General features: G+C 40.4%; 3 protein-coding genes across 6 annotated transcripts; 2 read left to right on the top strand and 1 right to left on the bottom strand.

The window, feature by feature from the left end:
- The first annotated feature begins 51,477 nt into the window (after positions 1-51,477).
- Positions 51,478-92,452, top strand: LOC104611886 (AAA-type ATPase family protein). Of its 4 annotated transcripts, XM_010279152.3 has the most exons (16): positions 51,478-51,840; positions 51,964-52,303; positions 52,385-52,476; positions 52,618-52,637; positions 60,915-60,968; positions 61,103-61,343; positions 61,427-61,522; positions 61,842-61,957; positions 62,084-62,164; positions 62,909-63,032; positions 81,650-81,699; positions 83,848-83,938; positions 88,403-88,438; positions 88,525-88,622; positions 89,686-89,778; positions 91,994-92,452. In XM_010279152.3, the coding sequence occupies exons 2-15, from the start codon at positions 51,966-51,968 to the stop codon at positions 89,740-89,742; spliced, it is 1,494 nt and encodes a 497-aa protein (XP_010277454.1). In that variant the 5' UTR covers positions 51,478-51,840; positions 51,964-51,965; the 3' UTR covers positions 89,743-89,778; positions 91,994-92,452. The 4 variants fall into 4 exon arrangements, with proteins under 4 accessions (XP_010277454.1, XP_010277453.1, XP_088751854.1 ...); XM_010279151.3 differs by lacking the exon at positions 89,686-89,778; XM_088895728.1 differs by lacking the exons at positions 89,686-89,778; positions 91,994-92,452 and adding an exon at positions 91,595-91,743.
- Positions 92,453-92,974: 522 nt separating this feature from the next.
- LOC104611885 (Peptidase family M48 family protein) lies at positions 92,975-116,596 on the bottom strand. Its single transcript, XM_010279150.2, has 3 exons — positions 115,352-116,596; positions 115,080-115,231; positions 92,975-93,577 (listed from the first exon to the last, which is right to left on the bottom strand). The coding sequence occupies exons 1-3, from the start codon at positions 116,297-116,299 to the stop codon at positions 93,328-93,330; spliced, it is 1,350 nt and encodes a 449-aa protein (XP_010277452.1). The 5' UTR covers positions 116,300-116,596; the 3' UTR covers positions 92,975-93,327.
- A 6,649-nt stretch (positions 116,597-123,245) lies between these two features.
- On the top strand, positions 123,246-125,527 carry AUR3 (ataurora3). The gene is made up of 6 exons (XM_010279149.3): positions 123,246-123,564; positions 123,659-123,901; positions 123,998-124,093; positions 124,625-124,839; positions 124,926-124,998; positions 125,075-125,527. The coding sequence occupies exons 1-6, from the start codon at positions 123,406-123,408 to the stop codon at positions 125,174-125,176; spliced, it is 888 nt and encodes a 295-aa protein (XP_010277451.2). The 5' UTR covers positions 123,246-123,405; the 3' UTR covers positions 125,177-125,527.
- Positions 125,528-144,179: the final 18,652 nt, after the last annotated feature.

The raw sequence follows: 144,179 nt of genomic DNA, 5'->3' as shown, positions 1-144,179 counted from the left end.
TATTTATTAACTTTTGGTAATAATACTATTTAGTACTCACTGAATATGGGTGGGATTAAATATTAACCGTATTTAACTATTTATTAATTAATATGAATATTTTAAATGAGGGAGTGTATATAGATTGAGGGGGTGCATTTTAGGAATTCATTAGAGAGTGGGGCAACATGATACTTTCCTATTGATTTAAATGAGATACCTTAGGAGAGAGATTATATGAATATTTTTAGGTAGTTGGGTGACATGGCTTAATGGGAGTGGTGGAAATGGGAGATGCGAAAAAAGTCAAAGAGAATGCAGGGTGGAAATAATAGGGCAAGGAAAGGCATGGTGATGGGGACCTGTGCTTTTTTAAGCGAAAGTTAAACAATAGAAATACATAAGAGTATATAATTGTTTTATATTTGAACTTTTTAATAAACAATCTGATCAAACTCAACTCGAGTTGGTCGATGAGTCTACACTCATTGCGATTATGTGATGACTTTAAACTCATCGCAAGTCCGCGCGGGATCAAAGCTCATCGCGGTTCTACGATGGATTTAAACTCATCGCAAATCCGTACGGGTCCAAAGTTGATCGCAACCTATTTCATCAATGAGTTTATCACAGATGTGAGATAAGTTATGAACTCAATGCATATGTGTGATGAGTTATGGACTCATTACAGGCATTTGCATAGTATTAGTTTGACACCTCTTCTGTTCTGATGGTCTAAGTGACCACCATTTACCTACAATTGCACTATAAGTTTTAAAATTAAATTAAATTTTTAAGTTTATATCTTTTGCACCAACTAACCCTCTGTGAAAACCGACCCAAGTTGATACAATTTGAGTGGGCCGGTTTTCACAAAAGGTCAATTTGCTTCAACTGACCAACTCCCCAACCTGACTAGGTCAATTTGGTTAGCCAGATAGCCTACGACATGTCTGAGTCAACTCATGAGCACTCAGAATTTTATCTAAATTAATAGCCATATCTCCGATAAATAATAATAGTTTAATCTCCAATAATTATCAAAAAATTATAGCGAAAACACACAATTATTAAAAATATATTGATAATGAAAAATACAATAATTACAAAATTACAATACAATAAGTACTAAAAATATATTAACTTAGTCAATAAATATTATAATCTCAAATAATAGTTTAATCTCTAATAAATATCAATTAATTAATAAGTTATAACAAAAATACAATAAATACAATAAGTACAACAATTAAATTTAAAAAATTCAATAATGGTAGTTTAATCTCCCATAATTATTGAAAAATTTCTGTTAAATCAAAACAAGATAATCTTAAACATAATCATTGAAAACACATTTATCACAAAAAAAATAAATAATTACTTAAATACAATAAATATTAATTTTAGTATATATAGTTATATAATAAATACAGATTAAGAATTAAAATTATTATTAATAAATATTAATGTTTTTGAAATTTATTTTCTCGAATTATTACTTGATATAAGTGAAATTAGTTATTTACAATATTAAGTAAAAATATTAAATTATTATTAATTTCAATATTATGTTATAATTATTTTTCTACTTTTTAGAATGTTTTTAAATTTATTACATAATTTCTTTATTTTAACTATTTAAAATCTAGTTATGTTAAATATTTTGTTATTTAATATATTTATTTATTTAAATACTTAAATAATATGTAAAATATTTAAATTTTAAAATATTAATTATTTATTGAATTTATTTATCCATAAAATAATAATTTTACTAATATTATATAATTTTATATTAATGTTGTAATATATTAAATAATTATTAATCTCAATATTATGTTATAATTATTTTTCTACTTTAAAGAATTTTTTAAAATTTATTACTTAGTTCTGTTATTTAACTATTTAAAATATAGTTATGATAAATATTTAAATAATCTAAAAAATATTTAAAATTTTTTGTTGTTTTAATTTATTTATTTAAAGGTATTACGTATTATTAAATATTTGAAAAACATTTAAATTGATAATCCAGAAAAAACATAATTTAAATTGTTGGTACATAATTTCATGATATATTTTGTAAAAACATAAAATTATTTTTTTATTTTCAATAAATATTTTAAATTATTATATAAATTTGTTAGAATATTTAAATAATTCTTAAATTTTTTAATCCAAACTTTCTTTAGATAGATATAGATAAAAATTAGAGGAAAGGATAAATAGGAATTAAAGATAATTTTGGGGCAAATAAGAGAGGTGGTTTATGAAAAATTTTAAATGAAGAAATTATTTAAGTTGTGGGAAATTGCATCTCATTAGGGATATGCCCTGTTTATCCCTACCCTAATGATTTTAGAAGTTATAATTTGACAGGAAAATGGCTTAATAAAGCATGACGGTGGTGGTTCGCAGTTCTCAGGGGCGGTTTATTATAGCTAGCTCGGGCTATTTTATACGGTAAAACATTTCAGAAATGACAAAAGCAATGGCTTTTAGAGAACAGCCGTTTGCGACTGAGTTGGGGTTGCCCTCTATCATTTTTGAAGAAGACAAAGCAAAAGGTAGTCCATCGCTTTCTGATGATTGTTCTCTGTGCAATCGAATTGGACTGAGTATCAGATCTCAAATAATAGGGATTAAGACTCTTTAATCATTTGGGTAAATTCACTTAATCGACTCCCCCCCCTCCAATCCACCCCTTTTCTGAATGTGAAAAGCAAGAAAAGCCTGAATTTAATTTAGTTGGATCTGACGGTGTAGTCTGGTGTTTTGGAATCCAGTGATGAATCAATGATTAAATGACAAGTTACAACTAAATTTTGTAAAGTATATTATGAATCGATAAAAAATAAATAAATAATATCATATCTTAAATATAATTGATTGAAATTTTGATTTAACATAATAATTATTAATAAATGCATCATTGGACTCTTTATTTTAAGTTTTAACTAACCAATAAGTGAAATGGCTATCATTCATCCAGAATTCCATTTTGAAAGAGTCATTGATGACCATGGACGAGGGAAAGAAACGTACAGGGAGTTGATAGGTCTCATTCTGTTTGCCAGCTTGAAACAGTAAAATTAATGAGTAGAGAAGATGCACCATGAGAGAGAAAGAGATGACTTAACGCCTTTATGCTCCATAGAAATACAGCCTCATCCGCTTTGTTCCCTTCTGTATGAATTCTTATTAAAAGATTCTTGTGGCCACCACTCTCCTGACAAGTTTTAATTTATTACTGTATCTCATGTACGGATAGATACAGTAAATGTGGTTAATTTATATTAATTTTTTACCGTGATTAATTTATATTAATTTTCGATGTAAAAGCTTGATACATTTTTTCCCTTTCAGAATCTTTCTTTTATTCCCTTCCACTGTGTATCTTAGGCTGCTTAACCAATCAGAAATGAACACGTACACTAGCATACATGTGGTGTATATATAACACTGGCGTGTCCAATTGTGATTCATTACCGATACACAGCCGTGCGAGGAATACATTATCGTTGAGTGTTTGGATGCAGGACATTAACGTGTGCAGTTGTGATTGGTTATGTGACCTTGATCAGATGCTACTATCACGTGGCCCTATATAGCAAAATCATCTTTTGCTTTATGTTCGATTGAAATTTTAAGTTTTTACTTTTCTTCCATTTCACAATTATTTTCCTTGTCATAATTATATCTCCAAGGCTCTCTCGCTTCCGTTAATATGTATTTGAAGATGAATATTCAAAGGTGCTACATTTAACGACTTTAATATATATATATATATATATATATATATAATTTTACGAGTAAATTGCTTAAACCTTCTTTATATTTTCTTATAATTGCCTAAGCGTCCTCTGTCTTTGGCACGTGACATCCTTCCTCCCGAACTTGTATATGATAAAGGGTAAATTAAACCCCCTTGTATTATGGGGTCAGCGATAAAGTCCCCCTGTACTTTTTCTTTTGCGACAAAGACCTCTTGAAAACTTCATAATCGTTAATTCAAATGACAAAAAGTATTAAATTATCAAAATATTCCTTTAAACTTTTTTTATCTTTCTTTTATTGCCCTTTTTTCTCTTAAAATCTATTTAACCTAGGAAATGGATATCTGGTAAGGGAAGATGACGGTGGAACGACTTTTCTTTAGTTTGGGTTCGAGCGAAGCAGCACGGGTGCAGTTTAGTGAGTAGCGGAGCTGAGGGTCGGACTTTGATCTTCGGAGACCAGATGGGTCGCACAGGTCTTTGCCGCAATGGGACCATCGAAGACTATTATGTTCTCTGGGCATGTCTTTTGTCGTGCTGGCAATCGTGGGGATTAGAATGCTATATTATTTGATTGTTGAATTCTGATATATTTGTTCTTTTATGTTGAAAAGGACATACCTATTGGGAAGGCTATCCAATACAAATTCATACTCAAAGCAATTACAGGGGTGGTTGTGTGGCAACCTGGCCCAGATCGGGTTCTGCAAACTTGGAATACCATTAACAAGATCATCGTTTTGGAAGACTAGGAAGATCCTGAGCTTCAGAAAACAACAGAAGAAGCAACGGGTGATCCAAAAGAAGGATCATTGGTTAATCCTAATACAGAGGACATGATTGATCTGAATCGGGAAGTGACGGTTAATATCAACCAGAAAATGATTGTTGCAAAAAACATTAGTCATCCAAGGGCCATGACCATTGCAAACAAAGGACTAATCGTTGGAGAGAACATAAATTATCCTAAAGACGGCCCTATAGATCATGGGAACAAGGAAGTGACCTGATGTCGTGCAATCTAGATGCTCTCTCGTGTACAATGACTCGGACTATGGCTGGATGCCAATCTGGTTGGGCCAAGATGATGTCTGCTATAAGGGAAAGAAGATGAGAGTGCCCAGGTGTCTTTTACCCGGGAGGGTATTCCGATGCTCAAGTCAGTAGATGCTCGAGAAGTTCTTTATGTTGGACAGTGTAAGTCCTTAGCTCCAATCAAAATGATGTATATTATGACATTTAATGTAAATGAATAAAGTACATATTTGATTCATGTTATTATGGTATGTTTTTGTGTAATACCCTTAAACTGGACACATATGAAACTCGTATTAGTTTAGAATCTTCACAGTCGTTGGATAGATCTGGGGAGATTTATCCTGTCAAGTCTGACACTGATGTGCCGCCAAGTTGGTTGGGATGGATTGTCTCAGCTACCAGGGTGAGACCTGAGGTACATGCAGTGTGGGTATTCTTGAAACCCTGAACCGTACCAGAATTCCAGTATTACCCCAGACCTTGGAGATAGATGAGCAAAACTGGAATGTTACACCTGACCGCTAAACTCGATTATGATACTACACTAGGTGTCGGATTGGGTTGTCTTTGATACGCCAATCAGTGAGATCCTTAGAGGGGGTCAAAACCTAGGTATGTTGGGACAGTCTGAGAATTCATCTGAGTGGGTGATCATAGTGACAGGATCAACCCCTTTGTCGGACAAAGTGAATGATTAGGGATGGACCCTCTTTGATGGAAACCTAAATTGCCGCCAGTTGATTTCAACCGTTGAAATTTGTTTTGCAAAATATATTTATATAGAGATATACATATATATATTATGGTTTCAAAATGTTTACAAAATGTTTTAATTCTCGGGATCCATGTAAGTATAGAGTGCAGCACTGTACCTTGCAGCCGAGGAAGAGGTCCTCTCTTGTCAAACAGTGTTTGATCATTATGGGCTGAGAGGTTAAGTGTAAGACCATTGAGGGTACTACCTAATGGGCTAATCTTGCATCTGCCCACAGTCATTGGGTTTTTATAAGGTGGCTTGACCCAGGGACCATTTAGTGTAAATGTTGGGCCCATTAAGAGCCCATGGTGATGGACTTAGCGATTCACTGTCTCCTACAGTGAATTCGGCCAGGCTTGTAACAGAGGCTGGGCTGAACCTATGTGGCTGATGTGTAGATCAATGCTTGGGTCCCATGCAATACAAGGATATCCAATTAGGCAGCAGTTCCGGAGGTAAGTGAGCAGATGGACTTAATGGGCCTAAAGCCCAATTCGAATTAGCTTAATGAGATTAATTAAAAAGGGGCGGTTCTGAGATTTAGATCAGTAGATAGGATAAGGGATTATCCCTATCCACTTAGAGTGTCCACATCCAAATAGAGATTTGGATCAGGAAACTCATAACTAAATTAGGAGGGTTGATCTTTATCTGCAAATAACGGATTATTCTTATCTCTTAAAGAGAGTCCAGATCCAAATACAAGATTTGGATTAGGAAACTCCTAATGGGATTTGGAAAACCTCTCTCTAAGGCTATAAATAGGAGAGCAGGGCTAACCCTTAGTACACAATAGAAATCTATTAGATTGTTGAATTCCAAAGAAAGAAACAACACAGTTTGACTGCACTGTCTCCTTCTCCCTGCTCTTGCCGCCATACCAATTCGATCTCCACCTGTGGGAGCGACCAAGAAGAATTCTTGATATTACCTTTTGGGAGAAAAGGTGATCTGAAGTCGTGCTCACCAGTCCTCCATCAGATTCTTGCTAAAGAACCATCTTGTTGATTTTGCTTCATCCTTCACCGTGTCATCTTCGGTGGAAGCAAGTCAGTCCCCTTAGCTCGGCCGACTCTTGGAATAGGTCACCGTAATCTTACTGGGCCTGCCAACTCGGCCTTGCTGAGGTGAAGGTCGGCCTGAGTGAGGTGCTCCAAGCTAACTTACTGAGCTGGTCTACTGATTCAGCATCGAGGTGTCATCCGAAAGCCACGTGTCACTAAACGATTGGGAGGACCAAATTACCCCTCATCAATTGCCCCCCACTCTCGAGCCAACATTAGCTCGGCGAAGAGAGTAGCTCTTAGTAAGGGTAATTGGTCTAATTGGCTCATAGGTCGTTCGGCTCACTTTGTAACTCGGTTCCAAGTTGAGTGAATAGCAGCCTCATTTTTGAATTTCGAATTTGGGAGGAGAAGAGGGTGCGCACGGGAAGGATTTCAAAGAGGTGCGCACCCATTTTTCAAATTTCAAAAAGGGGCGTGCTCGGCGGATTTTGAAAGAAAAAGAGGGGGTGCGCTTCAGCGGGCATGCAAATTTGAATTTTAAAGCTTCCCGCGTGTGCTACTAGTTGTAGTAAAGTTGTCAATGTGTTCTGCACCATCATTCTGCGCTTGGCGTGCTATAAGTATGGGGTCCCCACTCATTCTATTCTTCTTTTGGAGTTTTCTGAGTAGTGCTTGATCAAAGAAGGTTACGAGCTGATCTGGTCTGTTAGTCCGAGCTCTGTTTTCTGTTGGTCTAAGTCTTGTCGTTGCCATCTTCAGTCTTCCTTCACTTTTTTTCCGGTGAGTATCCTAGTTCTCACAATGTCTGGTAGTGCATCTGGGGTTAGGCTGCCCAATGATAGGTTGGATAGTGAGGTGAGCTTCTCTAGGGAAGGCTTGATCGGAGTATAAAGTGATGGTTCTTTTGGTAGGAAAGTGGCATGAGGTTGAGCAGGTAATAAATATGTTCGAACCGACCGAGCTATCTGGGGAAGAGATAGTTGAGCTGTGTCATAAGTACCAGAAGAAAGTTACTATGTGGTTATATTGCAACAACCAGGCTGCCAGCAGTATTACTCATAATCCCATTCAACATGATAGGACAAAACATATTGACACGATCAACATAACAAAGAAGAAAGTTACTATTGATGAAGTTTTCCCACCCTTAATAAAATCTAAGAACCAACTTCTTAAAAAAGAGAATGTTAAAACCAAAACTGACAATATTCTTAACAACCTTGGCATGATAAATATCTAAGCTCAGCATAAGGGGGTGATTTGATTATTTCATTGTATTTTGAAATAAGGGTATTTTTGTCCTTTTATTCTTTATTAATATAATTTAATGAAAGAGGGCATTCTTGGCTCAAATGTTTTCTCTTTTCTCTTTTGTTTCTCTTCTCTCCTCTTCACTTCCTTTTCTTCACATAATTTACAAAGGTAAATACCTATATTTTTCGGTATTAAATAATTATAATGTAGTTAACCTCAACCCTTTAAGAAAGACAATAGTCCAGCCTGAGTGGAGGTTGTCAGTGCCTTGCTCTCACATATTTTAAATACAAGACTTATATTTTTGTCTTAAATAATTGTAATGTAGTCAATCTCATCCCTTTAAGGACAACAGTTCAACACGAGTGAAGTTGTCAATGCCTATAGGACTAGGGTACATCACCAAGACTTCACTTGCAAAGTTTTTAAAAGCCTACCTATACCTAATGCCCTCATATTAGCGGTGCAAATGGATCGGATCATTTTTATAAATTTATTATATTATTAATTTTTTTATAAAACATGTATATATGTGATGAAAATAATTATAATATACTTGTATTTTTTCTTTTTTATTTATTCAAATTGGTATATTTTATTTTTTAAAGAAAACAAGCTGAATCAAATCAGGTCCAAAGATCCAAAAACCAATAGAATTCGAATTCAGATCGAGTCCTATCAGATCTGATCAGATCTTTGAATCGGATCGAATCCGACATGAGCAATGTTAGATCAGTTTGCATCCGATCCAATCCGTTTGCATCCCTACCTCAGATTGCCAAGATTACAGCTTTAGAACATAATGTTGTCCTCTTGAAGGGATGAAGGGACATATCCATAGATAAGTAATGTCTTTTGTAGTTCATCAATATGGTTCTTATATGTAAAACTCAAGAAAAACAAACAAAATGAAAGGCTAAATGTTGGAAAGATAAAGAAAAGAATTTGACATTTTCAACATCAAAGTGTATTTATTGGTAGGCATTCTTGTACACAGATATCAAAATTCTATATCCAATATGCGAAAGAAGAAAAAGTAATTTATTGGTCAATAGTCAAACCAATTAACCTGCAAACCAATAAGGTTTCCAATTTTTTCATATACCAGTTTTTTAATTTTTGAAAACTTGGTAGAACCATTACTGACTCAGATGGTTTTGTGAAAACCAGATAATTTTCAACGAACCACCCATGCAGGTTGAATTTACCTTTGTTGCTAAAAAGTAATTGAGCCATGTGCAAGTTTGCATATGTCAAGCTACTATTTTATTCATAGTAAAACAAGAAAATGTATAGAAGAGAGATAAATGCCAAATTCAAATAAGTTAATCGATCAACAAATGGTTTTCCTGAGACCCTAGCCAAACAAAGGATATAAAAGGATCAACTATTTTGGGTCTCTTTTATGTGTGATGTGGTCAAGGGGACTGGCTATTCTGGGAACTAAGAACAGTAAAGAATGTTCTATCAGATTTTGTAGAATTAATATGTTATTACAATTACTAATAAAAATACTATGAAATGCATATTACATGCTTAAGTATGATGTCACAGGTCATTGGGTCAACCTATTGGTTCGACCGCTCAGTCTATGACCTAGTAACAAAACAATTTTACATCCTGTCTGAATCTAGCAACATTGAGTTCAATTATTGACTTGTGACCCACAGAGCCAATAATATTTTCTTGTCAGTAACAGAAAGTGAGAGATACATACATGCACAGAGGAGAGAGAAGATACTCTCCTATACAGAAAATGTTTGGAAATATGTTGAACCTTAAAACCATAAGTGAAACCAACCTCAGAATAAAGAACACAAGATGCAACAACACCCTCTGTCTCTTGGACTCTGAAATAGGCATGTTCAAAATAGGTGAAAGGACACTACAGAGCATTAGCTCAAAATTAGTTTCATTTCTCCATAATGAAGTATGGGATTGAAAGCAATAAGGAGATCTAAAACTAGTGCACTACTACAACCACATACCAATAGTGAATAAATAACTTCAACTGTATCTACTAAACACAAGCACATTGGGGACACTTGGCAACCTGCCCACCTAGTATGGTGAGCCCAAATTCTCTAGACCTTTGACATGAGTAACTTCTATATATGTACTCCCATAACCTCTTTATGACCACAACAATTATTATTAAGAAAATGTCTTGAGGATCAGAGCAGTGTTAATCACTTAATTGTAGACAAACATGCATATGAGCTTAAAATTATATGTAATTTTTTTATTAATTAATATAAATATAATATGTAATTTACATTTCATTATATATATGAGTTTAATATTATTACATGTAAACTCATCTAACAACAATGCTTGGAGCATGGTGACTGATTTCTTTATCAGAGGAAGTTCAATCCAATTCCCATTTGCGTCCTTTTCCAAAGCAGATGTCCAAGATTCCCAACCACTGCCACCACCACCAAAAATGGTGGTTTTCAAGGAAAGGCCAACCCCATACCACATCCAGCTCCTATACCTCCAACCTTTAGCTAAGTCTAATGCACAACTCCCATATGACATAAATGCACACCTAACAGAATCATAAGGTTCTACTGCCGCATCTGCTGTAAGACGTTCCATCACTTCTGTAGAAATGTGCCCATTTGCATCAGCTATAGAAGTAAGAACCTGATCATAAGTGATGGAGGGTGATTTGACCTGACCTCTTGAGAAGGCGATACATGGACGTGACTCAGCATGACAGCCTGTCTACGACTGAGTAGCGAGTTCGTTAAGGTCCTCCCAAGACAGGTCGCTACATTACACCTCGCCACAGAATGAGCTCGCCACAGCGCGACCTCATGGACCCCGGCATGTGGAAAGGGAATACTCCAACACAAGTCTATCCCAGATCGCGAGTTGAGAGAACCAGCTCGCTCCAATACTTAGGCAAGAAGACTGCCCCAAAGGCAACCTCAGGCCGAATCACCTCGGGACACATCCAGGAGCTCCCTACAAGACAGCTCGCTACAAAGCAGCTCGCTGTTAAACGACGTGGAGTTCTCAAGAAGCTTCTTATCTGACAAGACCATACCCGTCAGACTGCATCATGTCTCCTGACTAACGGTGCAGTCCCTGCCAATCCAGCAGACCGCACCCACGTCCCTCGACAGGGGGTGGCGTGTATGTCCTTTCCGGGTCGTGTCTCTCATCCGATTGGACAGTACCCTACAACAATTACCTGCGCAGCCCTGGAAAATAACGGTTGCGACAGAGAGACTGTGGCGGTTACACCCGTTTTGACAAGAACACCTGCATTTAAGATCCCCATGGTCGAAGGGGAAAAGGTATCTTGCATCTTGTATCTTGAGCTAATCTCGAACTTTCATTGATCTAACGCTACCTGCAATCTTAGCTCTCTCTGCATTCCTTACCGCTTTCTCAGGTGTTCTAACTTAAGCATCGGAGTATTCCCACCGGGCAAGTTCACTACCCCCATGATGACGCACTCGTCATAAAGATAAAGATTAATGACTTTGAAGTCAGGCGTGTCCTTGTCGACTCCGGCAGCTCGGCGGATATCCTCTTCAAAACAGCATTCGACTAGCTCCTGCTCCAAGAAAGCGACCTGAAGCCCGCGAACACTCCCCTGGTAGGCTTCAGGGGAGAGGAAGTCAGGCCCCTGGGAAGGATTACAGTACCTGTGGAAGTTGGCACCTAGCCTAGCATTGTGAGGCTCAACCACGACTTCTTAGTGGTCGCAACCCCCTCCCCGTACAATGCCGTTCTGGTAAAAAAGGCTAATGGTAAATGGCGCATGTGTGTCGACTACACCAACCTGAATCGAACTTGCCCAAAGGACTGCTTCTCACTCCCCAAGATCGACCGTCTGGTGGACGCGACCTCAGGGCACAAGTTGTTGAGCTTCCTAGACGCCTATTCGGGCTACAACCAGATCAGGATGGACCCAGCTGATGAAGAAAAGACTGCCTTTATGACCGAGCATGGCCTGTACTGTTACAAGGTCTTGCCCTTTGGGTTGAAAAATGCTGGGGCAACCTTTCTGCGACTTGTGAATAAATTTTTTGAGCCATTGATTGGCAGAAAAATAGAATGCTATGTAGACTACATGGTCGTCAAGACCCAATTGTCGCATGATTTAATACAAAACTTATTTAGTTTTTGAAATTTTGCGTAGATTTAACATGAAATTAAACCCGAATAAGTGTGTCTTTGGTGTCACCTCAGGTAAATTCCTGGGGTACATCGTTAACTGGTGTGGCATTGAGGCTAACCCGGATAAAAGAAAGGCCATCCTAGACATGAGACCACCCCGAAAAATGAAGGTGGTTCAGAGGCTGAATGGCCGAATAGCTGCTCTGAGCCGCTTCATGTCCAAGTCGGCAAACCGCTGCCTGCCTTTCTTCAAGGCAATCAAGAGCAAAGGTTTTGAGTGGACCGAACAATGCCAACTCGCATTTGATGAGCTCAAAAAGTACCTCGCTAGTATACCGGTCTTAACCCGGCCCGAGGAGGGCGATATTTTAGAGTTGTACCTTTCGGCTAGTGACAAGGTGGTCAGCTTGGTATTGATAAAAGATGTAGATTGGGTCCAACGACCTATCTACTATGTTAGTAAAGTATTGCAGGGAACGGAGACGAGATATCCAGAGATAGAAAAGTTGGCCTATGCACTAATTATCGCAGCTCAGAAGCTCCGTCCGTACTTCCAAGCTCACACTGTCATCGTCCTCACCAACAAACCTCTGAGGCAAGTTCTACTCAAGCCCAAGGTCTTCGGTAGACTGACGAAGTGGGTCGTTGAGCTCAGTGAGTACGACCTCCAATACAAGCCTCGAACTGCTATCAAGGCCCAAGCCTTAGCAGACTTCGTTGTGGAATGCACTTTCAGCTCCGAAGTCCCCAAGCTGGTCGAGCACAAGGCCCCCAGCTTGGGCGAGCCCGAAGCTCCCAGGCCGGTTGAGCTCGAGCACCGTGAGGTAGTAACCAGTGCGGCATCTCTCCTAGTTAGGCTAAGCGCGAACTGGGATGAGGAGCCCTGAATCCTTCACGTAGATGGCTCCTCAAACCAGCAGGGCAGCAGAACTGGGATAGTCTTGCACGGCCCAAGTGGCACAAAACTGGAGTACGCACTATGCTTCGTGTTTGTGGCATCCAACAATGAAGCAGAGTACGAAGCGTTGATAGTCGGGCTAGCTCTAGCCAAAGAAATGAAAGCCAAGCACATTATCATCTACAGCGATTCCCAACTTGTGGTTAATCAGGTCACAGACGAATATGAAGCTCGCAAACCAACTATGATTGCCTACTTAGCCAAAGTAAGAGAGGCTCTGCTCAACTTCCAGTCACACTTCATCAGGCAAGTACCAAGGTCGGAGAACGCTGAGGCCGACGTCTTGTCCCGGTTAGCCGGCACCAGTGATAACACCATGAGAACCATGTACATAGAGAACCTGCCTCAGTGTAGCATTCTCAGGGGGGCAGAGGAAGTCGCTCCCGTCGTTCAAGCATAGTCGAGCTGGATTGACCCGCTCGTGAGCTTCTAGTTACACGGGACCCTCCCTGCAGATTGCAATGCCGCCAAAAGGGTAGAGCGTCAAGCGGCCAAATACGTCATGATAGACGAACGGTTGTACCAAAGATCCTACACGCTCCCCTACCTGTGCTTCTTGCGACCTTCCGAAGCCGAGCTCGTACTCCGCAACACTCATGAGGCATGTGCGGCAGACACTTGAGGGGTAGGACCCACACCCAAAAAGCACTACGACAGAGGTACTACTGGCCAACAATGAAAGCAGATGCGATCGAGCTCGTCAGAAAATGTGACAAGTGCCAGAAGCATGCCAATATCCACCATCAGCCCGCTGCCGACCTCAAGTATCTCTCCAGCCCATGGCCTTTCGAACAATGGGGGATCGATAAACTCAGACCGTTTCCACCAGCGACGGGCCAGAGGAGGTACTTAGTGGTAGCAGTTGATTATTTCACCAAGTGGGTAGAAGTTGAACCTCTCGTAACAATCACAGCTCGGAATGTACATAACTTCTTTTGGAAAAATATAGTGTGTCGCTTCGGGTTACCTCGAGTACTAATTTTTGATAACGGTAAGTAGTTCAAGGACATTAAATTCTAGAACTGGTGCCAAGATATGGGAATTCGGCAGAACTTTACCTCAGTCGCACACCCTCAAGCAAATGGTCAAGCGAAAGTCACAAATAGAGCTATCCTCCGCGGACTGAAGCCACGGCTAAACTGAGCTAAGGGACTATGGGCAGACGAGCTACCCAGTGTTCTATGGGCTTATCGGACCACAGTGAAGACCGCCACAGCCGAAACCCCCTTCAACCTCACCTACGGCACCGAAGCAGTCATCCCAGCTGAGATCGAGGTTCCCTCGCTACGACTAGAAGCGTACGATGACAAGGCGAATGAAGACGAGCTACGCACTAACCTCGACCTACTTGACGAAGTACGGGACCTCGCATATATTAGGACCGCGGCTTACCAGCAGAGAGTAGCTCGGTACTATAATGCCAGGGTCAAGAAGCGGAACCTCTGGGTCGACGACCTGGTCCTTCGCAAAGTTATGGTGCCTGAGCTCGGTGTTAGTAAGCTTGGGCCAAATTGGGAAGGGCCCTACTGTGTAAAGCGAGTGTTCGGGGAAGGAACATACGAGCTTGAAACCCTAAAAGGGAAACAAGCACCTCGGGCATGGAATATTGTCAATTCAAGGCAATATTACCTATAACTACTGAGTAGACCACGAGTCACTCTCAGAGCCTAAGGGCCAAAATGCTGAGCTAACGTAGACCTCGGCGCGATAAGACCCAGTCGCCTCCATGGCATGGGCAAACTACTGAGTAGACCACAAGTTACTCCTAGAGCCTAAGGGCCAAAATCCCGAGCTAACGTAGACCTCGGTGCAATAGGACCTAGTCGCCTCCATGGCATGGGCGAACTACAAGAGTGAACTATGAGTCACTCCCTCAGCCTAAGGGCTAAAATGCCGAGCTAACTAAGACCTCGGCACTGTGAAAGACCTAACTGTTTCATTGGCAATGGCTAAGTATTAATACCAAAGGCATAGGCAGCTCGGGCATGAGCCCTATGAAGTGTAGATCGCCTCGGTATAATAGTTGAACTCGATAAGGGTCGAGCTCACTATGATAACCACCTCGGGGTATACCATGAAAACTACCTCAAGTATGGAGGAATAGCTCGGGGTAAAAACTACCGAAAGATCCTACTTCGTACAGGTAGCTCTGACAGCTCGAGTGATGATAGCTAAAATTATACCCCTAGCAAGTGCACTATTTATCAAGTAGTATAAAAATATCGCTCCCACGAGGATTTAACAAAATAAGTATTAGAACTACAACCTTCCTTAATTATTTGGACAACCGAAATTCAGATCCAACAATAAGAACTACTGAAAATTAAAAACAGAAAGAGAAAATAAAAGCAAGGGTAATCAATAACTGAATTTGCAACGATTAATTGAAATCGCTAGGACCATTGGTCCGCCTACCCATTCCAATGAATATTAATGGATGAGATTAACCAAGATAATTTGTCATTTCCATAAGCTGAAGTTTTTCCAATTTTATTTAATATTCTTTCCCAAAATATATCAAATCTACTTCTATCAAGTAACCCTTCGATCCTCGACTAGAGTTCTCAAGATAGAAATGCATTAAGTTCAAAGAAAAACTTATATATTCAGATGAATCATGTGTATATATCCCTATATACCATTCAATTCACAGCATGAATTATTCAGTCCATTATATGAATTCCTCTCCCGATTCATTCACATAAACCCAATCAATTAAGAGATTGCCACTCCTAATCGCATTAAGCATAATAACACATAGACTATATGGAAATCACAATCTTGGATAAATCATAATAAAAATATATTCATTGTCATGGTTAGGCTTTCCACAGCCCTAGCTATTAGGGGTGTTCACGGGTCGGGTTGGGTCGGTTTATTGGGGTTTTCCCAACCGACCCAACATGATCGGGTTACTTGAGGTGGAAACCGAAACCGACCCACTGATAGGCCAAACTGACCTGGTCGGTTTGAGTCGGGTAGGGTCGATTTGAGTCGGTTTCAGTTTTGCTCCTGTACAAAAGGACACTTAATTGAATTCTAATTGTAATTGCCTAATGGGTTACCTATTTGGTGTAAAAGATTATAGAAAGTTAGAAACTAGGATAGATTGCCTATTCTAATTGTAATTGACTAATGGGCCTTCTAGTTCTAGTAGAAGACTAGTTATGTTAAGTAGGAAACTACTCAAACTAGGAACTATTGAACTAGTAGAAGACTAGTTCGGTTCGGGTCGAGTTGGTTTCGGTTTCACACAAGAAAACCGAAACCGACCCGATATATCAGTTTATATATTTGCCCAACCCGAAACCGACCGGTACTGATGAAAACCCGACCGACTCAGATTGGGTCGATCCGGGTTGGTCAGTTTGGTTGGGTTGGGCATTCTTATGAACAGCCCTACTATCTATAAAGAAATCAATTCATGATAAAGAAAATAAAACAAACAAGAGGAAAAAAAGAACTCATGATGTTGCCTTGGAGTTGAGATCCTCTCTTCTTCTTGCCGCCACCTCCTTCTTGAAGCTTTCTTGCATTGTTGATCTCTTTTTTGAAGCTTTCTTGATGTTCTTCTTGATTGCTTCAGAGAGAGCTTCAGTAATTGATAGATGCCCCCAAAAGCTAGTCCCCCCCCCCCCTTAGGAGTTCTATCTTAAAAATAGAAATTCCTAATTAGATCTAATCTTATCCTATCCTATCTAGTAATCTCAATCTTTTATCTTTCTAGAATTACAATTGAAATTTAAATCTGATAGGACTCTTTATTCTCAAATTCGAGTTGAGCTTCTTTAATAAATTGGGCTGCTACAAGGCTTTTATGCGAATAGGGCTTCAGTTGTGAACTGGGCTTTACTACGAATTTGCTCCGATTTCAGGCCCGATTTTGAACTCGATGCAAACCGAATCTGTCAAAACCCAAAACATGAAAGTTGTGGAGTTATCCCTTATCTTTCCGACACATCTTGAATCATTCAAATCGGAATCTGGATGTCAGAGTTATTCCCAGATTACTGAACGGTGCCGAAATTGTGCAAAATCATCCGATTTGCCTTGTTTTTTCTCCTGCCGCCTTCTTTCATGCCCTGAATCGAAATACAAGAATAATGAGTCCAGTTAAATACTAATTAAGTATAAAAGACTGAATATTTGGGGATAAAAATATGATAATTTTTATTCTCATCAAGTGATAAAATCGCTTCGGCAGAAAGTAAAGAGCACATAATACTTAGCAGAAAAAGATAAGACATTTCATTACTAATTTCTATAAACAAAAAAACCAAGTTGTTAGTTCAACAGAAAACAAATAAAAAGTAGGACCCAACTGCCCAAGAGAGTTCATCAAAAAAGAGATATTTAAAACCGGGTTCTAACACCCCTGGAACCACCAGAATCCATTTAGAAAAAGAAAACAGAAGAGCAGCAACCGGCCTCAACGATCCACCGCCTCCACATCCTCGTCATCCTCCGAAGAGTCAGGCTCCTCCTCCTTCGCTAAGCCCACCGTCTCTGGATCCAGACCCTTCATTGTTATGCCGTCAAGGTTGAGCCCAGAGAACTTCTTTCGGACCAGCCAGCAGCAGAGTTTAAATCCAGACCCTTGAAGTTGCACACTGCCTTAGCTCGCTCAGCCTCCACCATGGTGTCGAAGTTCCAAATCCGATCCTGAAGCGTGGACTCCAAGTCCCGGACCTGCTGGCGAAGAAGCTCCCTCTCCGCTGCCACCCTTGACGACTCCTCCCGGTAGCGAGCGCACTCCTCAGATAGCCGGGCGATCTGTGCCTCCTGGTCCCGGACGAGCAGTTCCTAGGCCTCACTCCCCTTTCGAGCCTGAAGGACTTCACCTCAGGCCCGATCGAGCTCACCCTGGAGCTTCTGCACGGTTGACCTCTGAACGAGAGCATCGCCGGAGTGAATGTTGGTCTGGAGGGCCATGGCGTGGATGGCGGAGTTCACCTGCCAACAAAAGGCCAAGGTCAAAAAAAAAGAACAAAGAAGAAGAAGAAGAAGGGAAAAGAAGAAAAAAATAGTCACTTACCACCATGTAGTGAGCGGAGGCTAGCCTGGCGAGCTGCTTGGGGTCCACCCCTCCCCAGCTGGTGACCTCCTCGTGGGAGACCGCCTTTCGGCTCCTTCGTGAAGCCACGGTGAAGTCAGTGACGCTTTCCCACCCCCCGGTGGGAAACCGCGGGAAAGCGAAAGGGTGGGACTGCTAAGGCAGAGGGAACTGCTCTTGCGTCGGGAGCTATGGCTCTTCTGCGCCACCTTCTGTGGTTACTCCCTCGAACGGGACCGATGGGACCTCAGGCGGTGGAGAAACGAAGGCTGGATCAGCAGCCTTGAACTCAGTGCTCCCGGAAGTGGAAGCTTGGTCAGGGCGCGACCTCTTCGCCCTGCGCTTCTGGTTGCTGGACAGAAGGCGGCGTGCGTCTACACCAGACATTCCTCAGTCAAGTAGTCCGACCAATGGAAGCCAACTACTGCCCAGGATTGCAGCATTTCTCGAACTTTGGGATCCAAGTCAACACCTGAATCTCGGATGGCGGCCCTCCAGTGAGTTGGGAAGGGCCACCCTTCGGGGTTGTGAATTACAAAATAGTCCCGCTTCCAGGTCGGGATGCTATTCAACAGCTCGTGCAGGAGCTTGAAGCCGGGACGGGGAGAAAAATAATAGGAACGCCTTTCTGGAGGCGCTCCAGGGGAAGCATTCTTGATAGAGAGGATGGTGGAGAAGATGTCAAGGTTAAGGGGAAGACAGTATTCATAAAATAAAGATATAGTCCCAACTACATTTCGGATTGAGTTGGGGTGAAGCTGGTCAATAGTAACATTGAAGTGGTTCAAAACCTCCACTATAAGAGGATGTAGAGGAAGACGGAGGCCAGGGATGAGATGTTCCTGGAAGATCACTATCTCGTCGGGACTGTGCTCCCAAGGATAGTCACCAGAAAGGAGACTGTAGATGAGGTCTCTGGGAAGGTTAAATTGAAGAACCAAGGTCCTAAGTCTCTCCATCGACATGGAGGAAGGACCGAAGCTGTCCAGCTCCCTACCCCGGGAGGTGGAAGCTGTCTCACCGGAGGCCTCACGAACCTCTGGAGCCTACCCCCAAATTCCCCTTGAGCTCGAGGGGGTGTCATCTTGGTCACCATCCCGGGGAAAGTTATTGTACGGGTACCCAGACATACCGACAAAGTGATAAGACTCACCAGGGAAAGTTGAACCGGAAAGACGGTGTGAACGGAAGAAGAGCTCGACCAGCTAGGTGAAGGCGCGACCTCAGAATCCAAAGGCAAGGCAAGTTGGCGTGAAGGAAATGAGGCTTGGGGCCCTCCTATTTATAGCCACTATGCCCACAAAACCAACGGCCCAGATTAAGGCAAATCTGACGGTTCGCAGTCAAGCTGACTGCACGTCTTCTGAAACTAAAATGTGACTGGCTGCACGTCTCCCATGATTAAGGTAATGCCGGCTGCATGACTTCCGCATGTGTATTTAATGCGATTGGTCAATCAAGTTTGAATGTCGGGTCAAATCCACCCGTCACACTCCATGAACTCCTCGCGCTAGTGTAGAATCCTTAGTTTGAGGAGTGGGGGGCAATTGATGAAGGGTGATTCGACCCGACCTCTTGAGAAGGCAACACGTGGACGTGACTCAGCGTAAGCAACACCTCAGCATGACAGCCTGGCTACGACTGAGTAGCGAGCTCATTAAGGTCCTCCCAGGACATCTCGCCACAGAATGAGGACCCCGGCATGTGGAAAGGGAATACTCCAAGACAAGTCTATCCCAGCTCGCGAGTTGAGAGAACCAACTCGCTCCAATACTTAGGCAAAAAGACTGCCCCAAAGGCAACCTCAGGCAGAATCACCTCGGGACACATCCAGGAGCTCCCTACAAGGCAGCTCGCTATGGGATAGCTCGCTACAAAGCAGCTCGCTGTTAAACGACGCGGAGTTCTCAGGAAGCTTCTTATCTGACAAGACCGTACCCATCAGACTGCATAACGTCTCCTGACTGACAGCGCAGTCCCTACCAACCTAGCAGACTGCACCCATGTCCCTCGACAGGGGGTGGCATGTCTGTCCTTTCCGGGTCGTGTCTCTCATCCGTTTGGGCAGTACCCTGCAACAGTTACCTGTGCAGCCCTGACAAATAACAGCTGCGACAGAGAGCCAGTGGCGGTTATTCCCGTTTTGACAAGAACACTTGCATTTAAGAGCCCCATGGTCGAAGGGGAAAAGGTATCTTGCATCTTGTATCTTGAGCTAATCTCGAACTTTCATTGATCTAGCGCTACCTGCACTCATAGCTCTCTATGCATTCCTTACCGCTATCTCAGGTGTTCTAACTTAAGCATCAGAGTATTCCCACCGGGCAAGTCCCCCGGGAATCCTTCACCATCTTCTTCTCAGGTACCGTCCGCCGCCAAATAGACGCCAGTCAACTGCCAACTAGGAGTGCCCGGATTGCGCAGCATCATTCGGCGTCATATGTGGGAATCGCTTCAAAAAGACTTCCTCTAATCTCCACAACTCCCTCTAAAAAACTCAGCATTCATGGCTTCCTCTAATAACGCTGGAGCCGACCAGAATGCTCCGGGGGAACAACCTCAACTCCCCACTGTCTACATCGGATAGTTCACCGTCCCCCTCTCCGTAGATGGAATTCCCTGCTTAACGTGCCTCACATAGTGGCACCTGTGAACGCTCCACTCCCTTCCGCGGTCATAGCAACCTTTACTGAACCTTCCGTTGTTCCCCCAGTAAGCAACCAAAACCAGCTTGAAGACCTGGTGCAGTGCATGCGAGCCATGCAAGATCAAATGCAACAATTCCAGCAGTTTCAACTCTACCAGCAGCAAGTGTTGCATCAAGTTTCTCAGTACCAGTACCAATAGTAGTTCCCTTCACTGCCTCAAGCCCAGCAGCCGCTTCCCCCTCGGCATCCGGCCTCGAAGCAGGCCAAGCCCTTCGGTCGGAGCGAACGTCCTCGCCGGGGAGAGGCCTCTCAAACCCAGAATCCTTCCAAAAGCCAAGCCTCATCCCACGACAGGAAGGAGAGACCAGTCAACCCCGCCTCGCAGTCCGCGGGCAGGTCAGGGGCCTCCCAGACGGTCAGGCCCGCATCACCTCAGCAGTCTTAGTTCGAGCTCCCGCTCGCAGAAAACCAGTTCGAGGTCCTAGCCGCAGATTACAGGCAAGGCCCTTCGGTTCACATCTATCATCAACAATCCGAGCCCATCGAGCTCGGTAATATTGAACTTGTCAAATAAGTGGTTTAATGATGACTTTGATTCCCATTATTTTGATAATACCAAGTAGGAATCATTTATAAATACATGCATCTTTTGTAATGAGAAATAATTGAATAAGACCATATTATTTTCATCTCTTTTCTACTTTTGGAAATTATCTTCATTCTTTTCTTGACACTTATAGTAAATGAATCCTTTTTAGGAGGGTTAATCTTTATCTGCAAATATGATAAGGGATTATCCTTATCTCATAAAGAGAGTCCAGATCCAAATACAAGATTTGGATTAGGAAACTCTTAATAGGATTCGGAGAACCTCTTTCTAAGGCTATAAATAGGAGAGCATGGATAACCCTCAGTACACAACAGAAATCTGTTAGATTGCTGAATTCCAAAGAAAGAGACAACACAGTTTGACTGCACTTTCTCCTTCTCCCTGCTCTTGCTGCCATACCAATTCGATCTCCACCTGTGGGAGCGATCAAGAAAAGTTCTTGATATTACCTTTTTGGAGAAAAGGTGATCTTAAGTCGTGCTCACCAGCCCTCCATCATATTCTTGTTGAAGAATCAGCTTCTTACTGAAGAACCATCCTGCTGATTCTGCTTCATCCTGCACCGTGTCATGCTCGATGGAAGTAGTCTTTGGATCTTTCCTTGGGCATGAACACCTTCATTGGAGGTTATTGTTACTTCGTATCAGATAACCCTCCCCTCCCTTTTGGTTTCAGATCAACTCCGGTTTAGGTTCAAGATTGATCCTTGAAAATGAAGTTTTCTAAAATAGGGAATGTGATTCCCACATGGGAGAGAGAGAAATTTTTGAAATTTCACCCAACCTTCCTGTAGGGTTCGGCCATCCATATGATGGATCTCTCATCCCTTTCACTTTAAGAGAGTGAGAGAACTCTAGAAGGTTTAGTTGCGTACCTTTTCTGAGTGGGTTTGGGCACCTTTTATAGGTCCTCGGACTCAGGGGATTCAGGGTAACGGTCTTGAGCTCTTTGTGGAGCCGTTTTTCTTCTTTCTAGGCACATTAATGTGTTAGTTACGGGATCCTAGCGGAGGTTACAATTTTTCTAAGTAGAGTCGAGGTGAACGACATGATGATTCATTCTAACGGTCGCGCTATCGATGCCTTTGGTAGCGAACTGTTGGGGGCAATTAGTGAGCTCTTCCTTGCAGGTTGCCTTAGGTCAGTCCCCTTAGCTCGGCCGGCTCTTGGAATAGGTCATCGTAATGTTACTGGGTCTGCCAGCTCGGCCTTGTTGAAGTGAAGGTCGGCCTGAGTTAGGTGCTCCAAGCTAACTTACTGAGCTGGTCAATTGATTCAGCACCGAGGTGTCATCCAAAAGCCATTTGTCGCTAAACGATTGGGAGGACCAAATTACCCCTCATCAATTGCCCCCCACTCTCGAGCCAGCATTAGCTCGGCAAAGAGAGTAGCTCTTAGTAAGGGTAGTTGGTCCAATTGGCTCATAGGTCGTTCGGCTCGCTTTGTAACTCGGTTCCAAGTTGAGTGAATCATAGCCTCATTTTCGAATCTCGAATTTGGGAGGAGAAGAGGGTGCGCACGGGAAGGATTTCAAAGAGTCATGCGCCCATTTTTCAAATTTCAAAAAGGGGCGTGCTCAGCGGATTTTGAAAAAAAAGGGGGTGTTTTTCAGCGGGCATGCAAATTTGAATTTTAAAGCTTCTCGCGCGTGCTACTAGTTGTAGTCCAGCTGTCAACGCGTTCTGCACCATCATTCTACACTTGGCGTGTTATAAGTATGGGGTCCCCACTCATTTTGTTGTTCTTTTGGAGTTTTCTGAGTAGTGCTTGATCAAAGAAGGTTACGAGTTAATCTGGTATGTTAGTCCGAGCTTTGCTTTCTGTTGGTCTGAGTCTTGTCGTTGCCATCTTCAGTCTTCCTTCACTTTTTTCTGGTGAGTATCTTGGTTCTCACAATGTCTGGTAGTGCGTCTGGGGGTAGGCTGCTCAATGATAGGTTGGATAGTGAGGCGAGCTCCTCTGGGGAGGGTTTGATTAGAGTATAAAGCGATGGTTCTTTGGTAGGAAAGAGGCATGAGGTTGAACAGGTAATAAATATGTTCGAACCGACCGAGCTATCTGGGGAAGAGATAGTCGAGTTGTGTCATAGGTATCAGATCCCTAACGAATATCGACGGATTGAGCCGACTATTGATCACTATCCTTGAGACCATGACCATGATGCGTTATGTGTCTATGAAGAGACGTTAGCTTTTGGTCTTCGCTTCCCCCTTCACCCTTTCATAGTCATTCTCTTAAGGTGTTATCGTGTATCACTGGGTCAACTCGCCCCTAATGCAATTCAGGCCTTGGTCGGGCTGATCAGCTTGTGCCACCACCAGAATTTCCTACTGAGTCTTGAGGTCTTCTCCACTTTGGTTCACATGAAGAGGATACCAGGCCCTTTCTATTTTTATCTTTCCTTTCGCCACAGGAGGAAGGTATTGGTTAATTTCCCCAACAAAGTCAAGGGGTGGAAGAAGAGGTTTTTCTTTCTCGCTAAAGATGGTGGTTGGGGTGTAGACACCGCATGGTGTAGTAATTGTCATAGTGTTGTTGAGAACCAAGATGTCAAGCTTCAGGCTGTGCTTCAAGATCTTGTCCAGGAGAAGGTTTAGGTAGAGGGGCTCCTGGTCGAGCCCATGCTTGTTCAAGTCGACCTTAGTCATGTAGGTAGGTGGGCCGTTAGGGCATTGCGTCTGCAATTCATATTTTTTCTTTTGTGTCTATTTAGATGTTCTAACGATTTGTCTTTTCTCCAGATATGGTGAGCTTGGCTTCTATGATGTTGTCGATAGAGAGAAGAGGTCGTCCAGGAAGAAACGGAGGGTGGAGCATCATTCTTCTGTGGGGGGACCTCGGCCAGTGCCAAGGTGAGGTCGCCCAGCTCTGCTCCTCCCATCATCGACTTGGAGGGAGATGACGAGCCGATGTGTACCGATCAGTACCCAGCCCCTACCACCTTCCAAACCTAGGTCGGCCAAGCAGAGCGAGAGGTCGGACACTATGTCGAGGACATTCCTCCCTTTGTCCCTCGCGTCACTGATGTCTCGGTGATAGACCGGTCGTACAACCCTCGTGTAGATCTCCGGTGAAGGAAGAGGAAATCCATCATATGGATGGCCAAACAAAATTAGATGGATGGACGAAATTTCAAAAAAAAATTTCACCAATCTAGGAACCGTATTCCTAGTTTTATAAAAAACTTCATTTTTCTAGGATCGTTCTTGTATCAAAACTGGACCATTTTTAAAACCAAAAAAGGGAGAAGTATACCTAATATGGATTTCACAAATGTAGTTCTCAAAGTGGTAGTTTATGCCCAAATTGAATATCAAAACCAGCTTCCACTGAAGATGGTGTAGCTTGGAATGTTGTTGGTTCAGCAATGCAGTTTTTAGCAAAACTGCAATCCAACACTTTGGATCGAACAAGGGAGATGAGCACTATTTTTCTCTACAATTTTCTTACAAAATTCAGTGGTAGAACTGATCCAAATCAGTCTCAAGAATTGGAGGTCGAATTAGGGTTTCTAGGGTGGCAAGAGCAAAGAGAGAGAGCTAAAAGCATAGTGATCTGAAGCAAATTGATCTCTCTTTTCTTAATCCTTAAGAAGCACCACTACTAATCGAATTAGGAGGTTTGTAATCCAAATCTTTATTTGGATTTGGACTCTATTAGAGGATAAGAGTTATCCTCTTATGAGAATGGGTGCTCCAAACCCATATTTGCCCAAATCACATAACTGCTTAAGCTGTCATGTGACCACTTATTAATCCAATTAATCATGGGCTTTAGGCCCATTAAGCAAGTGGCTCATGTCCCTAGGTAGTTGATGGTCCATTTAGGTTGAATTTGTATGATGTGGGACCCCAACAATGACCCTACATAAGCCCATATGGGTTCGGCCCAGCCTCTATGAAAAGGCCTGGCCAAATTAACTATCAAGTACAGTGTATCCTTGAGTTCATCAATATAGGCTCTTAATACGCCCAATATTTACATCAAATGATCCTTGAATCTACCCATCCTATGAAGGCCCAAGGACAATGGACTTAAGTAGGATACAACCCATCAGGTAAAAGGCCCTAAATGGTCTCTTACTTAACCTCTCAGCCCATAATAATCAAACACTGCTTGACAGGGAAATACCTCTCCCTTGGCTACAAGGTACAGTGTTGCACTCTCTGTTTGGATGGGTTTCGGTAATTAAAACCCTTTGCAAACCTTTTTCTTAAAATATAATATATATTATCATATAAATATATTTTACAAAATGGTGGGTGCCAAACCCAACCAAAGATAAATATTCTTGCTCTGGGTTAATAATTTGCAGATAGTGATGAGCAAGGTCGTTCTCCACAGGGATTGGGTGGATTTATTTCCAAGTAGATGGATTAAGGGGGGTTGTAAAGCTAAGGAAAATAAGAAAATAGCAGAAAATAACAGAAACCAAATATTAAATCGATGGGAGATGGCTTCCAGTTGAAGGGACAAGTTCAGCTTTGATTCGTAGCATTGTTCCTTGATGCAAAGATAGATTCATATGTTTATGAATAAATTGGTTATAGCTGTTAACAAGCTCTAACAGCCAGCCTCTACTCTTATTATTCGACAACCAAAACAAGTTCTTTGATTGCTTCCCTTATTAATAGGCAGTCCTAAACAAGCTCTTAGGATTTAACCTATTAATAGCATTAAGTGGGGAGAGACCCAATTCTGGTCAGCGATCTCACAAGCTCGGATCATTTAAACCAGATCATATATTTTCCTAACATAGATCGAAAACTTTTTTGCAATGAATTTATGTTAGTTGCCACCATGATCGAACCTACCAATCATATACCAAACTGGAGGTTCAATCGGCCATAGATTATTTCCATTGAATGAGCAAGGGGCCCTTCTTTCTTAATCAACAAAAATAATCCTCACAGTTAATTAGCAGAAAACATACGAATACCCATAAACAATGAACTGAAATAAAAATCAATTAGATCTCACAATATTACAGAATCAAGGCTTCCCTAACCCTTCAACCAGAAATAAAAACTTACAAACACTTCATGATGAAAACGCAGCTTCTAGATGAGAAAGGGGGGCGAACTCTTGCTTCTTCCTCCTTGGTTGCTGATTTCCCTCTCTGAAGACTAAAGCTCTCTTGGAGGAATTGATGCCTTGGGTGTTGGTCTGCCCCCCTTTATATAGGTTTGGGGAGAGGGCTGCTCTCCAACTCCCTTAAGGAGATTATCCTCAAACTGGAAAGTCCTAATCTATTTTGAACTTATCCTATCTAACTCTTATCTCTTATCTTTCTAAGATTACAATTTGAGAATTTAAATCTGATAAAACTCTTTTATTGAGATTACATTCAACTTCTATTCTAATGGGACTCTTGGATTTTGAATTCGAACTGGGCTTCTCTAACAATTCGGGCTTGTTTCAAGACTCTTCTGCGAAATGGGCTTCAGCTTGTGAAATGGGCCTTGCTGCGAAATTGCTCCGACTTTGGGCCCGAATTCTTCTTCGATGCAGATCGATTCTGTCAAAATCCAAAACATAAAAGTTGTGGGCCTTTTCCTTATCTTTCCAGTTCTTCTTGAAATATCCAAATCAGAGTCCAGAATTGAGAGTTATGCCCATATCACTGATCGGTGCCGAAACTGTGCAAAAACATCCGATTAGCCTTGTTTTCTTCCAATCACCTATCTGCTTGCCCTGAATCAAAATACAAGAGTAATGAGTCCAATTAGGTACCAATTAAGTGCAAAATACTAAATATTGAGGGGTAAAGATATGACAAATTTTATTCTCATCACAAAACAAATCTCAAACACGGTTGAAATCGACTATTGGTAATTTCAATTTCCATCTGAGAGAGTGTAGTCCCGGTCATTCAATTTGCCGACAAAAGGGCTGATCCTGTTACTACGATCACCCACTCGAGTGAATTCTCAAACTACCCCAACATACCCAGGTTTTGACCCCCAAAAGATCTCACTAATTGGCATATCAAAGACAGCCCAATCAGACACCCAGTGCAGTACCATAATCGTCTCTAAGGGTTATGTGTAACTTTCCAGTTTTTCCCACCAGTCTCCAAGGTCCAAGGCATAATTGTAATTTGGTCCGGGTTTAGTGTTTTAAACAAACACACACTACATGTGCTTTGGGTCCAAACCTGGCAGCTGCGATAGGTTGGCCCAACCTTCTTGGTGGCACATTAGTGTCAACCTTAGCAAGATAAACTTCTCCAAGTCTATCTAATGGCTGAGAACATTCTAAACTAACATGAGTCTCATAAGTATCTAGTTTAAGGGTAATTACACAGAAACACACCAATTACAACATCAATCAATTATGTACTTTTATTCATTTACAATAAATGTATCAGTACATCAATCTGATTGGAGCTAAGGGCATACACTGTCTAACATCCGAATAGCTAGGGTTATGCTTCTCCCTGAGGACATGCGCCATTACAGCGAACTAAATCCCGTTGATTCTAGAGCTCGGATGACTCAGTGCATCATCTAGGTTTGTCGTCTTTTATAGTTTCTTGGTCTTTATGTGCGGGATATCTTATTCTGATCAGGGTTTTTGTAGGCAAACACCTTTGGGCAAGTCTTGTGGGATCATATTCATCCCGGCCATAGGGAACGAGCTAATTTGCAGGCAAACATCAGCTCGCTCAAAGCTGAGATGCAGAGGCTTCAGGTCGACTTACAAGGGGACAGTTATGAAGGGATGAGAGATCCATCCTATGGACGCCCAAAAGATTGCGGAATAAGGGGCGAATTTCAAAAATTTTATCTCTCCTCTTGAACTGGGAATCGTATTCCCTATTTAGAAAATCATATTTTCAAGGATCAATCTTGAACCATAAACTGAACCAGATCTGAACCAAAAGGAGTGGGAGAGGATTATACCTGATACGGAGAAATACTATCTCCCAATGGAGGTGTTCACGCCCAAGGAAGGATCCAAAATCTGCTCCCACTGAAGATGGCGCAGTGCAGGGTGGAGCAGAATCAGCAACGTTCTTCAAAAGAACTTGATCCTTCGTAAGGATCAACTGGACGACTTGAGTACAGCTCCAACCAATCTTTTCACAAAAGATTGAAATCAAGATCCAATCTTGATTGCTCCCAAGAACTGGAGATCGAACTGAAGGAATGGCAAAAGCAGGAAGGTGGCGGCAGGAGAGAATTCGCAGTATGCAGGAAATCTCTCAATCTCTCTTTCTTCAAAGAGAAGAATGCTATGGATGTTGTTGTGTAGTAGGCTGCCGCCCCCTTCCCCTTTTATAATCTCAAAAGGGATCAGCTCCTAATCAGATTAGGAGCTGCTAATCCAAATCATATTTGGGTTAGAAGTCCCTTAGTGATAAGGGATAACCCTTATCTTATCTGCAGATAAGATCAGCTGTCTCCTAATCTAATTAGGAGGTTTTCAGATCTAAATCCCATTTAGATCTTGGACTCTCTGAGTGGATAGGGTCTAAGCCCAATCCTTTCAGCTGACCCTCTATAGAATTCGCCCCCTTTAAATGACTGATCAAATCAGCCCAGTTCGAAATGGGCTTAAGGCCCATTTAAGGTTATGTACTCAAAAGGCTTCCAAATTGCTGCCCAGTTGGGCTTCCTTGTATGGCGTGGGACCCAAGCATTGATCTACACATCAGCCACATGGGTTCGGCCCAGCCTTTGTTACAAGGCCGGGCCGAATACACTGTTAATGACAGTGCACCCCCTGAAACCCATCAAATGGGCTCTATGGGCCCAACACTTACACTAAGTGGTCCCTGGGCCAAGCCACCTTGTAACACCCAGGGACTGTGGGCAGATGCAAGATTAGCCCATCAGGTATTATCCTCAATGGTCTTACACTTAACCTCTCAGCCCATAATGATCATACACTGCTCGACAAGAGAGGACCTCTCCCTCGGCTGCAAGGAACAGTGTTGCACTCTCCACTTATATGGATCCCGGGAATTAAAACCTTCTTGCAAACAATTTAGAAACCATACATATATACTTTTATATCTTATATAAAATATATTTTGCAAAACAAATCTCAACGGTTGAAATCGGCTGCCGACAGTCTTGGTTTCCATCAGTGAGAGTGCATCCCCGATCATTACCTTTGTCCGACAAAGGGGCTGATCCTGTCACTATGATCACCCACTCAGATGAATACTCGGACTGTCCCAACATACCCAGGTTTTGACCCCCGCTAAGGATCTCACTGATTGGTACATCAAAGACAGCCCAATCCGACACCTAGTGTAGTATCATAATCGAGTCTAGGGGTCGGGTGTAACTTTCCAGTTTTGCCCATCAATCTCCAAGGTCCAGGGCAATACTGGAAATCTGGTCCAGTTCAAAGATTCAATTAATCCTACACTGTATGTGCCTAGGGTCTCACCCTGGCAGCTGAGACAGGCACCCCAACCGACTTGGTGGCACCATAGTGTCAGCCTTGTCAGGATAGGTCTCCCCAGACCGATCCACTGGCTGTGAACATTCTAAACTAACACGAGTCTCATTAAGTGTCCAGTTTAAGGGTATTACACAGAAACATACCAAGGGAACATGAATCAAATATATATCTTTATTCATTTACAATAAACTCATAAAGTACATCATTCTGATCGATCTGAGTCCCCAGATCCAGCCCGGATCCAAGAGCCTCTAGTTCGTTGATATACCCCATCATCCGGAGACAATGGTCGTGAATTTGTTGGCCCTTGGTCATCTGCGCGGTCATGAACTGTTTCAAGACCTTCTGCCGAGTAGAACGATTCTGCTCTTCGTACATTGTCCTAAGACTGTCCAATACGTCTTTAGCAAGTTCGATCTGATCGAACTGCCTCTGAATTGGATTGTCCAAGGAGGCAATGATATAGCAACGGGCAGGATTCTTGGCTACCATGTCCAATCTCTCAGAGGTCAAGACCAACATAAGGTTCCTGTACCAGTCAGCATAGTTTGGGCCTTTCAACTTGTTATCATCAAGTAGCTTTGCAAATGATCCGTTTGCCATTTTCTGATAAAAGAGCAAACATCAGTCCACGACCTAATTTGATTCATGTTCATTTCATAGATATGGATTTTAATCTACGATCCATTTCCATTTATTCATCTCTGAGATTTCCCTCCTTTCTCAGTGACGGAGACTACGGGTTGTCTCTGGAAATGTGGGAAATCACATAGGGTGCATGAGGCCAACTGTTTCAGCTGCATAACCCCACCACCTTTCTGTGAAGGATCATATCCACTCATCATATGAGTTTTCCCTTTGGCCTCTGTCAGACAAGGTTCAGAGCCGTTTTCAGGTAAACCTTTCTGTCCAGTGAGTGCTTATCCATCATATTCGTGAACGCCAAGGTACCGTGAGAGAGTTCCCATTTTCTGGTGAAGCCCCTCCCACATCGGTCTATGACGCCCCTATCATCTTATGAAACACTTAGACAAGCCCAACAGCAAATGGATAGCCCATTTTCTGGTGCGTTTCCTCATTAGTGAAGGACCCATCCTCGTGCTAATGATGGAAGGCCTTTAGAGAGTTCATCATATGAATCTCCCTATCACATGCACTCATATTATCTGGAGGGAACAGATAATTACGCCCTAGTTTTATCTTTAGGTCAAACCAAAGTGGCTCCCACTGACTTTCATAAAGCCAGATTTTGGTGGGCCTAAATCGGCTAGGGTTCCGAACGAGACCTCATGATGAGGTGTGGGGCCCACCACTGAGGGCGGTCATCCAATGACCAAAAGGGACACCATGGCAATGATGTGCATTCAGCCATGGTGTGCGAAAGAGCCACTGTCGATTGAGCATGGGCCAAGTACTTATGGCCCATGTACGTAGCACATCACACATCCATACATCACATGCAGGGATAAATTGATCCAATCAATTAATTATCTGTAAAGCCCATTTTAAATCCATAATATTAACCATTAACATTATCTAGGTATATGGGCCGAACGGTTCAACCCATATAGCTTTAAGGGTTAAGTGGGCTTTTAGCAGTTTTAACTGTTTAAAACTGGGCCTTTACAGGTTGGGCCGAATTAACCATTCAATTAAATATCAATCCTTAGGCCCATTAGTGGGAAAATTAGGGCTGACTTTCAGCCTTGATTAAACCCTAGATTCGGTCCAAACAGTTTGAACCAATCTTGGTTCGAATGGGTCTAGGGTTTGATTTTTAATTAAATCTTTAATTCAAAAAAAATAATCTGAAATTAATTACTGATAAAAGAAAAGCAAAAATCAGTAAATCAGGGCTGTTCGCACAATCCATCCTGCAAAACAGAGGTTAGATCACAGAATGCAGTTTCATAAACTGCAAATCGCAAATAGCGATTCTCCCATCTGCGAAATCTTCTTCTCTGCGATTTCTCCCTTTCTGCGCCGCCATCTTCGATCCATAATTAAAATAAATAGAAATCCTATTTCTATTAATAATTACAACAGATCGAATACCTATACATTAAGTCTAGAAAATAAAAAAAAATATTTACAGACCAAATGTAATAAATAAATCAAGAAACTGCAAATCTTGCAGGTTCCCTGCGCAAACCAAGATTTCGATCTCCTCTTGTACGAACAGCCCATAAATCAAGAAAATCATAAAGAACAATTCTAAATAATAATCAGATTTATAAAATTAATTTCAGATTATCCGCCCATTAATTTTGGGAACAAATTTCCCAAAACCCATATCTGCGCAAATCGGGTAGAACACCTTCTGCCTATTTGCGCAGGTTCAGATCTGAAACAAATTGGTTCAAGATTTGAACCATGGCTCTGATACCACTGAAGGGATGAGAGATCCATCCTATGGACGCCCAAAAGATTGCAGAATAAGGGGCGAATTTCAAAAATTTTATCTCTCCCTTCAACTGGGAATCGTATTCCCTATTTAGAAAATCATATTTTCAAGGATCAATCTTGAACCATAAACTGAACCAGATCTGAACCAAAAGGAGTGGGAGAGGATTATACCTGATACGGAGAAATACTATCTCCCAATGGAGGTGTTCACGCCCAAGGAAGGATCCAAAATCTGCTCCCACTGAAGATGGCGCAGTGCAGGGTGGAGCAGAATCAGCAACGTTCTTCAAAAGAACTTGATCCTTCGTAAGGATCAACTGGACGACTTGAGTACAGCTCCAACCAATCTTTTCACAAAAGATTGAAATCAAGATCCAATCTTGATTGCTCCCAAGAACTGGAGATCGAACTGAAGGAATGGCAAAAGCAGGAAGGTGGCGGCAGGAGAGAATTCGCAGTATGCAGGAAATCTCTCAATCTCTCTTTCTTGAAAGAGAAGAATGCTATGGATGTCGTTGTGTAGTAGGCTGCCGCCCCCTTCCCCTTTTATAATCTCAAAAGGGATCAGCTCCTAATCAGATTAGGAGCTGCTAATCCAAATCATATTTGGGTTAGAAGTCCCTTAGTGATAAGGGATAACCCTTATCTTATCTGCAGATAAGATCAGCTGTCTCCTAATCTAATTAGGAGGTTTCCATATCTAAATCCCATTTAGATCTTGGACTCTCTGAGTGGATAGGGTCTAAGCCCAATCCTTTCAGCTGACCCTCTTTAGAATTTGCCCCCTTTAAATGACTGATCAAATCAGCCCAGTTCGAAATGGGCTTAAGGCCCATTTAAGGTTATGTACTCAAAAGGCTTCCAAATTGCTGCCCAGTTGGGCTTCCTTGTATGGCGTGGGACCCAAGCATTGATCTACACATCAGCCACATGGATTCGGCCCAGCCTTTGTTACAAGGCCGGGCCGAATACACTGTTAATGACAGTGCACCCCCTGAAACCCATCAAATGGGCTCTATGGGCCCAACACTTACACTAAGTGGTCCCTGGGCCAAGCCACCTTGTAACACCCAGGGACTGTGGGCAGATGCAAGATTAGCCCATCAGGTATTATCCTCAATGGTCTTACACTTAACCTCTCAGCCCATAATGATCATACACTGCTCGACAAGAGAGGACCTCTCCCTCGGCTGCAAGGAATAGTGTTGCACTCTCCACTTATATGGATCCCGGGAATTAAAACCTTCTTGCAAACAATTTAGAAACCATACATATATACTTTTATATCTTATATAAAATATATTTTGCAAAACAAATCTCAACGGTTGAAATCGGCTGCCGGCAGTCTTGGTTTCCATCAGTGAGAGTGCATCCCCGATCATTACCTTTGTCCGACAAAGGGGCTGATCCTGTCACTATGATCACCCACTCAGATGAATTCTCGGACTGTCCCAACATACCCAGGTTTTGACCCCCGCTAAGGATCTCACTGATTGGTACATCAAAGACAGCCCAATCCGACACCTAGTGTAGTATCATAATCGAGTCTAGGGGTCGGGTGTAACTTTCCAGTTTTGCCCATCAATCTCCAAGGTCCAGGGCAATACTGGAAATCTGGTCCAGTTCAAAGATTCAGTTAATCCTACACTGTATGTGCCTAGGGTCTCACCCTGGCAGCTGAGACAGGCCACCCCAACCGACTTGGTGGCACCACAGTGTCAGCCTTGAGGTCTCCCCAGACCGACCCACTGGCTGTGAACATTCTAAACTAACACGAGTCTCATTAAGTGTCTAGTTTAAGGGTATTACACAGAAACATACCAAGGGAACATGAATCAAATATGCACTTTTATTCATTTACAATAAACTCATAAAGTACATCATTCTGATTGAAGCTAAGGGCATACAAAACTGTCTAACAAGTTAGTGCTTCTATGAGGTGAACCAGAATTTGCAACGCGAGCTGACCTAGGTGCAATGCAAACTGGATGAGAGGCAGTCAAAGTATACCCAAGACATGTTCCATGCTGGGGAGGATGGCATCCCTTTTTGAGGTCCCCGGAGTACGAGAAGAAAAGGGCGTAGGATGGCATCCCTTTAATGAAGAAGGGTTTCAAACTGTGTCACCGCTACTTGAAGTCACTATATCCTTCTCTCGACATTGGGTCTGTTTCTGTGCATAATGTCCCGGATGAGATCATCACGTAGGTGGATGAGGAGTCCTTGACCCCGGAGGAAGAGGTAGACAATGGCGAAGAAGGGGACGAGGTGAGTGGCAACGATGAGGCCCAGGATGGTGATGGTGATGAGTTGCTTGGCCCTGCAGCTTCACTTGTCTAGTGGTGGTGGTGTTTCTGTTATTCCCGAGAGCTGGTGTGCTCCTATAAGCTCTTCTCGGGCCTGTGTGCCCTATTGATGTCCAAACTATTGAACTCACTGGAACCTATTTTTTTGGTATCCATGTACGGTCATCTGGCCCTCTTTTATCTCTTTAATGGAACTTGATAATTTCATAACATAGCTTTTGCCACTTGTTTATTTAGCTCGGTTGGCTTGTCGTCACGCTAGTCGAATATGGTTCTATAATTATAACTCATCGAGTTTTTCTTTATATGATTCTTGGCCGAGTTGTCGGTTGATCTTTAAAGAACTTTAGCAAACTCGTAATTACAGCTCGAAACACTTTACTTCAAAGGTAATACTTGCGTAGGTTATCTATATTCCCGGCCCGGGGTACTGCCTTCCCTTCGAGTGTTTTGAGCTTGTACGCATTTCCGCCTATAATTTTGGAGACCCTGTAAAGGCCTTCCCAATTCGAGCCGATTTTTCCTACATAAGGATCGAGTACCATAACTTTCCTGAGTACCAGGTCACCAACTCTAAATTGGCGTCTCTTTACTCGGGCATTATAGTACCAGGCTATACATTGTTGGTATATTGCAGTCAGAATCTAGGCCAGGTCTCTCACTACTTCTATTAGGTCGAGATTTGCTCGTAGATCTTCTTCATTGGTCTCTTTAGCGAATGCCTCAAACTATAACGTTGGTACTTCCATCATTGTTGGTGTTACTGCCTTGGTTCCATACACCAAATCGAAAGGTGTTTCACCAGTTGTTAATTTAACATTTGTTCGGTAGGCCCATAGTACACTGGGCAACTCATCCACCCACAAACCCTTAGCTCTAGAGAGTCGAGCTTTGAGGCCACGGAGAATCGCCTTATTGGTTACTTCAGCCTAACCATTAGCTTGGGGGTGAACAATTGAGGTGAAGTTCTGCCTTATTCCCATTTGTGAGCACCAATCCTAGAATTTGATGTCTTCGTACTGCTTCCCATTGTCTAAAATCAATGCTCTTGGTATGCCAAACTTGCAGACGATGCTCCTCCAGAAGTAGGTTTGGACATTGCGAGTTGTTATGGTGACGAGCAGCTTAGCTTCCACTCACTTTGTGAAGTAGTCTACCGCCACCACTAGGAACTTTTTCTAACCTTTCACCTGTGGGAAGGGACCTAGCAAGTCTATGCCCCATTGTGCAAAGGGCCATGGACTCGTTATGTATTTTAGGTCGGTCGTAGGCTGGTGCAGAATGTTGGCATGTCGCTGGCACTCATCACATCATTGTACCAGCTCATTGCATTTGCTTTCATGGTGGGCCAATAGGTCGCAGGGCCCTGCCCCCCCAAGTGTCCTCCACATAGTCTTTCATGGATTTTGTGTAATACCCAGTCTACCTCGGCTCGGCGTAGGCACCAGAGGTATGCCAACGTGAAAGATCTTCTGTAGAGCTGCTTGTCGTTCCATCCGCCAAGCTGTATTTTGTTCTTTTGGCAATATGCCTTGCCAGAGGTAGTTGAAAATTGGATCTATCCATCAAGGAAACTCAGAGACTCACCAGTCGAATTGCAGCCCTCAGTCAGTTCCTGTCAAAGTCAGCAGGTTGTCGCATACCTTTCTTCCCAGCTATCAAGAAGTTGAAGGACTTCCACTGGACTGAAGAGTGCCAAAAATCCTTTAAAAAATTGAAGTCCTAACTCGTGTTGCATCCCTTTCCCATAGGACCCCTCATGGGAGAGACCTTGTTCTTGTACCTCTTGGCTAGGGATGAGCCTGTCAACTCAGTTCTGGTATGAGAAGATGAAGGAATTCTAAGGCTGGTCTATTATGTCAATAAGGTCCTTTGTGACGCCGAGACCATGTACCTAGAAGTGGAGAAGATAACCTTCGTGTTCGTAGTCTCAGCTAGGAAACTGAGGCCCTACTTCTAGGATCACAACATCTTGGTACTAACCAACCAGCCCCTCAAGTCAATACTCTCCAATTCGGAGACCTCGGGTCAGCTAACCAAGTGGGCCATCAAGCTATTGGAGTTTAATTTACACTATCAGGTAAGGCCTCTAGTAAATGCATAAGTGTTGGCAGACTTGTTGGTCGAGTGCACTTTCATTCGCGTCCTAGGCCAAGCCCCCGAAGAGGATGAGAGGCCTCATCTCACCTAGACTTTGTTCGTGGATGGATCCTTTAATACCAAAGGAAGTTAAGCTAGCCACATACTTCTCACTCCAGATGACAACAAGTTGGAGTATGCGCTGCGATTCGAATTCCCTGCCTCCAACAATGAAGCCAAGTAAGATGCCCTATGTGCCGACCTACAACTTGCCAAAGATCTCAGAGCCAGGTATATTGAGATCTTTAGTGACTCACAGCTAGTTGTGAACTAAGTGAATAGTTAATATGAAGCCAGTGAACCAAATATGGCTAAGTACTTGGTTAAAGTCCAAGAACTAATCAACCATTTCTAATGCTTCGCCCTATACTAGGTCCAACGGGCCGAGAACACAAGAGTCGATGCCTAATCCAAACTTATAAGTTGTTTGGGATCGGCCCTCAGCCGCATAATGCACGTTGAGAACTTAGCACGGCCCAACATTGAAGAGAAGCAAGTGTATCCCATCCAAGCTGAGCCCTGTTGAATGGACCCCATTCTCACCTACCTACAATGCGAGCAACTTCCATCCGACAAGAATGAAGCAAGGAAGGTCTAATGATAATCAACCCACTACACCCTACTTGAAGACAAGCTATACAGAAGATCCTTCACTCTACCTTACCTCATATGCCTCTACCGAGAGGAGGGCGAGTACATACTCCAAGAGATCCACGAAGGCATTTGTGTCAACCACCTGGGTTCAAAGCCCTAGAAAAAAAGGAACTCAGGCAAGGATACTTTTACCTGACCATTCAGAATGATGCTATCGAGCTGGTACAGAAGTGTGACCGATGCCAGAGGCACTCTAACATCCTCCATCGGCTTGCGAGGACCCTTTTGACTTTCAATTGCCCCTTGCCCTTTTCAAAGTGGGGAATGGACCTCCTCGGACCATTCCCCCCAGCCACCAGGAATAGGAAACACCTCGTCATTGCAGTAGATTACTTAACACAAGTGGGTTAAAGCTGAGCCCTTGACAACCATCATGGCTAAGACAATCCAAAATTTCTTCTAGAAGAATATCATTTACCGTTTTGGCATCCCCACATATTCATAACAGGCAACGGCCAACAGTTCAACGACACAAGGTTCAGAGAATAGTGTGGAAGTTTGGAGATAAGACAATAATACACCTTGGTCGACTACGCCCAAACCAACGAGCTAGCTGAGGTCACCAACGGAACAATTCTGGATGGACTAAAGGCAAGACTAGACAGAGCTAAGGAACTTTGGGCAGATGAGTTATACAACATTATGTGGGCCTACTAAATGACACCTTGGACTGCCATGAGTGAAACTCCCGCCAACATGACATATGGAACAGAGGTTGTCATCCCAACAGAGTCTGGCTAGCCGACGCTTTGAATCGAGGCGTACCAAGAAGCTGGGAACAATGAGAAGTTAAGGAACAACCTTGATTTGTTGGAAGGCATCCGAGAGAGAGTTCAAATCAGGATCATGGCCTAACAGCAATGAAGATACTACAACTCTCGGTTTAGAGAGCATCACTTCAAGGAAGGTGACCACATCCTCAAGAAGGTTATGGTTCTCGAGCCTAATGTCGGAAAGCTTGGCCCTATAGAATCAAGCAAGTGATTGGCCTCGACACCTTTTCGGCTGGAGTACATGAGTAGAAGACCAGTACCACATACTTAGAACTCCAAGAACCTCTAGATGTAATACTAGTGATGTAAACATGGCTAGTGAAACTTTTGTGAATAAAATATTCAAGTTCCTCTTACCTCAGCTTGATTCACCCTAGTGTAAACGTTCTCATTTTATCCAATCGCTAGGACCCTTCAGTCGAACAACTGGCTATATCACACAACCTTCATTAAGGTTATACGCTCGGACTAGACGTCGGTCCAAGGCACACAACTCTTTAAGAGTCATATGCCTAGTCGTCGTTTTAGCTAAGGCACGGACATCCAGGACCTTAGCCATTACTAATGAGAAGCCTACGACATTGGCCTCCATCTCAAAGACCTTCAAAAGAAGCAAGTCTTTGTGTAGGCCAAAGAACTAATATTGGCCCATTACTTAACACAAAACACGATTAACAACACACTAAGCAAATAGCGCTACTCCATCAAGGCAAAGGCACTTTGCGACCTCAGCCGCGTATCATTCGTTGGGATCAGCCATGCGTGAGTTTGATATCTAAGTCCCTAAGGAAGAACACGCTAGGCAGGCTAAGGCAATCATCTCCCTTCCTTTTTGCTAAGGAAGAGGGTCCTTTGACATCGACGACAAGAGTCAGCCTCGGCGTAAAAGCCTTAAGATGAAATGCCTTAACGAGTAGCTAAGTCAAGATTTGTGAATTTCTTTGCAAAATCTGCCCCTTCGGGGGAGGCATCGACCCCTTGCATGAGAGAAAAGAAAAAGCAAGAAAAAGAAAGAAATGACATAGTTTTGACAAGAAACTCAATATGGCAAAAAGTTCATATATTCATTCAATTTTCTTTAAAAAAAGAAGCCTCTAATGGGGAGGTTGAGCCCTTACAAAAAGTATATCAAAACAAAAGAAAAAGAAATAAAAACTATCCAAAGGTCACTGAAGAAGGGAGCCTCGACCATATGCAAGCATCCTTACTCAGCCTCAATGTCAACATGCTTGTCGGTCGCTACCTCCTACTGCATGGGTTGTTGAGCACCACCCTGGCCCTCGACCGTGCCTGCCACCTCAGCTGCCTGTTGGCTTGGAAGGTGAGGACCCACCTGGTTGACGTCGAAGTCGAGGGAGAATGCCAACACTTGAGCCCAAGTGTCCTTGATCCCCTCCAGATAAGAAGAGGCACCGAACTCGGCCAGTTCCTCCTTGTGGGCCTCCAAGGCCTTGTACTCCTCCACTGCTTGGGCAGACACCTCTTGAAGCCTCTTCTTTGCCTTGTCCAGTGAGGCCTTGATGGCCCTTAGCTGCCCCTCTTGGCCACCATGTTGGCCTCAAGCTTGTTATGGTACTTGTGTTCCCCACAAGCTGTCTCAGGAGTGGCCTCTCAGTCGGCCCGCACCTCAGCCAGCTGGCGTTACTAACCTTACCTCGGCAAGCTTGTCGAACAGCATGTCTCAGACAGCCTAGGGGAAAACTTGGATTCACAACTAACGATCCCAAACAGGAAGCATGCCAGTGATCAACATGTGACTGATGCCTGCATTGCTCAAAGAGTCTCCCTCCCTGACGCTTCAGTTTAGACAGAACACCCGATGCGCTACCAATGGGATGTCATCCCGCGAGTCCAAGGAGTGAGACTCCGACTGTCGAGATCCCCCAACAGCATCCTCGATTTGGTGGTCCTTCACAACAACCTTCTTCACCCTCAAATCTTGAAGGACATCGGTCAATCGCTTGGGTGTAGTCGTCTTTCTCTTCTCAGCATCGACATTCCCCTTAGGCCGAGGTGGTTCCTTCTCGCTCGATCTCCATGAAGGTCCCTCGGCCGGGCCCTTCTTGGACTTTGCCATCATAGCTTGTAGAAGTCTCTCCTTCAAGCCGTCGTCCATCTCTACAACCTAAGAAGACGACGAATGTTAGAAGAATGACAATGAACATTAAACACGTGACACAACTAGTCGACAATAGGAGTACCCATACCAAAGGGGCAAGACTAAGGCCAGCCAACACCAAGGCCTCCTTTGCCACTAAGGGTCCAGCATGAATCATCCCAATCAGCCAAATCCAATTCATCACGGTCGACTCCTCCTCGTTGTTGTACGACCTGATCCTCTCGGATAATGAGTTTGGCGTTCCCTAGTCATATTGGAAGGATCATCCTTGTGGATAGCTAATTAGGATAAACTTCTTCTTTTAGTTGTGGACAGACGATGGGTTGTCCACTACCCTACCCCATTGGCCTTGAAAGTACCACTAACCTTCCCCATTAAGATGCTTTCTTAATGCGAATAGACCCGGAAGACTTTCAAGGTCACAGACACATCTTGAAGGTAGGCCATCACCAAAACGGGCACTATAGTTATCTGTAAAAGGGGGTAACTCACCTCAAGGTAAGCATATTCAGAATCCCAAGAGAATGATCCTTGGTTATTAAGGACTAAGCTTTGAGCTCTTGTCTCTTTCCTGGTCCGAGCCCTCTTAAGCGCTTGACTAACTTGACTGTCAGTCTTCGCCCGTGGGATAACACCAATGCCACTGACATGTGCTCTTCTCTTGTTTACAGATTGAACCTGTCGGCCTTAGACACTAGTGAAATCACCTTGTTTCCGGCCTCATATTTGATAGCAACACTCCTCATTCAATTTCCTTTCACTAAGTCTTATATTTAGGGGTTTAGGCTATTAGCTCCATTCTTTAATTAACTATATTAAGAAAAAATAAGTGTGATAAAGAATAATTATTTTTATTGATGATAGAAATAAATTACAAACATATCATTTAATATTATTATCATCATGAAAAACGACATATGCATAAAAGAGAAATACTTACTAATATCTAATATACACCCAATCATGAACTGTTCTTTTTTTTTTTGTAAACAGCTATGGGTGTCTTCTGTTTTTTAAACAACTAGTGTCGTAAAATGACCCAAATTTTGAGCTTTTACTTTTTCATCCATATCACAATTATTGTTTTTGTCCTTTCCATTATTTCCTTTTCAAGGCACTGTGAAGAGTCGGTGAATTTTAAGTGTCTATAATCAAACGTATAGTTAAATTAATAAAGAATACAATAATATTATTGTATTGTTTTCTTTTGGGTCCACACATTCTATTAAATTATTTTTTTACTTATCTAAATATTCCATAGCCTTTAGTCAACTTTTTGGGAAATAAGAGAATAATTAGGTCCCAATTTTGAGGGTTGCCTTTATACGTGCGCCAGGTCGTCCGAGAGTCTCATGCCAGTAGGGATCTGGGGTGTCAATTGGATTGGATTTGGTCCAATCCAATCCATTCAATGTGAATCCTTTACAAATGGATCAGGTCCAATCCAATTTAATAAATATTTTAAATTATTTTGGATTGGTCCAATTCAATGCTTGGACTGTCCAATCTGTTCAAATTAATTTTAATTTAGATTTTTTTCGATCCAAACCTGGTTCATTGATACTTATATTCTCATCTTATATCAATGAACCAGATACTAGCTTAATCCAACCCAATCCAATATAAATTTATTATGAATGGACCAGGTCCAATCCAATCTAATAAATATTTTGAATTGGAATTGGCCAATCCAATTTATCTTATTGGTCCATCCAATCTAGTCAAAATGATTTTGGACTGGACAGGGTCCAATCCAAAACCGATCCATTGACACCCTTAGGGCCCTCCAAATAGACCCAAACCTTGAAAATATGTACGTCCCCCCAAAATATTGAAAGTCTCACTAAAATAAAAAAATAAATTTATTTTTTCTTTAAAAAAAATTTGTAATAGACCCAAACCTTTCCACCCATTTCTATCAAACCTTAGCTTCTCTACTCCCCATCTCATTTTTCTTGTTTAGCTTGATTCCCCCCAAAGAAAATTCATGACTCTGCCATTGTGTGCCGATATATGGGCCTAGTGGGTCGTTCTTGCTTGGCCCAAAACCTCTCAAAAGGGAAATCTAACATGACGCACGACACAAGCCCACTCGTGCTGAATCATGGATGGCACGATTTCTCAGAAAAATTAAAAAAAATACAAAATGTAAAATAAATTAACAACATAAGCAAGAAATTTAAAAATCTTAATTGCCACCATGGTTCCATGGTGATGGCCAATCCGTCGCGTAGCCCCATGAAATAAAAAGCAAGGACCATTCGTATGCTTACTCACAAGTCACAACTAGCCATTTGATATATGCATTGATAAAACCTGTCAAAGAGTAATGATTAATAAATTGAATTAAACATGTTTTAAATTGCAAGGGCTTACATTGAAAAGAAAAGTGTGATGTCTTTTTATTGGTAAACGGGGGAGGATAAGTTGGTTAGTGCAAAAATTGATCAATTTATCAGCATTTATTATTAGTGGGTCTCATGTATTCCATGACAGTTACCTAAGTACGCCCATGAATAAAATTACTTATACATGATGGGATAAAATCTCTTTAATAATGACATTTTTATGGATTAAACGATTATTATTTAACTTTATCTTATAAATGAAAATAAGTGCATTTATCCAGGTAAATGTCTCCTAGAAAACATTTGCTTGATTAAGTACAGCTTCGTTTGGTGCATCTTTTCATACGGTCTGTCGGTTATTTACAAGTTCGATAGACTGCAATTCGGTCTTTTCTCGTTTGGTTGCTGGCAAAAGCTGATGCATTGAAAAGACACAAGAAGCCCAAAATGGGCGATTTTTAGGAAGCTTCAAATGGAGCTTTTGTATTTTTCTTTTTTTTTTCTATTTGGTTTTTGTGCGAAAAAAGACATGCCTAAACCAAACGGGCTTCAAGCTGCTTAGATCTTAATACAAAAGCTCAATACATCTTTTGACTAGTAGATCTACTAGAAGATCTTCCCAAATGACTTGCCAAATGGCCCCTACATTTATCTAAGTAAATGTCTTCTAAAATACAAGCATGGCCTGGGAGTAAATGAAAGTGGAGAGGAGTAGGGGTGATCATGGGATGGGCTTTGTAGGCCTAGGCCTATCATTAAAACCAAAATGGGTCTTAACAAAAAAACCGAAGCCCAATAAGCTTAGAAATTTTTGGACCGATCCAGACTACAAATGATCTTCCCATGCATAGATCGTGGGCTTTCATGGGCTGTGCTGCCCTCCCTAGTGAAAATTTTGGGGTCGGCTCGGCACGGCCCATAGCCTAGGCTCGTTTGGATTCGTGCCATGCCGCGGGCCTAGGCCGCGTCGGGCTATAAGTCATGCCATGGGCTTGGGCTGTGCCGGGCTGGGCCATAGGGTGGGCCTTGGGCCTGGGCTAAATCGGGCTCGACTGATTTTTTTGACTTTTTTTGTTTTGAAATTTTTTATTTCTTTTCCAAGTGAAAGTGTAAAATTAAAATATTTAACTTTCCTTTGAACTTTGTGAACTATTTGAAAAATTAAGAAATAAGAAATGAGAAATCTAAGTTATCTAACACATAAATGAAAAAAAAATATTTAACCAAATAAAAATGATGGAATAACAAATTGGAAGAAAAATAGGAATTTTATTTCATTTAAATTTGAATGATATAAATAACAAATACAATGATTGGATCATTGGATACTTGGATGAATGGAATATGAAAATGTAATAAATCAATAAAATATAAAAATACAATATAGTTACAAATTGAAAATACAAAATTACATTGTTGAAAAAATAAAAAATAGCAAATAAATTAAATAAAATTAAAAAATTACAATAATTTGAAAAAAAAAAATCTATACAACTAGTCAACTTCATGAATCATGACTTTCATCATCTGCTTCAGGTGAAATATCCGGTGTAGTATCATGCCCTCCTTTGTCTTGTAATCTATCTTTTGCATCTAGCCAATCCTTAAAACATATGCACATTTCTATACTTTCATCGTTCATCCAGCTTCTCTTGTCGTCCAACACCCTACTACCTACACTAAAACAAGACTCCGATGGAATTATAGACACCGGAGGGGTTAGTAGATCGTGTACCATGGTGGCGAGAACTGGATAATTTTTTGAATGTTCACTCCACCATGCTAAAATATCAAAATTATTTGTTCATTCACCTAAACTAGAAAAAATTGCTTGTAAATAAAAATTAAGTTCAGTAAATGAACTTATTATAGAAGTAGCAAATTTTTGTCTTCTACATATTAAATAAAGAAGTTTTTCTCTTCTAATACTGGGCTCAAGATCAGAAGTAGAAGATGTTGTACAAGTTGTAGGAATATTTCCTATTGTTTTAAATTCATATAAATTGTACATTTCAAATAACAAATTATTAATTTCTTCTTTTTTATTTTTAATTTCAATATTCATATTTTCACAATATGTTTCAAAGAAAATATCTAAACCATCTTTCCTAATCCTAGGGTCTAATATTATAGCTAACAATGAAGGGGAGAAATGTTCTCCCAATATTTTTGAAATTTATTTTCCATTATTTCAATAGTACATTTAAATTGTGGATTATTTCTATATTTTGCAAAACAATCACTAATTACCATTAATTGATAAGGTAAATTATAACTAGTTGGATAATAAATACCTGATAATTCATTAATTGCATCATAAAGATGTTTTAGAAAATCTCTTATACAAACTGTCAGTCTTCCTCAAATATAATGTCATTAGGCATTTTTGCATTATAAAAATAAGTAAGATTTTGTTTATGAGAAATACAACTTTCTAACATAGCATAGATAGAATTCCACCTATGTTTTACATCTAATATAAATTGTTTATATTTTAAACCATAATTTTGACATAAATATTTAAATTCTTGTTTTCTTGCCCTTGAACTTTTAATATATATATATATAATACAATTTCTAATTTTAGAAATATGAGTAGAAATAATATTCAAGGCATCTTGAATACATAAATTCAATATATGGCATGCACATCTGATATGAAATAGTTTACCATTTAAACATGGTTTTAATTGAGATTTTAAAATATTTATTGTATAATCATTATTGCTGGCATTATCAAAACTAATAGAAAATAATTTATTTTCTATTCCATAAGCATGCAAAGTATTTAAAATACTTGCAGCAATAGCTGGGCTAGTATGTGGTCATTCAATCCTAGTAAAACTTAAAATTCTTTTATTTAAAAGCCAATTTTCATCAATAAAATGGTCGGTAACACAAATATTGTTTATGTTAAATTTACATGTCCAAACATCAGAAGTAATTGCAACTTTAGAATTAAGATTTGATAGCAAAAGAAAATAAATTTTATTTGTATGAATAAAAAATTTTTAAAGCATCCAATCTAATAATATTCCTATAAACTTTTTTATATTGTAGATTTACAGAATTACACAACCATTTTTCATGCTTAGTATCTTCAACTAATATAAATGGTTGTTCTACATGTACAAAATACTTTGCTAATTCTTGTCTCATTTTTTCTTGTGAATATTTAAATGTACCAAAACTCCCCCTCCCAATTTGTGTTTGTGTTGTTCCTCTCCCTTCTTCTTCTTCTTTCTCATGTGTGAGGAAATGTCTGCTTAAGTGACCTGTACCACCCTTGCTACAATAGCTAAATTCTTTTCTACATTTTTGGCAAACTGCTCATTTTCCCTTCCCCTTAATATCCTCTACTTTAAAAATTTTCCAAACCAGGCTACTCAACTTAAAGGCCTTCTTTTTCTTTCCCCTAGTATCAGTACCAAGGGTGAAAGTTTCACTTTTATCAATATCAATAACATAAGTGCTAATATTATCATGATGCGATTGAATATCGTCAATAGTGAACATATTGGGAAATCGGTTTTGGAAAGAGCCAACCATTACTTTTTAATTCTAAAAAGATAAAAATTAATTTAATTGGACTTGCCCGGATTGTTGGTTCAAAATCCCAACCTGATTTCAACGACTAAAGCCTTCCAATGTCCAAGCCTCCCAAATTAAGATACTTGAGCTAATTGAGCAAGCTTTCTTCTAGTTGAAACTTCAATAAAGTTGAGACTTGAGAATTGGAGAATCAAACAATCAACCAATCAAAGTTACTCAGATTGCAGAGAATGTATGAGTATCAGAGAAAGAGACACACAAAAGAGATTGAGGCAATTGTTGAATTGGTGTGATGAGATTGGTGGAGAAAAGGGCTATTTATAGAAATTGAACATAATTCAATTGCCCAAAATACCCTAAAAACTAGTTGTTGGGAGGGGTATTTTGGTTATTGTAAAGTTATTTATAACTTTACCCAAAAAGCCCCCATACACTAGTTGTTATATAGCTGCTGGGGGGCATTTATGTCATTTTTCTCCTCTCCATAAGCAAAATACATAAATACCCCCTATATAGCTGTTTATAGCTATTAAGAGGGGTATTTATGTAAAACCCCCCGAATTGGGGGGGGAGGGGGGGAACGACTAGTTTTTGGACGGGCCGAGCATAGCTCGCTATGAGCCTTGCGGGCGGCACTGTTCTTGTCGTGTCGTGTCGGCCCATGGACTACGAACCCCCAACCCAGCACGACACAAACCATACTGTCGTGCCAGGCTAGGCCAGGTCGGTCCAATTTCATGTCGGGCCGCGGGTGGCCCAACCCAATTTACACCTCTACCCATGCATGGATGGATGGGGTTCAAATTCTCCCTTTCTTTCCAATCCATCATTACCTCGTGGTGGCAATACTTTAAATATAATTACCAAGCTATTCTCTTCATTCTACCGATGAAGTGAAGAGTAAGGAAATGGCTCAAAGATGGTGACCTTCGTTGATGTCAAAACTAAACATTGTTCTTAAGGTTATGTTTGGTTGCAATACGAATTTATTTCAAAATTTACCATATTTTATTTGATTATAGTATCTATATATATATATATATATATATATATATATTAAAACAAAGCAATCAAGAAATTTTCTCCTTTTTTGAATTTTTTATTTTGTTATTCCATGTCATTTTTTTAAATAATCAATGAGATGCACTCTCCGAATAACCTAAATAATCTTTTCTCCTAAAATTTCTCCTATTCTATCTCCCCCACTTTCTCCAAAATTATCTCTAATTTCTATTTATTTTCTAAATTATCTCTAACTCCTATTTATCTCCAAAATTATCTCTAATTTAGAAGAGAGTTTCTCTCCTAAATTATCTCTAATTTCTATTTATCCTCTCCCCAACTTTTTATTTATATCTATCTAAATAAAGTTTTAATTAAAAAATTTTAAAAATATTTAAATATTGTAACAAAATTATATAATAACTATAAAATATTTATTAAGAACACAAAAAATAATTTTATATTTTTACAAAATATATCACAAAATTATATTTTCAGAATTATCATTTTTAATGTTTTTCAAATATTAAATAATATTAATAGCTTTAAATAAATAAAATTCACATAACAAAAAATTTTAATATTTTATAGATTGCCTAAATATTTAAATAACTAAATATTTATCATAACTAGATTTTAAATAGTTAAAATAACAAAATTATGTAATAAATTTAAAAAATTTCTTCAAAGTATAAAAACAATTATAACATAGTATTCAAAATTATAATAATTGAAAATTTAATATATTACAAAATTAATAATGAAATTATGTAATAGTAGTATAAATTATGATTTTATGGATAACTAAATTCAATAAATAATTAATATTTTATATTAAATATTCTATATATTATTTAAGTATTTAAATAACTAAACATTTTAAATAACAAAATATCTAACATAACTATATTTTAAATAGTTAAAATAAAGAAATTATGGAATAATTTAAAAAAAAATGAAAAGTAGAAAAAATAATTATAACATAATATTGAAATTAATAATAACTTAGTATTTTTATATAATATTGTAAATAACTAATTTCACTTATATCAAGTAATAAGATGAGAATATAACTTTCAAAAAAATAATATTTATTAATAATAGTTTTAAACTCTTAATCTGCATTTATTATATAATTATATACTAAAATTAATATTTATTATATCTAAGTAATTTATTATTTTTTGTGATAAATGTATTTTCAATGACTTTGTATAAATTTATTTTGTTTTGTTATTTAACAGAAAACATTCAATAATTCTTGGAGATTAAGCTACTATTATTGAAATTTTAAATTTAATTTATTGTACTTATTGTATTTTTGTTATAACTTACTGATTAAAACTTATTAGAGATTAAACTATTATTTGAGATTATACTATTTATTGACTAAGTTAATATATTTTCAGTACTTATTGTATTTTTTATTATCAATATATTTTCAATAATTGTGTGTTTTCTCTATAATTATTAGAGATAAGGCTATTAATTTAGCTAAAATTATAAGTGTTCATGAGTTGGTTCGATTCAGTAGTAGGCTATTTGGCCAACCAAATTGACCTGGTCAAGTTGTGGAGTTGGTCAACTAAAACTGACTGACCTTTTATGAAAATCAAGCCACTCAAGTTGTATCAGTTTGGGTCAATTTCTTGGTTTATCTAGTCAGTTCAAAGGATTTAAACTTAAATATTAAATTTAATTTTAAAAATTATACCTCAATTATTAAAAAATAAATTTAAAAATTAGATTTATGATATAAAATATTTTAGACTAAGAAATATGAGAAATTTCCCACTTTTCCATATTAAACCATGGTTAGGTCATTCGATTTTAGTTAGTTTAGAAATGAAAAAAGCGAAATTGATCCAACTTGGTCGAATTGGGAAATTTTAGAACCAAAGCTGACCTAAAATCGTAGAAAACTAACCAACTCGAGTTGAGTTGATCGGGTTGTCGGTTTCATCAGTTTGATGAATAAACCTAACTAAAATTAATTACTGTTATTTTTGTATTATAAAAAATTTATTGAAAGTAATATATAAAATATGAATAATTGTTAATTATTTAAAACGTTGAAAATATTATAAACAATTGTATAATCTTATGTGTTTCTATTTGGGTCATTTATTAGAACACACCTTATAGTTTTACATATTTACTTAAACCTATCTTATAGTTTTCATTTTACTAAAACATACCATATATTTTACAGCTTATTTACTTAATCAACCTTTTATTAAGGAGTGTTTGTTTTGCCATTAAGCCCATGATTTTTTATTCCATAAATACCCTTAACACTTTTTTTGTATAAAAAACAAAATTGACCAAATATTGCCAAGAGAGTGGTTGTTTGTGTCTTATTAAGGGCAAAAATGATATTTTATTTTTATTTTCTTTTGATTAAATTTATTTAAATGAACATTAGGGTCAATATTGTCATTTTCCACCATCATCTAATGGAAAATTGATTAAATCTATTGCAAATTATAAGTGGTGTTTTAGTAAAATGCTAACTATAAGGTAGATTTTAGTAAATCCATGAAATTATGAGGGGTACTTTAATAAATGATCATTTCTATTGTTTAGTTTTTGCTTAATAAATCCTGTGCATAGCACAGGTCCCCGCTAGTAAATAAAGTAAAATAAGACCTAAAGCAGAATAAAATATAACCCAAAACAAAAATAAACCAAAATTTGTATTCTTTTCATTGCACTCTCATGCATTTATACTTGTGCAAATAAAATTGCATTGCAACCAAACACAACTTAAGTTACTGGTTTGTTTTCACGTGTTCCTTCTCCTTTGCCCCAATTCTTGTGTATGCATAGTTTCATATCCAAATATTCCATATAGACATGGTTTTTAAAAACGAACCGGTGATCAGACTAGTTAGGGGTCTGGTTATCGGTTCGAACGGTTGGCCCGTTCTGACAAAAAGAATAAAAAATTGGAAAACGGTCAAAATCGTTCAAACGGTTTGAATGATTAACCGGCCAGTTCAGCGGTTTGCTAACCAAAATCAACGGTTTTGGGGGAAAACAGAACCTGTCAAGTGTTTGGTTCCCGGTTTTTCTGATCTGATCGTCCAATCTTGTTTTGAAAACCATGCATATAGAATGATCTTTTACAGAAATATCTCCTTTATTGTAATCATTAATTTCACTCATATAACTTGTGTTTGGATTGTTAGATTGGAATTTATATATAAGTTCAACCATGTAGTAATTGAAATTAGGGTTGCCGGCTGTAGATCGGGTTGACCAAGAAACAAACAACAGAAAGTTGTATGAAATAACATTTCTTTTATGACATTCCTTTGTAAGGAAGTTGGGCTTTAAAACTTTTGTTTTGTTTATATAGGAGTCTTAATGTTTCGGTCAATAATAGGGTTCATTAAGAGTCACATAAGCAGCAATAAAAAAATGCCCAACTGTTGGAAGAAACATCAATCACGATGCTTCCTCCAACTGAGGAGATTCACACAAATTGAGAAAATAGTTTTATTAATAAACAATTTAACCAAATAATTGAACGGATTAGGCTGGGTTTATAGTCAACCCAAGCTTGACCCTAAAATTTGGACTTAAAGCCCAAGCTTGAGGTCAAGTCCAATCTTCCTAACTCGAGCCTAGCCTTCATTGTAATTTGATGCACTTGAGTTGTTTAATGAACCCACTCTAAAATCATATATGTGTATATGCATTTATACAAATATGTATACATATATATGTATATATCTAAATACATATGCAAATATATATGCAAAATTACATATATACATATATTTTTTTATATATATGTGTGTGAATATATGTAGTTAGGCCAAGTTTGACTACTTAAAAGCCGATCCTAACCCCAAAAATAAAATAACCTGACTTCTTAGGCTCAAATCCAATCCGAAGACTAAAAATCCAAGCTCAACTCATATAATGTGAAGTAAAGCAACTTGTTTATACTTTTAGGAGAGAGCCCGGTAGAGCAGTTTCGTAGTACGGAAGTAGAGTTCGCGTATGGGCAAGATTGGAAGTTTGGGAAGGAATATGGTCGAATGGATTTGTTTTGTTTTTAAGCTCTCTCGCAGACCTAGTCCTTGTTCCTTGCATTCGTCGATTAAGCGAGTCAACGAGTTTCTGAGATTGAGCCATGGTGGCGGTTCAACTATCCTTGTCTCGTTGTCAGTTTAGGTAGTTATTAGTTCTTACCGGTATGAAGTATGAACCATGAAGATCCTGAAATTTGAAATTTTCTTCTTAGCTGCTAGCATCATCATGCTCGTTCCCAGGAAGATAGCAACGCCGCTGCCGCCGTTGCACTCCAGAGAGGGCGGCCCCGCATGAAATTTGGGAGTTGAGACTCGAAACTTCTTCAAGCGTCCAAAGTCAAATAGATCCGATGGCCAGTATTGTCCTTTCACCGAATCGTGTGGTGAGATTACTACACGATTGAGAGTTAGGAGCTTACGGTATGACTAGGAACGATTGGGAGGACTACGAATCTACGATCCTAACAACGAATAAATGGTCAGTCATATTCGTCTCCGAGAAGAGTTCGCAAATCGAAAGCGCTGAGAATTGAGAAAACGAAACGTAAGAAGAGGAGGCTGTCAAATGACATAAATGCCCCTTACAAGGATACGTGTCCTCCTTGCAGTTGCAGGGCATTTCCAGGATAATTCACTCCGTGTAGAGTCTACTACATACGCGTCGCAGAGGATCCGGATTCCGGACTGGCTACGCAAAAAAGGTGGCTCGATGTAGTCATAAAGAAGCCCTCAGAGTCCCACCGTCGGTTCTGTTCTTCTTCCCTCCTCTCTTGATTCGATCGCTTCTGCTTCTGAGTGAATCTCACTGACATTTCATAGAATGAATTCCTCTGGGAGTGCTCACAATTTGTTATTTTTGATGCGGTAAAGATTTTTTTCCTTTTTCCTTTTTCCTTTTTGTCTTCCTTCTTGGTGATATTCTTTTTCATTTTTTTCCTTTCAATTGTTTCTTCTTGCTCGATTTCAATCTCAACCTCCATGCTACAGAAATGAGTTTCTTCAAAGGGTTTATTGATTCTCTGGGTGATATCTTCTCCGGCCCGGGTTCTGCTAATGAACCTCACTCAACTGCACCTGCAATCGCCCCTGCAACTTCCGACGATCAGAGAGAGAGCCCCATGGAAGGCGCCGCTTTACCTACCGCTTCGAATGAAAGGACCGCATGCAAGCTTAAAGGCTACTTTGATCTAGCCAAGGTTGAGATCGACAAAGCCGTTCGAGCCGAAGAGTGGGGTTTGAGCGATGAAGCTATCCTCCACTATAATAACGCTCAGCGTATATTGCTTGAAGCCAATGCCACCAGACCACATTTGTACATCTCCTCCAGGTTAGCAGCGATTCCAATTCTGCGTAGTGAACTTGATTTGTAGGTTTGGTTTTTTACTCTGTTACACTATTCATGTTCCAGTGAGCAAGAGAAGGTGAAGACTTATCACCAAAAAATATCCAAATGGCAGAAACAGGTTGCAGAGAGACTTCAAGTCTTAAATCGTCGAACAGGTTCAGTGTCATGCCCCACTATGATTATTTCTATTGCCATTTCGTTGTGCTATCGTTGTACTGTAACACGATATGGGACCAAGAGATGATTATATTTCATTTTGTTGTGCATTTTCCCTCTCTTCGGATTTTCGGTTTCAGCTGGGATGTCAACAAACAAGGTATGGATCAGTCTCAAGGAATCCAATTATAAATCTTTTAGCTCCTTTTCTCTTTAATTATAACAGTGCTATTATCATTTGCAAATCCTAGTCCTGAGCCAACCAATAAATTGCTTTTCATTCCGTTGCCCTCAAAGTTTTTTTTTTTTTTTAAATAGAAAATCAAATTCTTAATCATTTGGCGAGAGTGCAACTGAAGAAGTCACAACATTTGGCATCGTCTTTCATATAAATTTGAATTTTTCTGTGTCTATGTTCTTGCACTCCAAATCAAGAAAAATTCTGGAAGTTGTTAAAAGAAACCAAGTGAGCTCACAATTTTGTTAGGAGAAGTTTTTGATACATGTATATATCACCTACTCCTATCAAGTATTTGAATGATCATATACAATTAATCATGAGTTAGGTTGCAAGATAAGCCATTAACTCACGAGTCATGGATATTCTGAGGTTACATCCACCAACAAGAAATTTAAGATTTATGTAAATAATTAAGTTGTGTCATCATTATCTGAAGAGTGCGGCTTAAGAAAGTATTCATGATTTTCTTGATTGTCAAGGGTTTACTGACAAGAGGTAGAAGTTGAAGAGGGAATGCTGTTAAACCATTCAGGGGAAAAGAAGGGAAAAAGCATACTTTTTATTGATCTACAAAGGGAGAACAGCAGAAAAAAAAGAAATAGCACTAGAACCTGACGAGTGTGTTACATTCACAAACTTACAACTTTCTCCACACTCAACAAGCATAATGTACCAATAAACAATATCTAATGATGTCACTAATTGGGAGACAATATTTAGATACTTGGTAGATGAAGCTGAAGCATTATACTTCTTTTGAGGTAAGATGGGTTTGGTTGGGACCTTTTTGGTTTATTGGAGTTTGGCTTTTTTTAGATATTCTACATGGAACAAGAATGGGATTCATTTCAAAAGGCAAGCAGACAAACTTGCGGGAATGTGGTACAAAAGAAGGCAACTGATTTGTGGTTGAATGCAAGAGGAATAGAAAAGGTTTCTTCGTAGCTTTGGTTGAGCATTTCAATAGGGGAAGAAGGCAACTAGTAGGCTTCCTAGCAGGAAAACAGAGCCATGGATGGGGGGAAGTTAACAGATTACTCCATGAGTTTTTAGGTCAAGGATGTCAAATGAAAAAGCAATCTTCGTAAGGGAGGAGGTACATTAGAGCAACAACAGGGTAGAAAGGAGTATTCATAGTAACCCCCTTTGGTAAATGTAAAGCCCTCATAGACCTGGTAGAAAATGAAGTGGAAATATCAGCTCTCAATATTTGGTCTGAGATTGGATCCTTCACAGTATTCAAATGGAGTCCAACGTCTAACTCCAAGGACTTCTTTGTTGAAGATGGTGTTGTGGTGCATGTAATAGGCCTGCCATTCCATCAGTGGAAACAAGAAGTGGCAGAGTCTATAGCTTTATTGTGTAGAGGACGCTTAGAAGGAGCCTTCTGCGATGATCTTCATTTTGTGGCAGTTCTGCTAAGTGGTGTGAAGCCTGAAGATATCCCATGAAAGATAGAGCAAAGATCAAAGGGGAGTGTCATGTCCATTTGGGTGGCCTCCTCCATTGAAACAGGGTTGTGGAAGGAGGCTTGTATGGAGGGAGGTGAGGAGGAAGAAGAAGCCTTACGTGGATACTCGAGATTGGATAGTTCAAATGGGAAGGAAATTTACACTAAAAAGGGCCAGCCACTTCTGGGAAACCAAAAAGACGGGGCAATTGGAGGGTCAAAGGCGTAGAAAGTAAGGAAACCCCCTAGCACATGACAGATCTTATGTGTAGGTGGTCTCAGAGGAAAAGGACAAAGACCTTCAAACGGGTAAAGTTGGGGAGATGAACCGACGACCTTAGGCCGGACCAAAAGACAAGGTGTGTGGTTCGATAACTAAAATAGGGGGCATGACTTTTTAAAAAGTCACGTGTGCGAACAAACACATATGAGTGGGCTTACTCGATTGGAGCCCAATTCTAGTGGGTCGAGGACAGACTTAATTGCAACCCACTTAAAACCCATTGATCCTTTTAAAAGTTTCGAGCCCAAGGCCTAATCTAGGTTAATGGGCCAAGGGCATCCTTAAGTAATCATGTCACTGGTAGGGTGGACTTGTTGATGGACAGTAGTAATCATCTATCTTCTTCTCCCTTGAGTGCTCCCTGTTGGTCACACAACCTAGGTGGAAAATCTTAGTCCTAAAGCTCAAAGCTCTCTACAATGAATCCCTTCTAAGACAATGAAGCATCTCTCCTCTAACAGGCACAATTCAAGGTGCATCAAATGAACTGATATTAATAAGATAGAGGTCGAAGACTGGTTGAATGAAGAAGATAGTAGTGATGATTCCGACGATGATGAAACTGTAAGTTTGAGTAGTATGATCTTGAAAAGCAACAAGAATCTACTCGAAATGAAAAGCTTGCATACATAACTTCTGTTTGTAGATGAAGAGCTAGAAGACGAAGGTTGCTGGGAAGCTCGAAATGGCGAAGAAATTGCTTCTAAAGCTGCGCAAACTACACTCCCCTTCGCCGAGGGAGCTGACCCTGATTCCAAGCAGCCACAAGGTTTATGTGTAGAGGGACAAAACTCTGTTGAGGGTTGATGAGGGTAATCTAGATAAGAAAATACTGAGAAAGGAATTCCAAGTGGGTAGGTTAACCAAAAGTGTTTCTCCCACCATTCCCACTTTGCAACATTTTCCAGAAAGGGAAAAGGCCTCAAAACCAAATGAAACCTGCCAACAATTCAATTCCAGTGTTCCTTGTACTCTTCCTGTCTTACCAAGTATGAATGTCAATTCGTTTTTGGGTATTGGCTTGTATGCTGTGCTTGAAACAGATACACTAGCTTCCCACCTAGGAGGAGATGACGCAAGAGAAAGGGTGATAGTGGAAGGAAAAGATAAGGTGGTGGAAGGAAAATAGTAAGGGGACAAGTGAGGAGGCAGATAGAATTTGGAAACTGATTTGGAGGAAATTAACCAGAAGGAAGGGTTTGTGGAAAGCTATTGCGGCCAATTGAGAGCAAGTGTTGCAAAAACTTATCTCATATAAATAGGGAAGGAAGTAAAATAGTAGAATCGACACCACAAACTGAGAAGGGGGATCAAATGGTTGGAAAGGTTGGAGAGAAGGAAGAAGCTAAAACTTTTATTAGGAAGGGTGAGGGAAAAAGGGAAAAAAGAAGAAAGAAGATCTGAAGTGGAAAGGCTAATCTCGGACGTCGAGGGAGATTTAGAATTTAGTGGTAGAAGGGATAGGAAGAAGGGCCTAAAATAAGGAGACTGAGACTTCTTGTTGGGTGTGATGCTACAACATTGTTCCCATGAAAATTATTAGTTGGAATGTAAAAGGCCTAGGGAGTGCAAGAAAGAGGAGGGTAATCAAAGATCTACTTAGAAGCGGAAAACCTAAGATTTTGCTATTACAAGAACCCAAACTGATGGAACTAGATGGAAGATGGGTTTAGAAGTATTTGGAGGTCTAGAAGAATAGGTTGGACTTCAACACCCTCATGGGGAACTTTAGTGGGGATTGTCACACTGTGGAAGGGTGATGTAGTGGAAGATTTGATAGGTAGGTTCTCAATATCCATTAAGTTCAAGAATGTAGAGGATGGTCGTGTATGGGGTTTAACCAATGTCTATGTCCCTAACTCCTATAGAGAGATGAAATGTGGGAGGAGTTATATGCAATCCAAGGGGCTATGGGATGACCCCTGGTGCCTGGGTGGGGACTTTAATGTAATTAGATTCTCTAAAGAAACTAGTAATCCCCAACAGGCAATTACAATTAGCATGAGGAAGTTCAATGGATTCATTGAAGATTATGAGTTGAAGGAAGTCACACTTTTGCAAACGAGATTTACTTAGTCCAACCTTTAGGAAACCCCCATGTGTTCGAAATTGGATAGGTTTCTCTTTAACTTAGCTTGGGAGAGAAGTTTGGAAAACTTAGTTGCCAGAGATTTGCCTAGGGTCACTTCTGATCATTGCCCTATCAAGATAGGTATGAAGTCCTTCGCTATTGGACCTTAACCTTTTAGATTTGAAATATGTGGCTAACCCACTTGGATTTTGTGAATGAAGTGAAGGAATGATGGGGTGAGGAGATGAGGGGGGTAAGATGGAAGGGGGTTAGGTTTCATAAGAAACTAAAGAGGTTACGATCCAAAATAAAAAAAGTGAAAGGGATCATTTTGGAAGACCCAAGGAACAAAAATTGAGGATGATAAAGGACTTGGATTTGAAGGAATATCAAAATGTTTTGACTGAGGATGATAAAGGACTAAGGAGACAATTGAAGAAGGATTTGGAAGAGGTACTACTGAGGGAGGAAATCAATTAGAGACAAAAATCTAGGCACAAGTGGATTAAGGAAGGTGATGGGAATACTAGATTCTTTCATGACCTGGCCAATGGGAGGAGGAGAAAGAATTTTTTGACCAAGCTAGAAGTAGATGAGGAGGTGGTTACCAACTAGGATGACACAATTGGGAAGTTTGTTAACCATTTTAAATCGATTTATAGAAGGGGTTTGATTGAGAGAGTAGATGTGGGAGGGATGGAATGGCCAAGGTTGGATGATGAAAAGGCAAGATGCTTGGAAAGGAATTTTGAGGAAGAAGAGATCAAGAAGCTATCTTTCTAATGGATAGATCCAAAGCTCCAAGCCCAAATGGTTTAACAGTGGGCTTTTATCAAGATTGTTGGGAGGTGCTAAAAAATGATTTATTTGAAGTATTTAAGGAATTTGTAAACAACCACCTACACCTAATAGCCGTGGAGCCAATGCAACATTTTTTGCTCTAATCCCTAAGAAGATTGATGCCAACCACCCAAAAGATTTTAGGCCTATTAGTTTGGTGACAAGCATCTATAAAATCCTGGCTAAAAGTTTTCCCTTCTATCATTAGCCAAACCCAAGGGGCTTTCATTCAAGGACGACAAATAACAGATCAAGTTTTAATTGTGAATGAATGTGTGGAGGAGATGAAAAGGTCTAGGCCAAGAGGATTTGTTTGTAAATTGGATTTGGAAAAGGCCTATAACTCGGTGGATTGGTAGTTCTTATCAAAGGTGATGAGGAATTGTGGGTTTGGGGATAGATGGTATAGATGGATACTTGGGTGTATTAGTTCCTCTTACTACTCTATCTTGGTTAATGGTGTGGTGAGGGACTTTTTTCCAGCATGCAGGGGTGTCAGACAAGGGGATCCCCTCTCTCCTTTCTTCTTTATTTTAGTAGCTGATGTGCTTAGAATCATTACTAAGGCCGATAGAGAAGATTTTGTTAGGGGTTGGAGAGTAGGGAGGAACTAGATCCCAGTCACCCATCTTCAGTTTGCAGATGATTTGATGATTTTTTTTGTGAAGGGGCTGTGAGTGAAAAGGTAGCTAACTTAAAGGAGCTAATCAAAGGTTTTGAAAGAATTTCTATCTGAAAATAAATTTGGAAAATAATTGCATAGCGGGTATTAATTGGAGGTTAGGGAGGTCAAAGCTATTGCGGAGTGTCTTGAGTGTTCCATCTCTTCTTGTCCTATGTCCTACTTAGGGCTCTCATTAGGGGGCCTAGGGGCAAATCCTAGGGAGAGTAGATTTTGGACTCGAGTGCTAGAAAAGTTGGAGAAGAGATTAGCTTTGTGGAAGAAGAATTACATCTCTTTGAAAGGCAGGATCACCTTGATAAGAGCTACATTGGCGAACTTACCCACATACTTTCTGTGTCTGTCTTTAAGATACCACTTAGGGAAGCTAGGAGGTTGGAGAAGCTAATGAGAGATTTCCTGTGGGAACCAAGACAAGGAAAACAGGATCATTTGGTTAAGTGAGAAATTGTGTGTAGAAGTAAAGATGAGGGTCCTTCGGACTTCGGGTAAAGGAGGGGTCCAAAGAAATAAGAATAGCAACATTATTTCCTTATTTTCAGGACCAGTGGGAGTGGGTGACTCCACAAGAGTAGAGATACTAGCTGCTGTATAAGGGATTCAGATTGCAAACCAGCTTGGGGTGGAGCATTTATTAATCGAAGGTGACTCACAGGTGGTGGTGGGATGGCTCCTAAACCCGGATTCTGCCATTTGGAGTTATAGAGACCTCTTTAAAAAAGTGAATTGGCTGACTAGCAACATGACAGTTAGTGTTCAGTGGGTGAGCAAATTGGCAAATGCTATAGCTGATTCATTAGCCGAACAAGGGGTTTCTTGGGACTGTTTGTTTTGGACTACCTTGTAACTTATTCAAAACGGTTTTTAAGAATTTTCTTTAGGCTTTTCTGAAGAAGATCGTACCCCGTGCCTCTGCTCGGGTCACTTGTAACTCCTATTTTCTGTGATTAATAAATATCTTCATTCATCAAAAAAATAAGTAAAGATGGGGGTTTGGGGATATGGAGGGTGATTGAAAAAAATCGAGCTTTGTTGGGGAAATGGCTGTGGCGGTGGCTGTTGGAGAGCGGGAACCTTTGCATGAAGTGGTGGGAAGCATTCATGGTTGTTCAGAGAATGGGTGGTACACTAGTGTATCAAGGCGGGCTAATTTGGCAGCACCTTGGAAGGCTATTCACAACACTCTTCCTCAATATCTCAGGTTTGTCAGGTACAGAATTTGTTCTGGTAATGCTGTCTGATTTTGGGAGGACATTTGGGTGGGAAATACCCCCTTACAGGACCTTTTCCCTTTGTTATTTTTTTCTGTTTCATTGTATAAAAAGAGGCAGTCTCAAAATTTTTCTCACCTTCGGGAACACCCTTTTCTCCTAATTGGGATTTCAGGTTTAGTAGGGGATTAAGGGATGATGAAATTGACTCCGTCTTTAATTTTCTTTTCTCCTTAAGTCAGGTTTGATTGAACCCTTCCAAGCCAAACAAAAGGGTGTGGGCCCATAGGCCCAAAGGGACTTTTACTCGTGTTTCTTACTTTAAGTCCATTTCTCAGTCTTCTATTCAACAAGTGTTTTCTTCAAAGGAAATTTGGTGCAGGCCGGTTCCCCCAAAGATTATGGCTTTGTGTTGGGAAATGTATTACGGGAAAGTTAAACACTTTAGATAACTTACAAAAGAGAAGACCATTCCTTTGTATTTCTCCCAACTGTTGTACCCTTTGTAGAGATCATGGGGAGGATTGTTACCATCTACTAATATCTTGTCCATTCTCTACAGAGTTATGGGCTTGGCTACTCTCATTGTTTGGGTGTAGCTGCTGTGGAGATGTGCTCGAGCAGCCTTGATTTGGAATTTATGGGAAGAAAGGCATGCTAGAATCTTTTAAGAGAAGGAAAGGAGCAGCCAGGAATTGAAGGCTGTGTGTTGAATAGGGCAATACTTTGGTTGAAGACATAGGAAATGTTTCATCAATTCTCCTTTAATGACTTTTGGAGAAACTGGTCAGCAGTAGCGAGGTGTTCTTCCATTAAGAATAAAGTAGTTACAAGGTGGTTTCCCCCATTTGAAGGCTCATCGAAGCTGAATTTTGATGTCTTGGGCAATCCAAGGTTATCTGGAATGGGGGGTGTTCTGAGGAATGAGTTTGGAGAGGTTGTTCTGCTCTACTCGGGTCCTCTAGGATTTGGTGATTCTGTTAGGGTAGAACTATTAGCTTCTGTGCAAGAGATGCAATTTGCAAACCAATTGGGGGTAGAGCAACTAATTATTGAAGGGGATACCAAGGTGGTGGTGGGATGGTTGAAAAACCCTGAGGATACTGTATGGTGCTACAAGAATGAAATTAAGAAATTTAATTGGCTGACAAGGAATATGTTGGTTTCTATACACTGGGTGGGGAGATCAGCAAATTCTTTGGCTGATGTGTTCGCCAAGCAAGGGGTAATTAGGGAAGAACTGTTTTGGGCTCAGCTGTGATTTATGTAATCTATTCCTAGTTTCCTTGTAAGCTATTGGGAGAGGCTGCAGCTTGCGCCTCTCCAAGGAATGTTGTATGAGATTACAAATCTAAATCAGCTACTGAATTAATAAAATTTCACTATTACTCATAAAAAAAGAGAGGGATAGCTTATTTGCATTGCATGATATGCAAGAACCTATGTCAAACAGGATACAGGATTAACTTCGCTTTGTGAGCACTCATTTAAGCAAGAAATGTCAAAACCAAAGTTTCTTTTTATCCATGATATTCCATGTCTTTCAAGAGATAAGTGAAATCAGTGCTTGTTCACAATGAGATTTATTTTATACATCTTTGATTACTGTTAACTTGTTATTCCGTTCCCTGATTGTGTCCAATGTTAAATTCTTCACAGAATACTTTAACCCCTTCTCAAGCTCCGGCGATCACTTGTGCTCGGAAAGATATAGTATGGAAACCTCCCTCTTTTAATAGAATAGTGTAACAGTGACGAGGATAGAGGATATGGGATTACTATTAGTGTTGACTTGTTAGATTTGATTATTCTGTTCCCTAATTTGTTTACTGTTATATTCTTCACAGAATACTTTAACCTCTTCTCAAGCTCCAGCAGTTTCATCAGAAATCTCTTGTGCTCGGAAAGATATAATACGGAAACCTTCCTCTTTTAATAGAAACAGTGCAACAGCTAAGAGATTGACAAATAATGCTGGAAGCTCAAAAGCTGTTCAAGAACCTGGTAATGGGTATGATGCAAAACTGGTTGAAATGATAAATACAGTGATTATTGACAGAAGTCCTTCTGTTAAATGGGAAGATGTTGGTAAGAAAAATATAAGTTTTCATCATCTATTTATAGCTATAGATATCAAACTTACAAATTTATAAATTCAATTTCTTGTACAGCTGGCCTTGAGAAGGCAAAGCAAGCATTATTGGAAATGGTCATCTTACCAACTAAGAGAAGAGACCTCTTCACTGGGCTTCGAAGGCCAGCTAGAGGTAATTGTTCAGTGTCACTTTTAGATGCTCCCCCTCTCCATTTGAGCAAAAAAATATATATAAATAAAAAGAAATCAATAACAAATCTAAATGTATGAAAGACAAAAGGAAGATAGAAACTGAAGTGCTAGGTTCGCAAATGCAAAAAGAGGAGAAAAGCCATTTGCAGAGTTACGGTTTATCATTGCCCTGGTGACATTTCTCTGGGAAGAGCATCAACCAAGACTTTGGATGATTCGTCTCCAAAATTACTATATTGTAGGTTTATAGCACCTAAGTGTTCTTAGTTTTTTAGAAGCATTTTTGGTTTGCTTTTCAGGTCTGCTTCTTTTTGGCCCACCTGGCAATGGGAAAACGATGCTTGCCAAAGCTGTTGCATCAGAATCACAGGCAACATTTTTTAATGTTACTGCTTCTTCTCTTACATCGAAGTGGGTAAGTTCCTGTCTAGATTCTACCTTGCCTCCGTCACCAATAATTTATACAGTTGGAGCAGTGCTTATATTTTTCTTTCTTCAAATTGGAAAAGAAACCTAATAAGTTTTGCTTGTACTTGAAAAGGTAGGAGAGGCTGAAAAACTGGTCCGTACTCTTTTCATGGTTGCAATTTCCAGGCAGCCATCTGTAATTTTCATTGATGAAGTAAGTTGTATACTCTAGATTCTTTTTTCAGGACCAATTTTTCCAGAGTTTCTAACTGTTATTGTTCTCATCTGTTGGTTATTTTGAAAGTGGTTTTCTAATTAGCAAGCAAAAGGATTATTACCTGTTATTTGAACAATCTTGAATATCTATTGGTATTTATTTGTATTCTTGGATGTCTGTTATTATATTTGTCCTCTCTTGATTAAGTGGTCAACATGTGTTCATTATTTTACTTCTGTATTTAGTTGCCAGTGGCAGTCCTTAATAGATAAAATAGGTTCCCATTCACTTAATTCAGCTAAGCCTTGCCCCAACTGCTTGGGATCAGCTACAGGGATCCTGCTTCACTATTCCCCCCTGTCCAGGTCATATTTTCATAGATCCTCAACTAGGCCAGCCAAATCTGCCTAAGCTTGAATTTTATAAATCTATTTTCCCAATCTGGCAACTCTTCTCTTTCCTCTTCTTTGTGTGGTACCAGTTATATCACTCTCAGCTTTATGCTTATTTTGTTCTTAACTTATGGTCTTTCTTGGTTGATTTTATTTCTGATACTGTTGTGTTATCTTTCTTGCTTCTACTTAAACAAAGGCATCAAGTCTTATGCTGTTTCCAATGATGAATTGCATGCTTATGATATGAATATATTCTTTTGGAAATAATAAGATGATTTCTTGTGTTTGTATATGGTCTTTATTCAGCATTTGCTGGCAAGAGTTTTCATTTTCTATTGTTGTACAGATTGATAGTATTTTGTCCACAAGGTTGGCTAATGAGAATGATGCAAGCAGAAGGTTGAAGTCAGAGTTCCTAATCCAATTTGATGGTGTGTCATCTAATCCAGATGACTTGGTAATTGTTATTGGTAAGATACACTTCTCATCCTTTGCCTTCTGCGTGTTAACTTTAAGCATTTCTTGTACCGATATTAAAAGGAATAGTTGATCTTTTATTACTTGAAGGATAAGTCTTTTACAATGCTTTGAGAACTCACAAGACTCACAATGAAGACTCGATAGACTAATTCCTTTAAATAACTCTAGAAACAACTGACTCAATGAATAAAAGGACAAATGACCTAAACGACTATGACATAACATAATACGACTAGTGGACTCTGAAACAAATGCAGTTTTTTTAAGTTGTACTTGGCTCTACTCAGGCATGTCTAACAGTTAGATCCCATTCGCCTCATGGCCACTCCTAATCACCTTCTGAGATTCCATGTCCTGAAAAACACAATATGAAGGAAAAAAAGTCACATTGCAATTCAGGGATTTAGTCAAATTACTAACTGAAAGCAAGTTGGTATTAAGTTTAGGTACATGAAGAACAAATGATAAGGTCAGGGCATTAAAGGTCTTAATGTTTCCCTTTCCCATGATAATGGCTAGGGAGCCATTAGCAGTGCTTACTAACTGAACCTATCTTTTGTTCTCCTCATTACTCACCATAGCATATGCCTGAGATAAAGTCACCTCATCCTTTGCTAAAACATTCTGCCTCACAATACCATACTCCGAGTTGAGTCCAGTGAGGAACTCAAAGACCCGATTTCTCTGCACCAACCTCCTATATGTTTTTGCATCCTTTGTACAACCCCAAACAACAGTCTCCATTAGATCAATCTCTTGCCAAAGAGATTTCAGTATAGAGAAGTAGACTGCTAAGGGCTTCTCCCTCTGTCTAAGATTATTCACATCATGCTTCAATTTGTAGGCTCGAGCAACATTAAGCTTTTGGGAATAGGTCTCTGTGACATTGTCCCACACTTCTTTGCAGTTTCCATCCACAAGTAATGCTGACTAATGTGTGGTTGCATATAATTCACTAAACAACCCACTACTATGTAGTTTTCCTGCTTCCACCTTTCATAGGTAGGATCATCCTCCTCGGGTTTCTTCTTGCTTCCGATGATATAACCCCATTTTCCTCTACTACACACATGTATCTTATTAGATTGAGACCAAGCTAAATAATTGGTCCTGTCTAGCTTCACAGTAGTAACAACCCCAAAAAGATTCTCCACTGGCCTCCCATGTCCAAACCCGGAATATGTGAAATATTTGGTTTCTCCTCCAGTTTGCTCCATTGAGTAAATGGATGCAAACGAAAATCAAATTAGGGCTTTACTAGGCTAGATTTATTGTTCTAAGGAAAGAACAACCTTTCAACCCCCAAAATTATGGTTTCACAGGGTCCTATGGGATGGAGAGAAAGAGAGAAACTTCAACCGCCCCTTCCAGAGGTTCTAGAATTCAATCCAACCAAAACCGTCCCTAATAGAAATCAAAAGGCTTAGCTCCGATCCCCAAGTGCCTGGTTCAAACTGTCTCTACGACCTGTAACAAGGTTTCTCCAGTTATCTAGGGTTTTTGGGAAAAATCTCCAATAACCTGGCTTGAGCTTCAACTAAGGATGAAAAACCTCCACAAAACTCTCCAAAAACCTTCCTAACTAGGTTGCATAAGTAGCTGATTAATCAACCGATCAGTTGCCCATACACACTATGTATGGGCAAAGAAAAGAGAAAAAGTCTAAAGTGAGAACACGCTTTGATACCAAGTTGAAAATTGCACCTGCAGTAGTTCAGATAATGCAATAAAAGAAGAAAAGAGAGAGAGAAAGAAGAAAGAACTTTCAGCAATAGGTTGTGGAAGAAGAAAAGAAGGGAAGAGAAAAGAAGAATTCGGACCTTTCTCTCTAGCCCCCTTTCATCACTTTTATTAATAATTCTAAGTCTGAGAACAATTACTTAGATTCCCTTAATGGGGTGACCAGCACTAAAGAAATAATTAAAGAAAATAAAAGAAGGCCCATAAGGCGCATAACTAAGAAACATAACTTTTAAATAGTATTTAAAAGAAATAAAGAACACTAAGGCCCATACGGCCCATTTTCACTGCACTAATGTCCTAAGTTTTTTATTTTTCTCATTTCTTCTCTTAAAGGATATTTTTTCTTTTTAATAATAATAATAATAATAATAACAATAACAATAATAATAATAATAATAATAATAATAATAATAATAATAATAATAATAATAATAATAATAATAACGATGATGATGATGATGATGATGATGATGATGATGATTATTGTTGTCGTCGTCGTTGTTGTTGTTATTATTTGCATAGATCAAATCAACTAAATTGTTTCCTTTCTTTTTAACTATTGGATAGCCATAAATCTAATATCAATTATGTGGATGATTCTTCGTATGTGTGAGCTTAGGAGCTGTATTCGAAGTAGTAGAGAAGAGAAGAAGACCTCTGAAATACTGTGAATGTCGAACTGAATAGCTCAATCGACAATACTGTTATTTATATTAGAATGTAGTACAATGATACAAGGAATTACTGGAATGCCCCTGATTAGTGATGGGACACCTAGACAACTTAAAACATTAAATAGGCTTAGGCCCATTAACACAGGCCCAGTACAGGATAACTTAAACTTAAGTATAGGCTAATAAGAACTCTTATCAGCCGAACACTCATACATAAAGAGACTTCAATCCAACACTCCCCCTCAAGCTAAGCATGGATATCAATCATGTTTAGCTTGCCAAGTATGTCCCTGAACTTTGCTGCTGCCAGCCCTTTAGTCAATACATCTGCAATTTGCATCTCAGATGGAGTATAAGGCACACGGAGTTCTCCCGAGACAATTCTCTCTCTAACAAAGTGTCGATCAATCTCAATATGTTTTGTCCTGTCATGCTGCACGGGATTGTTGGCAATGTTGATGGCAACTTTATTGTCACAATATAGTCTGAGAGGACCTTCAGCCTTAATGTCAAGCTCATTAAGAAGAGTTCTGAGCCATAAGAGTTCAGCAACCCCGTGGGCCATAGCTCGATATTCTGCTTTTGCACTTGATCTAACCACTACATTCTGCTTCTTACTGCGCTATGAGACCAGGTTTCCTCCCACAAATGTATAGTAACCTGAGGTTGATTTTCTGTTTCCAACAGACCCAGCCCAATCTGCATCAGTGTAGGCTTCAATTTCAAGTTTACTGTTTTTTCTGAACAGAATTCCCTTCCTTGGGCAAGTTTTCAAGTACCTGAGAATTCTTTCAACTGCTCTCATGTGAGGGATCTTTGGTGAATGCATGAATTGACTGACAACATGTACTGCATAGGCAATATCTGGCCGAGTAAGGGATAAGTATATCAACTTTCCTACCAATTTTTGGTATCTCTCTCTATCATAGTAGTCCTCACCCATTGATTCTTGTAGGCCATGGTTCTGTTCTATTGGAGTGTCTGCTGGCCTGCATCCCATCATGCCTGTTTCCTCTAGGAGATCTAGCACATATTTCCACTGACATATGTAGATTCTTTCTCTTGATCTAGAAACTTCAATCCCAAGAAAATATCTCAAATTTCCCAAGTCTTTGATCTCAAATTCTGAGGCTAGGAACTCCTTCAGTCTCTTTATCTCTTCCAAGTCATTCCCGGTAATCACTATATCATCCACATAAACAATGAGTGCCGTAAGCTTGCTATCCTGTCTCCTTGTAAACAAGGTATGATTTACACCACTCTGAGTGTACCCCACTTTCTTCATGGCCATACAAAGTCTCTCGAACCATGCCCGGGGAGACTGCTTCAAACCATATAATGCTTTCCTTAGTTTACACACCTTGCCAACATCATAGCCTGGTAGAGGTTCCATAAATACCTCTTCATGAAGATCACCATTTAGGAAGGCATTCTTCACATCTAGCTGATGAAGTTCCCATGAGAAATTTGCTGCAAGTGACAATAGAACCCGGATTGTGTTGAGCTTTGCTACTGGGGCAAAGGTTTCTTTGTAGTCAATTCCTTCCTTTTGAGTAAATCCCTTTGCCACAAGTCTAGCCTTGTACCTCTCGATTGATCCATCCTCCCTGTGCTTTACTGTAAATAGCCACTTGCACCCAACAGTGCCCTTCCCCTCTGGCAGGTCCACTAATTCCCAAGTTCTTGCTTTCATTAGGGCTTTCATCTCTTCATTCATAGCTTCTTCCCACCTTGGATCAGATGTTGCCTCTGAGTACCTAGAAGGAACACGTACAGAGGAAAGATCAGACACAAAAGAGTGATAGGCAGGAGATAATTGTGAGTAAGAAACAAAATCAGCTATGGGATGCCGGGTGGCACAAGAACGGACAGGTTTACGAAGAGCAATAGGAATACCCAAATCCGAAGTATGTGAGTCAGAATTACCTTGAATTGCAGAGACAGATTGATCTGAGTCCAATTGGTTGTAGTCATGAGGTTGAGAGCCCTTTTTCCTTCTGTTGTAGGTAAGTATCTCCTTCTGTTGCCTACTGAATCTTCAGAAGCAACTGCTGCATCAGGAGGAGTAATTGGCACATTTGGAGCCTTACTAGGTTGACCCGGAATGTCACAGTTAGGAGTAGTGGAAGGTGATGGAAGACCTGAGTCAGATAGGGAAACAAAAAAAGAGGGAGAATGAGAATCCTCTTCCAATCCACTAGTCTCCCCTTGAAGAGGATTTTGAGAAGACTGGAAATAGGGTTGAGACTCTAAAAAGACTACATCTCTGGTGACATACTTTTTCTTGGAGATAGGATCATAACACTTGTACCTCTTTTGTGTAAGAGAGTACCCAAAAAATATTCCCTTTGTAGCCTTGGGATCCAGCTTGGTTTTCTTTGGATTCTTCACATGTATGAAACATATACAACCAAAAACCCGTGGGGGAAGAGGAAATTCTGGAAGAGTGGGACACGAAATAGAGAAAGGGGTCTTCATACCCAATACCTTAGATGGCATCCGATTTATCAAGTATGATGCAGTGAGTACAGCTTGGGACCAGTATTGCTTGGGCACTTTGTGCTAGAATAGTAGGGTTCGAGCTGTCTTCAATAGATGTCTGTTCTTGCGCTCAACAACTCCATTTTGCTAAGGGGTATTAGCACAGGATGATTGGTGTAACATGCCAGCATCTTCCATGAATGAGTTCAGGGATTTTTCAAAGTATTCAGCAGCATTGTCTGACCGAAATTGCTTAATCTTCTTATCAAATTGTGTTTCAATCATCTTGCAAAAAGCCATAGTTATCCGTGGTACTTCATCTCGTCCTTTTAACAGATAAATCCGTGTGCACCGAGAATAATGGTCAATAAAACTGATAAAGTAACGGAAGCCATCAATGGAAACAATGGGCGAAGGTCCCCAAACATCAGAATGAACCAAATCAAAAGGAGCTCGAATTTCATTACTGGAAGTTGGATACACTGTTCTATATTGTTTTGACATTTGACACACATCACAAATTAAACTCTGGCTTGGAATGCCCTTAAACAATTCGGGAAACAACATTGCTAATGAAGAGAAAGACACATGACCTAGCCTAGCATGCCACAGGTGCAACCTAGCTATTGACTCCACACTTTTCGGACTAGTAGCAGCAGAAGCTTGTAGGGCTGAGCCGATGTCTGCATCAAAATAGTAGAGGCCTCCATACTCATGACCACTCCCAATCGTTCTCCTCGTCAATCTGTCCTGGAAGACACAATGAGTAGGGAAAAAAATTATACTGCAGTTCAAATTTTTTGTAAGCTTTGAAACAGACAAAAGGTTAGAGGTAAGACTAGGAACATGTAGGACTGATTTAACAAAGAGGTCATTGCTTAGGTCAACCACCCCCTTTCCAGAGATGGTGGAGAAAGACCCATCAGCCACTCTCATCTTATCCTGGCCAGACAACAAATGATATGAAGAGAATAAGGAGGACATATGTGTCATATGGTCAGTTGCTCCGGAATCAATCACCCAAGAAGTGGAATCAATGGAGCTAGTTGCACTAAAGGCAAAGACTGTACCTGATCTGGCAAGAGAGGTGGAAGCAAAAGAATTGTTTTTTAGATGGGCTAATGCTCGGCTAAGAACCTCTACCTCACTAGCCGTGAAGCCCAAAGTACCAGCTTCAGAGGAGTCGGCAACCTGCCCTATGGAGGAAGAAGACACTGTTGGAGTACTTTGTGAGTTGTCACCACTGTTGTTGTTGTTGGTGGCAAGATTCCCACTTGCCGTATGAGGATACAGGACCCAACATTTTTCTTTTGTATGTTTCTCACCACCACAGTGGGTGCACTTGAGGGACTTCTTGTCTGGATATCTGTTTCCCTTAGTGGAGACTAGGGCTGAATGTTCTCCAGATAGTTCAGTTGACTGTCTGAGAATCAACTTGCATCTCCTTTCTCCTGACGTCTTCATTTCTCACCAGGTAATAGACATGGTGTAGCTCTGGTAATTCATCTCTCCCTAGAATTTGTGACCTTATACCCTCATACACTGGGTTTAGGCCAGCCAGAAACTTGAAGGCTCTGCTCTCTTCAATTTGCTTATCATGTCTCTCCTTGTCCCTGGCATTTTCCCAATCCAATATCAAGTGATGATCAAGATCTTCCCAAAGGCCTTCCAGAGTTGCAAAGTATGTTGCAACCGTCATATCTTCTTGCCTTAGAGCTGCAATGTCTTGGTTCAATCTGTAGATTCTAGCATTGTTCTTCTTCTGGCTGTAGGTCTTAGATACCTTTTCCCAAATCTTAGCAGCTGTAGGGAAATGATGAACAGTTCTGGCAACCCGAGGAGTCATGGAGGCCAGCAACCAAGACATGACTGTGGCATTTTCCTTGCGCCACACGGCATGCTCAGGACTGCCGACTTCAGGTTCCTTCTTGACCCCATCTAAATAGCCTGTGAGATCACGGGAAGTAATGAAAAGCCTTGCTGAGACGGACCACTCTCTGAAGTTATACTCATCCAGCAGCACACTTGTAATCTGCAAGCTGTGTAGATTTGGGTTTTCCAGGTTTGAGAACCTTGCAGCAGGTCTGTTATCTCTAGAGGAAACTTCTCCGGATAGTGAGGACATCCTGACTTCAGTCTTAGAGTAGATGGCTCTGTTTAGAGCTGGCCGAAGTGTTCACAGTGCTGGACAATCAGGTGCTGGTAGCTCGCTAGGTAAACTTCACTTGAGCTGAAGCAGTTCGGGTACAGCAGCAAGTGAGAGGTTCTGGGCTGATAACCGACCTGAAATTAGGGCTCTTTACCACTGTGCTGTGCAAGTCTTGCTGGAGCTTCGAAGCTGCAACTGTAGAAGAAGCTCTCCCCCTTTCGGCTAGTGCTAGGACTGCTGAAATCAGTTCTCAACTAGGTCTGTCCTATACAGACCTCTCTTAGTAGCCAAATAGCTACTATTTGCTGGAAAACCTAGTAGGACATTTGCTTCTGGGTCTTACTTCCCTTGAGCCCTACAACCAAGGGAAACCCTAGGTTCGAACTTGCTTTGTTCTCTTACAACCCTAGGTTTTCACTGCAGCAACCCATAAAAGAAGAAAGAAGATGAAAAGACAGCAAGAGAAGAGAGAGTGCACCGGCTAAAACCAGGGAGAAGCTAATGCTCTGATACCATGTGAGCTTAGGAGCTGTATTCGAAGTAGTAGAGAAGAGAAGACCTCTGAAATACTGTGAATGTCGAACTGAATAGTTCAGTCGACAATGCTGTTATTTATATTAGAATGTAGTACAATGATACAAGGAATTACTGGAATGCCCCTGATTAGTGATGGGACACCCAGACAACTTAAAACATTAAACAGGCTTAGGCCCATTAACACAGGCCCAGTACAGGATAACTTAAACTTAAGTATAGGCTAATAAGAACTCTTATCAGCCGAACACTCATACATAAAGAGACTTCAATCCAACAGTATGTTTCCTTTTTACTAAATTGGTTTTTTACATGAAATGTAAAATGTTTATAATTGTTAGTTGATTAGTTATTATTTTATTTAATGTTTAAATTTCAAAACTTATTGCTTATAAACTTTTAGTTTATGGATATGTGTAACTTCTATCATTTTAATTTAGTATACTATATGCTATTTTCATTGATTTACAAACTTTAATTAATTGTTGTTCTTTGTTTCATTAATAAAAGTTCTGTTACTGATCAAACTTCATACCTGATAAAGGATTTGTTCATTTTTGGGAGGATATTTGGGTAGGAGACACACCGTTAAAGGATTTGTTCCCTTCACTATTTTCTATTTCTTTGTACAAAAAAGAGGTGGTCTCAAAGTTTGTCTCACCTTTGGGAACACCCTTAGATCCTACTTGGGATTTTGGGTTTCGTAGAGGACTTAGGGATGATGAAATTGATTCTCTTTCTGCTTTGCTTGGTTGTCTTAATCAGGTTTGTTTGGATCCCTCCAAACCCGATAAGAGGGTTTTGACTCCTAGACCCAATGGAACCTTCACTTGTGCTTCTTTCTTCAAGTCCATCTCTCAACTTTCTACTCACCAACCCTTTCTGTCAAAAGAAATTTGGTGTAGGCTAGTTCCCCCAAAAATTATGGCATTTTGTTGGGAAGTATTCCATGGGAAAGTAAACACTTTAGATAACCTACAAAAGAGAAGACCTTTCCTCTGTATTTCTCCTAATTGGTGTATCCTCTGTAGAGCTCACGGTGAGGATTGTTACCATCTATCAATATCTTCTCTCTTTTCTACAGACCTTTGGGCTTGGCTACTTTCGTTGTTTGGGGGTAGTTGGAGTCCACCAGCAGAAGTTCACATGCTCTTCAACCATTCTACCTTTTATTGGCCTACAAAAATAGGGAGAATTATGTGGAGATGTGCTCGTGCTGCCTTGATTTGGACTCTTTGGGAAGAAAGAAATCTTAGAATCTTTCAAGAAAAGGAAAGGAGCAGCCAGGATTTGAAAGACTGTGTTAAATAGGGCAATACATTGGCTGAAGACCTTGGAAATCTTTCATCAATTCTCCTTTAACGACCTTTGGAGAAATTAGTCAGCAGTAGCGAGGTGTTCATCTCTAAAGGACAAATCAATTACAAGCTGGTCTCCTCCATCCGAAGGCTCACTAAAGTTGAACTTTGATGGAAGTAGCATGGGTAATCCAGGTTTATCTGGAACGGGGGGTGCTTTGAGAAATGCGAAGGGAGAGATTTTGTTGCTTTACTCAGGTCCCTTGGGATTTGGGAACTCCATCAGGGCAGAACTTTTAGCTGCTGTACAAGGAGTGCAATTTGCAAACCAGCTGGGGGTACAACAACTAATAATCGAGGGGGATTCCAAAGTGGTGGTGGGTTGGTTGAAAAATTCTGAAGTCTATGTGGCGATACAATAATGAAATGAAGAAATTTAGTTGGTTGACAAGGAATATGTTGGTCACTGTACAGTGGGTGGGGAGATCAACAAATACTTTGTCAGATATGTTAGCTAAGCAAGGAGTAAATAGGGAAGAATTATTTTGGGCTCAGTTGTGATTCTTGTTTTTCTTTCCTAGTTTACTTGTAAGATTCAAGGAGGGGCTGCAGCTCGCGCCTCTCGCTGGGATGATGTATGAACTCACTCTAAATTTGCTTCTGAATCAATAAATTTATTATTATTCATCAAAAAAAAAAAGTTCTGTTACTAATCAAAAAGAAAAAGGTCATTGTTTGAATCTGAGCCAAACTCGGTACATTTACAAAGATATTATATGAAATGTTGAGAGCATAGAAGCTATCTCCCCCATTTTAGAAACAAGTACCATAATACAAAACCACCCAAAATAATTAACCCATAAGGCCCCTTGCTTTGCTAAAGTATCAACCATGTTATTGGCTGATCTTTGCACCCATTGTCTTTGCACTTCCATTCTATACACCTCGTTAAAAATTTGAACCTTTTCATTTCATTTCTGTAGATCCAGAGTTTCCTTTCTATTCTGTAACCATTCCACCACCATCTTTCAATGTCCCCCCATGATCAACTTATTAATATTTAACTCTTTCTTTCTACACTCCATTCAATACATTACTTTCACTACACTTCTTACGTCCCTAATAACTCCCACTCCCGATAGCCCTAGATTTCCCAAGCTACTCCCATCAAAATTAAACTTGATATAATCTTCTTCAAGAGGTGGCCAAGATTTGGGTATAGTTTCTTTCCTGCTGAAAGATCATCAGTAGAGATGGAGAGAAATATCCATTGTTTTGATCCAATTTGCTACTCTAACTGTAACACACTCAATTACTGCTTCTCTTGTTCTCTCTTTCTTCTAAAAATCTTTGCATTTCTTTTCTCTCAAATTGTCCAAACTATTTTTTTTTTTTGATCAATAACACTTTCATTAATTCATCAATAGAAGATTTACAAAAGGAAGACAAACACGCTTATCTTCCAAGAGCAACAAAGAACCTCAAGAAAAGGAAAAAAGAAAGAGAAAAGAAAGAAAACACACTAAAGTTACAACTTGGCCCAAAAAAGTGAATCCCTTTCTGCCCCTTGTTTAGCTAAACCGTCAGTTAGGGAATTAGCCGATCTTTTAACCCAACATATCTTAACTTCCATCTCCCGCACCAGTCACTTGAATTTCCTCCTCTCATTATTATACTTCCATAAGCCATTGTGATCTTTAAGTAGCCACCCTATCACCACCTCTGAATCCCCTTCAATTAAGAGTTTCCTGATGTTCAACTCCTTAGCTTTTTGGACTCCTTCCATAACTGCAAAGATCTCAGCTCTAAGGGAGTCACCCACTCCAATTGGGCCTGAGAACATGGCAGAAATGACCCCATTTCCATCCCTAAAAACACCCCCAATCCCCGATTGTCCCGGATTTCCCCTGCTACACCCATCAAAGTTTAGTAGAGGGGTCCAAGCCACACATATTACTGACTTAGTTTGTGTGCAACTTGCAATTTCACCCCACTTCCTCAACATGTCATCCACAGTGTAATCTGTGAAAAGCTCCAAAGATTTCAGCCATTGTACCACCCTAATATGAATGATAGCCCTCAGATCTACTGCTCTTCTCTGAGCTTCTGAGAATATCCTGGAGTTTCTTTCTTCCCAAAGTGTCCAACATACTGCAGCCCTTAGTCCTCTCCACATTGTCCTTCCCCTTTTTATCCGCCACCTGAAAAAATAAGGGGAAAAAAGGCCTTGCAAGTCTGATGGGGGGTTCCAACAACAACCAAATAGGGACAAAGCCCATTCCCAAATTGACCTCGCAAAATGGCAAGACACCAGTAGGTGAAAACCAGTCTCCCCATCCGCTTTACAGAGAACACACCACTGAGGTGACAAACAAGTATTGGGTCTCTTCTTTTGGAGTAAATCACCAGTGTTGATTCTTTCCAAATAGGCTTCCCAACAAAAACTACCAACCCTAGGAGGTATTGCTCTGCACCAAACCTCATCAACAGGAAAATGAGGGAAGGTAGGACTGGTGGACTGACTTAAGACTTTGAAGAAAGAAGCACAAGTAAAAATGCCATTGGGAGAAGGTGTCCAAATTCTAGAGTCCGCCCTAGTGGAGTCTAAGATAACGTTATCAAGAATTGCAATAAGGCTCAAAATAATGTCAAAGTCTGAGTCCCTCAAATCCCTTCTTAGACTCAAGTTCCACCCAATCCCAGAAATGGAAGAGGACAGGGTGGTAAAAGACGAGATTGACTCATTTTTCAAATCAGAAAGAGCAAACAAAGAAGGAAACTGATCCTTTAGAGGGGCACTCCCTACCCAGGTTTGTTCCCAAAATTTTATGGAGTTACCGGAATTCAAATCATACCTGATATTAGGGGAGAAAACTGGAAGTAGGTCATGAATGGCTTTCCAAGGAGAATTTCTTGTGGTCCTAGCTCTGATTCCAGCATCCCATCCATTATGCTTCAGCCCATGAATACTTGCCACTATTCTAGCCCAAAGCTTCTCCTTCTCCATTGGGAATCTCCACAACCACTTTCCCAACAGAGTCATATTCCTTCTCCTAATATTCCCAAGCCCCAAGCCACCACATGTCTTACTCCTACAAACTATCTCCCAGCTCACTCTATGATCCCTCTTTTCCTCTCCCGGTTCCCACAGGAAATCTCTCATCAACTTCTCCAATTTATTAGCAACTTTCACTGGGATTTTAAACACCGACAGGAAAAAGATAGGTAAATTAGCAAGCGTGGCCTTAATAAGAGTAATTCTCCCACCAAGAGAGAGGTAGTTCTTTTACCATGACACCAGTCTTTTTTCGAACCTTTCCACCACCGGGTTCCAAAAGCTCTCTCTCATGGGATTATCCCCTAAAGGCAACCCTAAGTAGTTCAAAGGCCAACCCGAGACTTCACACCCCAATACTTCAGCACTCTCCCTGATCTCTCCCTCCTCCAAATTCACCCCCACAACACAACTTTTCCCAAGGTTAACTTTCAAGTTGGATATTTGCTCAAATAGTTGTATCACCGACTTCAAATTCCTAATAAAGCTCACATTACCGCCTTCACAAAACAAAATTGTGTCGTCAGCAAACTGCAAGTGAGTAAGAGGGGTTTCCGCCCTCCCAACTCTCCAGCCTCTAATGAGCCCCCTAGAATCTGCTTTGTGAATCAATTTCCCCAAAACCTTCGCAATTAGAATGAACAAGAAAGGAGAAAGGGGGTCTCCTTGTCTTATACCCCTACTGGCTGGAAAGAAGTCTACCACTGTCCCATTCACTAGCACTAAGTAATGACAATTCCGGACACAACCCATGATCCACTTACACCATCTAGCCCCGAACCCAAATTTAGTCAAAACTTTCCTCAAAATTTCCCAGTCCACCAAGTCATAAGCCTTTTCTAAGTCCAACTTACAAACCACTCCCTTCTTCTTATCCCTCTTAAAGTTCTCCACACTCTCATTAGCAATTAAAATCTGATCAGTGATTTGTCTTCCATTCACAAAAGCTCCTTGGTAGTGTGCAACGATATCTGGCAAAACCTTCTTCAGCCTTAACGACAACACTTTTGCAATGATCTTATACAAGCTATTAACCAAGCTAATTGGCCTAAAATCCTTCGGGTGGGAAGCATCTTTCTTTTTTGGAATTAAGGCTATAAATGTGGAATTCACACCCGGATTGACAATTCCTCTCCTGTAAAACTCCTCAAATACCTGCAAAAGATCATCTTTCAAAATGTCCCAACAGTCCTGATAAAAACCCATAGTGAACCCATCTGGCCTTGGGGCTTTTGTTCTATCCATAGAAAATACAGCCTCCTTGATCTCTTCTAAACTAAAGCTTCTCTCCAACCTTCTCCTGTTCTCCACCCCTACATCTGGCCAGTCCAAACCTTCTACCCACACCCTTCTACACACAGGCCTTCTTAGGATAGATTTGAAGTGCTCCACACAAGCCCCGACAATCTCCTCTTGATGCACTAGCTCAACTCCATCTACTACCAATTTGGAGATCAGGTTCTTCCTTCTCCTGCTTTCTACTAGAGAGTGGAAAAACCTAGTGTTTCTGTCCCCCTCTTGCACCCATTTACACCGAGATTTTTGCCTCCAGCTAATTTCCTCCTTGTGCAGGCAATCCTCTAACTGTCTTCTTAAATCTCTCCTGAGCTTAATGTCTTCCTCTCCAAGTTCTCCCCTTTCTTTTTTCTATCCTCCCAAACTCCACCAAATTCCACTCCTTGATTTTTGCTTTCAAAAATTGAAGTTTCTTATGGAATTTCATCCTTTCCCATTCCACCAATGGATTACACTCAAATCACCACTCCCTCACTTTGTTGTTAAACCCTGGGTGGAGTAACCACATATTTTCAAATCTAAAGGGGGTAGGACCTCCACGCCTTCTTTCATCCTTACATAACACTATGGGCCAATGATCGGAGGTCACCCTTGGAAGAGCTCTCGAAGCCAAGGTTCCCCAATGGACTTCCCAATCTAGAGAGAATAGGAATCTATTCAATTTAGAGCAAATGGGTCTAGATTGGAGATTTGACCAAGTAAATGTCTTATGAGCTAGGGGGATCTCTTTAAGCTCAAAGTCATCCACAAAGCTGTTAAACTTCCTCATGTTTTTGTCACTCTCTGGTTAACTTTATTGGATTCCTTCGAGAATCTAATCACATTGAAGTCCCCACCCATGCACCAGGGCCCATCCCACAACCCTCTAACATCCGCCAATTCCTCCCACAACTCCTCTTTCTGTAGTCATTCGGTCCGTAAACATTTGTGAGAACCCACGTAAAATCACCCTCAAGCTGCTTAAACTTCACGGAAATCGAGAACTTTCCGATCAACTCCTCTAGGCCTTCAACCACATCCCTCTTCCACATTGTTACAATCCCCCCGGATGCACCCCAAGAGGGAGCAGCCACCCAACTGACCCCCCTGGCTTTCCAAACACTCCGTGCCCAATTGTTATTAAACTCCATTCTCTTAGACTCTTGCAACAACACAATGTCTGGGTCAAACCGTTTTATTACCTCTTTTATTGTCGCTCTCTTCCTTGCACTCCCAATTCCCCTCACATTCCAACTGAGGATCTTCATTCCACTTCTTATTTAAACCCCTTGCCACCTTCCACTACTTTCCCCCTTTCCTCCTATCTCCTTTTACCCCGAGATTGTTGTCTCCTACATCTCTCTTCAATCTCTCTACTTCACTCAATCTCCTCTTCTTTGTTCTGATCTCCTTCTTCCTCTTCTGTAAACTTTCTTTCAACACATTCAAATCTTCCAACCTACAACCCAACTTCTCTATAAATTCAGCTAGCAAGTCTTCTCTCACCAAGTCCTCCACCCCTACCCTTCCTACAGAAACCCCTCCATCTCTGCCCATCTGCCCGTTCTTCCTCTCCCCTGGTCCCACCTTTGTTCTTTCCTCTCCATCCAACCTCCCTCTCCTATTACTTCCCTCCTTCCCTGTTCCTTTCCCTCCATCTCTACCCTCAAACCTTTCCCTCCTCTCCACTAGCCCCTCCCCTCTTCCTTCCTCACCGTCCCTCCTCCAAATCAATTTTCCTTCCACTTCCTTAAACACTTTTTCAATGATTTCCCACACTTTTACACTCCTAAACCTTCCTTCCTTCACTTTCCCACTTTCCTTCATCCCCTTCTCCCCCACCTCGGAGAGCCCGCCTTCTAGCACGACTGCATACTCATGGGCTACAGGACATGGAACAGAAATGGAATCTGGAACCAAAGACACAGGAGACACATTAGTAGCACAAACCGAATTCACTGGGTTACCTGGGATTGGTGGACAGGCTAGAAAAGGATTGCTCCCGGCCTCCCTCTCATGTTCCAGAGGTTGGTAAACATCTATCTCCCTTGGTTCGTTGGGAAGTATTTCTGTCCTTTGGCCAACTTGGTGATCTTTCCCCTCTACCCCTGGTTCACCCCTAGATGGTGTGTTCCTGCTCAGCTTCCTGTTCTCCCGGTTTACCCCTTCTAATAATCCTTGCACACTCTGTAATCTTGGAAATGAGTTGACCCGATTGCAACCTACACCTTGAAATAAGCTAGCAATATTCCACCCATCCACGTCACCACCAGCACAACTACCTTCGTCGTTTACACTGCCCACGCTAGTACCATCAGCAGAAAGGTCCTCCGCTTCTTCATCTCCTTCACTGCACTGCGCCCATCCTTCATCCTTCACTTTCCTCTCTTCAGTTCTGTCCCTATCGAATCTTGGATTCGGCCTTTCTGAGGGGCGTCGCAGTTGGCTATTCTCCTCCAAACATCGCCGGGAAACCCACTGCAACACCGGTTTCTTCTCCAGCTTCCGCCGCTGCGCACAAGCCCCCCCCCCCTTTCTCACGACTTGGGACGATGATAGACCATTAGCACTGTCTATCAGCGCCCCAAGAGAAGCCCCTTTGCCCCGACCCACGTGACGACTTAAGTTATCACGTGGGTCCTTCAACCGGATCCCCCTTTCAGTGTTACGCCCACCCGACCCGCCCGCATGATCTTTTAATTTGTCACGTGGGCCCTTCCAATTCTGTCCCGGCTCAACCTTCACCCCGCCCGACCCACCCGCCACCTTCAACGGCTCAGACCAACCCTTTTGGCTCCCCAAACCACCCTGCCCTTTTGCCACGTCAGCAAATGAAGAGAATCCCGCCATTAACTTGCTTAATTCAAACCTATTTGAAAAATTTTCCTTAATGGGATTTCTTGTCATTTGGTTTTCCCCAACCGGCTCAGTAACCCCAAAAAAACCTTGTGTCTGCTCCACCTTTTTGACCCCCAACAAACGCCCTCCACGTGTCCACCACCCCGCCAGCTCATCATCTTCTACCTTAGGAACACCTCCCCACCACGACCATTCAACTTCAGAGGCCACCCACACCTTGTACCAGGCATCATCCAAGCATATTTCAATGACCCTCGGCAAGTTCTCGTGCCTTACACCAGCAACCTGTAACTCCACGGCACCCAGAAATCGTTTATCAGCTTTCATCAAGATACCTCCCAGACAATGCACAATGTGTTCAAGAACAGAGTTCCGCCAAAGGTGAAATGGAAGGCCTACAAGCTTCAGCCGGACACAACCATCTTGGACTTCGACTTCATTGCAAAATGGACTCCAGTTCTGAACCTGTATCAGAACTCCATCCACCACTACTGCTTTAAAACTTAGCTCCTGGTCGCCTACATCAAGCACAGCTTTCGTCTCTGCAAAAGGGTACAACAAAGCTTCACTCCCAGATCCTAACTCCCCTGCCACTGTACACAGAACCCTTCTCCAGTCTGTCACTCCTCTATCGGCCACTAAAACTCTTCTTTTCTTCCACTCATCCTTCCCTGCTCCTACCAATAATCTTCGAGGACTAGACGCGCAAGCAACCACCACTTCAGTCGGATTGCCTTGCACTTCTACGCGCCCAGAGGAACTAAACGAAACTGCCCCTTCCTGAGCTTTTTTACCCTGGTCTTTGGAAATTTGACCAGTTCTCTTCACCCCCTTTGCTCTCTTCACTTCCAAGGCTACAAGAAAAGACTGTAGCACCTTCACAAAATCCATCCACCCTTTCCGTAGCCTCCCTTCTGGCACACACAGTAGTTGCTTTCCACTTGTTCCAAAAAACTCCACCACAGAGATAAACCAACCCTTTCTGTTTCTTTTCAATTCTGTTACATATTTCTTACCTGGTACAGCCAAAGAATTTGTCCATCCAATCACCTTACCAGAGTTGATAGCCCCATCTATGAAACCTTTCAACCAGACTAAGACCTCCTTTGACACCAACACAGTCGCCCTGTTATTCTCTCTGATTTTCAAAACATCCTCACCTTTGATCATTTCCTCTTCGAACTTGAAAGTCTTGGCTTCGATCGACACCTCAGACCTCCACCTTCCTACTACTCTGAACCTGCCCTCGTCCATTCCACCTTCCTCAGCCCTCGACCCTCAGAGACTGCTACTGTTCCAACTGAGAATCCTGAACTTCCTCCCCTTCCCCCTGTCTTGCTTCTCCCCCCAATTCAATCAATCTTGTCCCCAAATTGTCCAAACTATTGCTGCCCTTGTTGTTCTCCATATCACCTTTCCTCTTTTATTTGGCCATCTGAAAGTTGAAGGGGAAAAGAGTCCAGCCATGTTGGTTGGGACATCCCACCTGCACCCAAATAAGGAAAAGATCTGAAACAGTAGTAGCAAATGAGCAGAAGATTAGTAAATGGGAAGAAGTCTCATTGCCATCCTTGCAGAGAACACACCAGTCCAGGGACAAGCACCAAGAAGGCCTTCTTTTTTGGAGAGTATTGAAAGTTTTAATCTCATCTTATTCATAAAAAAAAAGGTTTTAATCTCACCATGAAACATCTCCCAACAAAAACACCCAACCTTGGGAGAAATTGGGTCACACCAAATTTCTTTAACAGGAAAAGGTTGCACTAGAATGGAAGGAGAGCTCAACACCCTAAAGGAGGCACAAGAGAAAGAACCCGGAGAGGGTTAAGGATCAAATCCTATTATCAGGGCTAGAAAGATCCAAACACTGAGTCTAACAATTGCAGCAAGAATAGTGACAGAAGGAAGTTTTGAATCATGAATACCCCTTTCTAAACCTAAATCCCAATTGGAACTAGTCTCAGAAGAAGGGACCACAAACTTAGGAACTATCTCCCCATTTGAAGCAGATAAGGGAAACAATCTTTCAGTAGAGAGTCCCCCAGCCATGTATCCTCTCAAAACCTCACAGATGTACCAACATAAACATTGGGAGTGTAACTAGAACTTGGGTTTTTATTAACTAGATTTAAACCTCCATTATCTTTTCAAACATACCAATAAAATCAACAGATAATTTATCCAATCCCACTAAACATCCTTGTATAATTTAATCTTGACCCCTTGAATCTACTTGGTGGAAGAAACAAAAGGGATAATGTAAGTATTAGATATCCAGGGACAACAAATAGCAACTTGATTGGCAAGTTGAAAGCCCCTACCTACGATATTCTGCATGCTTTAGTTTTACGGCTCTTATGTAAATTACCTCTTCGAGTATAGTGTATATTTGCTTTTCATCACTTGTCTTGGATTTGAACCTTGTTCTTTAGTTGTTGACTTGCATTATTTTTATTTATGCTCATTGCCATGAATAATCCCATTTTACATGAAAGGAAACTTATTTGAGGTTATTTGTAAATATGTTATGTTAATCCAGGTGCAACTAATAAGCCGCAAGAATTGGATGATGCAGTTCTTCGGAGATTGGTTAGTATCAATATGGCTTTTCTCTTAGCTTAGACAACAAGACCTTTAACAAGACCAAATAAATAACCACACCACTTACAAACCATAGACTTGACAAACAGACTCAAGCAAAGAACAAAAAAGTCTTGAAAAACCTAGCACAGGGGCTTAGTCTTCACCCACATTCTCCTGGTTTGAACAATCCTTGTTCTAAGCCTCTTCTCCTCTCCCCAATGCTTTTTTTATTCAGCTTTTCTTCCCTTTTTTTCCTCTCAAACTCCTCAAAGGCCCTCCTAGCAAACTCCTCACTGCTCCAAAAAAAAACCCAAACTCTTACCAATCGTTATCTCTCTGTCTACTAACTTCTGAAGAGTCATGCGTCCCGAGACATTATCCTTAATCTCATTACTTTGCACCTTCAGAATTGTCCCAGAATCATGGCCAACACTGCTCTCCTTGTTGTCTTGAATCTCCTTCCCCAGGTGGGAGTCCAAAGGTTTATCCTTCATTGTCACCCCCCTAGAATCGGCTCTAGGAGTCCTACCCCCACTAGACCAAGTTTTCATTACATGCACTACATTGGGATTCTTTATGCCGCACGGTTTCTTGCAAATCTCTTCATTAAGTGACTCCTTCTATTCAGTCTTGCCCCTTCGACCCAAATCAACACCCAATCTTCCAACCTACACCTCATCAAAACAGAAGTCACCAACTTTGCTGTCAGAGACTGTCTCCCCTATTTCTCCCATCCTTTCTCCGTCCTCAATTTCTTCAGTGACTTCAGCACCTCCCTCCCAAACTTCCTCATCCCCCTCTATCAATCACTCATGCTTGACTGAGGTGATCTCTTTAGATACCACCAGTTTTGCTGATCCCAAACTGTGCCTGGATTCTTGAAATGCCGCATCCACAACCTCAGGTTCACACAAAACACAAACCACCGCTGTATTTCCTTCAGCCTGAGAGAAAAAGTCCGTACCTCCATCTGAAGAAGAAGACTGGTGCCTAACATTCTCCACCCCTGTTTGACCAACTATCCTCTTATTTCCATTTTTATCAAACTCGGCAATCACCCAAACCCACCTTTCCCCCTTTTTCTCAGTCAAGCCACTCCTTCCTGAAGCCCTGCTTCTTTTAAATCTTGGCATAATAAGACCCAAACATTTTCTTGTGTACCTTCTCAACCTTCCTAATCTGATTGGCCTTCCCCTTATCAATACACTTGACATTCAAGGCCTGGATCTCACCTAAATCTCCAATGGGTCTAGCCTTCAAATTGGATTTTCATATTCCACTAACATTTTTTTTATCAGCAAAATTCCACTAACATTTTTTCTTTAAAGCCATTGGTGTGTCTCGCCTCCCCTATCTCCTTATAGACTTTACTTCTGAATTAACTGATCCTTTATTTTGGTTTATTTTAACCATCTTCAACTGGGTCCCATCCTGTTTTTGATTTTTCAGATTCTGCCATCCACCACCTTCATTATGGCCCCTCGAAATATTCTCTTTAATTTTTCCTAAAATTACCAGGAATTCCCCCATTGTCTTCCTCTGTCTCTCCCTGTCCTTTCGACTTCTCACTCTGTTCACCAGAGCAAAATGCTCTCTTACAGTTAGGCTCCTTCCAGTCTTGGATCCCCCTCCCTTTTTCAAGGTGATTCAACCATCTTTGTGGGTAAGGACCTTCCATGACAAGTCTTAATGCGTAACTCTCCCCTGCTAAGCATAGAGAAACCCTTTATGCCACTGAAAATTAGTTACTAGATGCAACTCTTTTTTCTAATGAATCATATTAAGTATTAACTAGTATAATGCTCTGAACTTGACCAGGCAGAGGGGGCGTACTCCAGGACTCATCAAGGCTGTATCAATCTCCAATGATAGAAGTTCTGGCCAATAATCTTATTTAAAAAGACAAAAAATAAGGAAAAATAATATTATAGTAAATCCATAACTACCCCTTATTTGCTAATCCAAAATTTCAAATCAAGTTCAAAATTAAAAGGAATGTTAATTGAGAAGAAAAGTGATACACACACACACACCAAAATGTTATTGTTATTAATTTATTATCTGTAATTTTTAAATACTTTTATGGGTAAATTGTCACTCCCAATATGACTTGTATTTGCAATTAACACATAATTTCTGTAAATATTCAACCAGGTGAAGAGAATATATGTACCTCTCCCTGATGAGAGTGTTAGGAGGCTTCTTCTCAAGCATAAACTCAAGGGTCAAGCATTTTCCTTACCTGGTAAGAGTGCTTTCATCCATGACTAATGTCTACTTTTCTAGTAAAATTCAAACACGGTGAAGCATAATGGATAAATAAATCTTTTTCCAAATTCAGAACATGAAGATGGACATGATGCCTTCCGTAAGTTGACACCATTATTCAATTTCTAACTTTAGGGATTTGTTTGTTGGGTGTTTTCTAAAACTCGCCCGCTTATAAGAATAGATGACGCCTAAAGGCATATCATATACATTTATACTCCTTGCCAGTTGGTTCGTCTCTTTGTATGCATGTGGGTATCTAACTTAAGTTCTTCTTCTACAATGTTCACGCAGTCTTTGCAACAACGAAGCAAGAGACCTTACCAGCAAGCTAGCTGGCACCTTCAACTTCCCCCACTTTACTGAAATACCTAAAACTACCATTGATTTTTCAATAGCTCCAGGGACTTTGACAAAATGTTTAATGTGTTGTATACCTCCCTTGCATCTAGTCCCTATATAATTCCAAGACAAAGTGGCATACATGACCCATTAATAATTCCTAAATGTCAAAATTTGTCCCGACTCACTTTACTATCCTTGACCATTTTTTTGCAAGACAAAAAATGCCCCCCCCCCTAGTATATGGTGCATGCTAATCCACCATCTGTCATTTATCCCCCTTTCTATCAACTAGTCTCTCTATCTTTCTCAGTCCACCTTTTGTCCCCTTTCTTTTCTCTTCAACACAATAATTGACAAAGGTTGAGGGCAATCAATCTACAAGAAGCTCTAATAGCTGTGGAGTCTTAAGCAAATTTTATCTTTATCCTTTATGGCTTCCTTTGTTGAGTTCATCCTCTCATTGGTCTTTTAAATTGCGTTTAGGAAACTGGACTGGACCGGTCAATCAGACCAATTGAATCGTGAATGGGCCTATATCTGGTTTGATCATACACTACAAACCTGAATAGGTAGAAATTAGAAAACTGCTCAAAACCAGCTAGCCGGCCAATTTAACCAGAAAACTGGTGGAACGGTCCTGGTTTCCTAAAACTGCCCAGGTCTCAAATGTGTGGAACTTTCAAAATGCAAATGGCAAGATTCAAGCCCATGACCTTTTGATCCTTGGTCAATTACTTTAAAAATTAAAGAACTGGCCATCTATCCGCCAAATTCAAGTATAACTTTATTTGTATAATATATTATTTATGGTATTTATGTGTCTTGTGGTATATATATGTATATGCCATGTCATCATGATTCGATCTTCTGGTTTGACCGCAGTTGAACCTCTGACATGTGAACCTCTCCCCTTTCTAGTTCTATATCCAGTCTAGTTCTCTGAACATTGGTTATAAAAAAGAAATCCTAAAACAGAATAGAAAAAAATGGTTGCTGCCGCTCATTGGTTTGTCTTTTCTGATCGAATTGGGCTTGCCTATTATTCTTGTTAGAACTGTCAATGGGTTGGGTCTACCCAACAGGCGCTGATACCTCTGAGGCATACGCCTCATGCACATTTCATATAAAAAGATAGAAAAAAAAAAAAGAAAGGAAAGGAAAAGAAAAGAAAGGGAAGGGAAAGAAAGAGAAAGAGAAAGAAAAAAGAGAAAAAGAAAAAAGAAAAGGGAAGGGAAGAAAAGATAAGGGGAAGGAAAGTGGGCGGGGGCAAAGCTCCCGGGCCCCCTTTGACAAGGCCCTCCCTTTCAACTAGTGCTATGCATCTTCATTATTCTTAATATAAAAGAATTTTATTAAAAATGATCTTAAATGAGATCCCCCTTCCTCTTCTTCCTCCTCCTTCCTCCTCATCCCCCTCCTCTTAAGGAGGCTTACACCTCCTTGTTCGGGAGGCTTACGCCTCTTACGTTTTGAACTACACCTCATGCCTCTAGGTAGTGAAACGCCTCGTGTCACGCCTCCACATTTTAAAATATTGTTCTGAGCCAATTAAGACCCAAACCAATTATATAGTTAATAATATACAAAGATTAGTTGGATTTCATGTAATTTTTGTTATATTCATATAAAGTATATAAGATAACTTTGGTTAAAAACACTTTTTTTTTTAAATTATAGGGACCTCATAAAAAAAGTTAAATACTTGACAAGACATATAACTCTTAGAATTCAATGGGTGGTCAGGTCGGCAAATACTTTGGATGACTCTCTTGCTAAACAAGGGTCCTCCAGGGATGGGTTATTTTGGGCAGCTATATAATCTGTTTTTATGATCCTTTGTATTGATTAGGAGAGGCTGCACCTTGTGCCTCTCCAAGGGAAGCTTGTAAAGTTCTATTATGTTTGCTTGATTGATGAAATTAATTCTTCAACTATAAAAAAAAAACACTTTTTTTCAACATATAAACAGTTTATTATTGTAATGTTATTTTTATTTAGTTTATATTACTAAAAATGAAGTTCTGAGTTGTCATTATTATAGGTAATTATAGATGTCAAGTATAATTGGTTCAGACCCAATTATCCTGATTAATATTTGGTTCAAAAAGTTCTGGTTCTATCTTATAGAACTGATTAATTAGTTACAAAAAGTTCTAATTCTCGTTCATTTCTTTGTTACAAATACATGATTCCTTTCTTAGGTCAAGTAGTTCTTCACGGAACTCAGGTTCTGTGATTTCGTTTAGTAGCTGCAACTGTAAAATTCCAACATTGTTGGTTGAGAATAAAATTGATGAATTTACATTTGCTTGGGTCGATTGAATTGGACCACTTTGTCATGAGTAACAACAAAGATGAAATGAGTTATAGATTTTTTATTGGTAAAATGAATGATAGATTCTTTCAAGCAATTTTACCAGCCATCTACCTGAGAATTGCAGGATTACTGGTTTACTTCTCTTAGAAAGGGAGGAAATCCTGGTATCTGTTGGAGTAGTTTGAGTTATTTGCTTTGTAGGAAAAGCAGCTTGGCAGACACATTTATATATATTTTAAAGCCCCTTTCTGTGTTACTCTGCCAGACTGCTTATATGGTGGCAATCAAGATGGATATATTACTTAAGGTCTTTACATGTGGCTTTTACCCAATTTACTCACCTGATTTTAGATAAAAATGGAGCCATTGCTTGGTGATGATAAAACATAAAACCTCAGGCTGGCAAGCATGAGAATGTGGTTTAAGTCTGAGAATAGCCACTTTGTGCAAAAAAAAAAATGCTTAAGGTTAGGTCCATATCTAGTTCACACCTCTCAAGACCCTGGATAGTCAAGGCCAACAGTGGGTGATGGCCCTTTTTAGAACCAAAAAGGGAAAAAAATCAAAGGGTATTATTGTTTATGAGGGAAAAAAGTGCAGTACATGGTGAGATATACAGTCTCTCGTGATTGAAGATTATGATGAACATGTTCCATTTCGTCCTCTATCCAATAGCCTTTTTCATGGAATAAAAGGAAATTCTCTGAATCTGATATAAAAGGATTTAGCCCATTCTTATTCAAATTGCTTTGATGATTTTGTCACTTGGTTAGTAAAGTTGGTACACAGGGATATAGCCATAAATTCATATTTTCTGTTCTACATTTGATGAATCATCTCTGATGCTGAGTCCGGATCTGCTCTTCACAGAGCGCTCCTCACAGCATGTACCAGCCACACATCGGGAACACCTCCCTTGTATGTTATTATTCATGGGAGATGTTCCCAATACAGGGCCAGATGTGTCTGTGAGGTCGGTGTGAGGAGCAGATCCCAATTCCTCTGATGCATGGTCCTTGGAGGAATCCAAGGGGAAATTTTTGCAAAGTGGGGGGGGGGGAGAGGATATAAAATACCCAATTTATCATGTCAAGATAGTGGAGCTTTCACAAGGTGTTAATAAGGTGTGCTAGGATCATCATCATCATCATCATCTAAGCCTTGTCTCAACCGGGTCGGCTACGTTCCTGTTTCAAAATTTTCACTAGTCCATTCTGTTCAGTGTCATATCCATTGTTAAATTATGGATGCTCAAATCATTTCTTCTAACCCCTTCAAATGTAACAGATCACTTTTTCTAACAGGTGCAGTAAGATGTGCTAGGATATACCATATTAGATTTTTCTGGATAAAACAGCATCAAGAGTTGAGAAAATAATCTGAAGTAGTGGTATGTTAGGAAGGTGGAATTATTTGGTATCAGAGTTTTTTTTTTTTTTTGATGAAACGGCATCAAGAGTTGAGAAAATAATCTGAAGTAATGATGTCAGGAAGGTGGAATTATTTGGTATCAGACTGTATTAATTTGCCCTTTTTTTTATAAGTAACTGTATAATTGTCTTATTCTATAATTCAGTATGTCCAATACAGATTTTAGAGTTACATCAACAAGAACGATCATGGAGAAACCCTATATCTAGCCTTCTACTGAAGAAAAACCCTGTATTTTTATCTTTTGTAGATGACACTAATAATTATTTCATGCTGTGGAAGTGGAAACAGTAAATACTCTAGTAGAATCTCTGACCATAATGGTTTTTATTTCTATTTTTTTAACAGGTGGAGATTTGGAGAGACTTGTGAAAGAGACAGAAGGTAACATGCTTTCTCAGTTAAATGTTTTTTAAATATCTACATCTTCTCAAATTCAGGACCCTATTAATGGCCTTTTAAATGCACAGGATATTCTGGAAGTGACCTACAAGCCTTGTGTGAAGAAGCTGCAATGATGCCCATCAGGGAACTTGGTCCAAACATTCTCACTGTCAAGCCAAATCAGGTAGGACTTGGAACTGCAGTTAACTATTCTGGTTAGTAAAAGCCTAAAAAGGCAAGCAGGAAGAATGGATGGTGATGAAGGTCAATTCTAAGGGGACTTTTTTTTTTTTTTTGGGGGGGGGGGGTGAGTAGAACAGATAAGCTAGCTAGGGTTTTTTTTTCCCAATAATTGTTAAGCTAGGTTGTTTGGTGAGGAAGTCTAGAAATCCCAAGAATCTTCCACATGGTAATTTACCTTCCATGCTGAAAGGGATTTCTATTCTTCTCTGCACCCTTAATTCGTGGGGGAAAATTGGGCAAAACAGCACCTGGCAGAATTAGGATCATCCATGGGGCTTCCTTACTCGACCCAAACCTCCCCTTCTCTCTTTCTCCCCCCACCTGGAAGCCCAATCAATGGTCATCCCTGTGTTGATTTTAAAGGAAATAAAATATTCTATTGGAATCATGGGAAGAATCATAGCTTCTCTATATATATCTAGAATCAAAGAGCATAGATCAAGTCTTCCTTTTCCTACATTGGTCAAACTGGGCATTGCAAAATGGTTGTAACAAGGAACGTCTTCAAACTGGGCATTACATCGGGACCCCACTACTAGCTTGGGGTCCCCTTCCTAATAGATTGTTGTAATGTAGGGATTTCCCCAGTCTCAATCTTTGCAAAACTGGCATCAACTCTGCCCTAATGGAGTCCCCAAACCAATAGGGCCTGAATATAAAGCTAAAACATTGCCATCCTTACCTCTAAGCACACCTCCAATACCAGAAGTCCCTGGACTATAGCAAAACAGTTCAAAACATTGAACGTGCCTGAAGCCTTATTAGTCATGAATAATGATGGCATTGTCCATATTGAGCATTCTTTCTAGTCCCTCCCTCCCCCCCAATCACCACCAAATTATTTAAATGGAGTTAGTAATTATACTGAGTGATTGCAGTATTCATATAAACCCATATCTTTATTATGGATAGTCATTATATTCTCAGATCACAAAGATATGAAATTATTTGACAAAACCTACATTCCACAATGTTCTTGACTTATTCATCTGTGGTTTTTGAAGATGCAAACAAATTTGGTGGTTCAAACATGGAAAAGTTCTTGCATCTTTCACTCCTGATCATTCTTACTCCATGTGTGTAGACTCTAGTGTAAGGTATTGGGATTACATTAAGAAAATTCTTCTATATTTCAATGTCAAGTTACAATGCAACTCTTAGCTGAGATGTTAATACCATTGACTGTTGTTGCCTTCATTAATTGACCAGATTCTAAAGCGGAGATCATTTCAAAGAATTAACCAACCAAATGATTACAAAAAAAAAAAGAAAAAAGTAATTGTATAGTTCCAATATCTGCTAAACAGTTAACCAATACAGGAAGGAAAAGAAAAGGAGGATAAAATACGAGGGGTTTCTGTTATCAAGAAAAAAAAAATGATTTCTGTTTTCAAAAAACGAAGGGGTTTTGACAAGGAAAGATAAAAAAGGAAGGTTTGTTTGAGTTTGGTGTACTGAGTAATAATATGATTATGTAAGTGGATAGGTGCATCTAGAGTGTTGTGTGTGTGGGAAATGCTTGAGTAAAAGGTCAATTTAATAGGATGCCTAATCGCCTATGAGACTAGAGATTTTGTATGGAGCAGAGTGTCCAATACATTAATAAAATGAGTAGAAGAGATGAGGATAGTGAGATGGATGGGTGAGGTTGCTCCATTGGGACCTGGATGACCAAGGTTCAAATCTTGGAAACAGCCTCTCTGTGTATCTGCAGGAGTAAGGCTGTGTACATCTGTCCCTTCCCAGACCCCCAATTGGCTGAAGCCTTGTGCACTGGGCTGCCCTTTTAGGACTAGCTGCAATAGATGATAAAACAAGATGATCTAGGCATGTATATGGAAGGCCACCTACTGTACCAATGCAAGACTGCAAATTGATGGTTCTAGTGGAGCTAGAAGAAAACCAAAAGCACAAGGTTGAGGTACTAAGAAACAATTCTAGGGGCTCAAGATTTGTTTGGGTGTATGGCCTTCAATATAGTAGGATGGTGAAACAGAATTTGTATGGCTAACCCCATAAAGACAGGGATTAAGTTTTCATGTGTTGAGTTGACGTGGTTACTCAAGCATAGCTTATATTGCAATTTGATTATTAGTTTTAATAAATAACCAACACAGGTGGTGGCTGAGGTGGTTTCTGCTTATTTTTAGTAGTCAGGTGCATGCCAGATCAAATGACCAGTTTGTAATCAAGATAGTTGATGCAAATAACTTTATTTGGACAAGGCTTCTTTGCAACATTCATCTGTTTGGAATATGTTCATCTGTTTGCAGAACATGATAAAACATAGTACCATATTTATAGTTATGCATTTTGCTATGTTTCAGTTTTTGTTCTCTGTATTTGTGTTATACACCAGCATGTGTCTCACACATACCCCCTCCCTGGGTACATTTCTCATATTTACTCAGTACCTCCATCATGATGATCATTGGTTGTATTTAAATCTATGAAATTCTTCACAGCAATACACTGGAGTTGGATCATTTTAATTAATGTAATGGGGTTTATTGTCTTTCAAGTAAATGAAGTGGTGCAAGAGAATTCAAGGACTAGTAATTTCTTAAGCCGTTGCAATTTTCAAGGCTTGAGTTTGATGAGGAGGTAATTATGGTGTAAGCTTGTGAGGTGGGTGGGTAGTTAGCAAAGTAGTTTTCTAGAGAATTGTAACTTGAGTTTGAGAACTCGTTGCGTTGATTGTCTGTCATCTCTTTACTTTCTCACCCTCTCTTCACCTGCACCAGATAACCTTAAGTTTCTCCAACTAGTGTATTTCCCCCATTCTCATGCAATTAGTTCTTGTTTGTGACTGTATTTTAAGGTATTTGCTTACATATCAGCCTTCTGTCATTCTAAATTCTGCTACATGTTTTAGGATTTAACTCAATAATAAAATTCTTATTCTTTTTTAAGGTTGATACTAGAGTGAGTACTCACTAGCGAGGGTGGGCCTTGGTGCAACAGTTGGATTGCTCCATTGCGACCTAGGTGACCAGGGTTCAAATCTTGGAAACAGCCTCACTGTATGTGCAGGGGTAAGGCTGTGTACATCAGTCCCTCCCCAGACCCTGCATTAGCGAGAGCTTCATGCACCGGGCTGCCTTTTTACTAGAGTACTCACTAGCATGGCTTTTTCCAGGGAGAAATTCATTTTCAACCTTTCAAGGAACCTTTGCTTGCAATTCCAATGCCTATATGGTTTTAATTCATTTACGTTTTCCTATATATATATAAATATTAGGTGTTAGGTTATTCGTGCGTACTGTGTTTATTTTATAGTATTTGCTAATATGTTTTCTGACATTTTACAAGGTGCGCTCATTGAAATATGGGGATTTCAAGAAAGCAATGACTGTCATCAAACCTAGCCTACAGAAAAGCAAGTGGGAGGAACTTGAACGGTGGAACAAGGAGTTTGGCTCTAATTAAATGCTGAAGATTACGTAGAAACTTAGATTAACATGAAAATCCGAAATTGCAACCTGTTGATGGATATACAATAACACATTATTACTCATTAGATGAGATCCTAATCGACCCGAGAAGGATGCAAGTTGAGCAAGTTCAACTACAATTGTTCGTTGCTGTGGAAGTTCAACTTGTTTTCAAAGGGGGTTTTTTCTTAAAAAAAAAAGAAGAAAATGGAAAGGAGGGTTCTAATTCAGTTGCATTATGTAAATGCTGTATGTACTGCAATTGCCTCGCGATATTACATTTTTTGTATCTTTTGGGTAATAAAATGCAATTCTAAGCTGTCTATGTCCGTCAAAACTCAAGCATCCTCAAATTCCATCCATTATATTCCACGTTAAGAAAGTCAAGTCGCGTGGAAATTAGCTTGGTTCCATTTTGAATTTTTTATCAAAAAAGTTAAAAGGAAGGAAATCCGAAAGAGATGATTCCTCGGTCACCTTGACCTTGAATCGGCCGATACATATATCGTATTGGGGCCTTTCCGATACAACTTTATAGGGGTGCAAGTAGTTCAAGGGGTAGACTGGCCTTAAACTGGTCCATTTGAATCAGATTAAAAAAGATTAAAAAAAACCCAAAAAATACAATACCGATCGATATTTTGAACCTTGCATGAATCAAGTCATTAAGTCAAATATCAAATCCTACATCCAGACAAAACTTCTTGTTTCATTTTTCTTTGGAATTTCTTTGACTTATGCTGCTCATTGTTTGGATCACCGGAGCTATCTGAAGGGCAAATAAGATTGAGGACCGACAGGAACTCTGGACAACTATAAAGTTTAAACTTAATCCAGTGTGGCCGGAAACAAACATCCATGATCTATCATCTGTCTTTTTCCTAAAAATAGAAGAGAAATTGGTTGGAGGCTTTATCAGAATTCAGAAAATATGGAGAACAGACTAAAAAGAATTCACAGGTCGCAATCGATGATTACACTTGATAATAAAAAACCACGTAAATACACATCTTGCATGAGGAAGAAAAACTGAAAGTAGCACGCGATCTATACTGGTTGATCATAAACTGATAAACACAATTTGACTCCCACAGAAAACTTTTTGATCCAGAGCCTGCTCCCTCCATGTGAAGATTACCACTTTCATGGCTTTTATTTTGAGCAAGTTGATTGGACATGTTACTTTTACATCACCCGGATGAATACAGAATTTCATAGGAAACCTTCAACACCACGTCCTGCTCTAACTTCCCTGTAAATAGACATTGCCTCTTCCATCACTTTGGCTTGGGTCAGCAATTGCGCTCTTTTTCTTCCAGATGGGTGAGTGGAAAGATAATCTCTCAAAGATGATTCACCTGTGACCTTTCCCAGTTTCTCATACACTTTAGGTGCCACTCGTGGGTCATATCCAGCTGAAGCAACCAATAGTAACCCAATGTAGTCTGCTTCCATTTCCATCCTGGTAAACAAGCAATATTCAAATCAGTACTCAGGCAACAATTAACTTACAAAAAAAAAAAAATTGTAACAGATACCTTCTAGAATAACAGAGGAAAGAAAAAATATACGTGCATCAAAAGAATAGGCTGATCGCATAGGTTAACAATCATCTCCTGAAAAGAAGAGGCAACATAATATGGTTCCCTAAGCTTGTGGGAAAACTATTTTGTTACTCTATTTCAATTGTTTAGTCTGACAAATGGAGGTTATAGCGTTATCTCTCATCATTCATTGCTTCCATATTCAGTGATATATTTTAATCTTCACCAATCTATGTCTCACTGGAGTAACCAAGGATAACAATTCTCTGGTACAAAATTTACCATTGCAAATAACTAGAAGATCTCTTCTACATTTTCTGTTTCAGTGCATCTCCAAATCTTGCTTCTCTAATAGTGTCATCTCAACCCCTCCCCACCACTCTTTTCCACAACGCCCATATACTATCTTGTTTATTTTTTTGTTAAAGTTGAAGGTGAATATAAACAGAAAGGGCCTATATTGGCTCACTTTTCTGAGCCAATTGGCTATGCTGAATCTTTAAGTGCAGAAATTTCTACAGGAGCTAAGATTAACAAAGATAAAAGCAATTGGGCAGCAGAAACTTGGTGGGAAGACCCAATTGGTGGTAAACTGGATGAACAAAAATAGCATTGATGTTGGATGGGCAGGCAAGCCTTGAGGAAAAACAGATGCATTGCAAGAGAAATAGAGGTTACTTTCAGATGGGTTAATCAATCAGCTATTGGGTTGTCTAATACCTTAGCCAAACAAGGGGTTTCTAGGAAACAATTGATTTGGGCACCATTGTAAGAATGACATATGAGGGATTCAGGGCTTGGTGTGATCCAGCCAATTTAGTGGGATGCAAGCAAACTTGTAACTATAATATCATTCTGATATAATAAAATTTTGCAGTTGATGATAAAAAAAGGTGAATATAAGAAGAAATTAGTTTAAGAAACAGTTGCAATTGCTTCAAATATAAATAAGACAGGCAAAGTCAATAGATAGGTTAACGAAATCTGATGAAGGAAGATTTGGCCCGACCTCGTAACCACTCAACATGTGGCAAAGGCAACAGCTCGGCACAACAGCTCACCAAGGCGCGAGCTCCAAAAGGAGGAACCAGCGGTCCGAACTCCCAGTACGGAGCCCGAGCTCTCCCTTAGGCCCCAAGCCTTATGAACACAAAGGGCAACAACCCGAACTGGCCTGCCCCATGGCAGTTCGGACCACACCTCTGTCCGAACTCAAGACTTCGCCTCCAGGGGCAGCGCACCTGACTGACTTGGGATCTGACGCTTGACAGCCGCATTCCAACGGCCACCTGCCACCTGCCACCGCCATCTCCAGTTACAGAGACGGCTCCGACAAGGAGCAGCGGCGGTTCTGTCCCAGCAGAGGTGATGACACCCAAACTGGCAGAAGCACAGAAGTAATCATACCCGACCTGACAGAAGCCTCAGAGTGAGTGCGCGAAGTGGTTATAAAAGGCTCTCTACCCCCCGAGGACAAGGTATGTGAACTTTGCGCCATCTGGTTTTATCTTGCCTTTGAGAGAATACTAACTTGAGCTTCGGAGTGATCTCGCCGGGTTCCTCCCCGGAGATTCCCCACTTTCTTCTCCGTTTCAGGCCCCCCTGTCGCTCCAGTCAGAGGCAAGGTCGTTGACAGCTAGGACTGACCGGATTGCGCACCATCAATTGGTGTCGTCTGTGGGAAACGCTTCTAAAAGTCTCCCTCTAAAACTCTCATAACCCCTTTCCTCCAAAAACCCCAACACTCATGGCTTCTTCCAGCAATGCCGGACGTGGCACGGAGGTGAACACCACCGGGGAACAACTTCAAGTCCCCGTGGTGTGCATCGGACAGTTCACCATCCCCCTTCTGGTGGATGGGATCCCCAGCTTGAATGCGCCACAAACAGTGGCGCCCATAAACCTTCCTGCCATGAGCATCCCCTTTCCTCTCCCTATCGAAACAACCTTTACTGAACCAACTGTTGTCCCCCTGGCAACCAGCCAGAACCAGTTGGACGACCTGATGCAATGCATGCGGGCAATGCAAGCCCAAATGCAACAATTCCAGCAACATCAGCTCCAGCAGCACCAAGTACTGCACCACATCTCCCAGTATCACTATCAGCAGCAGTTCCCTCAACTGCCTCTGAACCAACCACTGCTTCCACCTCGGCACCCTACTCCAAAGCCGTTAAGCCCTCCCCTCAGGGTGGACGCCGTCATCGAAGAGAGGCCTCCCAACCTCAGAACCCCCACAAAAGCCAGGCCTCATCCCCGGGCCGAGGGGAAAGAAAGATCATCCCCGCCTCGCAGCTCGCCGGCGGGTCGGGCACCTCGCCCGCCAAGTCAGTATCTCGACACTCCAAGTCTGAGCTCCCGCTGACAGAGAATCAGTTCAGCGTCCTTGCGGCAGACTACCAACAGCCCGGGCCCATCGAGCTCGGCAACACAGAGGCCAGCAGCGCCAGCACCAGGCCCACTCAGCAACGAAGGCACCGACGAAGTTGCCGAACTGCCACCCGTGTCCTGCCCGAGCTCAGAGGCAAAGAAGAGACGAGCTCGGACAAGGTAAAAGCTGCCCCAATTCTCTCAGTTCCTTCCCCCTCGCATCAGAACTCCTGGCAGTCCCCATGCCCAAAGACTTCAAGCTCCCACCTTTGGCAAAAGTAAAGGAGGCCCTGCTCAACTTCCAGTCACACTTCATCAGGCAAATACCGAGGTCAGAGAACACTGAGGCCGACGCCCTGTCCCGATTAGCCAGCACGAGTCACAACACCATGAGAACCATGTACATAGAAGACTTACCTCGGCCTAGCATTCTCGGTGGGGCAGAGGAGGTCGCTCCCGTCCTTGAAGCAGAGCCGAGCTAGATCGACCCACTCGCAAGCTTCTTGCTAGATGGAACCCTCCTTGCGGACCGCAATGCAGCCAAGAGGGTGCAGTGCCAGGTAGCCAAATACGTCATAATAGACGAACGGCTATACTGACCACACGCTGCCCTACCTGCGCTGCTTGCGACCTACCGAAGCCGAGCTCGTGCTCCGCGACACTCATGAAGGTCTGTGCGGCGGACACTTGGGAGGCAGAGCCCTCGCTCAAAAGGCGCTTCGACAAGGATACTACTGGCCAACGATGAAGGCAGAGGCCATCGAGCTCGTTAGAAAATGCGACAAGTGTCAGAAGCATGCCAATATCCACCATCAGCCTGCTGCCGACCTCAAGTACCTCACCATTCCATGGCCCTTTGCACAATGGGGCATCGACCTCCTGGGGCCATTCCCGCCAGCAACAAGTGTGTAGAAATTCCTAGTGGTGGCGGTAGATTACTTCACAAAGTGGATAGAAGCTGAACCTCTGGCAACAGTTACAGCCCAAAACATACAGAACTTCTTTTGGAATAACATAGTATGTCACTTCGGTCTACCTCGGGTACTGATCTCCGACAACGGCAAGCAGTTCGAGGATATCAAGTTCCAAGAATGGTGCCAAGATATGGGAATTCGTCAGAACTTCACATCGGTCGCACACCCGCAGGCAAACGGTCAGACAGAAGTAATGAACGGAGCCATCCTCCGCGGACTGAAAGCATGACCAGACCGAGCTAAAGGGTTGTGGGCGGACGAGCTACCAAGTGTTCTATGGGCTCACCGAACTATGGAAAAAACCGCCACGGGAGAGACCCCCTTTAACCTCACCTATGGCACTGAGGCGGTAATCCCGGCGGAGATCGAAATACCCACACTGCGACTAGAAGCATATGACGATCAAACAAACGGAGACGAGTTACGTACCAACCTCGACCTACTGGATGAAGCAAGAGACCTCGCGCACATCCGAACAGCAGCCTACCAGCAAAAAGTAGCTCGGTACTACAATGCCAGAGTAAAGAAGCGAAACTTCCGCGTCGGCGACCTGGTTCTCCGTAAGATCATGGTACCCGAACCCGGCGTGGGCAAACTTGGACCAAATTGGGAAGGGCCATACAGAGTAAAGAGAGTGCTCGGGGGGGGCATACGAGCTCGGAACCTTAGAGGGCAAACAAGTACCCCGAGCGTGGAACATCGTCAACTTAAGGCGATGTTACCTATAGACCACCAAGCGAAGTGGACAAAATCGCTACCAGAGCCTAAGGGCTAGGATGCCGAGCTAACGAAGAAACCTCGGCATAGGCAAGCAAAGAAGTCCCAACCAAAAGCTCAGGCGAAGTGGAGACAACGAACTAATAGGGACATCGGCATCTCAGAGACTAAGTATTAACACCAAAACAGGTCGCGCGAGTGCAGTAACCCGGGCAAGAAACAGATCGGGCATATGGTCAGTTCGGCAAATATGGTCAGTTCGGGAGAAAAAACAACCAACACTTAACCAAAAGAGAGTCATTCCATTTCAAAATAAGGGAGTGTACATTTCGAACAAAAAAAAAAGAGAAAAAATACATATCGAGCTCACAGGCCCGGAGGTGCTTATTCTTCATCAGAAGGCACTTCAACAACACCCGAAGGTCCTGCCTCGCCCTCGGAATCCGGCTCACCATCAGCGGCGTCGGCCATATCCTGAGTAATGTGCGAGGTGGATATCGCACTAATATCAAGCTCGGGGTATGTATTCCGGATCATCCACCGGCTTAGTTTAAAGCCCTTTCTGTACGAATCCACTATCAGGTCATCAAAGCGCGGCGAGGCGATGTACTCATCAACGGCCTTCTTCTTGGCGTCCTCAATGCCTTGAGAAAAGATCTGCGTCCTCTCCCTGATATCCTCTTGAAGATATTCAACCTGATGCTGCAAGTCCAGCCTCAGGTCCGCCATATGCTTCACCACAACTCCCATGGCCTCAGCATCTCTCTGAGACCTCGCCTGCCTGGCCTGTGCAACGCGAGCAGCCGCCTCAGCAGCTCGGGAAGCCGCCTCGGCAGCACGGAAAGCCTCTTCGGCAGCTCACGCCTACCTCAATCTCCTTTCCACCTGGGCCGCCAAGGCATGAATTGAAGAATTCACCTACCAAAAGGGAAGAACAAAATGATCAAAAGAAAGACAACAAGGATAAAAGCAAAGAGCTGGACAAGAAATCTGACTTACCACCATGGCATGAGTGGCAGCACGACAAGCTACCTGGTTCAAAGGAAGCTCAGACCATGCCGCGACCTCCTCAAGATAGATGGCCTCCCTACTCTTCTGCAGAGAGTGGTTCGGTGACAACACGCTCCTGAACTCGCCTTGGGCCCCCGAGCCTGAGGGCCCAGCTCGCGTGTAAGCGGACTCAGAGTAAGCAGGAGCCCCCGTGTAAGTAGCTTCGGCATAAGGGGCCCTTGCCGCCTCATGGGCTGGAGGGGCCATCTCGGGCTCACTAGGCGGATCCACAGACGGGTAGTTTGGTACCTCGGGCTCCGCGTCTCGGGGCACCTCGGCACGAGTTCGTTTGGCGACTCGCTTCCTCCTCTTCATTCCGTGAAACAGGTGCCCACCGCGAGTCCTCTCTAAGTCCATCACCCCTGTAAAATGAGCTCGGCATCAGGAAAAAAACGAAAGAACAAAGCAAGACAAAAGACAAACCTGAGTAAGGAACCTACCCGAACTCAAACCGGCCTCAATGAGCTTGGCCTCCGACAGATAATGATGGCATTTTAGCCCAAGCCATGCCCATTGCCGGAGGCCCTTCGCCGTCTCTTTATCAAGCGCAACATCGGAGTCGGGGGCGGCCATCCCCCACCCGGTTTGAAACGGCCACCCCAAAACACTTCGCGCCCCGAAGTAGTCCCGCTTCCACGCCGGGACCTTGTTGGGAAGTTCATGTAAAAGCTTAAAACCCGGGCGGGGAGACAAGTAATACGCCCGCCTACGCCCGGGAAGGGGACCCGCTTGCTTCTTAAGCATTAAGATGGAAGAAAAGATATCCAAGTCGAAAGGAAAGCCCTGTTCGCAAAATAGGGAGATTGTCCCCACCAAGTTACGAATGGAGTTCGGGTGAAGCTGGCCGACAGTAACGCCAAAGTGGTTCATGACCTCGACAAGGAGGGGGTGGAAAGGCAGTCGCAGCCCCGCAGCGAGCTGCTCCCGGAATATCACGATCTCTTCAGGACCGTGTTCCCAAGGAAAACTACCCGAAGGTATGAAGTAGGCGTACTCCCCAGGCAAGTTGTAATAGGTAATAAGGGATTGGAGCCCCTCAGGCATCATGGTCGAGGGACCAAACTTGTCTAACGTCCGACCTCGACGAGAGGTGGACGCCAAACTACCCGAGGCGACTCGGCCTACGGGTTCGAACTCTTCCTCGAGCTCTACCTCCGGTTCGCTAGAACCATCAGGGGATGCAACTCGGTTCGTAGAACCCGCATCTGACCCCCTTGAAAAACCGTCTGAGCTATCCGAGCTAGACATCGGGGAGAGAATATGGATTCCAGGAAAGTACTCACCCGGAAAATGGCTTGAACGGACTACGGGAACTTGAACACGAGCAAAAGACCTTGAATGCGAGCTAAAGGCTTGGACGCGAGCTGAAACTTGGACACGAGCTCAAGAAGCAAAGCGCAGAAGTGACAAAAGCAACTGGGGTCCCCCACTATTTATACCCACAGTAGCCAAGAATCAATGGCTCAGATCAAAGCCAATCCGACGGCCCGCAGTCACGCTGACCGCACGTTTCCTGAGACCGACACGTGACTGGCCACACGTCTCTCGAAACTGACCGCACGTCTCCTCACATTAAAGGCGGCAACGGCACGTTTTCAAATTTGAAAAGACGCCCGCTATCGCATCTCCCAGCAGCGCGCTTTTTAAAATTTTGAAATAAAGCGTGCGCTGTCACGTCTCCCAGCGGCGCGCTTTTTGAATTTTGAAATAAGGCGCGCGCTGTCACGTCTGCCAGCATCTGTAGGCAGATCGGCGCGTTTCCCATCTTTTGGGCGCTCGAGAAACCCAAAAGAATCCTGACAACGCACCTCGCGCTATCAGTCAACCAATTCGAAGTACGGGACAAATCCACCCGCCACCTCGCGAACTCCCCGCGCCAGGGCAAGACCCTTGGCACGAGGAGTGGGGGGCAATTGATGAAGGAAGATTTGGTCCGACCTCGTAACCACTCAACACGTGGCAAAGGCAACAGCTCGGCACAACAGCTCGCCAAGGCGCGAGCTCCGAAAGGAGGAACCAACGGTCCGAACTCCCAATATGGAGCCCGAGCTCTCCCTTAGGCCCCGAGCCTTATGAACACAAAGGGCAACAACCCGAACTGGCCTGCCCCATGGCAGTTCGGACTACACCTCTGTCCGAACTCAAGACTTCGCCTCGCACACCACTCCAGCACTTCGCCCCCAGGACACCGAACTGAACAAACCGTACCCGACACCGAAGGAGTCCATATCCAGGGGTGGCGCACCTGACTGACTTGGGATCAGATGCTTGACAGCCGCATTCCAACGGCCACCTGCCACCGCCACCTACCACCGCCATCTCCAGTTACAGAGATGGCTCCGACAAGGAGCAGTGGCGGTTCTGTCCCAGTAGAGGTGATGACACCCGAACTGGCAGAAGAACAGAAGTAATCATACCCGACCTGACAGAAGCCTCGGAGTGAGTGTGCGAAGTGGTTATAAAAGGCTCTCTACCCCCCGAGGACAAGGTATGTGAACTTTGCGCCATCTGGTTTTATCTTGCCTTTGAGAGAATACTAACTTGAGCTTCGGAGTGATCTCGCCGGGTTCCTCCCCGGAGATTCCCCACTTCTCCGTTTTAGGCCCCCCTGTTGCTCTAGTCAGAGGCAAGGTCGTTGACAACTAGGACCGACCGGATTGCGCACCATCAAAATCCAACTTCTGATCTAATGATCCAAAAAAAAAAAATCCAAGTTCTCATTTACTCTATATTCTTTCCTCATTTTATATTTGGATGCACATCAAAAGTCTGCCACATTTGGTATTTGGATAAACCATCCAAGTCCATGCTGCCTAATGTCCATTTCTATGTCTCATATCCATCTAGATTTTGTAATAGTAATCATTTTCTGTTTTGAATTAAATTTGAGGCTAAGGCTGTGTCTGGTGGCAATGCAAATAAATTTGCACTGATGCAAAACCATGGCAGTGCAAATGATTTGAATGTAAATTCTGACCTATTTTTGTTTCTAATTTTAACTTATTTTGTTTGATTGCAATACAAATGAAGTAATTAAGACATGGAGCAATAAAGTAAAATCTAAAACAAAATTAAACAAGAATTTGCATTTTTAGCATTTGCACTCCCATGCATTTGTACTTGCTCCATTTGGAAGGAGTACAAATACAAATATGTAGAGTGCAAAACCTTTTATTTTATATTATTTTGTATGTATTTGTACAGTACATATTTGTATTTGTACTGAAAGAATGGTAGAATCCATCTAATGGACGCCAATAAGGTTGCGGAATGGGTGGGCGAGTTTCAAAAATTTTCCTACCTTCTTCCAACTGGGAATCATATTCCCTAAATTTAGAATACTATATTCAAGAATCCTACTTGAACCATAATCGAACCAGATCTGAACCGAAAAGCAAAAGGGAGGAATATACCTGATCCGGAGAACCAGTATCTCCCAAAGTTGGTGTTCACGCCCAAAGAAGAAACCAAGATCCGCTCCTGCTGAAGATGACACAGCTGTGGATGGAACGGAACTAGCAGGGTGCATCCTACACACTGGATCCTTCGCAAGAATCCTCTGGAAACTCTGAACACTGAATCTTTCTCAGTCTTTTTCGCAAGACTGATGTCAAGAACTGATTTCTTGACTCCCTATTGCTGCAAAGATCAGATCTTGCAAGAGGGAAATGGCAGCGGCTGGAGAACTCCTGGGACGAAGATGGCTGAACTGCTTTTCTTCTCTCTGGAGTCTGTATGAGATCTGATCTCTGTTTGCAGGATAATTTCTTACACCACAAACCCTTGGTTCGAAATCTGATATATTTCTCTTAGGGTTTCTCCTCTTTTCTTCTTGATTAAGAAACCTCCTATTTTGGAGTTATCCCAATCCAAATCAGTATTTGGATATGGGATTATCCTAATCCTATCTGCAGATTAAGTTAGCTTACTCCTGATCTTATCAGGAGGTTACCAGATTCAAATCTGTTTTGAATTTGGTCTCCCAGAGTGGGTAAGGTTAAAGGCTCTATCCTTTTACTAACATTAATCTCAGATTCGCCCCATAGATGGGTGATCATATCAGCCCAGCTCGAAATGGGCTTTTGGCCCATTAAGTGTTCAGTGTTTAACTAGTCTCCAATCTGCTGCCCAGTAGGGCTTCTTTGTATGGCGTGGGACCCAAGCATTGATCTACACACCAGCCACATGGGTTTGGCCCAGCCTTTATTACAAGGCCCAGCCGAATTCACTGAAAAACTCAATAAACCCCTGAGCCCATCACATGGACCCTATGGGCCCAACACTTACATTAAGTGGTCCCTGGGCCAAGCCATCTTATAAAAACCCAAGGACTGTGGGCAGGTGCAAGATTAGCCCATCAGGCATTATCCTAAATGGTCTTACACTTAACCTCTTAGCCCTTAATGATCAAGCACTGCCTGACAAGAGAGGACCTCTCCCTCGGCTGCAAGGAACAGTGTCGCACTCTCCACTCACATGGATCCCGGGAATTAAAACCATTTGCAAACATTTCGAAAGCGTATATATATATATTAATTTTGCAAAACAAAATTGCAACGATTGAAATCAACTGCCGGCAGTTTGGTTTCCATCAGAGAGAGTGCATTCCCGATCATTACCCTTTGTCCGACAAAGGGGCTGATCCTGTCACTATGATCACCCACTCAGATGAATTCTTAGACTGTCCCAACATACCCAGGTTTTGATCCCCATCTAAGGATCTCACTGATTGGCATATCAAAGACAGCCCGATCCGACACCTAGTGAAGTGTCATAATCGAGTCTAGGGGTCCGATGTAACTTTCCAGTTTTGCCCATCTATCTCCAAGGTCCAGGGCAATACTAGAAATCTGGTCCGATTCAAGGATTCGAGTAATCCCATACTGCATATGCTTTGGGTCTTACCCTGGTGGCCGAGACAAGCCATCCCAATACTTGGTGGCACACCAGTATCAGCCTTGGCAGGATAAATCTCCCCAGACTTATCCAATGGCTGTGAACATTTAAAACTAACACGAGTCTCTATAAGTGTCCAGTTTTAGGGTCTTACACAGAATCATACCAAACAACATGAATCAAACATGTACTTCATTTATTTCCACTAAATAACAAAAGTACATCAAATCGGATTGAAGCTAAGGGCATACAAAACTGTCTAACATGTACTCCATCCAAACTGAGCCACTAGTGCAAATAAATTTGTACTGCAACCAAACACAGCCTAAGTAACAATTAAACAAGGTAAAAAGATGAAAGGGATTTTCCAAATTGGAAGGGTGAATAAAAATGAAAAAAGAACCCAAATTCTGGTAAGAGATAGTAGAATACCATTATGGAACATTTAGTCATGCCCTGTGTCATAGAGATTCAATTTGTCACACTTGTTAGTCCAATATAATACTTGTTATTTTATGACAATTATTTTTCTGTACAAGTTAAATACACAATTGAAGCTTGGGCTCATGAATCCTATTTTTAAGGTATATCCAATTTGGCACACCATATTCATGTTAGAATCTAAGGTGGCCTTTGATAAATCTGAAATCTGAAGTCTGAAAAGTTAAAAAGATATTATTTGTCTCAAATCTGAAAAGAAACATAGATGCTTTTCTACTTTTTAGAGGCTCTTAATAGACAAGGTTGTTTGTGTTGGATCAATGCTTCAGCATCTGAAATTCCCTGATTTTACTATTTTACCCCTAAAACAGACCATTTGGTAATTTTGAGTTCAATTTGCACTATTCCATAAAAAATAATTTATTAAACTCAAAATAATAATGAAAAATATGAATAAATTATAAAAAATAAAAAATAATTTATTAAAATAAGAATCAAATTGAAAAATGCACATAAATTTATAAATTAAAAATAAATTATTAAAAGTTAAAATAATAATGAAAATAGTAATAAAGTCCATGAAGCAATGAAAAATTTTAATAATTAGCAAATTAATATCTTAAAACTATTAAAATATTTAATAATAATAATTAAAATAATTAATACAAATAAAAATTATAAAAATAAAAAATAATTTATTAAAATAAGAATAAAATTGGAAAGTATATATAAATTTATAAATTAAAAATAAATTATTAATAATAAAAATAGTAATAAAATCTATGAAGCAATTAAAAAAAATTAATAATTAGCAAATTAATATCTTAAAAACTAATAAAATATTTAATAATTAATAATTAATTGTACATCAGTTGCAGCTGTGTTTTGTTTTACATTGTTGCAGTGGTGTTTTGTTTTACATTAGTTGTAAAGGCAGAGAACGGGGTGGAGATGACAACAGTAGTCGGGAGTGGAGGAGAGAGAGAGAGAGAGAGGGAAATTGAACGATGGAGAGTTGCAATGGATTCGATCAAACAGCTCAAGTGGCTAAAGACAGGGGTGTTAACCGCCACTATTGAGAGTTGCAGCGGCAGTGGCAGGAAGATAGGGAGAGAGAGAGAGGGGGGGAAGTCGAACGGCTGAGAGTTGCAGTGGATTCGATCAAACAGCTCAATTGGCAGACAAGGGTGTTAACCGCCGTTGCTGAGAATTGCAGCGGCGGTGGCGGGAAGAAAGGGGAGAGAGAGAGAGAGAGAGAGAGAGAGAGAAGAATGGGATTTGAGAGATGATTTTCTTTCTGACGAGTTCTCCATCGCTAGCGACTTTAGGGTTTCTTCTTTTGAGGAAATGAGGGATGTTTTCCAGCAGTACACCTATACGAGCAAGGATGATGAGGATAGAACCGACGATGCACTTCTTTGGTGTAGAGACCTCGATCAACATTCTTTAGGCAAGTTCTCCATCGTTGTCTACCCTTCTCATTCGATGGTAACATATCGAATGGGCTTCTATCGGGTTTATGGGGATATAATATTGTCATTATTAAAAATATTAGGGAAATTTTGGACTTTCAGCTAGGTCTGAAACGTATCTGACCGCGTTTAATGCATGGCCTGGGTCTTACGGTTTCAAATCTGAAAATGCATTTCAGATCCTTTTTTCAGACTCAAACCCAAACATAGGTGGCGTCTGAAAAGTAACATTTTCAGACTTTAGAGATCTGAAAAGTGTTATCAAACGCCACCTAAGAAATGAACCCAGAACAATGCAGCATGGCATTGTGAAAAGCTGTTACAATATCGAACTTTTTGAAGGAGCCTAAATTTCTAGCACATCCAATTTGCTTGATCAGTAGCATATAACAACAATAAGATATAATCATTAACATCAAGGAAAACCTAAAGCACAAGATTGGCACTCCATTACATTTGTCAAATACAATTAACCATTTCAAATCCAAGGGTCTTCCACTAGAAGAACCGGTTATACATATGATAGGAATCGATCAGCACCCTTGAAGACTTATTCTAGAAAGAAGGCCTTACAACAGGTCCTGATATGGCATAGTGATGGTACTTGGGATTTGGACTGAATTGAACACCAAGGGTATTTTTGCTATTTTATAATTTTCTGTAGGGTCCAATAATAGGGTTTGATTTTCTAGTTTTAGTTTGTTTATGTTTAAAAATTCAGAGTCATTGCATAAATAGGATTAGAGTTATCGAGTCTTCTTTGAGTTTTTTTTTTTTTTGATCAGCAAGAAATTTTATAAATAAAGTAGCAAAGGTTACAATCAGTTACAAAAGTTATAGGTAGCAGAAAAGCATTAATCTAATCTGGCACCCACAAACAATCAGTTACAGTTCTGCCCGGTACAATGTAGATCTATTTGCCCCTTGTTTTGCTAGGGTATCCGCCATCCCATTTGCGCTCCATTTGACCCAACCAAACTGAGAGTTGATCCTCCTTGTAAGTATGTCAATTTCTCTGAAGATAAATTTGAGCTTCCAAGGTACTGAAGTGATGTTTTTAGCCCAAGAAATGACCAGTAGTGAGTCTCCTATTTCTAAGTCTGTTATTCCTATCTGCTCAGCCATCTTTAGACCTTGAAGTAGGGCTAGAGATTCAGCCTGTATTGAGTTACCAAATACCTATTGGTCCTGAGAAGAGTGCCACCACCACACCCTGATGATTTCTAATCACACCTCCCATGCCTACCCTTCCTGGGTTACCAAAAGAACTCCCATCAAAATTTAGTTTTAGTTTGTTCAATGTCGGTGGGGGTGGCTTCCATTCCTCACTCACAATTACTTTGGGTGCATCTGTTGGTGCTACTTCAGCCCAACTTCTTAAAATCTCATTCGTGGAGAAATTTTTGAATAGCTCCATGGTCTTCACCCAATGTGCAGTTCTAATTTTTATGGCATCAATCACTTCCTCTGATTTACTTTTTTCGGGGAAAATTCTTAGGTTTCTTTCCTCCCATATAGTCCATACTGTAGCTGCTCTTGCTGCCTTCCATAAGCATTTTCCTCTTTTCTTCTGTTGTCTCAAGAAGGAGGGGCTGAAAAGACTTACCACATCCTGTGGGGGAGCCCATCTGCATCCAAAGAGAGAACAAACAACATTCCAAATACCAGAAACAAAGGAACAAGATAAAAAGTAAATGGGGTAGGGTTTCACCACAATCCAAACAAAGAACACACACACATGAGTGTTAGACAGTTGTATGCCCTTAGCTCCAATCAGATTGATGTACTTATGACATTTATTGTAAATGAATAAAGTACATATTTGATTCATGTTATAGTGGTGTTTTTCTGTGTAACACCCTTAAACTGGGAAGTTAATGAGACTCGTGTTAGTTTAGAATGTTCACAGCCGTTGGACAAGTCTGGGGAGATTTATCCTGCTAAGGCTGACACTGGTGTGCCACCAAGTGTTGGGGTGGCCTATCTCAACTGCTAGGGTGAGACCCGAGGTACATGCAGTGTAGGTTTACTTGAAACCCTGAACCGGACCAGATTTCCAGTATTGCCCTGGACCTTGGTGATTAGTGGGCAAAATTGGAAAGTTACACCTGAACCCTAGACTCGATTATGATACTGCACTAGGTGTCGGATTGGGCTGTCTTTGATATGCCAATCAGTGAGATCCTTAGAGGGGGTCAAAACCTGGGTATGTTGGGACAGTCCGAGAATTCATCTTAGTGGGTGATCATAGTGACAGGATCAGCCCCTTTGTCGGACAAAGGTAATGATCGGGGATGCACTCTCTCTGATGGAAACCAAGACTGCCGACAGCGGATTTCAATCGTTGAAATTTGTTTTGCAAAATATATTTTATATACGGATATAAATATATATATATAGTACGGTTTCTAATTGTTTGCAAAAGGTTTTAATTCCTGGGATCCATGTGAGCAGAGAGTGCAACACTGTTCCTTACAGCCGAGGGAGAGGTCCTCTCTTGTCGGGCAGTGTATGATCGTTATGGGCTGAGAGGTTAAGTGTAAGACCATTGAGGGTAATACCTGATGGGCTAATCTTGCATCTGCCCACAGTCCCTGGGTGTTACAAGGTGGCTTGGCCCAAGGACCACTTAGTGTAAGTGTTGGGCCCATAGAGTCCATGTGATGGGCTCAGGGGGTTCACTGGGCTTTCTAGTGAATTTGGCTAGGCCTTATAACAAAGGCTGGGCCGAACCCTTGTGGCTGATGTGTAGATCAATGCTTGGGTCCCACGCCATACAAGGAAGCCCAACTGGGCAGCAGTTTGGAAGGCTAAGTGAGCACATATACTTATTGGGCCTAAAGCCCATTTCAAACTGGGCTGATTTGATCAGTTAAATTCAGAGAGAGAACATAGCACCCAGTGAGACTGCGCTATTTTCTCCTTGCCGCCCCCTTCCTACCGCCGCCATAACTGCCAGTTCGATCTCCTCTTTCAAGCAGGAACAATCAAGATTGGATCTTGATATCAGCCTTTGGAGAAAGGCTGATCCGAAGTTGTGCTCATAGCCCCAGCGAATTCTTGTGAAGGGTTCGGTTCGTTGGATGAACATTGCTGATTCTGCTCCATCCTACACTGCGCCATCTTTAGTGGGAGCATTTTTTGGTTCCTTCCTTGGGCGTGAACACCTCCATTGGGAGATACTGTTTCTCCGTATCAGGTATATCCCTCTCCTGCTTCTGTTTTCAGATCTGGTTCGGTTTATGGTTCAAGATTGATCCTTGAAAATGTAGATTTTCAAAAATAGGGAATGTGATTCCTAGATGAGGGGAGAGGAAATTTTTTAAATTTCGCCCAACCTACCTGCAGGGTTCGGCCATCCATATGATGGATCTCTCATCCCTTCAAAGAGAGGCATTTATTTGGCCTCCTTTTTTGTAGCACATCACAAGTGTTTACCTTCCCTAAGAACACTTCCCAACAAAAAGCTTATACTTTTAGAGGGATCGGTTTACACCATATTTCTTTCAAAGGGAAGTTCACCCCCATAGGGTCAGAGTGAGTGAGCAAACCAAAGAAAGATGCACAAGAAAATAAACCATCAGGAGGTGGGAACCAAACTCTACTATCAGCTATAGATTGGTCTAAGTAGACCCTCTCAAGTGTTGAGATTAAAAGCACTAGAGACTCACATTCATTTTCCCTCAACCCTCTTCTGAACCCAAAATCCCAAGAGATACCAAAGTCTGAGAGCAAACCAAACCTAGCAACAGGTTTGTTTTTAAGGTTTGATAAAGAGTAGAGATCTGGGAATCTAACCATAAGAGGCATATCCCCAACCCAAAGGTCTTCCCAGAATAAAACTTTATTACCACATCCAACACCAAATCTGATAAATTGAAGAAAGGTTGGTAATACCTCATAAATTGCCTTCCAGGGAGAGTTTAGAGCTGCATTGGAGGCTAGTTTTGCATTCCAGCCATTAACTGCTTCACCATGAATGCTTTTAATGACCCTATGCCACAACCTATCTTCTTCACAAGGGAATCTCCACAGCCATTTCCCTAGAAGGGCCTTATTTTTCTTTAATAAGTTCCCTATACTTAGGCCACCATGCTCCTTAGGGTAACAAACTTACTTCCACTTCACTAGATGATCCTTCTTTTCATCGCCAGGTTCCCACAAAAAATCCCTCATAATCTTCTCCAATTTCCTAGCTATTTTTACCAGGATCTTAAAGGTGGAGAGGAAATAAGTGGGTAGGTTTGCTAGGGTAGATTTTATCAAGGTGATTCTTCCCCCCAAGGAAATATAATTCCTCTTCCACATTGCCAACTTCTTTGTGAATCTCTCTAACACTGGCTTCCAGAAGCTTTTAGCTTTCGAATTCCCCCCCAAGGGCATACCTAAGTATTCTGGAGGCCAGCTTTTCACTTCACAGCCTAGCAAATTTGCCAATGCTTGAATGTCCCCCTCCCCCATGTTTATTCCAACTACACAACTTTTTCCCCAATTCACTTTCAGTTTAGAGGCCTTTTGAAACTTATCCACCAATCTTTTCAGGTTCCTTACACTGGATTCATCCAAACTTTCACAGAAAATGATTACATCATCAGCAAATTGCAAGTGAGACACCACCACTTCTGATCTACCCATCCTCCAACCTTTAAACTAGTTATCTTGGTCAGCCTTGGTGATTTGTCTACTTAAGACCTCAGCCACAAAAGTGAATAAGAATGGGGATAAAGGATCACCCTGTCTGAGTCCTCTTTTAGCCTGGAAGAAATCCTTTGCTACCCCATTCATCAAAATAGAAAAATGTGTCGAGCTAATACATTCTTTAATTCACATTCTCCATCTTTCACCTACGCCCATCTTTTCCATTAGATTCAACGGGAAGGCCCAATCCACCATATCATAAGCTTTTTCTAGGTCCAATTTACAAATCAAACATTTGCCACCTTATTTTTTCTTAGCTGTCACACATTCATTTGCCACTAAGATTTGATCCACGATTTGTCTCCCTTCTACAAAAGCTCCTTGGTTCTGAGATATAACATAGGGCAAGACAGTCTTCAACCTACCAGCCAAGACTTTAGCAATGATCTTATACAAGCTACCCACAAGACTTATTGGTTTGTAATCCTTGGGGGTTTTGGCTGCCTTCTTTTTTGGAACTAAAGCAGTAAAAGTTGCATTTGCTCCAGGTAATAACTTCCCTTTTTGATAGAACTCCACAAATACATCCATTAATTCATCTTTCAAGATTTCCCAGCAGTCCTGATAGAAAGCCATTGAAAATCCATCTGGCCCCGGAGCTTTAGATTTATCCATTGAGATAATTGCTTCGTGTACCTCCTCTACACTGAAAGCTCTTTCTAGGAAGGTTGCTTCGGATTCTGGCACTCTGTCCCACGATAATTCTCCTAATTCTGCATTGCTTTCCTCAGAGGAGGCAAGGATTGACTTGAAGTGATCCACAAAGCACCTTTCAATTTCCTCCTTTGAATTTAAATAGGATATGACAACTTAGTTTGAGTCCTACTAGGATTATTGAGTCTAACAGTTTGACTCCTAAGACTATTATGAGTCTAACAGTTTGACTCCTAGGATTATTATGAGTTTAGTGTCTATAAATATGTATGGACGTTTTACACAAAGGCAACGAATCATATTGAGTTTTCTTCAGCTTATGCTAGTTATGGTGAGTGATTCCCATGCCCTAGAGTGATTCTAGGCACCCTGTGAGTGATTCCAGGTATTTTCTCTCTTCTTTCTCTCCCTATTTTCTCTCTTATTCCTTCAAGAAGCCATTACAGCAATTGACAGCCATAAAACTCTGATCAAGAAGACCATTCAACATTCTCTAAGGACTAGAACTGAGCTGGTCCTACATCAACATAACTACTATCCAATGAAACTAGTCCCACATTTTTTTAAATGTTGTATCAAGATTCAAAGATGGCTTAATGACAGGAACATGCTGACCCCTTGTATTAGTACCTTGCTCCATGAGTATGGCGAGGAACTGCTATCAAATGAGAAATGATATGCCCATAGTGGATACTTGCATCAAACCCTCCAATCATATGTGATTAAAAAACATTGAAAATCCAAATTATTTTTTTTATCAGTAACACAATTTCATTAATGATCACAATAATTACAAAGAGGAAGACAGACTCTTATCTTCCAACTACATTAAAATCCAAATTAATTTAAGGGTTAATTACTTATATATACCCTGTACATTTGAGAAACTACTTATATATGCCCTGAACTTTGAATAACTTATACATGCCTTGTTGACTGGCCCCACATAATATAAACAGGACCTCTATCATTGCACAATTTAGGGCCGTTAATAGCTCACTCAAAAATAATTTATAATATCAAAGTTGCCCCTAAATGTTCAAAACGTTGAGCAAATCATTTCCCCTCTCTTCATCATCCTTGAATGAACCAAAGCAACAAATCATTTCCTCTCTCTTCTCGAACCACTACACATAAATTTCTCCCAAGAAGAAGAAGAAGAACAAGAAGGAGAAGAGAAGAGAAAAGAAAAAGAAACAAAACCCAAAAACAACTTTTATCTTCAAAACCCAAAACCAAAGTGAAGCAGAAAGACAATGCACACACAGGGGGCCCATGGCATTTTGTACAAGGGCTTCATCCCTACAATGCGCACAAAAGCCCTTTATCTATCATTTTTTGACATAAGGCCAACTCTCTGGTAGTTTGAGGTTAACAGCCAATGAATAGAAGAACGGATGACAAATTTTATTAGAGGTTAGAGATTGAAGAGAGCTCAAACAAGGGGGAACGCTGGAACAGAACAAAAAGTATGTATATTTATACACATAGCTTTTAACAGGGAGGAGTGTTGAAGAAACTATTGGTGGCACTCACGGGATTGCATTTAAGGACCAAGATTTTTTTTTTTTTCAAATACATGGAGAGGGACTCAAAAGCTTCAAGTCCTAAAAAGAAACTAGAGATACAGGGGAAGGAAATTTGGGGATTGAGAAGCTCATCTCCACCACATTGCTATTAATTGCAGTTTACAGGTCACCTCAAGTTTTAGTACAAAGTTTGTATCCAATACCATATCCATCCATGTCCTTGCGTATCTGGGTAACATAGACTACCTCTTCCTTTTTTTATTTTTTTATTTTTTCATTGGCCTCCATTTACCTCTTTCACTATGAATTATAAATGGTTCCAAAGACACATTAGGGCCAACACTTCAACATTTTACAATGGAATACCCTTTCTCAGATGGATATTAATATCCTAACGTATGATGAATTCCATTAGTTTTTCAAACAATGCCTGTAAATTAGATAACTTTTTCAATTTAACCAGAATAAAGTTTCAGCTTCCAAGCTGTCTTTGACAATGGATAGGTGGGTAGAAATTACATCTTTTTTTTTTCTCTTCTCAGGCTTGGAACGGCTTTTGGGGATTAATTATAGATTTGGTAATTAAGTGTAGAGAACAATTCTGATTATGTTTATGTTTTGTTTAGAGACTAATTATGTCTTATTATTCGTCTTACTAACCTGCATCAAGTAAGAGGAAGAGCGTTTTGGGAAGTTTAGGAGGGGTTTCCAGCTCTGAACAATAACTCAGTTTTTTTAATAAATACAATAAGTCTAGTTTCAAATCCGAGAATGTGAAACTAAGGACAAAATGGAAATGGGTTTAGAGAGCAACGAAAGCTGAACTTACAGAATAATGTAAAAGTGAAAGGAGTAATTAGGATTGAGTAGAGTTTTGCAGTTGCTGGACTGAAGTTTTAGTGGCAGGAATTCTATACAACAGTAAATTTTAGTAGTTAGAAACTTAGAATCACTCTAACAGAACAATAGATCAGCACCAAAAGGATGAGAGATCAGCATCTTCAGTAGTTAGAATCACTCTAACAGAAACAATAGAACAAAAAAACATTTTATTAACTTGTGTAGAAAAAATAGGGCCTTGCACATTTTTACAAGTGAGGGGAAAATGCGGTCAGCCCTTTTCCGTTTCCTACTTTAAAACCAATAACAAAATACTACGAAGACACTGACTGGAACGGGACAAAGTTTGCTTGACAACTAATGACTCTGACTCACTAGCATGACTCCCAAAGTCCCAATCCGAAGACTAAATCCTAACCTAACCAGAAAAAACAACTCCTAATCTAATTAAGAAAATTACTGACTCAAGTAATCAGAAAATCATCATCTTCTAAAGCAGTAAGCTTTACTCCAACTATATGGAGTCGTCTACATAAACCCTATTTCACCATTCTGTTCTGTTTAATGCTCAATTAATAAGAAAATAACTACTTGAAATTACAATAACATCCCTACTATTGATAGATACATAAAAAGTCAGAAAATTCCAAATTTGGCATGTTGGCTCCTACAGCAGTCTTTCTTTTTCTTTTTTTAAGTAAACATTCTAAGAAGAATCCTAATATAGGTAGTCAACCATTATCCAAGATGCCTAAAGACTTGCCGAAAATAACATTGTAGAGAGAGAGAGAGAGAGAGGAGGACGAGCTTATTTTGGTGTATATATCTATTTGTACATTAGAGGCCTTTTGGCTACCTCCCCAAATCGAAACCCTTTCTTCTAGCACAAGGGATCAAAGCCCCTCCCCCACCCATCCACCCTCCACTATGATGTGGACAAGAAAAAGCATGTAGAAAAAGAAACCACCCTGTAACTTTTGATATAAACCAGGAGAAGGGCAGCAACCCTGCAATAGAAACCAGAGCTAAACCATTTGCGATCTTATAGACCTTCCTAGGAGTCCACCCGAAAGAGTGAATGTTTATATGTCACCCTAGCACCTGGATCTCCTTCTAAAAATTATAAGGTTCCCTCTCTTTTACCTTCTCATCAACTAATGAACTAAATCTATTCAATTTTCTATTTTTTTAATATAGTTGAACACGCTTTCTTAAGTATGAAACTGATAAGTTACTAATGCTTTCATGTTTTCTTATCCTTATTGCATTTGAGTGCAGTATGCCTTGGCCATGCAAACACTCAACCGTCATTGTGGTGTTTATTTTCAAGTGCATGAACCCAACATAATATAAGAAAGATCAAATGATCAAATATTAGTTTGTTAAGCCAATATAATATAAGAATGAATTATCACTCTTTTTTGCAGTATTTCAGTGAGTGAGACAGCTTATTGCAGCAATTGGACAATTTATTAAGGAATAAATAAATGCAACTGCTTTATCCTCTTTAGGCAGTCTCCAAGGGAATTGCTAGATCTCTCATAAAAAATCTAATAAATAAATAACTGAATGATGAATCCCGGGAAGTAGTCTGGAAGTAAACTAACAGCAACATTGCATGATGAAAATAAATTCAATTAAGCAATATTAGTTGTAGAATGCATGTATTAACTCCAGTAGCTTGAGAAGGGGATTTCTGAATTCAAGTTTTCAACAACTAATGCCCCAGCAAAAACACCAATAAGGAAACACTTAAAAGATTGAAACCGCGCAAAATACCTTCGAGAGAAAGGAAGCCTGAAAAAAAGATGTGACATTGTGTTCACAAGGTCCGGCATGGAAACAAACTGGAGAAGAATCAACTGGAAGATGGCAAACCACAGATTCTTTGTGATCCCTTCCGCTGCATGCCGAGCTACAGCATGTGCAACCTAATTAAATTAATTAATAAATAACCTACTCTTGTTTGTATGATAGGTTGGAAAGGTTAGTTTTTGCAACATCATATGAAGATTGCTACAACATCGCTAAAATTTAACCAGAAATTATACCTCATGTCCAAGTATGGTAGCTATCTCCGCATCTGACCTGAAATGGTTAAGCAATCCCGTGAATACTACTATCTTCCCTCCAGGGAGGCAGAAGGCATTGACAACAGAATCATCCACCACCAAAATCTCCCAATTCAATCCTTCCAGATGCTGTGTCGCAGGCTGTGAGCCCAGCACCTGACCCTTCTTCCGGCTCTTTTCAACCCACTTGTCGTCGAGAATCTCGTCCTCACGATTCCACCCTTCTTCCAATTTTCCTTCTGGACCGCTACTCAATGCAAACAGAGTATCTTGAGCATTCTTTTCGGACATGCCAGTACTCTCCGACGCATAGCCAAGATCGCTCCACACCTGCTCATGCCTTAATCCTCTCTGCAACGCTTCAATTATGTCTTTAGCTATCAACCTCACACGCACACTCTCGGGGTGAATCGCCGGGAGAATCTTTCCCTTGAATGCAGCCTTCACCTGCTGGAACTGAGCTTCTCCCATCTGTCTCTCGATGCCCTTCGACAATAGAACGAAATGGGTGCGCTTCGTATAAGGAATCGTTTCCAAATTCCCATAGTAGACAGTAACAAGAACACCCGTACCGACCACAACAACAACCAGCACGTTCCTCGGGTTATCAAACCATCGGCGAGGCCCTCTCGGTCTGAAGTGTTGAACCTGATACCGATCGACATAGTAAAATCTTTTCCCACTATTGAAGTAGACATCCTGCAGGTCCTTTTTCCCGCAAGCATAGAACTTAGGTTTTCCGGAAATTAAAGATGAAACAGAAAACCCAGAGACCCTGCTTTTGTTATTTGTACCAGAAAGCAAAGACGGAGTAGGTTGCTTGAGTCCTCCATGCGTTGTCTCTCGAATCGGTGCTCGGGCTATGACCTTGGAGGCAAAATCTCGAAACGCATTGATTGCAAACTTTGCTTTTCTATAAGAACCCATTGTCTTGAAACTACAATCTGGAAAAGTTACAGTAGACCTTCATCAATATTCAATAAACCGATTTTTTTTTCTCAGTCGCGTTCTTTGACGATTATTCTCTCTGGAAAATTAGGAGGAAAAAAGGAAAAGGAAAATCAAATAAACAACAATGAACAAATAGCAAATTTCAAGGGTGGAATTTTTATTTCTTTTGGAGCATTGAAGAATTATGTGTAAAGAAACGAGGAAGACACGAGGAGGTGTCTGGAAGTTGCTTTACATACGAGATACAACTGTGAATTAGGTGTAAAGAGAGTCGAGCCTCGACCGCATGGCGCCAGTGGCTAGTTGGACTAGAGATCGAGATCTTTTGGGTTTGGACGATGGGCTACGGGCTACCCCGGTTGTGTAGCCTCGTGGAGAAGAGATGCCAGTTGCCTAAGTCCCTGGACGGACAATTTCCGGGCAAGTTTGAATTCGGTCAAGTGAGGACCGTACACCAGTAACCCGAAAGGCAAACCGACCACGTCAATTGGGGCGTACGTTGCCGGTTGCCGCTCTTTTGTCCGCAATTTGCGTCAGATAGGGCTGTTAATAAGAAGACTCAACCCGACCAACCCGGACCGATTCAACCCGAGTTGACCGGGTTTTCTTCAATATCGGTCAGTTTCGGGTTGTAAAAAATTATAAATCGATGGTTCGGATCAGTTTCAGTTTTCACTGACCTGAATCGAACCGACTTAGTAGTTAGTAGTTAGTTCCTAGTTATTAGTTACAACCTACTTAACTAAGTTGTCTCTATCTTAGTTACAACCTAAATTAATTTCTAGTCTTCTAGTTAGGAATGACATTAATGGCAAGTATTGTAAGACAACTAGAAAGGAATTTTTTGGAAAAGTTTAAAGAAAAGAATCAAAGGATTCTAGTTTCTATGGTCTTTTACACCAAATAGGCAATCAATTACAATTATAATAAGGTGTCCTTTTTTACTTAGATTATAAGGTTTTTTGAAATATACAAATTTCAGTCTTCTTTCTCTAATACAGTTTGACTTCTATTTTTTTGATAACTTCTATTCTAACTTGGTCTGCCCCCCTTAGCCCTCAACTCAAGCACAATCTCTAATACAATTTGACTCTCAAGCATGGTTGAACTTAGAGCCGAAACCGATCCAAACCGACCCAACCCGACTCAAATCGACCAGGTCAGTTTTGCTTAACACAGGGTCGATTTCGGTTTCAATTTTAGGTAATCCGACCAGGTTGGGTCGGTTGGAAAAATCTCAGTAAACCGACCCAACCCGACCTGTGAGCAACCCTAGCGTTAGATAGGAGTGTTCGGCTATAGGGCAAAGCCCATTCGAGCAGCATTTACTACCTTCCATTGAGAATATCTCCCTACTTGTATGCTTTATTTCATGAAAAAATATTCCCAATGCAAGCTTGCAAAATGCGGTTAGAACAGTGTGAAGTACAAATTTCCCTTGATAGAAGCTAACGTCCAAATAGGAGGCATTCGTTTTTTGGATTTTGAGAGGGAAAGCTTGGTGCAGCTTGATAAGTCTTTTTATAAATATATTTTAACTTCTCAGATGGTCAAAAGATATTGATGGTGCGCAATCTGGTCACTCTCTACTGGATGGTAGCTTGGATGTCAGTCTACTTACATGGCCAGTCGAACTGCAAGAAAGTACAATCAGAGGACCTGGGGTGCTTTACCCGGTGTGGGCACTCCAATGCTTAAGTTAGTAGAGAGTGTAGTTGCGAGCTTGATAGCTTGTGAGTAAGAGAGCTAGAGAGCTAAATCGTGCAGACCTTATGAGATTAAAGGTGATGCTTTTATATAGACGAGTTGCCATAGGCCTTACGAAATATGTCTGAGATCTTTGGCCCACATTATCTAGAGTCCATTTCGCACCCGAAGATGGACTTCGTGTGAGCTGATAAGGCTTATCGAGTTCATCCGATCCGAGCGGGATAAGGATAAGGCTCACTGACATGCGGTGTGATCCCAAAAAGGTCAGAGATAGTTGGCTAGCTTCTAGAAGTGAGCTACATGGCACCTTGGTAGGTAAGGACACCATGAGCTGTTTGGACCTCGGTCTTGGTTGAGGTACCCGAGATGCCCAAGCTAACCTGGCCAGCTGAGGCGTTGGAAAGTGTTGAGTTGTCATCTAGTCGTCAGGTCGCTCCATGTGTCTGCATGCTAACAGGTTGGGCCAAATTACCCCTCATCAGATATATTGAGCTTTTGGGGTTTTGTCTTTAAAATAAAGACCGTTTGGCAAGTGGTTCAATCTATTGGGCTTTTAAAAATGTCTTTAGACTTTAGATACTATCTATCACGCAGAAAGACCAGAAAGTTTCATTTGAAGCTTCTTGAAATTTGGCATTTTCGGTCTTTTCAGGTCTTTTCGCACATGTATCTTCTCATCTTTCCAACTTTTGGTTATCAAGTGGAAAAAGTTGATTTTCAATCCTTCAACCTTGTCAAAGCCCAAAAGACCACGCAGGAGGACTTGCCAAACGATGCCTTTGTTAATGGGATTTTCGTTTTTATTGGCTAAAATATATATGTTCTTTTTTTCAAATTTATACGTACCCATCTTTTAGGTAGGTAAGTGCAATGTTTTCAACCTGGCATTGACCTGGCCAATTGAAATGCTCGAACCGTCACCTGGTTAAGATTTCAAGACCGATTTGAGTAAAACCCAAAGAAGGTAAAAAAACCGTTAACTTGGTCAAAACCGTCCGATTCGGATGGTTGGACCATTGGCTCATTTGACCCGATGACTAGGGTTGCATACTAACTGCATATGCAAACTTCAGGGAGGCCATAACTTTGCACTCCGATGTCAGATTGAGGTGAATATTTTTAAATTTTGGATAACTTTCAAGATTTATGTGTCCCAAGGGGCCATAGGTGCCTTCCCCTGTTATTTCTCCAAAAAAAAATCTTTTTTGGCCTAAAATTACAATTTTAATATTTTTTACAAATATAAAATTAAATATAAAATATTTCATATATTACATGTAAAACATAATTATACATTATTTATTGATAATATATATTTTTATACATATCTATACACATATTTACACGTGTATTCATATATATACATATATATTTGAATTTCCATATGGCTGACGTGGCATGGTTTGACCCATCCAACATGGCCGGTTGAATCGATGACAACAAACAAGAGGCAAAACGATTTGGCCTCTGGGTCAGTTTTTAAAACACTGAGTAAGTCAATACTTGGATGGGATAAATTGTATTTTTTAATAATGAATTTGTATGGTTAAAACAGTTATTATCTTATTTACCTAGAAAATAAAAGATATAAATAAATTACTTGGATAAGTAACTTCCTGAAAAGCACCAGGGCCGTAGAAATGAAAAATCTTATATTTTATATTATTTTGTATACATTTATATTATACATATTTTTATTTACTCCCCCAAATTAAGCTTAAGTGATTGGATGAAAAGTAGGATTAATCCGATACATGAGCATCTAGCTTAAATGGTTATTATCAAGTGAAAAATGACCCCAAAATAAAGCCATTTTTACCTACATGGCAGCTGGCCAACTTTTTAACTATTCAGGTTAAATGGGTCAAGTAATGGTGCAATAAATTGTATATATAATTATAAATAATATATATAATATTGTAGGACAAAAAACAAAATATCTATGTGGTGATCATGATATATACACTTGTATTCAAAGCATCGGGAGTATCCTATTTTTGGGGGACTGATATCCCTTTTTAAGGTATTTAAAAACTCGTTTTTTTTTAATAATTAAATAACATAAAACTAAACCTTGTTGTGAAATTAAAGAAAAAAGATGTACATAATTCAAAGTTTTGATATTCGATACACCCTTTTGGTGTATTGGGATGCATGAATGCATCAATACTTCGAACCATGAACCTGTTATATGGGATCTCAATATATGTTTTTCATGCCTTTATTATTTATGAATTATATATCTTTTTTTCTTTGCTCGAGACTTGCACCTTGTTAATATGAGACCTAACAACTTCACCTCTGCCTTTAGCCTTCTAAAACCTTGCCTATATGTTATATGTTATTTTAATATGCAATTGTTTATGTTAGCAGTCAGCCTAGTGTCCCTTGCTATGATATAGAAGGGGTAAATCTACGATGCTGGTATGTATTTTCGGTATCATTTTTAACTGACTAAGAGAATGCTAGAAAATTGAAGGAAAGTCTCACTATTTTTATCCTAGCCAAAAAAGAGAAAGTTGGTTGGGTTCATACTTTTCAACCCCCAAGCCCCAACCTTAACCCAACCCACAGTTGAACTGGATTCATACTTTTCAATCCAAACTTCAACCCAATCCAACATTTTTTTAACAAACCCAACCCTACTTTTATGGAGCTGGGTTCCGGTCATGGTTTTAAAAGGCGATTGAGGCAAGGCGAGAGACGTATGTTTCAAGGCGAGGCAGCCAAATTTTGCCTGGCCTCAGTAGTCACAGTCTCAGAGCAAGGGGCGTAAGCCTCAACTTTAGTGAGGCATAGGCCTTTGGCCTTTCGCCTCAATTTACATGAGGAGGTAGACTTAAGTTAAAGGGGTTTTGGGTGGGGAAATTGGATTTTAGTATGGACAATTTTAGAAAAATTAAAAGAAAAAGTAAAAACTCCAAAATGTAGGGTTTCCATTGACCAAAATCTCATTTATTTGTTTTCATTTTTCAATGAACTCAAGAAGACCGAACTCATTTCTCTTCTACTGTTTTCTGTTCTATATTCTACTTCTCATACCGAACTCAAGATTCAAGAAGACAAGAATATTGGACAAAATCAAATTGTGCGACTGCATACAGGTCCTCCTCCTCCTTCTTCTTCTTTTTGAATCTTGTGTACAGGTTCTCCTCCTCCTCCTTTTCACCTTTTTCTTACTATTTTGTCTCAAATTATCGGCTAGGTGGGGTGATAGATTTATAGGAGGTCGGGAGACTCAGAGGTGCTGGCATGCTACTTTCTTTTAGTTTCACTTTCGGATAGTAAGTGTTGTGATAACTGATGAGATGCATGGGTACATGTTGCCATGTTGTCACGTAATATATTGAATCTGGATTCATTTTGTCATCTTCCATGAACAACTCTTGCCACAACCATTAATGAAGTTTTATCATGACAACCATGGAAATGAGTCTAATTCATTTCAATATTTGTCTAAAACTTTTGAAATTTCAAGATTTGTCTAATTCATGTATATTTAATAAGTGCAGCCATAAATTTGTTTGAAGAAAAAAAGTAAAATTCCTACACCTAAACAATAGTTACTAGTTGGTAGTTAGTTACTAGTTAGCTTAGAGCCTTACACTTCATAGTTCATACAAGTAATCTTGATGAAAAGATTTGAACAATCAGTAATTGTTGAACCATTGATACATTAAGTGACAATTGACAAATAATTATCTAAAACTTCAATTATTTATTTATTTTTTGTGATTTTTAAGATTTTAATTTGAGGCTTATGCCTCACCTCTTTAACACCCAACCGCCTTGCCTCCGCTTTTAGCCTTTTAAAACCTTGATTCCGATTAGTTTTGAGCTAACCTATCCCAAGTTACAACCCTTTACATGACTATAGGGAACTAAGGATGCAATTTGAGTGATTAAGGTGATTTAAAAATCAATCTAGGTCTAACTCTTTGACATAGACATTGGGCCTGTGCCTGATCCATTCCGAAGTGCCAGTTCGAACTTAACCCAATACAACTTGAGAGAGTTTTTTATTTTTGATAAGTGTGCCAGATTCGAGCTTGGTTGGGCTTAGGCAGTTTGAAAGATATATTTTGAATGCATTCACCATACCTCCAGTGCCTTTCTCGGCATCAACTTATTGTTCTACATATACAAAATTGCCGACGTGTTGGGGGGGGGGGTATTGCCCTTTGACGATAGGGAGAGAGACGGTGTAATAGGTCAAGAGAGAGAAGGGAGCCACTGCCGTTGAGTTACTACAGACCCAAAAGAAATGATTCCATTTGGTTTTCTGCTTGGATTTTTGAGCACCAAACGTCCCCTTCCCCAAAACCTCAGCCAACGCCCTCAATAGATCCTCCCTATCGAAAACCCTACCTGCATTTCCAAAGAAGATGAGCCTCTTGTTCGTTCTGAACACCAAGCGTCCCCTTCCCCAAAACCTCAACGGATCCTCCAGATTGAAAACCCTACTAGCATTTCCAAAGAAGATGAGCTTCTTGTTCAAAACAATAGGTAGATTTTCGTGTGTTGTTGTTGCCACCACTGTTGTTGGAGCTACTACCTCTGGCTTGGCGGTGGCACTGCTTCATTAGGACAAGGAGCAATTGGCGAGTTGCAGAGGTAAGTGCCAAGGAATGAGTCGACAACTTTTGCGGACTCATTGGAATCGGGCCATTCAACTGATTGAACGAGACATTGAACTGATCGAGATTTGTTAGGCTCAGCTCCAATATCGGACCAATCAACTTATTGTTCAGATATAGAGTTGCTGACTCCCAAGTCCCAAGACATATATGGGCGGTGATTCTTACCCAGATTACAATATTGGATTTAAAAAAAAATTATGCACGTAGTTTTACGTGTATATGAATTTTGATGAAACATTATGGGGTGTTAATGATAGGAATAGAGTTAGTTAATTGTGGTTTAAGGTACAATAGTTAAATAATAAAGGTATAATTTATTAATTAACTAAAGAATAGGGATAATTTAAAAATTTGCCCTTTTTATTTTTTGAAATCTACCTAAAATTATATGAAAGTTACATATCATAATATCGTCCGTCCGTCCCCTATCACAAACCGCCCCGAACCCAAACCCGATCGGCGGAGTGCGTCGGAGCCCCAACGGGGACGGGTCAAATTACCATGTCCACGGATACAGTCGGTCAAAACTTGAAAGCAATATAGTTTTTGAATTTGAATCACAAGTCACAACAGACTTCCCTCGCATTCCGACGCGGCTTCTCTATCTTCTCTCATCTTCTCATCGACACAGGACGAGGCTAACAGATTCTCAGATGTAACATCGAGCGGCTTCTTATCCGCTCTCATTTCTTCGAATCCCAAACCCTAGCTCAGATCAGATCAGATATCCACATGGATTCCCAAATTCAAGAATCCAGTCGAACGAATGAACAAAATCAGCAGCGGGAACAACAACCATCCCGGAAGCAATGGTCTTTGCATGATTTCGATATCGGAAGACCTCTCGGGAAAGGGAAGTTTGGGAGAGTGTATCTTGCCAGAGAAAAGAAGGTACCCACGATTCAATTTTCCATCATTTCGATTTAGACTTCTGATTGTAACTCTTGTAATCACTATAACACCGGGGCGCTGGTTGTGTTTTCAGAGCAAATATATAGTTGCACTTAAGGTTATATTCAAGGAACAAATTGAGAAGTACAGGCTGCACCACCAGCTGAGGCGGGAGATGGAGATACAGAGTAGTCTCAGTCACCCAAATGTTCTCCGTCTCTTCGGTTGGTTTCACGATGGTGAGCGAATCTTCTTAATTCTCGAGTACGCACACAGGGGAGAGATTTATAGGTTGTTGAGGAAGTCCGGATACCTATCCGAGAAGCAAGCAGCCACTGTAAAATTCTTCCAGTTTATTTTCGATTTTATCCTTTTCTCCTTTTTCCTTTCTATGGTTCTAGGGTTTTCTTATTTTGTTTCTTCCGTAACACAGTATATTGCGAGCCTCACGCAAGCGCTAGCTTACTGCCATGACAAACATGTAATTCACAGAGACATCAAACCAGAGAACTTGTTGCTGGATTTTGAGGTACTCTACGGAGCTTTCTATTTTCTCTTTTATTTTCATTTTTTCAGTTGAAATTAAGTAGCATAGTCAGCTCAAAGAAAAAAAACACAAAATGGAAATTTACTAGATTTCCTATCATTGTTTGGCGTGGACTATAAAATAAAAGGAAAGGAAAAGAAGATCATGGTTTGTGCTGAGTTTTGTAACTATGTAAGCAGAGATTCTTAAAATTGCCGGTGTTTATTGTTTTTGGTTTCTCTAGACCGCGGATGTGTTTATTGCATCATCTTATAAATTAATTTTGTCACTCAAACTTTCTCGGGTGTGCCTTTGATTTTACCTGAAATTGTCTTTGACTTGACATGGGACTGACATGCCTGCACTATTTACTTTAGATTATTAGACATTACTTCTTATATTTGATCATTGGAATAAATTAAACTTAGCTTGCTCAACCTACAATTATCCAAATCTTTGATCATCCAAGAAGATAGGATGTATTGGACGAATGCTGTCCTGAATAAGTGTTTTAACCATATTTTATGATTGCAGGGCCGACTAAAAATTGCAGACTTTGGATGGTCTGTTCAGTCGAGAAGCAAAAGACACACTATGTGTGGAACTTTAGATTATTTAGCTCCAGAAATGGTTGAGAACAAAGCCCATGACTACGCTGTTGATAACTGGACTTTAGGTGTACTTTGTTATGAGTTCCTTTATGGGGTCCCTCCATTTGAGGCTGAGAGTCAAAAAGATACATTCAGAAGGTGAGGATGGGGTTCAAGTATCTTGTGGATTACATGGAACTTTGATGGAGCTATGTAGGTTGAACAAATTGTTGATGGGATTACAGGATAATGAAGGTTGATTTGAGCTTCCCTCCTACACCCCATGTGTCTGCAGAAGCAAAAAATCTCATCAGTCGGGTGAGTTTCCTTCTTAGTATCCTTATTTTCTTTTGATGTGGCATTTAGTATCTTGATCTTAACTAAAATTGTGCAGCTTCTAGTGAAGGACTCTTCAAAAAGGCTTTCCCTTCAGAAGATCATGGAGCATCCTTGGATTGTTAAGAATGCAAGCTCTATGGGTACTTGCAGTGAGTAGTATTACCTAGAACCCCAGTCTGAGTTGTCTGTTCCAAGGGTTAGAATGCTTAGACATGTAACTTGGCAAATAATTCCCTCATAGATACGTAAAAATCTGCATAATCTATTATAAAGGTTTTCATTTACTTTGTATTGAGTATGATCCTTCAAATCATGCTCCTTGTTTTCTTCCTCTTCTTTCTGTTATATATTTTATATGCTAAAGGCCTAGAATACAAAACTGATGTATATGTTCTACATGTTTCTTTGTCTTAGAATCAGTGTTTTGAGTATCTTTTAGTTTCCTATCTGCTAAGTTGTTCTTGTATGGAGACCAACCATGTGTTTATCTTAATCTGGGAATTTGCAAGGCTCTGAACTCTGTTTAGCTTTTGGTCTTATTTAATCCAATAATTTCTGCATAAATAACCAAATGAACACTTTTTCTGCAGATCTGTTTGTAATGGGTATGTTATTCTTATTTATAGCAGCATGTCATTGTCAATCTTTGGTTTCTTTGGGTTGGCACCAAAATGGGTACTATTGGACATTTTTTTAAAAGGTACTTGGGGTGGGGGGAGGTTAAAGGATCAAAAAGGAAGAAGAAAATATTACATCAAACAGCTAGGCTACTACATGGGATATATTCCTGGCCAAGGGCTGCTTTATCACAACTTTCAAAGTAGCCCATTGTAATCATAGGGGGAGGTCTATTTTCTTCATGGGTTTAAAGTATTGGAAAGGCAATTTTAAGAGATGTATTGCACATATTTTGTATAGGCGTAGATATGGGGAAAATATTAAGATACACATGGATATGCTAGGAAAACACAAATAAATCATATAAATACATAAATAAAACTAAATCTAAGTCTCAAATGACAATTAAATGAAGTCTATACACATGAGGTACACATAAGAAACATATATTTTAATAGTTTATGCGAAGTGTGTACTGTTGGGATATGCCAAAGAAACATTAGGAAATGGTATAAGAATTAAAATATGATCTAAATTAAGAAAATTACTAATTTAAATGAACAATTAACCATTTTTATTTTTTAATTTCCTGGTTAATATAATATTAATAAGAGAAGTTGATAAAATGGCTTAAAAAGTTAAAATTAGAGTGTATGCAATTTTGAAAAATTGCAGTATTATATCTTAATGAAAGAATCTTTCTCTTTCATGTAGTGACTTGTCATCAAGTTTTAATAGTTGCATTTATGTAAATATAACTTCTAGCACCATTAATTAATATGGAAATTTAAATTTGAAAGTAAACTATTTATAGGTTTGTAATAGTTTATTTTTAATTCATAATAGTTGAGTATTAGTTTGCAACAGTTGGTTGGTTGGTGGACTGTGGACATGCTGGAATTTTCTTGAAACCCCTTCTTAAAGATAGAATCTGTTTGATGAATGATGACTGTAGTCAAATAAGACTACAATCAGGCCTAGTTTTAGTGTTCAATTAACAAAGAAAAATTGGAAAGAAGAAGAGGATAAGTGAAGAGAGGAGAGGAGGAGAAGAAGAGATCAAAGGGGAGATTAGAAAAGAGAGGATTAATTGATCTGTCGCCCCTCTCTTACTATTTATATTAATCTTCAAATAAAGATAAAAGGGCTGAAATACCCTTACTGCTTACATGGCAAAAAATAAAAGACTATTAATTAAAGACTGACTCAAAGGCTTGACTAAAAATAACTACCAACTACCAACTACTAACTAACAACTAACAATTAACTGCTAACTAATAGTCATACAAGTACAGTAGTGGGTACCACATTAGTGTTCTTTACACTTCCCCTCAAGTTGGGAGTAGATGTTTGTCATTCCCAACTTGCATAGAGGTGATATATGGAAGACATACTTCTTGAGATTCAACCCTTTCTCTAATAAAATGTCGATCCACATCAATATGCTTAGTTCTGTCATGTTGTACCGGATTATGGGCTATATTAATAGTAGCCTGATTATCACAGTACAACATTAGAGGTTTTTCATAGGCAATACCCAATTCTTCAAACAGTGATTTTAACCATAGTATTTCAGCCACACCATTTGCCATGGACCGATATTCAGCTTTAACACTGGAACGAGAAACAACATTTTGTTTCTTACTCCAAGAAATAAGATTACCTCCTACAAAAATACAATATCCAGAGGTAGACCTTTTATCATCAACACAACTGGCCCAATCCGCATCTGTATAAACTTTTTATCTTCATGTGATTATTATCCTTAAATAGTACACTCTGCCTGAACACCTCTTCAAATATGCCAATATCCTTTGAACAACAGGTAGATGAGTAGTTCTAGGAAAATGCATATACCGACTACAACACTGACTACATAGATGATGTTTGGTCGTGTGAGACAAAGATAAAGGAGTTTTTCAACTAACCGTTGGAACATAGCTTTATCTTCAAGAGGATCTCCACCTTCTGCACTGATCCTGTGATTCTGTTCAATAGGTGTGTCAACTGGCTTAACACCCAACTTTCCTGTTTCCTCCAACAAATCAAGGACATACTTTCTTTGAGAAACAAAGATTCCATGCTTGGACTGAGCTACCTCAATACCCAAGAAATATCGTAGCTCTCCTAGATCCTTTACCTCAAGCCCTTGATGAAGAAATTGCTTAAGAAACTCAATCTCCCGGTTATCATTTCCTATCACTAAAATATCATCAACATATACAACAAGCAGAGTTAAGGAAGAATCCACTTTCTTAATAAACAGTGTGATCTGACTGAGTTTGCACATAGCCAAACTTTTCAAAAGCTTGTCTAAATCTATCAAACCAAGCACTGGGGGACTGTTTTAGTCTATACAAGGCTTTATTCAGTCGACAAACCTTCTTTCCTGTCTTTGTACTGTAAAAACTAGGAGGCAACTGCATGTACACTTATTCTTGCAAGTACCCATTGAGGAAGGCATTTTTAACATCCATTTGGAACAAGGGCCAAGAGTAATTGGCTGCAAGAGATAATAAAACTCTGATAGTGGTCATCTTTGTTACTGGTGCAAAAGTCTACAAGTAATTTATACTATAAGTCTGAGTAAATCCCTTTGCAACTAACCGGGTCTTATACCTTTCAATGAAACCATTAGCATTATGTTTCATAGTAAACACCCATCTACATTCAATTGGTTTCTTCCCTTTAGGTTGATCAACTAGTTCGTAGGTATTGTTTCTCAGAAAGGCATCCATTTCTACCTTCATTGCATCCTTCCACTCAGGAACTAATAGGACTTATTGCACTGTTCTAGGAATGGGAATATCAACAATGAATGCAAGAAAGGATTTGTAAGAGGGAGACAAATGATCATAAGACAAGAATTGTGAGATACAATGGGTTGTGGATGAGGTGCAATGACGCTTGCCTTTGGATCCGTAGAAGGAATTGGGGCTGGCTTGGATTGTTAATGACTGAAATCAACATGCCTCCACCGTCTGTGATAAACTCTCAAATCCCGACATCTCTGACAACCTTTCCCATTACATCCCTCTTCACTCAATGGAACAAGTAAAGGAACCTTTGATGTGTTAATTCCAACCTCATTACTCTCCCCCTGAGAAGAAACCCTAGGATAATAAGGTACATCCTCAAAGAAAGTGACATCCATAGATACAAATCTCTTCTCTGAAGTAGGTTCATAGCAGTAATGTCCATTTTGAGTTTGTGCATAACCAAGAAATATATTTCAAGGCTTTAGGATTAAATTTGGAACAATGAGGGCCAAGAGTTTGAACAAAGCAAGTACAACTAAAGGTTTTAAGAGGGATAGAGAACATTTCTTTATTAGGATATAAAAGGGTGAATAGAGGTTTCATGTCAAGAACCCGTGAAGGGATTTGGTTGATGAGATATATAGCTGTGAGAATAGCATCTCCCCAAAAACGCATAGGCACATTGGAGTTACACATGATACTTCTAGCCACCTCCAATATGTGCCTATTCTTTCTCTCAACCACCCTATTCTGCTGAGGGGTATGAAGGTAGGTACTTTGATGGATAATCCCATGGTCAAGGAAATATGAGGCTAGTGATGTTTGAAGTACTCTTTCGCATTATCAGATCTAAAAATTTTGATTTTTACCCCAAACTGGGTTAAAATCATCTGATGAAAGATCCATGTTAAGATAGGAAACTCATCTCGAGAATGCATCAAGTAAACCCAAGAAAAATGGGTGTTGTCATCAACAAACAGCAAGAAATATTTGTACCCCCCTATAACAGTGATGTGATAAGGTCCCCAAACATCGGTATGCACAATGTCAAAAGGAATACCACTTCTCTTATTATTCAATGAATATGTTGTTTTACAATGCTTTGCAAGCTTATAACTTTCACACTTTAAACTGAACATCTGGATAAATTCAAATAAACTAGGAACAAGCTTTTCAAAGACCTTAAAGATAAATGACCCAAATGGTTATGCCAAAGCATATTTGACCAACAAACTGAGAAACAAAAGACCCCCTAACTTCACTATATTCCCAGCGCAAACTTCCTCCAAGTAGATAGATCCCATTCGTTTAATGGCCAGTCCCAATCACTTTCCTTGTCTCCAAATCCTGAAAAACACATCGATCAGGAAAAAATGTTTCTGAGCAATTCTGGTTTTTAGTAATACCACTAATTGAAAGCAAATTAGTGCTAAGTTTAGGAACATGCAAAACAGAAGACAAGGAAATTGCACTAGACAACTTGATGTCTCCCTTGCTAGAGGTGGGAACAAGTGAACCATCAACATAGACACCTTGTCTCTGCCAGAGGATAAGTGATAGGTAGTAAACAGTGAGGGCAAGCCAGTCATATGATCAAATGCACCTGAGTCTATCACCCAATAATGTTTAGTGTTACCTGGAGCTGAAGCATGATAAATTGAGCCTCGTGTACTTGAATGAGCAAAAGCTGAGGTGGGAGGAGCTGATGTTGTAACTAATGGCTGAGGTGATGATGCTAAATTACCAACTTTATTTTCCAACTGGGTCAAAGCAGCTCAAACAACAACTAGAGTGTCTAGTGGTACTGCTTTTGTGCCTGAAGAGGTTGCACAGTCAGTAGTAACAACCATATTAGCATTCCCCTTTTTATTTCTGAGTTTTGTTGAAACTAAATGAGGACGTAACTTCCAAAAGGTTTCTTTGGTATGCTTAGGTTTCTTGCAATGTTCACATATTAGGTCCCTCTTGTCTTCCTTCTTCATATCTCTCTCCTTATCCCCCCAAACGTGGGTTTAGTTGCTGCCAAGGCTGATTCAAGAGGCGGATGTTGCAACATAACCTTCCTTCTACTCTCTTCACTGTGCACTAGAGAGTAAGCTTGTGATAAGGTCACACTATCTCTTGTTAGAAGTTGTTTCAAAATGTCATACTTAGAATTCAGACCAACTAGGAATTCAAACACCTTATTGATTTCAACCTGCTTTCTATAAGCTTGTGCATCCTTCTGACTTTCCCACTCAATTGTTTCTAAGTAATCAATTTCATGCCACAAGGATTTCAAGGTTGAAAAATAAACCAAGACTGGTTTGGCATATATTTGAAAAATAAGCCCTAGTAACATTGAGGGGTTGGGAATAGGTATCTTTCATGATATCCCAAATTTCCTTAGCTGTTTTTGCCCATAAATAGTTTTGGCTGATATGTGGTTGCATAAAGTTGCACAGCCATGTCATAACCAAATAGTTCTCCTGAACCCATTTGTCATATATTTGGTCCTCCTTGGCTGGTTCCCTCACATCACCCAACAAATAACTTAGCTTTCCTCTAACCCCAATAGTCATCATGGCTGATTGGGCCCACTCCAAGTGGTTTGATCCATCAAACTTGACAATGGTAATCTAAAAATTATTCTCAGGTATGCTACCAACACCACCAATCCCCAAAAAACTTTTCCCTTGGCTCTTAAACTCCATTCTTTGTCAAGGAAAGGGTCAAAGAATACCTCTTTTATCACTGAGACTAAGTAATTACACCCAGAAGTTGCTAACAGCTGAACCTAAGGTAAAAAAAAAACCTCTTTTATTACTAAGATTGGGTAACCTCACCCAGAATTTGCTAACAGGCGAACCTACTTTACCCTTCTAGGTCGGCAATCCACCCAAAAAAAAACAGCTCTGATAATCTTCCAGAGAACTAAAAACACCTTAGTGTGCAAGGTTGAAACTGAACTATTTGCTGCCCTAGAATTGGCGACAGTCAAGAAATTAGAGTCTTAAACCTAGAACTAGTCGGTCAAGAAACAAGCAAAGAACTAGATCAATAACCGGAAAAAATCTCTCAGCCGCACCTCTTAAATTAACCAGAAAAAATGATCTTTTAATAGATCAATCTCAAAAACCCAACTTACTTCAGTGAAACACTGGCCTCCACCTTCAAAATCAAGTCTGAACCCTAATCTCGAAAGTTCTTCCTATTGTCTAACTCTTCCTGATTGCTGGTCATCGTCCAATGCTAGCCACACACTGCCAACAATCTCCAAGACTCAATCGATGGTCTTGCTTTGCTGAAAGCTTCCAATCCTAGGAAGTTCTTATGTAGTCGGCCATATTAGACTACCACAAGAACTCGTAGGTTGGCTCTGATACCATGTAGTCGAATAAGACTACAATCAGGCCTAGTTTTAGTGTTCAATTAACAAAGAAAAATTGGAAAGAAGAAGAGGATAAGAGAAGAGAGGAGAGGAGAAGAAGAGATGGAAGGGGAGATTAGAAAAGAGAGGATTAATTGATCCGCCACTCCTCTCTTACTATTTATATTAATCTTCAAATAAAGATAAAAGGGCTGAAATACCCTTACTGCTTACATGGCAAAAAAAAATAAAAGACTAATAATTAAAGACTGACTCAAAGACTTGACTAAAAATAGCTACCAACTAATAACTAATTGCTGACTAATAGTCATACGAGTACCGTAGTGGGGACCACATCAGTGTTCTCTACAATGACTTAAACATCTTTAATATTACTAATGAGGCATCAGGCATGTATCATGCCTCTGGTAGAAGTGAGGTAAAATATCATTTAACAATTGATTTATAGTTTTACGTAATTATGAGATATAAAAAGTGAAATAAACAATGATATATATCTAACACTTATATTAAAATAAACAAAAAAATCGAAAGAAAAAAATCCTTAATAACTTACCTTAAATTTTACATTTGAGGTATCCAATTTTACTATACAGCCAGAATAAAAGATAAGTGTAAAACATGTGTGAGAAGTTCAAACCCGAACAACTTGCTGTAGCCTGATCAAACCCACACATTGGTAGGTCAAAATCTAAATATTATACTGGGTTGCCTTGTAGTTGCAGAGATCTAAAAATTGATCATCATTATGTTTTATTATTGCCCTTTTTTATAAATAACTTAAATTTTATTAAAACTTTGAGGTAAGAAGCTTTACAGGCATCCCTTATAGAGGCATGAGATGCTACCTCTCTATAAAACAACAAAAACAAGCTCATCCCCTACTTAGCTAAATAAAGCATCCACCATCTCATTTGCTAATCTCCTCACCCATTGTATCCTCAAGTTCATATTTCTGAATTTCTGATAAGCCATTTGAACTTTTTCATTTCACTCCTATAGCACCAAATTACAGATTCTGGATCCTTTAACCATCCCACCACCACTTTTGAATCCCCTTCAATCACTATATTTGCTATGGTGCTATCTTTAGCTCACTAGTGATCTGCACTCCTTGTATTGCATCAAGCAATTCTGCTTTAAGAGAGTCACCCATACCCACAGGGCCAGAAAACAACGTTATAAGTTTACCTTCTACATCTCTCAATACTTCTCCCATTCCAAAAGGGCTTGGATTACCTCAACTGCTTCCATCAAAGTTCAGTTTTACAAAACCTTCAGTTGGAGGCAATCAATGAACCTCCACTCTTTCCTTTCTAGAATAACTCTTGGCAACTATTTTCCAATTTCTCCATACATAATCAAATGAAAATTGGGAGAGCAGCTCCAAAGTCTTGATCCAATGGAGTGCCCTAACCATCACACAAAGGACCAAATAGCATATAACCAATTAGTAGAGAGGCAAGAATTAGGTCTTCTCTTCTGTAGCAAGTCGAAAGTATTATTACTGTCCATTTGATGTAACATTAATTTTTCCTCATTCTCTCGCTCATGCTCATATATGTTTCCTCATCCTTTTTTAATAAAACCTTCATTATAAGATAGGACTTACACAGTCTACGTCAACTACGTCACAGAATCACACATTCGAGGATTATCCATCCAAAAACCTTCATGGGCTGCTTGATTACCTAATCTAGAGACATTGCATGTTAACCACTGAAGATTTTTAACAGTCCAAATAAAGATTGTTCCATGGTAAAGTCACTGCTTTGCCAGACAAATTAATACATAGAAGGGAGGCAAGCTCAAGTTCAGCAATAACATTTAGCCAACCCTTCTAGTAAAAGAATGTCCGGATGGAATAGTTTTCAGCTTAGCTTCAATGGCTCCATGGATGATCGAACCATATGATCTCCAAAGGTATCACTTTTAGTGCCTCCACAATTTATTTTAAGAAATTCTTGAAGAGGTTTTCTCCATATCTTGCTTTGGAAACCTGCAGTACTGGGGATTGAATGAAAATTCACAAAGATAAAGTCATTGATAACAGAGATTAGTCTCCTGTTACCCAATCCACAGGATTTACCTTGCTATTAAAGTGAATCTCATATTTGGCCATCCAAATATAACAAAATAAATTGGCCAGCCAATCCAAAAATATCATTTGGTCCCAACTTGAAACAAATTACAGATTTTCCACATGAAAATTTAACATAAATTAAAAAATAAACAAAAAATTAAAAAAGATCTTAAAATTTTATTTTATATGAATTTTGATGTATACAATTGTTTATATATGCAATAATAAAATGAAATAATATAATAAAATTGAAATTAAAATTATATATATATATATATATATTAACATCATATAATTATTGTATATAATATACGGTTCGAGACCGTGCGGACCTGTATCGTGCTGCGGGCCAGACAGGTCCATAGGTCAAGTCTTAGGCCAGATCGACCCACGAACCGAGCTATGCTATGTTTTTTAAAAATAAATAAAAAAATTTAAAAAACTGAAAAATTTTAACATAAACTAAAAAATAGATAAAAAATTAAAAAAGATCTTTAAAATTTATTTTATATGAATTTTGATGTATACAATTGTTTATATATGTTATAATAAAATGAAATGTTATAATAACATTGAAAATAGAATTATATATATTAATATATTATATAATTATTGTATATAATATACGACTCAAGCCTGCACGAGCTTGTGTCGTGTTGTGGGCCAGGCTAGTCCGCGGGCCAAGTCTTAGGCCAGGTCGGGCCACGAACCGGGTTAAAGTTGGCCTAGTTTGCAGGCTAAGTCTTAGGCCAAGCCGGGCCACGAATTGGGTTATGCTATGTTTTTTAAAAAATTTGAATAAAATAATGAAAATTTTAACATAAATTAAAAAATAAACAAAAAAAAAAGATTTTATAATTTTATTTTATATGAATTTTGATGTACACAATTGTTTATATATGCAATAATAAAATGAAATAATATAATAATATTGAAAAGAAAGTTTATATATATTAATATATTATATAATTATTGTATATAATATACGACTTGAGCTTGCAGAGGCCCATGCTGTGCCACGGGCCAAGTCTTAGGCCAGTCCATGCCACAAATCATGCTAAACCATGTTTTTTAAAAATTTTGAAAAAAAATGAAAAATTTAACATAAATTAAAAAATAGACAAAAAATTAAAAAAGATATTAAATTTTTATTTTCTATGAATTTTGATGTACACAATTGTTTATATATGCAATAATAAAATAAAATTATATATATTAATGCATTATGTAATTATTGCTGGGCCACGAACCGGGCTAAGCCATGTTTTTTAAAGATTTTGAAAAAAAATAATGAGAAAGCCTTTACCAATCTTGTAATGATAATACGTAAAGTTTTATTTATTTTACTAAATTATTTAATTAGTTAATAATTTAATAATCTAACAAATTATTATTGCTAGCAAAGACAGAGAATCATGTATATATTTATATATATTTACTCTCTCACTTGATTGTCTATTTATCTCATTTATTTTACTAAATTTATTTATTTATTAAATTAAATTAATTATTATTTAACTGTTTACAATTATTCGACTATATAAAACAAAAATATAATGACAAAAGGCATCTCTCCCTCTTTCACTCTATTGCGTGATGACCCTGATTATTTATTTATTTGTTGTTTTGTTTTATTAAATTAAATATATTATTGATTATAAATTTTTATTTATTTTAAATAGATATTTTTCCAATCAGCAAAGTGCACCCCACGGCATATCCCAACCAGGGGAGGTGTGGGGTGCACTCTGTAAGATATTTATAAATTAATTAATGTCATAGGCTCAAAGCTTGGCCTGGGCGTGGCTTATCATAGGTGGTAAGCCCAGCAGGACCCATGTCACCACTACAGCCCTAATCCACCACCTCTTCCACTAGGAAAATTTTCACCACTTCGTTTATTCTCTTTTTTGCAATAATGGCAATGTTTTCTTCTTTTTTCTTTGTTTTTTTAAGTCAATTGAGGCAAGATTACGTCTATGCGACCACCGTAGGTAGGGGTGTAAAGTGGGCCTGTGCCGTGCCGGGCTGTGTTGTGTTGGCCCGTTGGTTGTCACGGGTCGTGTTGCCTTCCTCAGTGAAAATTCTGGGAGTTGGCCTGGCAAAGCCCACGGCCCAGGCCTGTATGGGCCTGTGCTGTGTCGTACCGTGCCGCGGGCTTAGGCCGAGTCGGCCTGCAAACTGTGTCATGGGCTTGGGCTGTGCCGGGTTGGGCCATAGGGTGGGCCTTGGGCTTGGGTTGAACCGGGCTAGACTGAATGGATATGGTTATGGATTACGAATTTACAATTAATCAAAAAAAATAAATAAAAGTGTAAAACAATTCAAATAGGAATTTTATTTCATTTAAATTTGAAAGAATAATGATACAAATTACAAAGCATACAAATATTGAAATATACATTGGTTGGATACTTCATATTTCATATTTGGATGAATGAAATATGAAAATGGAATAAATTAAATACAAAATTACATTAATAGCAAATAAATTAAATAAAATTAAAACAAAATTTATAATAATTTGAAAAAAATAAAAAATTGTGGGTTATTTGTTAAAGTTTATAATTTAAACAAAATTTACATGTACATTATGATGAAAGCATTCACACTTTCATCATCCGTTTTAGGTGAAATATCCGGTGTATGTAATAGTATCATGCCCTCCTTTGTCTTGTAATTGTAAATGTGTAATCTATATTCTGCATCATGACTGCATCTAGCCAACCCTGATACAGTGGTACCTGTAGGTCCTGCACTAAAACAACTAGACAAGATTCTAATGGAATTGTAGCCTGTAGACATCAAAGGGATTAATAGATCACGAATCACGTGCCATGGTGGCCTATCGGGATTGGCAGGAAGAAATGTTCTCTGACTTCTCCCAATATTTTTAAAATTTATTTTCCATTATTTCAACAATTCATTGAATTTGTGGGTTATTTTTTCTTCTCATGTGTGAGACATTGTTTGGTCATATGGCCCGTATCACCCTTGTTATAATAGCTAAAGTCTTTTATATATTCTTGACAAACTGCTCTTTTCCCCTTTCCCTCAACATCCTCTATTTTAAATATTTTCCAAATCAGGCTACTAAACTTGGGTTTTTGGGAAGAGTTGACCATTTTTTTGTAACTCTAAAAAAATAAAATTAATTTAATTGGACTTACCTCGGATTGTCGGTTCAGAATCCCAACTTGATTTCAACAGTTTCAACGTAACAACGTCCAAGGCTCCAAGTCTCCCAAATTGTTAACTTGGAGAATTAGACAATCGACCAATCAGAGTATCAGGATATGAGTAATGAGATTATCAGAGTTCACTTAAATTGCAGAGAATGTCTGAGAGACTGAGAGATTGAGAGAGGGAAGACTGAAGAGATTAAGAGAATAAGAGAATTGTTGAATGTTGATTCTTGAATTGGTGCGATGAGAAGAATGGTGGAGGATAGGGGCCATATGGCTATTTATAGGAATTGAAAATAATTCAATTGCCCAAAATACTCTAAAAATTAACTGTTTTTTAGTTGTTGGGAGGGAGTATTTTGGTCATTGTAAAGTTATTTATGACTTTACCCAAAAAGCTCCCATAAACTAGTTGTTACATAGCTGTAGGGGGGTATTTATGTTAAAAATTCTCCCAAAAAGCTGAAATTAGCTGTTGGGGGACTTGGGGCTTGGGAGGGGGGGCAACAACTAGTTTTTGGATGGGTTGAGCGTGGCCTGCTACGGACCTTGCAGGCCATGCCGTACTCGCCCGTGACGAGCCGTGGTGTGGGCTGTGCCGGCACATGGGCCACGGGCGGTATGGCATGAATCATGTCATGCCATTTCAGCCCGTCCGGTCCAACATGGCATGAACCATCTTGTTAGGCCTGAAATGACCCATGAGCTATCATGTCGGGCCAGGCTGGGCCGGTTGAATTTCTGTCGGACCGCGAGCGGCCTGATCCGATTTACACCAACTTGTGCTTGATTACGACAGTGACACTGGTATGTTTGAAATTCACTGCGTGTCTCGGGTTTGCATCTCAACCGAGGAAATGCTTTCAACACTTCAATGCTCACATTTGTTGCATTTTCCTGCCCTGCAGGAAAGAACGTGCTCACAAACGTACCAAAGGCAATAAAAGTAAAAAAAAGAACTGAACTGACCATCAGATAATTTTTCCCATGGTTCAAAGTAATCACTATGCACCGAAACGCCAAATCTAAGATTTAAGGGGTTTTTATTTAAACATTTGAATCCCTCCTAATATATTTATTTCTTAAATACTGACCCTAAAAAAAGTGAGTATCCCTGTTTGAAAAGCCATGATACACGAATTCTGTGTATAATGTCTATCAATACTTTGAATCTGACAAGGACAACACCTTAAAGTAGCTTAACAAAAAATCTAAGTGTAGCGATGTGAAAACATTTTTTCCTCGCAGTAAGAAAATATTATCAACCCTCAAAAGGCTTCATAACTGCCTCAAAAGTAACATAAACCTTAAGGCTTTATTTTGTTTGAAAGAAAAAGTAGGAAAATGAAGGAAAAAGTAGGAAGGATCATGATGAATTCTTTTCTCAGCCTACAACCTATGACTTCGTCCCTTCAACCAAAAAGTAGGGCAGCCAGAATTTCAGCTTATCATTCCAATTCCAATTGGTCCAGTAAATGCTTTACTTTGTTAATCTCTCTATGCACCTAACACTGAAGGCCCCTGGTTCCCACGCTGTAGGGGTGACAAGTAAATGGGTTTGGGTTGACCTTCGGCTCAACTCGTTTGACCTGTCAATCCGTTAACGATTCATGTATATAAAATTAAATAGGTCGGATTCAATCCAAATCCTTCATAATCCAACCTATTATTTTTCCATTCATTAAGTGAAACATATATCAATTCTAGAAAAATATAACATAAATTATAAGAAATAGAAAAATATAGATAATAACATAAATTATAAAAAAATATAAAAAGAATTATGGAAAAACACAGAAAATGAACAAATAACATAAATTACAAAAAATAAAGAAATACACAGAGAAATAACAAAAATTATAGAAAAGCATAGAAAAAGTAGAAAAATAATAGAAATTATAAAAAATAAAGAAAAACCAGAAAGATACATTTAAAAAAAGAACAGAAATTATAGGATAACATATAAAAATGTAGGAAACGAAGAAATATAAAATAAATTCCACAAAAAATTAAGGATCTTTTTGGGGCTGCTACAATGGTACCAAGTAGATGATTTGCAGGTCATTTGTGAGTTTTTTTTTTTTTTTTTTTTTTTTGGTTATAGCGTTAGAAGTGGTTAGCCATTGTTTGTCATTCAATCCCCACTAGACTTGTTCACTGGGCTTTGTCATTGTGTGTTATAAATTATTATCTTTCAACCCTATTTGTCATTGTGCCAAGCATTTGGTTACAAAGCAGGGAGAGCCTGGTTGGGATCTGATTTCACACCCATCTGACATCTCACTGCACTCATTTGTTAACAGAATCATCAATAATCTCATAGAGTCATTATCATTAGCCATGAACCACTCATTAAATTAAATTTGTAAATTGGTAAGCTTCTTTACAGCTATTTGATGACGATCAAATGTCTGAGGAGTCGGGATCAGCTCTGAGGAAGGAAGGTGATGTGGGGTTATCCAACCTAGTCCATTTGAGGCTGGGAGGCCCAGCCCACAAGCGCCAAATTTGGGAACGAGATCAGCTACAACAGAGGTTATTTTGTTCCTCTCGTACGGAGCCAATTGCAGAGCGCCCATGCGTTCTCACAGAGCTCTCTGACTACCCTTGTACGGCTCCCATCTCAGGCGTTCGTCTCCACCTACCTCTAGGCAGCTCAAGTATAAATAGGGGTGCCCCTTCTAGGTAAGGGGGATGGAATACAATCTGCATCTAGACTTGGAACTGATCTCAAAAGCTATATTCTAATTTCCCTCTTCGCACCCCGTACTAATTTGACCGTTGGAGACTCTGCCTCGGGTTCTCACCCGGGTTCTCTGATACATTTTGCCTTGCAGCACCTCAGCTTCTATAGTACTTGGAGCCCTCTCCGCCTCGGCCTGCATACCTTGGCCTCGGCAACAAGCACCCTAAACCCTTGAAGCCTTTGGAGTCTAGGGGTGAAATTTCTTTGTTGTCATCGACCATTCCGAGCATCAACAATTAGCGCCGTCTGTGGGAAGTGCCACTAGGACATTCCCTTGAAGTTTTAACAAGCTAATAAGTCCCCAAGCTCCAACCAACCAACATGGTACGAAGAACAAGAAATACACAAAATCTTGTCACCAATGAATAGTTCCAGGTCGTTCTTGACCACCTGGAGTACTTGACACGGCGAATCAAGTAGAACTACCCCCAGGCAGGAGACCGCCTCACCGGGGAGTCAACACAGCCGAGCCGGCATGGGTCCACCAGCTAATCGGTCCCCAGCCTTGGCCACGCGCAGCGGACCGAGCCCTCAGAGTTTGGTAGCAGTCGTCCAGCCGACCTGCTCTCCCGAACCACCAGACTTCCCAGCCGAAAGGAGGAAAACTCCAGATCTCCTAGTCAAAGGGAGGAGGAGCCAAAACGATCGAAGGATAGCCGTGAGCCCTCCGAGCAGCATCACTGACGCCGAAGTGCTAATCCAGGGCCGAAGGCCGGCGTCGAGCCTCTTCCCCTCACGTCTCTGACCTCTGGGACGTCTTGAACGATTGCCGCGCTAAGTGCGAAGCACGTAGTCACAACTCCGAGCACTCCGGAGTCCGCACCGAGCACCACCTTGTTCTTGAAGACCGGGATGGCGCGCATGCCATGCCCGACCCCATGTTCATCGAACTTAGAGCCGAGCTCGGTGCTGTCAAAGCCGAGCTCTGATAGGTTAAGGAAGGTTGAAGTGACACCTCGGCCGGGCAAAGCAATTGCCTAGTGAGAATGGATGCCTTCTCCCCTGATATCGTCGCCGAGCCTCTTGAGAGCTTCAGGGCACTCTTGATCTTGTACAGATACTCCGACGCCTTGACGTGCCGGACTTTCCAAGTGACCTTCAAGGGAGCCGCTCGGCGGTGGTTTTCTAGCCTCCCTCCTCGATCCATCACCTCATGGGAGCAGTTTTTCAGCATGTTCCTCACCCGCTTCATCAGTAGTTGGCGCCCCTAGAAAAGCGTTGTCTCGCTGATGACTATCAAGCAGAAGCGAAGAGAGAGCCTACGGTCATACATCGACCGCTTCAAGAAAGAAGAACTCGAGGTCCGTGACCTCGATCCCCTGGTCTCTATGCATGTTGCCATCAGCGGGCTCCTCCCTAACTCGGCCCTCAAGTGCTGCCAAAGACGAAGCTGGAGTTCCTGGAAAGGGCCTAGAAATACATTTCCGTCGAAGAGGCTTCGACTACAAACGCCCATGAGCGAGGCACAGTGCACTGGGACAGAGCCCCTGAGAAGAAGAGGAAGAACGGGGACCAGGGCTGCAACAACAACAATAACAGTAGGAAGCCACTGGCTTCGGCCTTGGCTTACAACTAGTACACGCCACTCAACTCCACATGCACACAGATTCTAATGCATATCGGGCAGAAGAAATTTCCTGAAAAGTTGAAGAAGAACCCCCGCAGGGGAACTCCAAAAAATATTGCAAGTTCCAACAAGGTACCAGCCACAACACCGAGGATTGTTATGATCTCAAAAATGAGATAGAGTTCCTCATTCATCGGGGCCACCTCAATCAGTATGTCGGAGGCGAGGCCGGCGCCTCGTTCTCTCAGCAGTAGCAGCACCAACAAGCAGTAGGTGTCATCAACGTCATAGTGGGAGGCATGGCCTCGGGTGGAGCCTCAGCCTCGGCTCGCAAAGCCTATGCCAAATAGCTAAACATCCAAGGGCCGACCTCCAAGAAGTAGAAGCAAGAACCCCTCTCCTTCACGGATGAGGACCTGAAGGGGGTAGTAGTCCCCCATGACGACGCATTGGTGGTTTCTTCCATCATTGCAAACTTCGTAGTCAAAAGGATACTTGCTGACAGTGGCTCCTCAACCGATGTCCTTTTCTATGAATCTTTCGAAAAGATGAAGATAGCTTCGAAGCGCCTCAAATCAGTAGATGCCCACTGGTCAGCTTTGTTAGACAGTTTTGTATGCCCTTAGCTTCAATCCGATTTGATGTACTTTTGTTATTTAGTGGAAATAAATGAAGTACATGTTTGATTCATGTTGTTTGGTATGATTCTGTGTAAGACCCTAAAACTGGACACTTATAGAGACTCGTGTTAGTTTTAAATGTTCACAGCCATTGGATAAGTCTGGGGAGATTTATCCTCCCAAGGCTGATACTGGTGTGCCACCAAGTGTTGGGATGGCCTGTCTCGGCCACCAGGGTAAGACCCAAAGCATATGCAGTATGGGATTACTCGAATCCTTGAATCGGACCAGATTTCTAGTATTGCCCTGAACCTTGGAGATAGATGGGCAAAACTGGAAAGTTACACCTGACCCCTACACTCGATTATGACACTTCACTAGGTGTCGGATCGGGCTGTCTTTGATATGCCAATCAGTGAGATCCTTAGATGGGGATCAAAACCTGGGTATGTTGGGACAGTCTGAGAATTCATCTGAGTGGGTGATCATAGTGACAGGATCAGCCCCTTTGTCGGACAAAGGGTAATGATCGGGAATGCACTCTCTCTGATGGAAACCAAACTGCCGGCAGTTGATTTCAATCGTTGCAATTTTGTTTTGCAAAATTAATATATATATATATATATATATATACGGTTTCGAAATGTTTGCAAATGGTTTTAATTCCCGGGATCCATGTGAGTGGAGAGTGCGACACTGTTCCTTGCAGCCGAGGGAGAGGTCCTCTCTTGTCAGGCAGTGCTTGATCATTAAGGGCTAAGAGGTTAAGTGTAAGACCATTTAGGATAATGCCTGATGGGCTAATCTTGCACCTGCCCACAGTCCTTGGGTTTTTATAAGATGGCTTGGCCCAGGGACCACTTAATGTAAGTGTTGGGCCCATAGGGTCCATGTGATGGGCTCAGGGGTTTATTGAGTTTTTCAGTGAATTCGGCTGGGCCTTGTAATAAAGGCTGGGCCAAACCCATGTGGCTGGTGTGTAGATCAATGCTTGGGTCCCACGCCATACAAAGAAGCCCTACTGGGCAGCAGATTGGAGACTAGTTAAACACTGAACACTTAATGGGCCAAAAGCCCATTTCGAGCTGGGCTGATATGATCACCCATCTATGGGGCGAATCTGAGATTAATGTTAGTAAAAGGATAGAGCCTTTAACCTTATCCACTCTGGGAGACCAAATTCAAAACAGATTTGAATCTGGTAACCTCCTGATAAGATCAGGAGTAAGCTAACTTAATCTGCAGATAGGATTAGGATAATCCCATATCCAAATACTGATTTGGATTGGGATAACTCCAAAATAGGAGGTTTCTTAATCAAGAAGAAAAGAGGAGAAACCCTAAGAGAAATATATCAGATTTCGAACCAAGGGTTTGTGGTGTAAGAAATTATCCTGCAAACAGAGATTAGATCTCATATAGACTCCAGAGAGAAGAAAAGCAGTTCAGCCATCTTCGTCCCAGGAGTTCTCCTCCAGCCGCTGCCATTTCCCTCTTGCAAGATCTGATCTTTACAGCAATAGGGAGTCAAGAAATCAGTTCTTGACATCAGTCTTGCGAAAAAGACTGAGAAAGATTCAGTGTTCAGAGTTTTTCCAGAGGATTCTTGCGAAGGATCCAGTGTGTAGGATGCACCCTGCTGGTTCTGTTCCATCCACAGCTGTGTCATCTTCAGCAGGAGCGGATCTTGGTTTCTTCTTTGGGCGTGAACACCAACTTTGGGAGATACTGGTTCTCCGGATCAGGTATATTCCTCCCTTTTGCTTTTTGGTTCAGATCTGGTTCGATTATGGTTCAAGTAGGATCCTTGAATATAGTATTCTAAATTTAGGGAATATGATTCCCAGTTGGAAGAAGGTAGGAAAATTTTTGAAATTCACCCACCCATTCCGCAACCTTATTGGCGTCCATTAGATGGATCCTACCATTCTTTCAGTGGTATCAGAGCCACAGGTTCGAATCTTGAACCAAAAGAAAATCAGATCTGACCTTGCGCAGATGGATAGAAGATGTTCTGCCAAGATTTGCACAGATTGCTTTCTTTTCTTTTCAAGAAATGGTTTCTTGTTAAGGGCGATTGATCTGAAATTAATTTTTGTTAAATACAAAATTTATTTAGAATTGTTCTTTATTTATTTTGATTTAATGGACTGTTCGAACCTGGAGATCACAGTGCAGATTTGACGCAGATGGTCTGCGCACCCTTTTTCAT

The sequence above is a fragment of the Nelumbo nucifera genome, chromosome 1, assembly GCF_055504915.1.
Source record: "Nelumbo nucifera cultivar China Antique chromosome 1, China Antique-T2T, whole genome shotgun sequence".
NCBI classification, from domain to species: Eukaryota; Viridiplantae; Streptophyta; class Magnoliopsida; order Proteales; family Nelumbonaceae; genus Nelumbo; species Nelumbo nucifera.
Note: the sequence above shows the minus strand (reverse complement) of the source record. Positions and strands in the feature narration are given on the sequence as shown.

Bases quoted from the DNA above. Each gene is read 5' to 3' on its own strand.
- AUR3 (XM_010279149.3), top strand. From the start codon at position 123,406: ATGGATTCCCAAATTCAAGAATCCAGTCGAACGAATGAACAAAATCAG. The intron at 123,565-123,658 runs GTACCCACGATT...TTGTGTTTTCAG, and splicing joins ATCTTGCCAGAGAAAAGAAG to AGCAAATATATAGTTGCACT. The intron at 124,999-125,074 runs GTGAGTTTCCTT...AAAATTGTGCAG, and splicing joins CAAAAAATCTCATCAGTCGG to CTTCTAGTGAAGGACTCTTC.
- LOC104611886 (XM_010279151.3), top strand. From the start codon at position 51,966: ATGAGTTTCTTCAAAGGGTTTATTGATTCTCTGGGTGATATCTTCTCC. The intron at 52,638-60,914 runs GTATGGATCAGT...AATTCTTCACAG, and splicing joins CTGGGATGTCAACAAACAAG to AATACTTTAACCCCTTCTCA. The intron at 61,523-61,841 runs GTAATTGTTCAG...TTTGCTTTTCAG, and splicing joins GCTTCGAAGGCCAGCTAGAG to GTCTGCTTCTTTTTGGCCCA.
- LOC104611885 (XM_010279150.2), bottom strand. From the start codon at position 116,299: ATGGGTTCTTATAGAAAAGCAAAGTTTGCAATCAATGCGTTTCGAGAT. The intron at 115,232-115,351 runs GTATAATTTCTG...TAATTTAATTAG, and splicing joins CTACCATACTTGGACATGAG to GTTGCACATGCTGTAGCTCG. The intron at 93,578-115,079 runs GTATTTTGCGCG...CTTGTTTACCAG, and splicing joins AGGCTTCCTTTCTCTCGAAG to GATGGAAATGGAAGCAGACT.